We start from the raw sequence: 144,179 nt of genomic DNA on the forward strand, positions 1-144,179 counted from the left end.
CTCTGCCCCCCCATCTACCTCCTCGCCCCTCACCCTCTGCCCCCCATCTACCTCCTCGCCCCTCACCCTCTGCCCCCCCATCTACCTCCTCGCCCCTCACCCTCTGCCCCCCCATCTACCTCCTCGCCCCTCACCCTCTGCCCCCCCATCTACCTCCTCGCCCCTCACCCTCTGCCCCCCCATCTACCTCCTCGCCCCACACTCTCTGCCCCACATCTACCTCCTCGCCCCTCACTCTCTGCCCCCCATCTACCTCCTCGCCCCTCACCCTCTGCCCCCCCATCTACCTCCTCGCCCCTCACCCTCTGCCCCCCCATCTACCTCCTCGCCCCTCACCCTCTGCCCCCCATCTACCTCCTTACCGTTCACCATCTGGCCCTCATCTGCCTCCTCGCCCCTCACCCTCTGCTCCCTATCTACCTCCTCGCCCCTCACCCTCTGTCCCCATCTACCTCCTCGCCCCTCACCCTCTGCCCCCCCATCTACCTCCTCACCCTCTGCCCCCCATCCACCTCCTCACCGTTCACCATCTGCCCCTCATCTGCCTCCTCACCCCTCACCCTCTGCTCCCCATCTACCTCCTCGCCCCTCACCCTCTGCCCCCCATCTACCTCCTCGCCCCTCACTCTCTGCCCCCCATCTACCTCCTCACCCTCTGCCCCCCATCCACCTCCTCACCGTTCACCATCTGCCCCTCATCTGCCTCCTCGCCCCTCACCCTCTGCTCCCCATCTACCTTCTCGCCTCTCTGCTCTTCATCTACCTCCTCGCCCCTCACCCTCTGCCCCCCCATCTACCTCCTCGCCCCTCACCCTCTGCCCCCCCATCTACCTCCTCGCCCCTCACCCTCTGCCCCACATCTACCTCCTCGCCCTCTGCCCATCTACCTCCTCACCGTTCACCATCTGCCCCTCATCTGCCTCCTCGCCCCTCACCCTCTGCTCCCCATCTACCTCCTCGCCCCTCACCCTCTGCTCCCCATCTACCTCCTCGCCCCTCACCCTCTTCCCCCATCTACCTCCTCGCCCCTCACCCTCTGCCCCCCATCTACCTCCTCACCGTTCACCATCTGCCTCCTCGCCCCCTGCTCCCCATCTACCTTCTCGCCCCTCTGCTCTTCATCTACCTCCTCGCCCGTCACCCTCTGCCCCCCCATCTGCCTCCTCGCCCCTCACTCTCTGCCCCCCATCTACCTCCTCGCCCCTCACCCTCTGCCCCCCATCTACCTCCTCGCCCCTCACCCTCTGCCCCCCATCTACCTCCTCGCCCCTCACCCTCTGCCCCCCATCTACCTCCTCGCCCCTCACCCTCTGCCCCCCCATCCACCTCCTCACCGTTCACCATCTGCCCCTCATCTGCCTCCTCGCCCCTCACCCTCTGCTCCCCATCTACCTCCTCTCCCCTCACCCTCTGCCCCTCACCCTCTGCCCCTCATCTACCTCCTCACCCTCTACCATCTGCCCCTCATCTGCCTCCTCGCCCCTCACCCTCTGCTCCCCATCTACCTTCTCGCCCCTCTGCTCTTCATCTACCTCCTCGCCCCTCACCCTCTGCCCCCCATCTACCTCCTCACCGTTCACCATCTGCCTCCTCGCCCCCTGCTCCCCATCTACCTTCTCGCCCCTCTGCTCTTCATCTACCTCCTCGCCCGTCACCCTCTGCCCCCCCATCTGCCTCCTCGCCCCTCACTCTCTGCCCCCCATCTACCTCCTCGCCCCTCACCCTCTGCCCCCCATCTACCTCCTCGCCCCTCACCCTCTGCCCCCCATCTACCTCCTCGCCCCTCACCCTCTGCCCCCCCATCCACCTCCTCACCGTTCACCATCTGCCCCTCATCTGCCTCCTCGCCCCTCACCCTCTGCTCCCCATCTACCTCCTCGCCCCTCACCCTCTGCTCCCCATCTACCTCCTCTCCCCTCACCCTCTGCCCCTCATCTACCTCCTCACCCTCTACCATCTGCCCCTCATCTGCCTCCTCGCCCCTCACCCTCTGCTCCCCATCTACCTTCTCGCCCCTCTGCTCTTCATCTACCTCCTCGCCCCTCACCCTATGCCCCCCATCCGCCTCCTCGCCCCGCACTCTCTGCTCCCCAAGTGAATGACTTTCTTACAAGCCAGCCTCTGCTTCCGAGTCACGTGACTCCGGAGTGTCATGTGACCTCTGACGTCAGCAGGTCCTCACCGAGCGCTGCAGTTGGCTGGATGATCCCGGTCCCCTGTAGCTGGCCCTGCGTCCATGTTCCCGGCTTTTGGTAGTGATGGCGGCCTCCCTGGCTGCGACGGCTCCCGGGGTCCCGGCCGAGGATTCATCAGATAGCGAGCCGGAGCCTGAGCCACAGAAGCTGCGCAGGAAAGTGTCTACATCAGGCCAGATCAGGAGGAAGGTAAGAGGCGGCGGTGATGGGAGAAGAGACAGACGGCGGACACTGGCTGGAGGCGAGACTGGGGACACACAGGAGAGAGGCCGCACAGGCAGGGGGAGAAGTGCCCATAGGAACTCCAGGGGACAAGGGCAGAGAGCAGGAGACAGCCGGGGGGTGACCGAGACAGCCATATGTCACATACAGAGACCACACGGAGGTCTGTGGGGGGCGCTGCACTATGCTCTGCTACCTGCGGCTGCCAGCTGTTGTCAAACTACAACTCCCAGCATGCCCTGACAGGCACATGGTATCTTGGTATGCTGGGAGTTGTAGTCTTCCAGGTTACACTGTAATAACATGGTATGTTGTGCCCTGCTACATGTATGTAATGTCAGGGAGAGATCTGAGCCCGCTGTACAGGTGCCCACCATGCTGCGGCTCCTCTGACACATGATGAATGGTGCACATTCGTTGCGCCTAAAGTTAACCCTTTTTACAGTGGATCCTCCTACACAGTCATTATCATCATTGTATATTTTATAGCGCCATCACCTTCCGTGGCGTTGTACACTGCAGTCTGACTGTACCAAGTAAATGATCCAATGCTCTGATTGAATTGTGTGGTTAATATTAGTGAGATTTCATTCTTAGCACAGCATTGCTACTGATCATGATCAGGTTTTATTCTAAGAACCCTTGTCATTCATTTATTCCATGTTCTCGCAACCGTTCTTCAGTGTGACTGTGGGTAGTAGTACTGTTCATCCTGATCCTCCTTGTTCATGACTAGATAGAGCATTACTTAGGGGCCAGATGTAGATACTGCATAGCTATTCAGGCTTATATGCCATTACTAGGTCACTATTCATTTATTGTGTGGTTTCTGTCCACCCCCATTCATTTAATTGAAGTGTCACTCAGGACTGAGACCCCCTCCCCACTCATACTCTTGTGACATATCCGCATGCCATAAAAGGTTATGTTCACATGTGCCGCTTTTGCTATTGCTTTTTTTGTTTGCCATTTTTTCGAATGGAAAACTTGACTATTGTTTAAGCTGAAGGTGGGGAGGACAACAGTGTGTGACATGTCAGAAGATCTATTGTGTCTGGATATGTCAGAATATATTAAAGGGGTTGTACCATCTGGAACAGTGGCGACTACGTATGACCTTTACATTCAGGTGGCTGCACTTGTCTCCTGCAGCGTCACCTAGAGAGGAAATGAGGTATTGCAGTCTGCACACGACCGTGTACATTGTCAGTGGGCTAGCTGTGGCTTACATAGCTTACTGACTCATTCATTTCTATGGCCTCATACACGTGCTGGTATTTTCGTGGTCCTTTGTATGGGGGCAAATCAAAGGGTACAGGTCCTATTACTGTCCGTTTTGCAGCCCGTGGTCATTGTCATCATCCATGTGTGGGTTAATCATGGCCTGGCTACATACACACGGATGTCTACACACTGCTTGTCAGAGTCTCCTCTACATTCAGTTTTAAAATGACGGACACCCGGTCGATCCCATTATAGTCAATGTAACTGTATAACCGTTGTTGTAGCAGTCTGACTCTCCGGCGATCAGTGTGAACCTAGCATTAGGCCTGGTTTACATCTGCGTTCAGGGATTCACTTGGGGACCCCTCAAATGGAAACCTATCAGCACCCTAGGAAACTGGGGGACCCCATAGACTATAATGGGTCCGTGTGGTTTCTGCGCAAAAAATGCAAAGAGAAAAGTGCTGCTTGCGGGACTTTTCTCTCCGCATATTTCATGTGGAGAGGGGAACGGAATGGCCTTAGCTGCACAAAATTTCCAGCTGCCAAACCAGTGCGATCTATGGTAGCAGCAGTGTGGATGACATTGCACAGATCTTATCTGCATGCTGTGACTAAAACCTTCAGCGTGTCTGCTATAGCTTTGGGTTTCTGCAAAGGCTGAAAGTTGCCGACCTACAACAATGCCTGTAGGTCAGTGGCAGAAAAACTGTGGGTTGAAGGTCCGGTTGTGCTGTAGTTTTTTTTTTTTTTTTCACAGCACGAGGATAAGATTTGTGCATAAGGGCTTATTCACACTGCCATGTTCCTGTCCATTTGCCATTCGGGAGCTCATTGTATAACTCACTGATATATGCTGGGTTCTGTTCACACAGTTGTGTTCAGTGTGGGAAACGTGGCCCACACATGGTCATGTGAATAAGCCCTAAATCTCATCCACTATGTTGCTATTGTAGATCACTGGCATGTACTTGGTAGACAACCAGCTGAGAGAACACCCAGTGTGACCCCCGTCTTTATGGTGCCTTATAACCTGAGTATACTGCTGTATGTATTGTCAGTAATTGTGTTATAGGTTTCTGATGGGTGATAACGAAACGATAACGTATATGGAGCACTCAGGATGGATTCACACCAGCGCTTGTTCTACGTTTGGTGATCCGTTCCCCTCTCTGCATGAAAAATGCAGAGAGAAAAGCGTCTTTTCAGGTGGAAACCATGTGGACCCCTTGTCTATGGGGTCTGTGGGTTTCTTAAGGTAACTGTTTTTTTTTTTTTTTAAGCAGATTAGGTTTCCGTTTGGGGGATCCCCAAGCAGACCCCCTCCCAATGGAAACCTAAATGCAGGTGTGAACCTAGCGTCAGGCTGTTAGCAGCAAATGTGCATTTGAGAATTACATGTCATGTATTTATCAGGCCAGATAACCTGATCTATACTATTATACATTGTTACAATTTGTTAGACAACATTATTATGAGATGGCAACAAATAATTTACAATTCTATACTGTACAGTGCCTAAATGCTGATATATGGCCCTGATGTTTGCTGTCACATATTGTGGCTACTATACTGTTAAAGAGCTGGCATAGATGTTAGAGTAAAACATTGTGTATTCCCTTCTGGAGCAGCTTTCCTTATAACTCTGCATTGTGCGTTTCTTCGATTATTCCTCCTATAATGGATGAATAAATTGACTACTGGATGTTACCGGTAGGTGTTGTGTCCTGCGCCATGACAAAAATGGAAATCCTGTATAATTTACACCAGGTACGTCATGTCCCTCTTTCCTGATCCGCCCACTTTTGGTAAAGTAGCACAGAAGTTGTAGAATGGGGGATGTGATGTATCTTTGGCTACAATTACACCCATATATAGAAAACTAAATTCCCCCCAGTGTACAGTTCTAAAATAAAAAAATAAATTGCTTTAGAACTTTATATGTTATGGGCAGTGCAAGTATGTCTCAAGAAATGACAGCTCACGTCTAAGTAATGTTGTACGTTGTGTCTTTGTATGTGACACATGTCATTATTCACATTAGATCTATGGGACAGGATTAATGCGCAGCACAGATGGACAACCTGTGGCTCAGGCTCGCCTGTCTGGATTCTGTTCTATTCTTAGAATATGGAATAGAACTTATATAATGAGTTCAGATATATGACATCTCATGCCCCTACTATAAATTGTAGGGACATTGCAAGTCACTAAGGGGTTACATGACCATATTGAGGCAGAAAGACACTGGCGGAGGTGTCGTCTAATATCCTTTATAATTTACATCAGGACGTTACTATATTGCTAATTATATACATTGCTAAAGAATCTCTTTATGACAAGTAAGGGCAGATTGACTGGTATTGAAGGAATACGAAGCATCTGAGGTGCATGTTTTGTTTTCAGCCACGGGACCAAAGACCAATATAATCCGCATTACAGCTGCTTAAGAACCTCTTATCAAGGGCGTGACTACATGTCATTCAATAGATAACAAGGAGACAACTTTGGCAAAGTGATGTTCAACACACTGTGCAGGAGGAGATGAGGAGTGTTATAGAAACTACTCATTTCTGTACATCTTTGGCACCCATAAGCTAGCCATACACGTCCAACATTTGTTGGCTGGCGTCAATGTCTAACAGTTAAAAACTGACCCATTGGGGAGGCAAATTTTTACAAATGTCTACCAATTTTATACAAGCTTATGCAAACCCCCATAGGTTAACATTAGTTTTATTGACCCTATAAATATAGTGTATATGATGAAAACACGATCATGTGAAAAGGGCCTAAGCCATAGAGCCCTAGTATTACACTCTGCCCTGTATGCCGCTTGTCTTAATATTCTCTGAATATAAAAACAACAGATTGGGAAAAGTTTCTTGTTTTATCAGCTTGAGATAAAAGAACAGATTTTTGCAGCAAATGGTTCACACTTCTGACTTGAGTAGAAGGTAGGTGGGTGACGCTCATCTGGAGTCATTCCCTTACTGTAAGTCTGCAATCTAAAATAAAATCCGGAGAGACAGATAACTTTATGTATACTTCAATTCTGTCTGTCTGTCCATTCATCCTGATGAAGCCTCTGACACAGATACGAACAAAGCGGAAATTATCTGGCGGAAAATTGTTGTTGCGGTCAGACCATAAATATTGTACTATGCATGACGTGATTATTTTAACGTTACAATGTGAACATCCAATAAGAGGGTGTTCACACTTGCGCCCGTGTCCGCCCTGTGCCAGTCAGTTTTCCGTCCTCACCCCCGGTGAAACTGGACATGGGACGGCTTCCCGGTGGTCAGCTTTAAAACCCATTTCTTTGAATGGGTTTTTAAAGGTAACCGCTGTTGTTCGCCTGCGGTCTCTCCATGGGGAAACCGTTTTGTTTGGCCGGACACAGAGTTCTGCATGTCCAGCCGAAAAAAATGGTTTCCCTGCGGAGAGGCTGTGGGTGGACACCGGCGGTTACCTTTAAAAACCCATTCAAATGAATGGTTTTAAAGCTGATTGCTGGGAAGCCATCCCATGTCCAGTTTCTCAAGGCTGAGAATAGAAACACGGCGGAATGACACAGAGCGGACACGGGCCCCCCTTAGTATGTTTTCTAATAGACAGAGACTCTTCTGTAATACCCCGCAACTGTCCTTTCCCAGGTTCCCTGCTGCTCGCTACTTCTTAGGCTGGGTTCACACCAGCATTGGCTCCCCGTACGGGAATTTTATTCCCCTCTCCGCTTGAAAAATGCAGAGACAAAAGCGCCGCTAGCGCAGGAAATGGCCACTCATTGGCCGCAACGTTGACCTGCGTTACAAGGGTGAATCAGAAAATGGAGACCAGCGGAGAACCTGGGATATGTGGAAATGACAGCAGTAATAGAATGAGCAATGGTTATTTTATTTTTTTAACCCATTCTGTTGAAATTCTTAAAATCACTTTTTGCTATACAGCCCCTTTAATGTGCTCAGATTTGCCCTTTATTCAGAAATACTAGTACAAGGGATACATCACGGTGTATATAGGCGGCTTTAGAAAAGATGAAAGATTGTGACTGATGCATTTTTTGTTGTTTTTTTTTTTACTATTTTTCTGGAATTTTTTTTTAATTTTTTTTTTTTTTTAAGCTGATGTGCTTTGTGGTTTTGTTGTTATGAAGTATAGGGAAAAAATAATAATTTGAAAACCCAGATGCATTTTGGCCATTGTGTGCCATATGTAGGTGACTGAACGTGTAATACCGAGTACAGCAGTCTCGTGTGTGAACTCACAGCACTTATCTAAATAGAGGAAGGAACATACGAGGAGCTCAGAGACCGTCGTCAATGTCATTTGTTTACTTCATTAGCTTAAAATATGTCCTGGGAAATGTACCGCGGGATGTGCATTACTTCAAGAATGGTAAGTGTCATGTGAAGATGGAATACAGAGGCGTGCGGAGGCCGGGAGGACACGACAGGGACAAGTCACCGGGAGACACTTGTGAGACGCGCAAGAACAGCGAGAGACTTGAGATAGATCTGTGACAGAAGCTGATCACATAAGCCAGGTGGATGGGGATGTGGAGCGTTGCGAGGGGTTGGCAGCAGCAGGCAGTGAGTGGGTGTTGTCAGGAACAGACAGTGAATGAATTCTGACAGAAAAAGCTAAGGAGAAAGTGTTGTCAGGAACAGGCAGTGAGTGGGTGTTGTCAGGCAGAGGATGTTTGTTGTTAGGGCATTTAGGACGGGATTGTTTGCTGTCATAGTCGTCCTGAGGACCATGTTTGTTGTTGCCGCCGGACAGACTGTTGGGGACATACGAGAAAAGCTGTTGTCTTGGACAGCCAAGTGAGGAGTCTAGTACTGAGCGGCACATGGCGGATATGGCGGGGACGGGCAGCGGATGACATATAAAATAAGTCTGTTTCTCTATCTCTACAGCACGACTTGCAGAATAACGTGCCACGAAATCTCTCCATGAGAAGACCACCCCCTTATCCAGACCAGCTTTCTGGTTTTACCATATATTATGCCTGCTAGCCAATCCCCCCCCCTCTACTTAGCAATACAATTTTTTGTCAGGTTACAATGAACTTTCCCTGAAAAACTCACTAAATGTCTTATTAGTTTTTCACATAATGAATGGCACATCCAGTTTTTACTATTCATGGCTTATTTTTAGGATAGGTCATCGATAGGGTTTGACAGCTGACAGACAACCGTAGGATAATCTGATCTAAGTTCTCAAATATTCAAGGGGTCATCCATAGAGATGAGCGAGTAGTATTCGATCGAGTAGGTATTCGATCGAATACTACGGTATTTGAAATACTCGTACTCGATCGAGTACCACTCGCTGTTCGAATGGAAAAGTTTGATGCAGAACCAGCATTGATTGGCCGAATGCTATACAGTTGGCAAATCAATGCTGGTTCTTCTCCTACCTTTAGAAGTCTTCTCCGTACAGCTTCCCTGCGGTGTCTTCCGGCTCTGAATTCACTCTGCCAGGCATCGGGCCTGGGCAGAGCCGACTGCGCATGCCCGCTGCGATGCCTGGCAGAGTGAATTCAGAGCTGGAAGATGCCGCGGGGACGCTGCACGGAGAAGACTTCTTGGAGGATCCAGCCCGACCCTCACTCGTGGACTTAGTAAGTATAATTTAATCGAATGTTGCCTACCCCTGAAATGAGCATTTTCCCCCCATATAATAGGGTTCGATATTCGATTCGAGTAGTCGAATATTGAGGGGCTACTCGAAACGAATATCGAATCTTGAACATTTTACTGTTTGCTTATCTCTAATGTTTACCACTTCCCCCTTTTTTCATAATCTACTCTCTCCTACCAACCCCCCCAACCCCAATGGAGGTATTGCTGCTTTTAAATTATTAAAAATAAGTTGCATGTAGCTGACTACATTTCACATTATAAAGCATGTACTGGTATGCCGATGCTTTCTGGCCAGATGCATGCCTTAAAGACACTCTTCTGGCTTATGTCCAACCAATTGTAGGCTGAATGTACTTGCTATATGCACTAGGAACATTTCTGCCATATATGCTGAGCAAGCACAATGAATATAGTGTGAACCAAGACTTGAAAGATTTTTGTTGGGGTTACAGTACAGTCACTGCTGGCACTGTGCCAGTTTACAGTAAAAAAGTAGTTGCCATAATCTACAGAACTGCCTGCAGCTGGGTTGATCTTTTGCCGACTTGTAGAGTGATCCAAGTAATAGATGTATATTAGGTAACTGCTGATGATGCACGTCTCAAGGTGGTGTCTCAAAGGTGGAGCTACATTTTAAATTAAAGGTGTATATCCAGCTAGACTTTTCTGGCATATCTGCGGGTGGTTGTATTAAAGTAAAGACCAAGTCATAAACTTCTGAGATGGGCAAGAAACCTTTAAAGGGAGTCTTTCAGATCCTAAATGCTTCCCATGCCAAAAATGCCATGTAGAGGTCTTTAATAAGAGCAGAAACATACCTGCATGTACAGGGGTGGGCCTGATTTGCTTCAGACATCTGCAAGTACTCCTGCCCTTCTCCGAATTGTTGTCCTGTGCCTCCCCTTTAGACATTATTGACATTTTTATCTTCTGTCTGCGTCATCTGTCAGCCCCTGCAGCACTTGCAGGGTGATTTGTATATACTGTAAAACCTCTGAGCGACCATACAAATTTGCACAGAAAATAGTCTAGCATATCACATACAACAAGGTATCACATCAGTATATTACACAGAACCGTGTATCACATCAGTATATTACACAGAACCAGGTATCACATCAGTATATTACACAGAACCAGGGACCACATCAGAATATTACACAGAACCGTGTATCACATCAGTATATTACACAGAACCAGGTATCACATCAGTATGTTACACAGAACCAGGTATCACATCAGTATATTACACAGAACCAGGTATCACATCAGTATATTACACAGAACCAGGTATTACATCAGTATATTACACAGGACCAGGGACCACATCAGTATATTACACAGAACCAGGTATCACATCAGTATATTACACAGAACCAGGTATCACATCAGTATATTACACAGAACCAGGGACCACATCAGTATATTACACAGAACCAGGTATCACATCAGTATATTACACAGAACCAGGGATCACATCAGTATATTACACAGAACCAGGTATCACATCAGTATATTACACAGAACCAAGTAACACATCAGTATATTACACAAAACCAGGTCTAGACCCAGACCCAGGAAACATATAAAATCCTTGTAGATGTTGTCCTTGGCAGGATTCGAACCCAGGACTCCAGCACTGCAAGGCTGCAGTGCTAAACACTGAGCCACCGTGTTGCCCCGCTAATATCAGATTCTATAGGGGCGAGTCGAAAATACAGTGAATGTTGAGTTCTTACCATGTCTCCTTGACTTTTATAGGCTATTGTGAAAGAAGGTCACCTACAAAAGCAAACAAGTTCATTTCAGCGATGGAGAAGACGCTACTTCAAACTGCGGGGTCGAACTCTCTACTATGCCAAGACTGCAAAGGTACTATATGATAGGCGGTGAAACCTGACCGAAAGTTATCTTTTTAGGGCTCATTCACATCTGCGCCTGGTCTCCGTTCCGCAGGTTTCCGTTTCCTGCACAAAACAGAGGCAGGAGACGGAAACCTGCAGGACTCATTCATACCCATTAATTTGAATGGGTTTGAAAGCTGTCCGGCCGTGAGCGGCGGTGAGCGTTTTATGCTCTCCGCCGCAAAACCGTTTTTTTTTAATCCGGACACGGAGTCGGACATGCAGTACTCTGTGTCCGGTTTAAAAAAAAAACGGTTTTGCGGCGGAGAGCATAAATCGCTCACCGCCGCTCACGGTCGGACCCAGTCTGTGGTTTCCGTCTTCTTGCATGCAGAAGATGGAAACCACAGAACGGAGACCCAAATGCAGGTGTGAACTTAGCATAAGTCTTTTCAGTCTGTACATAAATTTTATATATTGAAAAATACTTCACTTTCACTCATCCAGAGGAATAAGTGACTGATAGGTGGGGGTCTGTAGATAATGAGTGAGTGGGACGGTAATTGGTGGGACGGATGTTGCTGAAACAACACTTTGTCAGTTACATAGAGGTAAATGGAGTGGTCACAGAGAATGCCAACCACTCTTATCACATAGAGAATTTAGGGACGCCCTGTTACAAAACCCTTACAATCAGACATTTATCTGTGTTAGTGAAAGTCTTGTTTATGAAAAGTTCCTTTAAATCATACATCACTTCCTGAGAACCCATGTGGCTGCCATTGTGGTTTCTGAAGCTCCTGAATAGCAAATCGTTCTGATACTATAATGTACAAGGGCAGAGTATCTATCACAGTATATCTATGCAGACATGCCAGTTGGTATAGGAAAGATGAAAACTCCTATAAGGCTAGGTTCACATCCGCATTGGAGTCGCCTTAGGAGACTCCACTACAGATTCTACCTAAAATTGGCAATGAGAAGTCCTACAAGGAGAGTAATCCATAGGGTCCGCAGGTAACTGATTTGTAAGCGGAGAGGCTCTCTGTCTTTCGGTTCCCCATGCAGACTAGAGCCACAGAGCGCCAAACATTAGTGTGAACTTAGCGTAAACTGTAACGTCACAAACTTTTCTGTAAAGCAGAGTAATCTACAGGTGCCTGTACACTGTAAGTGTACGTCCGCAAAACTAACCAACTATCTAATGTGTATAGGGCTCTCCTAACTTGCCCCCTGAAAGAGAGATCAGACATGTTGTATACCAGTATCATATGTGCAGAGAAGATTAGCAGGTCTATTCATGGCACAGCATTCTGTCATCTTCTTTATGCTTAAAGGTGGCAATTCACATTATGGTATTTTCACACATAATTTGGAGTTGATTTTGACGCTTCACATTCTGACCACATTCTGCCTCCCATTGTTTTCAGTGGAAGATATTGCTGATTGCTTCTTTTTTAGAACTGAATAAAGAAGCATCCCGCTCAATCTTGCCACAGATTCTGCAGCTGATTCGGCCATTGAAGTTGCGGTGCTGATAGTCCTGTTCTTCTGAGGCTTATCACCTAGTAAAAACCATGGCAGAAGACTGCTTGTCTTGTCCAAGTGTGCAAGTTTTCTGAATAGGGATAGGGGAATAAGCTGCTGCCAGACATCCTATTAATATTAAAAATGTGAAAGTTTGTGAGTTTGGATGTTTGTGGGTTTGTGTGTTTGGATGTTTGTTCCTCAGTCACGCAAAACCCGCTCCACCGATTTGGCTGAAATTTTCCACAAACATAGTTACTACACAGGATTGCGCTTTAGGCTACTTTTCGTCACAATAGCGCACATACGTTTTTCCCAGGACCCCCACAAAACCCAAACTCACATCACCATCTCTGCAACCTCACACACTTTGGACCATAGCAAGCCACAAAATTCCTATTACCCTCTACAGCCTAGCCCCTAACCCCACACAATCACATTTACATATACTTTACCACTTTCACCCTCACCTTAACGATACTCCAGGAGGCTACCTCTTTAACCCTATTGAGCAGCCATGTTTGCTGACCCCCACCGCTCTGACGATCTGCGACACCGCCCACCCAGCCACTCCACTGTGTTGCCAGGAGCATTTGCATCTTAGCCACCTACAGAACGTGTTTCCAGCGTGTTTCCATTTTGCGCCTCCACCGTAGGCCACAGCACCCGAACTACTCTCGCCAGCCTGCCACACTCCCCGACGGCACCCTCACCTCACTGCTGTTTCGTCTTCACGATCCATCCACCTTCCCTAGGTCTCCACACCAACGACACTGGTAAGTTCCGATAGCATGTTTGCATTGGGACTACTTCTGGCCTGTATACTCCGATGTACCCTTTCAAGACACAACTGACACGTAACGGTTGATAATAATGTCACCAATCTGCCTTACTGCCCACCTTAGAATTACCCGGTGTCCCTTCACATAAACTAGAACTCAAGATTGGCGTCCCTGTTCTACTCATGCGTGATCTTGATGCACCCCGATTGTGTAATGGCACGAGGCTACGTGTCACACTACTACCCTGTTTCCCCGAAATTAAGACAGTGTCTTATATTAATTTTAGCTCCCAAAGATGTGCCATGTCTTATTTTCAGGGGGTGTCTTATTTTTTTCAAAGAAGAATTCACATATATTGCTAAATATAAAAATTAACATTTATTAAATACTGTACAGTATAAAAATATTTTTATAGATTTGTAGAGCAGGCGATTTTGGACACAGGGATACCTAACATGTACGGTATGTGTTTCACAGTATTTACATACTTTTATATGTGTTCTAGGGAAATGGGTTGATTTGAATTTTTAATACTTTTATTGATAATACTTTTATTGATATATATATATATATATATATATATATATATATATATATATATATATATATATATATATATATGTTTTTTGCATTTATTAACCCCCTGTAATACATTACAGACAGGCAACCTGCCTTCAAAAGAAATGACGATTTTTTGCAATGCAATTGCAAAGGTCTGATCACTAATGCAATGCAATGCATTAGTGATCAGACCTTTGCAACTGCATTGCATTGCAAAAAAATCGTCATTTCTTTTGCAGGCTGCATAGAGCAGATAAAGTTAATGCCCACGGTCGGATGCCGGGTGTTTAACTATGCCGGCCACCCGGGAGTCGGGCGGCCGCCATAGCCGCCTGGTATATCCAGCGCTAATGCCTCCAGTCGGTGCCCACACACGCTCCCATAGAAATGAATGGAAGCGCCCGGCAGGCCGATTAACCCCCCGCTTGCCGGCTACTTCCCTTCATTTCTATTCACTACGTCTTACTTTCGGGGGAGCGCCTTATATTAGGCAAGGCAGCAAAATATCTGCCATGCCTTACTTTCGGGGTACGTCCTATTTTCGGGGAAACACTGTAGGAACAAATATCATTGAAGCCACTATTCTTACAGGAGCAGCTAAAGGTGACAGTGTGTTAAAGGGGTATTCCCACGTCGCATACTTACCCGTCTTCGTTCCTCTAAAATCTTCTGTCTTCCGGCTTTGTCTCGTCATTGGTGGGCGGGACCGACACCCTGCGGGTCTGTATTAGCATTGTGAAGGCTAGACTGGTGTATGAGCGCGCACGCAGGGCCGGCGGCATCTCGCCGCTTGGCTTTGCATATGTGACCCTGGAGCGGAATAACAGCATTGCTTCTGCCGCTGCTGTCTTCATGCAGGGCAGAAGCATAGCGATGTGCCTGTGCCGTCGTCTAACAGTCCCCAGCATCCGCCTATTACAGCGGATGCCGGGGAGTTAGATACCGGCACAGGTGAAGCAGCAACATTGCTATGCTTCTGCCCTGCATGAAGCAAGCAGCGGCAGAAGCGATGCTGTTATTCCGCTCCTCCGTCCCCTGCCCCGGAATAGCAGCATCGCTTCTGCCGCTGCTTGCTTCATGCAGGGCAGAAGCATAGCAATGTTGCTGGCTTCACCTGTCCCCCAAAGGGTAAACTCCCCTGACTCATGAGCAACTAGGTCAGGGCTGTGGCCACAAAAAAATGAATAAAGTAAGATAGTGGCCAAACAAAGCAGTTTTGCTGAGGCATTGTATTTAGGAAAAGTCTTACATTCACATTTACAAGCATTATAGATAGGATCCTTGTGACGGGACAACCCCTTTAATCCCACGCATTCCAATTATACCAAATAATTTCCCATTTCAATTCACACGACTACAATTTCCCCTTAAATTGGCTTTTACAATGACCATTAATAAATCCCAAGGACAAACGCTGAAAGTAGCAGGAATACATTTGGCCACACCAGGCTTCTCACATGGACAACTGTATGTTGCTTGCTCAAGAGTATCCTGTGCCCAAAACTTACATGTACTGGTGGAAAATAACAAATCATACAATGTCGTATATCCAAGTATATTAACTTGAAATACCTCTGTCCCAAAGACACTATGTACAGTTTCTCACAACACCGTATAGCAGCTGAAATACTAATAAACTTCAACACAAAAGTCTCATGTGTTCTCTGGATTACAGCAAAAACAAGATACACAGTTACATTTCATATCCCATACCTTATACACAGTACGAAAACCTTACCCGCGCCTGTATTTACCCACTTCTACAATCACCGCAGACAAAGTCGCAGGTACCAGATAGTAAGCCTATATTTCAGGGATGTGGAATCAGAATGTGGCCAAGTTTGAGTAGAGTCAGACAAAAGTTACTGATTTTCTTCTTCAAAGTAAAAATAAATGATTACTTATTATAGAATTTTATTGTATAATTAATTAGATGTATAGTTTGTTACATATTTACTTTCATAGGAAGTCAATCACTAGCCTTTTATTGAATTAGAGGCTCTTTACTTCTTCTGCCTGACATCATGGCCGTCAGCCATTTATGAAGGAGTCTCTTCCCCCCTTCCCCTCCTGCATGTCCAACTTTGTGTCTGGCTAAAAAAAAAGCGGTTTCCCCACAGACAGGCCGCAGGCGGACACGGGCAGTCACCTTTACAAACCCATTCAAGTGAATGTGTTTTAAAACTGACTGCTGGGTTTCTGTCCCTTGTTCAGTTTTGCTGGGGCTGAAGACAGAAACCTGACTGAATGCAGAAACCGGACACCGGACGCAAGTGTGAACCGCCCTTAATGTAGCAGTATATGTTCTCGACATTATATGGGTGATGGCAGTAACAAAAAAGTGCAAACACGCAGCAAATGTGACATAAATCACACATTAAACCCATCAAAGGGGCCGTGTGATCAGAGTTATAAAAAGCAAAAAAAATAAGAAGAATGACATAGTAAGAACAAATAAAATATTCTATCTAATAAGGAGGGATCACTGTGTTGCAGATGGTATTAAAAACACAAAAATTGCTATTGTAGCGTTTGGAGCCAGTTTGTGTACCTGCTGGGCGACTGCGTTTTACATTGGTGTGTGTGGGTGGTGTAAATTGTAAAGCTCCAGTTTCTTTGCTGTGGGTGATGGATGGAGGCGGTCTATGTGCTTAATGCTCTAGATTTTTCTCTGGAAATCCTGCATATTCCTACCAAAGAAATAGCACTACTTCTTGTTTCTGGCACTAGCTAAATGCATGGGCAACCTTTGCACCAAGGTTATGTGGAACTGTAGGGACTTTAAGGTCAAGAGCTAGTTTATTTCCATGTAAGAGTAAGACTAGATCAAAGGGAAGGATGTAGCTTGAAGGTTTATCAAACAAAAAAGATAAAATAATAATAAAAAAAAATTACACAACTAAACCGTATATATAGTAACATTATGTACATAAAATAATAAATATGGAGTCATCTCCTGGTTATTGTGTGATGATTTATTAGGTACCAACAGAGTGCTACCAGCTACTTGAGCTACCTGTAAAGCTGTTTTCACATCTGTGCTGTACTCTCTGTTGGAGACTCCGTTACCTAGTCCACCTATAATCCGCGAAGGTTAAAGGCGTTTTCCTCTGGCGGTTTTTGTTTAAAGCGATCTTATCATTAAAATGCAATTTTTTGTGACGAACACGTAGGAATAGCCTTAAGGCCGGGGCCCCACGGGACGTAAACGCCGCGATTTGCCCGCAGTGGAGACGCTGCGGGAAAAATTGATGCTTTGTACGGTGCAGGCAAAGTGGATGGGATTCATATGAATCCCATGCTCACTTTGCGGAAAAGATCGCAGCATGTCAATTATATCTACTTAAACGCCGGTGGCTTTCCTGTAGATATAATGTTAAGAGAAAGTCCGCAGAGGAAAACTCTTTGTACTTTCTGCGTTCACGCCGCAGTTCTTTCTGCAGCGCTTTTGCGCTGCGATTACGGCCCATGGGGCCTTAGCCTTAGAAAGGCTATTCTTCTCCTAACTTTCGTCGGTATGCAAATGAGTTCTCTCGCAGCACTGGAGACGGGCCCCAGCGCTCAAAAATCACTGGGGGCGTCCCCAATGCTGCGAGAGAACACTCCAGCGCCGCCTACATCTTCTTCAGGAACGGCCTCTTCACGTGACTTCTTCCGGCACTGGGGGTCAAACTTCTAGGCCTCGGGGAGAGCCAACTGCACATGTCTGCGCGAAACAAGTAAAATGGCCGCTTACACAGTTTGCATTTGCATACCGACGAAAACCGGGATTTCTACCAAACGGTGGCGCTAGAAGACATCTAAAGGTAGGAGAAGAATAGCCTTTCTTAACGCTATTCCTACATGTTCGTCACAAAAAATTGCGTTTTAATGATGGGATCCCTTTAAGAACAAAGGATACCCAACAGACCCCAGTGTAGTCAATGGGGTCCGCAGAGCTTCGTGTGTAACCACTGTTATAGCGGTCCACCTCTCCATTGTTCAGGTCCGTTGGGTGGAGGCAGCGTTAGTATGAACCTAGAGTAAGTAATCCAGGTGAAGAATCTTGTAGTTAGTTACTTCTCAGTTACTTAGATGGTTGATATCGGGGATCAATAAATTTTGGGTATGTTAATAAATTTGGAATACTTTTGCATTACCTAGCAGTTATGTGGTCACTTATAGTACTATACCATCCCTGATATGTACTATGTACATTCCTGATATGTGCTATATAGTACTATACCATTCCTGATATGTACTATATAGTACTATACCATTCCTGATATTGGAGATAGGTTGCTCTGAACTACACAGCAAAAACAATTTTTACATTTCCGATTATTGATAATTTTATTAAAAACCTTTTGCATAATGAAATTCCAGGATAATGCCGTGGTGCACATATGCTTAACCTTACTTGTCTGAACATTAGCGTTGATTCCTCTGCTCCTTGTGCCTATGACTCTATTGTAACATAAGTGAGAAGTTATCATATGGATGCATTGTCATTAGGACACATTAATGTATGTCCTATAAACAGCCCCTGTTCATATGCCCTATTAGACCACGTAGATGTCATAGATGTGAGCCCCCTGGTCTAGGCCACCCTCACTTAACCGGGTTTTTTTTTTCTTTTCTTGTGTGTTTGTGCCATTTGTGTATTACCAGGACATTATTTTTGTGAATGACCACAATGTATTTCACCGACGGCTACTGTCTGGCCTCATCTTCTCCATGTAACATCAGCTGTATTGCTGGGGGTCCCAGGGGCTGGATCTATACCATGATATACAGGGCTGTGAAGTCAGTAGGACAAAACATCAACTCTGACTCTTCAATATGTTGACAACCAGAGTAAATATTTAACAGCTATGCATCTAATTATACAACAATAGTAATTGTACGCTATAATTATAAATAATTATTGTACTTTGAGCTGAAGTCGGTAACTTCTTACTGTCTCTGACTCCACCCAGACCTGACCTGAACTCCACTACTAATTCCACAGCCTTGCTGATAGGTATACGAGCTGGTTTTGGTGACACACTCCTGGCATGTCTGTCTAAGTAAATGGGAGTCTCCATGTAACAATACTTTTGGGGCACCTTTTCTTATAACCATCTTGTTTCTGGCTATTTGTGTAGGGGCATACCCCCAACTAATTGTCAGACATTTCTAGGAGGAACAAGAGTTGTAACAAGCTGCTCCAGCTTCTCCTTATACTATACGGGAAGCCAAGTATTTGCTAAAACAGACATGTCGGGAGAGTTGACAGGTCCTCTTTAAGCAGCTGCAAGCAAAATGCTTGTTGGACATGTCAGCAGTCAGTTTCTATCATACTCATCCATGTCAGTGGATTAGGACCTCACACATGGAACCAATTTCCCCCATTCTCTGGATCCACATTGGACAGTCTTCCGTCTTCATCATATTATTGACATGACATACATTATAAAAGCAGTGAGCCGTTGGTGTAGTTTGAGCCTGCTTGCTTAGGTTTCCTGTATTATCTGTATAACGTGAGAGTAGGTAACGCTCCTATTGTATACATGTTTTATAGAGGACTAAGTAGTAACATCAGCTTTTTCTGCTCTTTTACAGTCCATCATATTTGAGGAGATTGACATAACAGATGCCAGTGTTGCAGAGTCAAGCACCAAAAACCTCAACAACAGTTTCACAGTAAGTGTCCCAGTCTGCACAACTTGGCACGACTACATGCATCTTCTGTCTTGTGTTTTAGGGATATAAATCACTTGAATGCATGTATCAAGGTAAATAAAATAGCTGATCATGTGTGAAGGGGAGGGGGTCTGATCACTGAGAGCCCACAGATCCTGAAAACGAAGGGTGTTTTACCCCCATTGGGAATACAACATAACTGCATAACATGCTCAAACTGGACGTGACACATCCCCGCTCGGATTTATTCCAGTGGGAACGCCTGTGATAGCCTAGTGAATCCCGTCTAGCAAAGGGCACAGATACATTGTCAGTGACTAGTCAGGCTGAATTCTCAGAGAAGGGGCAATCGGTGATCAGACCCCCGCTGATCGTACATTTATTCTCTATCCTATGGAAAAAGGATGAATATTCTTTGTGGCATAACCCCTATAAAAGTGGTTTGTAGCACTATCATTGTGACCTGTCTTTTTATACCCCTGACAAAGCTGCGTGTAGAGGCAGCGGTACTTTTGGGGTGATGCCTCCCTTTTTGAGGTTGGTCACCACCTGTTCACATTATTTTGGGGCTTCTCATAGATACTGTATCATTTCTTTATTGGATCTGTATATTACTGATTGATGTATGTCTGACACTTTGTTCCATCTTGATGAATATTTGTTTATATATTTTTTTTTTTATTTCTGAGCATGGGACATATGTCTGTGAGTATTGGTGTGTATATATCTCTCGCCATATATAAAAAAAAATAAAAAATTATATATATATATATATATATATATATATATATATATATATATATATATATATATACCATTATTGTATTGTACTATTATTGTATACTAGACCTTTGTGGTCTTTTTGTTTTTAATGGTTTTTAATCTTTAGCTGTCTCTCTTGTAATTTTCAATAAACTTTATTATAATTTTGGTCTTGGTGTGCGTCGTACTATACATTCTTTTGTTTTTTGCTTCTATGTGATAGGGTTTACATGATGCACCCAGTCCATAACACTTGGTTATTCTATTATAGTGGTGCCCCGTTTTTTCTTTTCAGTGAACTATTCTTAGGGTAGATCACTGCTATCGGTCCAGTGCCCGGTACCTCCGCCGATCAGCTGTTTGACATGACTATAGCATTTCAACAAGTACAACGACCTCTTCAGTTCGGTGAGCACAGTGCTGTGCTTAGTATGGCAGTTCAGTCTGATTCATTTGAATGGGACTGAGCTGCAAACAAAGCCATGTGACTCATTTATTATTTATTATGCTTACTTATATAGTGCCATCATATTCTGCAGCGCTTTACAGACATTGACAGTCACTGTCCCATATAGGGCTCACAATCTAAATTCCCTATCAGTATGTCTTTGATGTGTGGGAGGAAACCAGAGTACCCGGAGGAAACCCACGCAAACACGGGGAGAACATACAAACTCCTTGCAGATGTTGTCCTGGGCGGGATTTGAACCCAGGACTCCAGCGCTGCAAGGCTGCAGAGCTAATCACTGAGCCTTGTCAATGATTAGCACTGTCACGAACATAACAGGCCTGATAAATGCGGCCTCAAGGTGTCAGACCACCACCAATCTGAAATTGATGATCTTTCCTAAGGATTTTGTAGTCCTGGACACCCCCTTTAAAGAAACACCCAAAAGATTATTTGCCTCTTCATTTGCAGTGGCATTGTAATAACTATTATGTACTTAGATAACTTGCTGGGTGCTTTATTTGCTTTATTCATCTAATTTTAGCCTTCGTTCAGGTCCAGCATTGGCAAATGTCAAAGTGGACTTCTGGTCCCGTCTAAATTGGGATTATGTTTTATAACTCCGCACCCAAACTGAGGCTGAAATGAATATGGCATCCAGTAGGATTGATAAGCACACTATAGTCAATTAAATCACAATTATAAGTAAAATAGGCATTAAGAAATGTTTTCTGAGAGTGGCATCAGTACCCTACACAGTTGGTGGCCAGGAGTGCTGCTGTGCACATGTGAAGGAAGTATTCTGGTGCGATGTGGCCCCTTCAGCTTGTTGTTGGGGGTGTAGCGCACCCAACCCTTATTGATATATTGATGACTTCTCCTTATGAAGCTGTCTGTAGTAGCCCAGGCCACCTGATGAAATATGGCACTGGAACCGAGCATGATGAGTAACAGCCATAGACATTACTTGATGTAGTTGGCAGACCCTCCAGCTATCGGATGTATATATGCTCTGGTCAGGTCACATTTCCTTTGGCGTCGGCAGCACCAGGGTGACTATAAACTTCTCAACCCTCCTAAATAGAGGCAACGTGGTCGTACGGCCATTAAAGATTACAAAAAAAATAAAGCCAAACACACAACTTCTGAGAATTCTTTCACAATTCTGCATCACGAATGGTTAAAGATAAGGGAGCGGCTTCATTGCTATTTTTAACACTTGTCAGTACACACCTTTTGTACATCAGTCGGCATGTGGTTAGCAGAGCAATGCTCTAGAGGGCAGGATGTGGGTTAATAGCGGAGTTGTAACAGGACTATGTAACAGGGCATTCTTTGCAGTCTTTGTGACTATAAATATTATAATAATTGCAGATCTTTTTACAAGCTGTTAAAGTGCAACTTGAGTCATTATATATATATATATATATATATATATATATATATATATATATATATACAGTGTATGTATATGCTGATGTAAGCAGATGTCAAGGAAAAGGAGCATCAGGCTTATTAGATCTCAACATAGCTAATGCTTTTGATTTTTTTGGGCAGAGTTGGAAAAAAGTTGCTTACTCCAGTTTTAAAATAAATTGATATTTTTAATTAGACAGTTATTAATATTGTATAATTAAATGCATAGTTCAAGTTCCTATGAAAGTAAATATGTAACAGGCTGGAATTAGAGGAGCTGTACTGCTTCTGTCTGAGCATGACTGCCATTGATGAAGGGGTCAGAATCAGAGAAGGAACGGACTCTGGGAGAAGAGGAGTCTGAGTCACTTGTTAAACCTTCCAACTCTATAGCCCTGGTTTTAAGAGCATAGACTGTGTATGGGAAAATCAGAAGAGATAGCTATTGGCGTAACACTGAACCAGGGCTTATTTTGAAGCCAATTTATTAATATTGTGTAAAAAAAAAATATATATATATATATATATATATATATATATATATATATATATAGTTTGTTATATATTTCCTTTTATAGGACTCCTAACAAAAACAAAACATGCAGGAGATACTCAAAATATCCACACAATAATTAGAAAAATATAAAAAAAAGTTTTTAAGTTCAAGAGTTTTTTTTAGTATAATACAAACAAGACAATATAATATAATATAAAAAGGCAACGGTGCTAGGCAGATAACCATCATCAAAGGTCCTTTAACCGGCTTGCAATTCAGCATCTATCTAGGACCTATGGGAGCCGGTCATATACAGTTAGAGGGCCAGATTTAGCCTGCGGGCCGTACAATGCCCAGGTCTGCCATATGGTATACTGTTCACAATAGTATTAGGTAAATGCTATGCACATGAGTGAAACAGTGTACACACAAACTGTCAAAATATAATGTTCATGTGAACAGGTGTGTTATGCATGCATAACCACATCAGGTGTATAACCCATCCGTATATGGTGTATACTGCAGGATGCAGCAAGGGTTCATAGCATGTAGCAGTGTTCCAATCAATAACCAAGTAACAAGTAATTACATATATAAACGCTATGCTTTTATCCCCACAACACTAGGCTACATGTATATGCCCAGTGAAGAAATAAACCTGACCATCACAAGCTTAGTAATTAAAAACATAGTGAAAAATAGCCACAATGTACATACTCATGTAAGTTGTAGAGCCCTAATGCATCGCCCCAATGTATGTTTCAAAAAACCACTTCTTCTTCTACTTTTATAGGAGTCATTAACTAGCTTTATAATGAATTAGAGGTTATTTATAGCTTTTGTCTGACCATGGTTGTCAGCCATTTTATGAAGGAGTCAGAGTGGGAGAAGAAATTGAATTCGGGCTGCAAAGAAATTGAAAATTAAAGAAAAAAAAAAGTTGCTTACCAACTCTACAACCCTGCACTCAACATGTACCCTAGGCGTATGGTGGACCTTAGCATTACACTAACCCATGGCAGAGAACTTCAGGCATGCAGAGGAAGGCTACGTTCACACGGAGGGTGGTGGGGCGGATTTTGGCACTGAGAGTCACGTGGGGAGCCATGTCACTCTCGGGTCAAAACCTGCCTGCCACGACTGTCGCGGTTGCGGCTTCCCCCTCCGGAATCGGCTCAAATGAATGGGCCGACACCAGAGGTTGGTGCCGCCAGGCGGACGCCGTGGCTCAACGAGCCGCGGAATCCGCCTGAAGAAAGGGCAGGCCGCTTCTTTTTTTTTTTTTTTTCTGAGCCTGGCAGTCTCCATAGACCACCATTGTGAGGGGAGCGGATTATGACGTGGATAACGTGCCATAATCCACCCCCTCTGCGTCCTTGTGAACGGGCCTGAATACACTTAGCAAATAAAGTGCTGTAATGTCTGGTGACCAATTCAGCAGCAAGTACTAACAAGTGGAGCAGTTGTTTATACAGTGGTACATTCATTATACCTGGTGTATGAACAGTACTATGATCAGGGTTAGGCCCATTAATGATGGAGTACACGTGCAGTCCTTGGTTAGAGCTGTGTGTAGATACATGGTAACCATATACCTTCAGGTAGTATCTCTCTAGCTTGCCTTATGGTGATCCATCACATCCTAACCTCTTTGTTTTCCCACAAGGTAGTAAAGTAACAGCTGCTTAGATGACTTTTAAATAGGAAAATATACTATTTATTTAGCTTGCTTGTATAGCGCCTTCATATTCCACAGCGGTTTACAAACACTGTTAGCCATTTGTCCCATATAGGGCTCACAATATACATTTTCCTATCAATATGTCTTTGAAGTGTGGGAGGAAATCCATGCAAACACAGGGAGAACATACAAACTCCTTGCACATGTTATCCTTGGTTGGATTCGAACCCAGGACTCCAGCACTGTAATACAATGTTGCTGACTGCTGAGCCACCGTGGTATACATTGATAATTGAGAACAGCTCCCCATGATGTATTCTGCTTCTACTAATGTATGGTACATAAGAAACAAAGTTATGCAGTTGGATAAATTGTCACAGCGTATTATCTTATCACAGAACACAAGAGAAGTAACTAAAAAGAAAAAAGCAAAACTATTTACAATGACTTCATTGTTTTTCCTTGTCTTCTGTGATGAGATATCACGCTGTAGCAATTCGTCAGGTTAGCTCTGCTGCACCGCTTTGTCTCAATTGGCATAATCTTCAATCTTTTGTCGGTAACACCTTTCTAAAATTCACTTCCTTTCTTCAGACCATAGAAATACACATTGAAAACCAGACTTGTAGAAGTATCTTACCGCATGTGCTTCACAGTTTATAGGTCACAGACCAAACATTCTTAATTCTGGTAAAGCACAGTTTAATAAGAAACTTCCAGTTATGGGTGTAATAAAATCCCTTATATAGTGTTTCCTCCTAAATAATTTTTTCTCGTTCTCAGGGACGCCCATCCTGACAGTAGAGTCCATGGTGCTGTACTGTCAGAGGGGGCATTCCTTACCGCCCAGCCATGATGCTGAGTGGCGAGGAACGACCCCCCCGTACTAGTCTACAAGAGTGCTGTAGGGTGGAAGGGGGCGTTCCTCACCGTCATGGCTGGGCGATAAAGAACGCCTTCCTCTGACAGAATAGTGCTATGGACTCTACAGTCAGGAGGGAGCGTTCCTTACAGACTGTAAGGAACGTCCGTCTGGCACTGAAGAGCTATTGGTAACAGATATCTCCAGCCTCGGGGCACATATTGTGAAAGCCGACAGCACTCTGAATTCAGTGCACTTCTAGCTTTCTAGCTATATACAGTATAATACCGTATATGCTCAAGGACATGAAAAGTTCTCTTTCAGTTGTGATTGTTGGAAAATCTCTTTATCCCCTATCCACAAGATATGTGATCATGAGAATGTGGGTTGTGTGCCCCCTGTTTGAATGGAGTGATACACGTATGCTGTTGCTCCACTCACTCTCTGTGGACTGATGGAGACAGTGGAGTATTTTTGTCAGTCCCATACACTTTAAATAAGGTGACAACACACATGCACATCCATCACTCCAAGTTATAGGAGAGCATCTGCCAATGTTCTCATAATAGGGGTCCCAGATGATAAAACTGTTATCACTTATTATGTGGAGTTGTGATTTTGGTTCAGCTACTTTAAGGGTATGTTCACATGGAGTTTTTCGCAGGCTAATTTTGAGTCAGAATTTGTTTCAAAAAATGCCTCCCATTGATTTCAATAGGAGTCAGTAGAAGTTTTTTTTTTGTTTTCTTTTTTCCTCTAGCTGATTTTTTTTTTCTTCAGCTAGACATGGAAAAACGAAACATGACCTATCTTTAGGCGGATTCCACCTTGAAAAAACCTATTGTAATCAATGGGAGGAGGAAAAACCAAGACACGTTTTTTTGTCTAAGTTTTTGATGCATTTTTTTAAAGGGAAGTTTCCATGTCCATACAGTGTGCTGGAGCAGAAAAGTGACAAAAAACACAGGTACTATTCCGTTATCGGGCCAGCAGCAGCGCATTTCAGCACCAGCTTTCGGGACAGCAGTTCAGTTCAGCAGCGGGAATTACAATGACATCCGAGGACTGCTGGCCCGATGCTTGTGCCCAGTAGCCAGTACATCAATGACCCCCCCTCCATCTCCTCCTCCTTCCAGTGCTGCCCCCCAGCTCTCCTTACATCTACCCCGTACCCTCTCCCCGCCACATGACTAAGCCGATGCTGGCCCGATGATAGAGGCCGTGCTTGTGTGTAGTAGGCAGTACATCGATCGATGCCCTCATCCTCCTCTTCCTTCCAGTGCTGCCCCCCAGCTCTTCTTACATCTGCCCCGTACCCTCTCCCTGTAATAGGCCTCACCGTAAATCTTGAGCAATGAATGCTACTAGATAGCCGCCGGACGCTGCAGAAAGTTTGTCCCTCCGGCTCGCTGTAGCTCACCGTTCCTATAGTCGGCGTGTTTCTTGTCAGGGCCTGGATTGAGCCCCGGTGTCTTTCCTTTCGGTCTCGGTACTAGCGCTGAGGTGAGGCCTAGTCGTGTGGCGGGGAGAGGGTACGGGGAAGATGTAAGGAGAGCTGGGGGGCAGCACTGGCAGGAGGAGAAGGATGGGGGAGGGGGGTCATCGATGTACTGGTTACTGGGCACAAGCATCGGGCCAGCAGTCCTCGGATGTCATTGTAATTCCCGCTGCTGAACTGCTGTCCCGAAAGCTGCTGCTGAACTGCGCTGCTGCTGGCCCGATAACGGAATAGTACCAAAACACATTATGGAAAAAAAAAAATCTTAATTCCTGAAGCAGATTTTTTTTCAGCCTGCAAAAAATCTGTGTAAACATTCCCTAAAGGGATTATCCACTTTCAGACCAATATTGAGAGACAAATGTTATTGTTTGTATAATAAAAAGTTATACAATTGTCATATATATGTTATGTATCAATTCCTCAAAGTCTAGATCTCTGCTTGCTGTTATTCAATGTTAACTTGATTACAGTAGATATCAATCAGTCCTTGGTCATGGGATATACAGTCCGTGGTCATGTGATATACAGTCCATGGTCATGTGATATACAGTCCCTGGTCATGTGATATACAGTCCCTGGTCATGTGATGTACACACAGGTGCACAGCTCGTTATAGTCACAGCACAGTAATCAGACATCTGCCTGGTAACGAGCTGTGCACCTGTGTGTCCATCACATAATCACGGACTTTAAATCACATGATCACGGACTGTATATCACATGACCACGGACTGTATATCACATGGCCAAGGGCTGATTTTTATCCCCTAGAAGTAAGCAGAATGAATGACCGCATGCAGAGTTCTTTAGAGATTTCCCTCTTTTTACAGTCAGAGGTGACATATCCCCGGCACATAATAATACATTTTGTTTATATAGCACCAACGTATTCCGCAGCACTTTCCAATTTGTATAGCTGTACATCATCACAAGACTGCCTCCTCTGTTTTATATGTGATCTGTATGATCTCCTTCAGGATCAGCTCTGTTCACACTACACACAAAGCTGCCTTTATATTATTGAACGTGACAATTGCTGGGAAAGGTTCCCACTGGGCATAGTGTATGCTTTGTGTAATAGTACATAAGTAAATACTTCTTGTAAGCCCTGCGTGTTCTCTGCTATATTTAGACATTAGGGAAGTGAGAATGTCATTGTTTTAACTAAAAGAATCTCAGTATTGTTAGGGTTAAACTCGTTTTCTCCCCTTCCCTTATTTGCATGAATCCTTTTTCAGTACACAAAAATCCGTTTAAAGGAAATGTCTTGTTACAATACTTCTCGTATGATAGCATCTACTCTCTAGAAACCCTATCATGTCTTGTGCCCATGCAAAGGTGCTGTATTTTTATGATTTCCCCCCTATGTTCTTGCTTCAAGGAGTCAAGGCAGACTCTCTTACTATTCTCTTGCTCTCAGACTTGAGCTGCCCATGCCCTGTCCCATATAGATGACCTTTCCTCTGAATTGTCAGTCGGCTGCATCTTCCACTGGTATAATTTGCCAACGCTCTTTTGAAAGGGGTTGTCTAAACTAAGAGAGCCCCTTTAGGCTTAGACCCCACGTAGCGTGCTGCGGGAAAAAAAGCAGCGGAAACGCATTATGATTTTTCCCGCTTTTTAATAAAGTCTGCAGAGGTTTCCTCTGTGGACTTTCTGCTTCCATTGTACCTATACGGAAACCGCCAGCATTTCTGTAGGTATAATTGTTATGGCGCGACTTCCAATACCGCACCGGTTTTGGAGATCACAGATGTCCGCTGTGCATATTTTCCTTCAGTGTGTGGAAGGGATGGCTTTAGCCATCTTTAATGTATATGGCCTCCTTGTGAAGCATTTTAGAACTTGACCAAAGAAGACCAAACTAGCTTTCCACAATGACGTGTTTCAGAATGAATGAGCCCTGCAAATACAGGCTTGCCTTGGTGACTGATCTCTCATTTATCTCCTACATACCCAAAAGGACTTTGCTGGGGGTTTTCTGTCACAGAGATGATTCATCCTGTGACCTACATGGTGAACAGCCACATGTCCTCTAAATAGGCCGGACTCAGGAGCTCGTGTGAATAGAGAAGAACTGAAGCATATTTGTTCCTTTATATCGCCCCGCGCAGGGTTCCAGGTCTATATTTAGAGATAAAAGGAGAGGTGAGCTCTCTGAAGATACTCCCTTTATCTATACATGTGACGGCTGTGCGATCGTGTCATCCTGCAGGCAGAAATATTAGTTATGTACAGGAAATAATGGCTATAACATCTAAGGAAAGTGTTTATATGTGATATGCCACATGGGCAGAAGTATTGGGATATTTATCGTAAAGGAGTTTTTTGGGGGGAACAATGTTACTTCCCACCTGCCGGGGTTCTTTATTTGTTTAATGCTGGACTACTGGGCTGGTTTCGTCACTAGATTACATGATCAGAACTGGCACCCTCCGTCTGCTCCCTCCTTTTCATGTTCAATGGTACGAAAGTGTTTATTGGGCTGGTGAATATTCCACCATGAACTGAGAGTCATTTGATTGAAAAGTGGAAGAGTTTTGGAAATGCAGAAACTGAGCCATTGAGTGCAGGTAGACCACATAAAGTTACAGAGCAGGGTCTGCCGCATAGCGTAGTTCATAGAAGTTACTAACGCTGGGGCAAAATGGTGGCTCAGTGGTTAGCACTGCAGCCTTGCAGCGCTGGAGTCCTGGGTTCAAATCCTGTCAAGGACAATAACTGCAAGTATTTTTTCTGCTGGTATTAACATCAGCACACAAACTCTGCCAGGAGTTTCATAAAATAGGTTTCCATGGCCGAGCAGCTACATGCAAGCCTTACATCACCAGTCACAATCATAGAAGTGGATGGAGTGATATGAAGCACAGGCCTGTTGCTGGAGTCTGGAGCAAAGGAAACTGGTTCTGTGGATTGAGGAGTTGCACTTCTCTGCTTGGCAGTCTGAAAGACGAGTCTGGATTTGGTGAATGCCAGGAGAACATTACCTGGCCAACTGCACTGTGTCAATGATAAATATAATGGTGGAGGGATAATGCTATGGAGTTATGGAGAACTGTGGGAACAGTTTAGGGAGACTTTTCTGTTCCAGCATGACTGTGCTCCAGTGCATAAAGGAAGGTCCATAAAGGCCATAGTTGGGGGACTTTGGTGTGGAAAATCTTAAACAGAGCCATGATCTTAACCCCATTGAACACAATTGGGATGAACTAGAATGGGGATTGTAACCCAGACACTCTCATGTAACATCCACCCCAAAACCAGCAGAAGATTCTGCATGCCTTTATTTTCAATGAGAAACAGATATTGCCCCTGGATGCTGAAAAATAAGCATGAGATGCCCCTCTGGTTAGGCCCATTAATCTGGGCATAATCGACGTCGGAAAGGCTCAACAGAATGCAAATGCTCTGCGTCAGCTTTCTTCTGGGGAGGGAAGGCAGTGGAAAACGAAGAGGAATCTGAGGAGTCTCCGTAATAGCTGAGCCGATGGAAGAGGTGCCTCATAAGTGAGACTCTCTCTACACCAGGCTCTGCCCCTGCATGGAAAATCTACGCCAGCTCATGTTCTTGCTTGGATGATAATAAATTTGGTGGTCCTGCCACCTGCACAACCTTTTTGGAAAGAGTTTATTAAATCTGCCCTATTGTGTTCATATTGGTGTTTGTCCCATTCAAGACAACACATTTTCCTTGATGTCTTTGAGGAACTCTAGTGGAAAGGTGGTGGTGGGGGGTAGTTTGTTAGATCTTACGACTATGTATCTGTAATGTGCATACAACTATTACGGGTGTATTCAGACAGATGCAGTTAGGAACAGTTAAACTGCAAAAAAATATATCCATAAAGAATGCGCATTTCTATGTGCTTTGTGCACTTGTGTTTATTACAGGTGTAACGCATTTCAATGTTTCATCTGTGTTTTCTAAACCAGCTTGAGCCCCTGTTCACATTGTGCATGGGTTACCGTTTGGGGAGTCCGCTTGGGGACCCCCCAAACGGAAACCTAATCTGCATAAAAAGCAGTTACCGTAGGAAATCCGTGGACCCCATAGACTATAATGGGGTTTGTGTGGTTTCCGCTCAGTTTCCACATGAGTCTGTTAGCCTATTAAACTTTTCCACCTGTCCTAACAGTACACAGGGGCAGGAATACCCCATCTTGTGCTGCTGTTGGGCGTAGGGGGAATGATCCTTAACTAGTCATCAGGTTTTTTTTTTAGCTTTTTTATGGTATGCTAAGATCACATGTGCGTTGGGGTTTCCGTCCAAGCGGACCTGACGAAGAAATAGACTGCCATGAGGTCTGCCGAGTTTCTGCCAGTAATATGTGGAGAGAAAAGTCCTGCTTCCACTTCAAGTGGAATCGGGGATGGAATCCCTGAACGGTCATTGATCGCAGGTGTGAACTGAGCCTGAACATGTAAAAGCCTTTCATGTTAGAAACCTTCATATTCTACTAGTATTACATGTCAACAAAAATCTTTCTAGAGAGAGCTGTATTTTGTTGATACATGTAAGTACTGTATAGGCATATGGTAGCATCTGTTTCCCATAGGCTTCCATGTTTTTGAGTTTTTTTTTTTTTTTTTTTACTGCCTGTCTCTGTAGATGAGAGCAGAGCAGACATTACTGTTCCATACAGCAAGAAAAACATGTATGCTCAGCCCAGGCACAGTATGAAAACTTCCTTACTATTTTACATGGTTGTCAGTTTTCATGTGCCACAGCAGCTGCGCACAGATTGAATACAGGACACAGCAGGTGCTATTGTAGCCGCCATATGTTGGATCAGGCCATAGCAGAAGATAAATGCACATATCCATACATACAGTTAGGTCCACACATAGATATACACATAGATTGTGCATCTAAAGTTTATAGACAAGCCTTTGTTTGCATTTCCAGCAGCGCCACTGTGCACATTGGGCTTCCATGCCTTTAGCAAACAGCTGCTTCAAATGAAATCTTTTTCCCTCACCTCCTCCCTCACTTTGCATTTAGTTGACTTCAGTCTTTACCTATTGCACTTCATTTTTCTTTTCTTTTTTTAGGTATTCACTCCCTTTCGCAAACTGATACTGAGTGCAGACAACAGAAAAGACATGGAGGAATGGATGGCGGCACTGAAGTCTGTGCAAAACCGCGAACTCTTTGAGGTACTGTCATGTTAGCAGCTTTGTAAGGCAGGATATATTCCTTATATTAGTGTCAGCAGAACCTGGCTGACCGTCTGTATCCGCACCTTCCACCTCTCAGAATGCCCGATCCTTTTTTTCTCAGGGGAGATAAATCCATTGGCATAGATGTCTGGCAGCAGCCTGCTCTCTTATCCCATGAAAACACATGTATCCATGAATGTACTCTCAGATGAGGCTTCATGTGTATATTGCTGTCAGAACAAGTGTATGGTTGTCAGCCTTTAGAAGGGTATGGCTACCTTATAAGGTCTGCACTAGCATTGCAGTAACATTTCAGGTAAGGCTGATTCTTTTAACTTGCAGGGACAAGAGTACATTGTATTCACTATTGTATGCCAGGAATGGCCGAAACCTTGATTGTAGACAGATAAAATGCAAATTGCAGGAAACCCTCCAAATCTTTTTAATATATAACACTATTGCTTGTACCTTGAGTTGTTCTCTTCTGTGAAGGTGATAAAAGGTCCACTTACACTTGTTTCACACTATTGTTTGGGTTTCTGTCCTTTGGGTCTGCACGTAAACCTGCAGACCCCATAGACTACAATGGAGTCCGTCACGTTTCTGTCTAGTTTGTGTGAACCTAGCGTTAGCTGTTTTTAGTGGTTAAGTACACAATCACATCATGCTTTACTGTTTAGCACAACAAATGCAAAAACTGATGCAGACACATAGCCATCCATTAACACACAGCGATCCGTTTTTAATTTTTTTTTACATTGTGTCTATATATATATTTATAACTACCCATTTGCATCCGTTTTTTGCATCTGTTAAATGGTCCTTTTAAAATGGGTGTTAAAAAAAAAAAAAAAAAGTTTATACATTTCTTCTTTTAGACAGGTTTAGGGTCCATTCACACAGAGTAAACACGCTCTAATTTTCGCAAAATACACGTGTAAAAAATGTCATTGAAGTCAATGGGAGTCTTATTTTTACACGTGTATTCTTTACACATGTATTTTGCCAAAATGAGTGCATGTTTACTCCGTGTGAATGGACCCTTAGGTTTAAGTCACATCTTTGCCAAAGTCTCCATTGGAGACTCCACCACAGAAATCGTCAGAGAGAAAAGTCCTGTACAGATGCCTCTGGATGGGAGGGGGCTGTAACGCTAGATGGATATCAGACAAGTTAGACTGGCAACCCATATATTGTGTATTGGGGTCTCCCTTGACGGCAGATGTTGGGGAAATAATACTCAGTCTGTTGGATTGCAGCATTCCTAATCCTTTTGTCCTTGGTAAGATAAGTTGTTGCCAGAGGTGTCCATCACCATCTTACTTTTCTATTCAGAACACATGCACACTTTGCTCTGCTAGGCATGCATGTGTATGAAAGTGTTGGGAGAGATAGCTAAGGGGGTTTTCTATATTGCAGATGTTGATGATGTATCCATAGGGTAGGTCATCAGTATCGGATCAATGTGGATCGACACCTGGCACCCCCACCGATCAGCTGTTCCCACTCACAGAAACTGAGCCATTAATATTTGTAACATGGAAACCTCTAGGTTATGTGTATGGCCAGCCTCAGTTCTCATTCAGGAACAGACGAAATGTAACAGAAGGGAACATCTCAAGGTTGTTATTTTACTTCAGATTTTTTTTTGTTTTGGGGTAAATAAAAACAAACCATATGTCAGAACGATGCATACAAGTCTCTTGTGTCTGTCTTGCTACATTTTTATTGTGCAAAAAGCAGGAAATGTCTTTCCTACTAGGTAGTCTTACCTGACTTGCAATTTGCATAACAATCCCGATAGGCAGGACTGCCCTGAGCAGAGATCTGACCTGGTGTGCTTGCGTGTACACACTGCCTGCAGGATCCACAGCTCTTTGTGTTTCATGCTTCCAGTCTGCCCAGTACAGTATGGACCATTTCTCCGGAATGCACAACTGGTACGCGTGTTCCCATGCCCGACCCACATACTGCAACGTGTGTCGTGAAGCCCTCTCCGGGGTCACTTCCCATGGACTTTCCTGTGAAGGTATGTTAGTAAATCCTACCTGTAATGTTGCTAGCTAAGAGCTTTCTTAGATCTTCCGTGTTGGCCGGGAGGTGCCTGAACGTAGCTGCCTTATAGAATGGATCTCTTAGTCATTTTGGAAGGAGATTATGCAGATGTAAATAAATTCTACCCTATGTATTTAGCATTGTTTAGTCAGCCGGGATTACTATGTTTAGGACCGGTGTATAGTCACTGTAATAACTTGCATTGCCACCGGCTAGGGATGAGATTACACATGCAATATCACTGTCACAGTACAGAGGCTGCCGAAATAAGTGCTGCAACAATGTGTTAAATATAGGTTGGCAACGTGTTCTGGAGATGCACTATAATGTACTGTCATCGCAGCGAAAATAGTAACCCTGAAGTTGGCAGTAGCTGTCAGGCGAGTCTTCATTAAAGGGGTTTTCAGTGGGAATTGTTTTTGTAGAATTTGCTCAGAATGTGTTAAAAAAAAGAATATATATAAAAATAAAAGAAACAATATTCTCACCGATCCCCTGCCACTTATAATAATAATACATTTTATTTATATAGCGCCAACATATTCTGCAGCACTGTACAATTTGTAGGGTTCAGGTACAGACCAAAAGATACACTACAAAGAAATAGTCACTTCACACAGAGGGACTGAGGGCCCTGCTCACAAGAGCTTACAATCTATGAGTTATATTACTTCCGTTATTGTGGTCCGGGACCCCTGCAGATCTCTAATTTCTGCTCCTTTTCTGTGTGGTGAGAGGGAAAGGGAAGTAGAGACCAGTGGGTGACCTGGGCAGCAATGGAATCAGAGCTATATTATACCCAATTCTGAGCCACATCTAAAAAGAATTACCTTCAGGAAACCCATATTGGCACATTGGCATACTGAACGTGCTTGTTATTTCAGTAGGCGTAAGGGAGATAAATGGCTGTCAGGCACCTGGCGCCTCTTATCTCTAAGGAGAACAAGGAATCGGACAAGTTTAAATCCATCATGGCGGTTCCTTGTTACCCCCGATGGTTTACTTTGAGGAACTGTTGGCCTGGACCCAACAGTAGATTGTCAGAGGGATCTATCAAAATTAACAGGATCAGAAATTTCATGTCATGGCTTTATATTTCCTTCCTTCAGTTCCTAATCTTATCAGGGCCATATCCTAAAAGTGCTGATCTGGCTGTGTACAGTAGTGTATGCACAGAACTATTATATTAGTATTATCTACATGACTTGCTGTAAGACGTCTGATAGAGAAGGGAATTGATTTTGCAGGTTTGTGTTGGCAGCAGCATTTGTAGAGCACAGGCTGCTATAAAAGTTGGCCTTTATTCTGCTCATAATCGTGCAGGGCAATGGCGTCGTCTATTATATCCCTACGGATTTACTACTGTACTTCTGTTATCAGATTTTTCCTCATTTTCATAAGATGTTTTATTACAGTTTAAAGGGACATACCCATCTGGGACATTTCTGGCATATCTGCAAGTTATGTCAATGTCCAATACTGGTGGGTTACACCTCTGTAAACCACATCTATCTTGGAAATGGGCGTCCCTAACTCCAGTGTCACAGCACTTTCTGTTCTTTTCTATGGCTGTGGCTTTTCCTTTTTGGGTATAATGGTATATAGATGTGTTGAAATTCAAGATACCAAATAGTTTTTTCAAATGAATTTCGGGTGAACATTTCATTCAAAGTACATAGCTAGCTGGTCCCACTAAAAATCTAATGTATATGGCATCTTTAAGGGGTCATCCCACTCCTAGCGCTAATCTCTAATACACAGGATAGAGGATTACTGATCACGGGGCTGTCACTGCTGGGATTTTCAGCATTCAGGAGAATGGAGGCCTGCAAGTGATTAAAGCAGTGGTGCTAATATATGGGCCCCGCTCCATTCACTGTGTGGGATTTCCAGGGTGATGGTCTCTAGTACACCCTTAAAGAGGACTTTTTACCACCTCTACTAACTCTAGTTCTTTTTATCTTATAATGTGTGATGCCAATTGGTGGTGAACAGTGTCAGAGAGTTTAAAATCACGTCCCATACCAGGCATCAAAACTAACAGCACTGATTGCTAAAGAATGGTGGGGGCTAGAGAAAAGAAGAAAAGTTCAAACTTCGGGAATCAGTGGAGCGATGCCTATTACAGGATGCAAAGAGGTGGTGAAAGGTCCTCTGATCCTTGGGTGGAGTGATGGCCATGCATACACCGGTGGAGAGTTGTATGAGATAGCTGTCAACAAAATGTGTGTTAACTTTAATGTATGTGGGCCACTTTATGTTACTGCAGTTTATATGAGACCTAAGACACACTGTGCATATAACATAGATTTACAGCGTTACAGTATATCAAATTGTCTAACTACTTGTTTCTAGTTACAATTGTATTGTGAGAAGGAAGCAAAAAAAACACACTCATTCCCCCCCTTCAAAACACACACAATACAATAGCAGGCGCCCTGATATATATCTAACGGCTGCCATGCCACTAGGTTGTTGGTTGTCTGATGTTGCTAAGATAAACTCTGATCTTCAAAGCTATTTGAGGTGTGTCTGTCATAAAGGGCTATGTACGGAAAGTCAGTGACTTTGCATGCTGTGGAATAAATTCCTGATTTGTGGATATTACCAATGACAGATTCTAGATGCCATCCATATGGGTATTAGGCCCAGGGTATCTAAGGTGTATGGACTCCTTAAGTTAAGAAGACCATAATAGAGGTGTTTAGGTTTCTATTCCAAGGGAGACATATACATAGTCAATGGAAAGTCAGCAGAAAATATCATTTTTGGCAGGGCCAGTATATTATTTTATGTGTATGGGATTCTTCAATAGATAATGGAGATGGAAAGCAGGATCTACATGTTGAACTGTAATGCTTTATTCCTTTGTTTCTGTGGGGGAGGGGGGGGGATTAGGCCGCTGTCAACAGTGTTGGGCAGCAAGTTACTCTTCTCCTCCATTGATAGCACATGCATACTCGGCTGAATGGTGCATAACTGGCAATGCGGTTTAGGTTGGCCAGGCTAGTGTACAGCTCGCATATATCGAAGGTATATTTATGGGCGTCTTTAGTTTTCCTAAAATTTCAGACGGATAGTCCTAGACATCCTCAATTGAAGGGAAAATGAATCGGCCATATTTTTACAACCTTTTGATAATCCACATCGGCCAAATATAGCATGAGTGTAATGTTCCATACATTTGTGTAAGTACTGTTGTTTCACTGCTAATCTATTATGTATTTTCTTTGTTGGTTCATGTATACAGTCTGCAAGTTTAAGTCTCACCGGCGCTGTGCTGTGAGGGCCACAAATAATTGCAAATGGACCACATTGGCTTCAATCGGAAAGGACATAATCGAGGATGAGGATGGGGTTAGTATGCTTGGAGATATTACAGATAATGATCCTTATATGATAGCACAGTTTAGGTAATAAATAGGTCTAAGTAGGTATTAACTAGGCCTCAATGAACCTTGTACAAATGAATAGTACAGGCAAATGTAAGAAACCTTGTACTACATCTTATCAGAGAGAAATACCTCTTTCGGCTCCTATCAGACTGTTTCCCTACTCTTCCTGCCACTGTGAAAATCACTGCTCTATCCATCTCGAGACAGACTGCAGTTCAAGCGACTTATGTCTATAGATGTCTATGGAGAAGGAGGAGTGAACAGGAAGTGCAATAGATAAATAGGAAAAAAGGCAAGCTTAGGCCGGGGTCCACTGGGCGTAAACGCCACGATTTGCCCGCAGTAGAGACAGTGCAGGAAAATTTGTGGCATTGTACAGTGCAGGCAAAGTGGATGGGATTCATGCGAATCCCATCCTCACTTTGCGGAAAAGATCGCAGCGCGGGCACGCTGCAATTTGCAAAGCCGTTGCGGCTTTGAAAATCGCAGCATGTCAATTATATCTACGAAAACGCCAGCGGTTTTCCCATAGATATAATGTTAAGAGAAAGTCCGCAGAGGAAAACTCTGTGAACTTTCTCTTAAAAGCGCTGTGGAAAGAACCGTAATGCGTTCACACAGCGCTTCTTTCCGCAGCGCTTTAGTGCTGCGGATACGGCCCGTGGGGCCTTAGCCTTAGGCTCTATTCAGGTCACTTATTATACATCCGTTTGTCAGATTCAAAAAATGTGTACAAACAGATTGCCATCCATTTACCTAGACATCAATGGTAAACAAAAAAACAACAATATTTTTTTTGGACAGAGACAAAAGTATAGGATACTAAATTTTTGTATCCTACAAAAAAAAAGGGACACACATTGTTCCTTTTTTTTTTCTTTTTCAACATTGATGTCTATATAAACGGATCGCCATGAACTTACATCCGTTTTTTGCATCCATTAAATGGATGTAAAATACCTGGTCTTAGATGGATGATAAAGGTAAATTACAGCACAACTTACAGCACTTTCCTCAAATCAGTACTCGTCAGTATTTCTCTGTATATGTCCTGCATAGTTCTGGGGCTGTTTCTTACTCTGTGCAGGGTATAACAGCTAGTGGAAAACTGCAGATACAGCCTACAGCTAAATAATGCAAAATATAAGTCGTGTTATGACCACACATGGTGCTACTCCTCATGGAGACCTATGGCAGCTTATTCTGAAAGATTCTGAAAGTGCCTATATGCAACGCAAAAGTGCATTATAATAGATGTATTTTTTAAAAAATACATTCCATGATTTTTAAACATTAAAAAAAAAAATCTTGCCATGCCCTTTAAAATTGACAGACTTTAGGAGGGGGTCATAAGATCAGAGAATAGGGAAAGACTAGTAATTTTAATAAGAGGTCATCAGCTGGAGCTGGTACAGTATTTGGGACTGATTTTAGTGCTGTCTTTTCTATAGGTTTCTATGCCGCACCAGTGGCTGGAGGGCAATTTACCTGTTAGTGCAAAGTGTACTGTATGTGAGAAGACGTGTGGCAGCGTGCTCCGTCTGCAGGACTGGCAGTGCCTGTGGTGCAAGGCAACGGTAAGTTTTATTTTTCTTGGTGCATGGTGCTAGGAGTATGGGGGAAATAGATAATGTCTGAACAAGTATTTGTGTTTTTGACCTACATGGACTCCAAAATCGTTACTAGAGTGGTGGGGGTAGACAAAAATAATGGCTTCATATGTGTACTAATGTGATTTCACTGGCAATGTTGTGGCCAGTGAGTGGGCTATAACACATTGTTGTGTTGGAGGGAAGGGCAACATTTTTCGGGTGGAAACCCGGTGTACCCCATCATACGCTATCGGGTGGGTAACCACTTTTTAAGCGGATTAGGTTTCCGTTTTTCACGGAATAACGGAAACCCAAGTGCAAGTTTGAACCTAGTGTTACTCTCCACTTCTTCCTCTGACCATGCCAAATGCGCAGCACAAATGATCTCCGCCAGTCCATATTCCTGGTGCTTCAGCCTTTAATTGTCTGCACACTTTCTCCATTTGGGGCATCAGGTTTATTTCTGCCGAAGAGCCCATGTTCAGGGTAAAACGCGTTGAGATGAGATACTGATGAGGCATCTACATTGTTACTGATTGTGGATAGCTGTATGTTTAGAGCTCAGTGCTATAGAAGTTATTATATCTTTCATCCAGTGCATCTAACGGATGGATAGTGTATACTAAGGGCCTATCTGTTTCTCAGCGCTATCCATTTTTTCAGGTCATCATTCAGGTTAACAACATCTGATGTGAATAGGAGTGGTGGTAATGACTCGTAGAGATGAGCGAGTACTATTAGAAACTCCTGTTTCGAATAGCACGCACCCATAGGAATGAATGGACGCAGGGGGTTAAGCGGCTGGCCGCTGGCAAAGTCTAAGCGCCGGGCCGCTTCCGTTCATTCTTATGGGTGCGTGCTATTCGAAACGGCCGTTTCGAATAGTACTCGCTCATCTCTAGAATGATCAATACACTGGGTTCTAGCATAATCGCATGGCTGAACTCTTTACCTGTTATGGTGAATAGTTTCACTCCACATATCTGAGACTTTATCTCTTCCCTTATCTTTTACTTGTAGAGATTACAGTCTAATGAACATTTATATGGTGGTTTATTATGACACCCATATGTGTTTAAATATAGACCTATTTTTAATGTTATACATATAGGCCTATATGGTCTCCTATTAGGATCTTGCAGTGCAGTTATATCTTTGCAAGTCTTCCTTTTAGTGAAAGGCAGCGCATGTCTTGCATTAATAGTACATTGAATTAATTCAGTCTTAAGGGGGCATTCACACGGAGTAAAGTGGCGCTGATTCTGGCACAATAACTCGCGTAAGAATCAGCACTGAAAAACAGACTCCCATTGACTTCAATGGGCTCCGTTTTCCACGCGGAACACATTCAAATCAGTGGTTTAAAAAGCCTCCCATTGATTTCAATGTGTTCCGCGCGGAAAACGTTTTTTTTTTTTTTTCTCCCTATAATAAAATCTATAGGAAAACACCTGAGAAAATGCCATGAGGAGACCTTGAACTCTCAGGGTTTTGGAAAAAAAATAAATGCCAGGAACTATTAAAAAAGCAATTAAAAATCGCAATTAAAAATTTCTTATTGAACAACTTGTAACAAGTGATGTTTTTACCAAGAAAAACAAACAAGCATGAAAAACACAGTGAAAAATTACTAAAGTGTGAAACCATAAAAGTTGAGTAATAAAGATAAGACATTTTATTGCAAGTCCATGGCTGTGACCCTTGCCATTAAGTAACTTGGCTTCAGTCCTGGTCTGTACATCATTTACCGGTATTGCAGAATTGAGTAGTTTGGGCATTCCTGCTATTGTAGTTATCATGTCATGTGTGATTATAGGTATAGTAACATACCTTGTGTATATGTATATGAGCGAACATACCAAAAAGAGAACTCATTATTGTCTGCAGATTAAACATCTCGAATGTCTATGGTAGTCAGCCAACATAAGACAAAGGACACGAGAGAAAAAGCGACTCAATCAAGACAATTAGAGTATAATGGCCGCCTATATTGCTACTTTGCTTTGTTTGTTTGTCTATTTGTTGCCAGCTAACCAAATCTGATTCAGCATACTTAAAAGCAGATTTGTGAGTCTAATAGTCCTGTTACAAAGCCTGAAGTTTGGGCAGGGCGAACATTGGTTGGCTATCCATTACACTGACTATTGCATGACAATGCTTGTTCCAGATAACTGACCCAATAAACAGGACATGCAGAAGCGGGGAGCAAAGTCTTATTGTGGCGTAACACTACCCATGGGGTCACATCTGTGGCGGAGTCTCCATTGGAAATTCTGTCACAGGGAAGACCAAATATCGGCAGAGAAAAAAGTTCTAATAGGGAAGGTGCCCATTTATATGAAATGTGAATGATATGTCTATCTATTTACATACATGAAGTGTTATGGCATTGTAGAATAAAAATCCATGCTTGGTCTGTCCAGCAGAAGTCAATGGCCACTATTAGAAAGACTGAACAGTGTTCACATACTGTAGATCATAGGTCCATGTGAAAGCCACAGGCAATGTAAAGGTCCATTTAAACTCTTTTATTAGTGCTATGTTTCAAAATAGCAGGATACCACTGGACAGAATAAGGCAATAAATCAACTAACAGCCTCCCCCTCCCCTCTCCATAGACTTCTGCGTGTCAGCTGGGTACAGATAGGATTCTATGTAAACAGTCTGATAAAGGGGAGGAGAATATATTAATAAATGAAGGAAATAACTCTCCTTAATAAGAGATATTAGAAAGTTACTCTTCATTTATATAATTGTGTTATATTTGGGGGTACGCTTTACGTTCAGTATCAAGGAGGGAGGGTTGTATTACTATTATTCATTTGGTTTTTATTTACTGTGCTGCCTGTACCTTTATATGCATGTGGCTTTGTGATGTTTTAGTTGTAAAGCTTCAAAATATTTAATTAAAAAAAAAAAGAAGGAAATAATTAATAAAGAATGTACAAGTAGAAAGACGGGAACAGGAAACTTCAGTGTGTAAAACAACAAATGGCAGCGATACCGCGCTTGTGCAAAGTTTAGTGCGGGCTGTGGTGACAATTGCATGTAATATGATCTTGACCCAGGAGCAAAGTAACCTTGTGTACTTGGCTACGCCTCGACATGGCCAGCACATACACTGGGATAGATCTCACTTTGTACTTCTATCTATCTGAGCATAATATGGTCATGTAACAAGACCACGTGGACATCACCTTTAGTGGTAGACAATGGAGTAAACTCCCATATATAATATGTGTAAAGTGACTCTTTAGTTTTTCTTTATACCGTGCAGGATTCTGAACCTTCCTCTCTACTACTGTAAGCACAGGATCATTGTTTTGGCAGTCAGAAATGGTACGCACGTTTCCTTCTCATGGTTGCAGGGTTGTGTAATACAGATTGAGTGTCCTTTCAAGACGCACGCTCCTTGTTTAGTGTGTATAGAGTATGGTGGTGCTTGAACTTCCTCATGACAGTAGATTATTCCTTATTGTGGATTTTCAGATGGTCTTCAGAAAAAAATAGTATGTTTGCAGCGATTGGTTGCTCATGCAGGTTGCATAGTACAGATATGTCTAAACTCGGGCTGTATCTCCACCATCTCAGGCTACCTTTACTCTTTTGAAGACTCCGTCACAATGTCTTCCTGAAAATCAGAGGAAAAATTGCCAGTTTCAGTTTTACAATGATGGACACCTGATAGACTTCATTATAGTCAGTGGGGTCTGTCAGACTCCATGCGTTACCGTTATTTTAACAGTCCGCCTGTCCGTTGTTCTGGTCCTCAGAGAGGCAATGCTAGTATGAATCTAGTAATACTTGTTATTGAGTCCCACATAATGGTTGGCCACTCCATAGCTTGGTGATCTGTTTTTAACCATAACTTTTGCTGTTATTTTCATGTAAGTAAGCATCTATGTTTGCCTATTTTAGGTACACGCCTCTTGTAAAGAACTTCTGCCAAAAAAGTGTCCACTTGGACAGTGCAAAGTATCAGTAATTCCACCAACGGCCCTTAACAGCATTGACTCTGATGGTATGTGCGTGTTACTCCTTATAGATTGGATTGGTATTATTCTCTGACATATCACTGTAAATCAAACCTCTTCCTTCTTGTCTTCCCCAGGGTTTTGGAAAGCCACTTGCCCGCCCTCCTGCACCAGCCCCCTTCTTGTTTTTGTAAATTCAAAAAGTGGGGATAACCAAGGAGTGAAATTCCTGAGACGTTTCAAGCAGCTGCTGAACCCAGCTCAAGTGTTTGACCTCATGAACGGAGGGCCCCATCTGGGGTGAGAACAAGTGCCTTGTCTACACTTTCCATACTTTTGGTCATGTGATACTTTTATAATGTGTTTGTCTTTTTATGTAAAATTTTAATGAATGCAATGATTTTTTTTTCTTTCTCTAGTTTACGGTTGTTTCAAAAGTTTGACACCTTTAGAATATTGGTGTGTGGAGGCGATGGTAGCGTGGGCTGGGTGCTTTCTGAAATAGATACCCTTAATCTACACAAACAGGTATACACAGATTGTAGGGGTTAATTTAAGGTGGCCAAAGAGCATTCAGCTGATAGCTATTCCTCTAAACCCCCCCTTACACTTGCATGCTCAGGTTGGTGGAGCTTTTGTGTTCTTGGGGGAAAGGTGAATAAGCAATTGCCAGAAATTTGGTAGTGGTTTATCTCACTGTAGAGGAAAGGATCAGCCATGATGAAACTGAACACTCCTAAAAATTCTAGGCTGGTCACTTTGGCTGTCCTTAGTCTAATATGTATCACCACCTTTATGTAACCTCTGGCTACACAGCTGCTAACATTTGCATTACTCTCCTTTTTATAGTGCCAGTTAGGAGTCTTGCCCTTGGGCACTGGAAACGACCTGGCCCGTGTCCTTGGCTGGGGCTCTGCATATGATGATGACACACAACTCCCCCAGATTCTGGAAAAACTTGAGAGAGCTGGCACTAAAATGCTGGATAGGTGAGCTTGAAGAATTAAGTATTGTAAGATGTTTTTGTTTCTCACTTTAAGCAGCTGCGAAAGTGACAAGGAATTTGAGGCAGTCTTCCGCCTCATATGCCTATCCAAATTCTGACCCTGTGCATCCCAAGGTGGAAAGTCAAAGAAGAGTTTCAACTTTCCACCATGGGTTTAATTATGGATTACGCGAGGTTCACACTAGCATTTGGCTTTCTGTTCTTCGAGTCTGCTTGGGGACCCGAAAAATGGAAACCTAATCCTCTTACAAAGTGGTTGCCCACAGATCCCATGGATTATAATGGGGTCTCCTTGGTTTCTGCCCGGTTTCCACCTGAAAAATGTGGAAAGAAAAGTCCCGGAGTCAGAAACCCTGAATGGAGTGCGAACCCTGGTGTTAAGTCTGGGAAACAATGGAGCTAGTCTGCAGTGCTGCTAGTTTTGGAATCCATGGCAGGATCGAGAGAGACGCTTCTTTTTTCCAAATTTCTTCATGTGAACATACCCTAACATGTATTGGTTATTTTTTTAGGTGGAGCATCATGGTATATGAGACAAAACTTCCAGCTCGGGCCCCAGATCCTAGTACATCCACAGAGCCAAATGAGGACTGCGAGGTAAGTGTTCTCTGTTTTCCACTCTTAATTCTTCCTTCCATCCAGTCTGGATTACTAAGTCTTTCTGTCATTTACATTATCCAGGTGCAGCAAATCCTGGGCTATGAAGACTCTGTAGCTGCTCATTTATCGCAGATTCTCAGCTCAGACCAGCACTCGGTGGTTATTTCCTCAGCCAAGTAAGCAGCAAACTAAGCAACTGCAGCACTGCATTGTGTCTTTTCTAAGGGTACATTCACATGTAGAGGTTAAGATATGGTAAATATAGCATTGTGACTGCACTGGACAAAAAAAAAAAAAAAAATCAATCGTTATACAACCTCATTGAAAACCTTGGCCACACTACAAACTTTTTATTACCACAACTCATTTGCTACATATAAATATATATATTAAAATATATATATATATATATATATATATATATATATATATATATATATATACACACACACACATATATGTATGTATATACAGGTATATATAAATTTGGCCTTTGCCACACACTGTCTGATGTGAAGTCCCAATAAACCGGGTGCCTATGAGTGTACATTGATAGAATGCCGTAGCTCCTTGGTTTGAAGTATGACCTCACAAATTCATTCATCTGCAATGGGGAGGAAATTCTTAAAAGAATGTCATTTTACAGGAACCAGTCTTTTTATAATGACAGGCCCTGATAAGGGCTCAGCTGAACTTGAGTACACATTCCAAGTTTAACCGAACCCTTCTCAAGTGTGTCACACTTCAGTGCTGTCCCAGCCACTTTCCTCTATGTATTTCATTGTGAATGTGTGTGTGTATATATATATATATATATATATATATATATATATATATATATATATATATATGTATGAGAGACTGGTGACTGGAACATATGCATTACCATTTCTCCACCAGTGACTGTGTATGTGGAAATATGAGGTCAGCAGCAGCTGGGACTGGACTAAAGTACAGCACTTGCGTTTGTATATATTTATATACAGTTCTGTACAAAAGTTTCAGGAAAGCGTGAAAAATAGTGCAAAGTAAGAATTCTTAAAAAAAAAAAAAAAAAAAAAAAAAATAGACGTGTTAACGGTTTATTTTTGTCAGTTAACAAAATGTAATGTGAATGAACAAAAGAGAGATATAAATCATCAATATTTGGAAAACAAACCTAAGCTAGGTTCATATCTGCTTTGGAATCTTCTGCAGATTCCGTGTAAAATCGATGGAGAGAACAGTCCTGCACGGAGCGCTTTTCTCTCCACCGGTTTCCGTATAAAAACTGTGAGAACCCAGCGGACCCCATTAAAGTCTTTTGTTAGCAGACGGGCTCTGACTTTTGAATCTTCGAATGTCGGAGAGATGAGTACTAGTGTGAACCTAATTTGCATCGCTTAAACACACACACTCAAGGGTGTGTTCACACTGAGAAATTTGCTGTATTTTTGGGATTCCCATTCATCAGGCCTAATCAGGAGCAGGATGCCACCATGGAATACTGATGCATTGCGTTGGCATTCTGTTGCGGCTAGACCGCAGCAAAAAAGCCGGTGGCGGAATATGAAAAATGAACTTTTAAAACACAGACTATAGTAAGAACTGCGAGTATATGTATGTCTCACTCTATTCTGCTGTAGATTGGTTAAATATTGTCTAGTTTCTTGGCTTTAAAACAAGACCAAAATCCTAGCTCTAGGCACAATCTAGGCTGAACTAAAGTCTTAGTAGTAAGGATTTATCACATATTGTATATCACTGATTTTTTTTCTCTATACAAGAACATAAAAGATAAGCCCCTGGCAGAAAAAGCGTTACTGGTTCATGAATATCTTTTTTTTCGTGTACAGAGTTTACTGAAAAGCTATAGCTGTAATGGCCGTGGTACATAATACGATAGTTCTTAGTGGAAGTAGAAAGGGTTGCATTATTATTTACTGACTGTTTCCCTGCTGATCTATTGATCTTTTTTCCATAGAGTCCTGTGTGAAACAGTAAAAGATTTTGTGGCTCGTGTTGGGAAAGCTTATGAGAGAATGACTGAGAATTGTGAAGAATCTGAAACAATGGCAGGAAAGGTATGGTTTTATTCCACTATATTATCTAGCCATCCTATAATGTCAAATGTATTTGTCACTGATGAGTTTAGATTGGTAAAGGATTGGGTACATTTGGTAAAGAGGACACATTCTGATCTTCAAGCCTTCGCACTCCTACCACTCCAGTGTCTGGATTTCCCAAACTACTTGCTGTTAAGTTGTCTATCATTTTTATGCTCATGGGCTTGTCTGGCATTGCTGCAACTAGTTATATCTCATGATTGTGTGTATTCGATGTCCGCTGCTGAGCAATAGTTGTGGTAAAGGAGTTGTCCCGGATTAGACAAACATGGTGACTTTATCCCAGAAACAGGGCTATACATGTCCACAAGTTGTGGATGGTACTGAAGCTCAGGCTGGGTTCACATCTCCATTGGAGACTCTGTCCTAGGAACTGGATGGAGGACTTTTTCTCTACCACTTTCAGATTTAAAACGTCAGACACCTGACAAACCACATTATAGTCAATGGGGTCCGCTAGGGTCTGTGTGTAACCAATGTTCTAGCAGTCTGCCAGGGGACCTCAATGACGGAGACCATGGCGCCAGTGTGAACCTAGCGGCAGTTATAGTCATTTCATTGGAGCTGAACTGCAAACCAGACTACGTTTAACTATGGACAGACATGGCGATTTTGGAAAAAAGTAGATATGTGTCTTATCCTGTATAACTCCTAGTATTGATAAAGAATAGACAGACATGGGTAATGAATAGAGATGAGCGAACACTGTTCGGATCAGCCGATCCGAACAGCACGCTCCCACAGAAATGAATGGAAGCACCTGTGACGCCGGCCGGTCACCGGCAAAGTCAGTGTCACAGGTGCTTCCATTCATTTCTGTGGGAGCGTGCTGTTCGGATCGGCTGATCCGAACAGTGTTCGCTCATCTCTAGTAATGAAGTATGTGATTCCATAGGTAAAGACTCCTGTTGCAAAGTGATTTCTTTATTTCTGCAGTGTAATCTTCTGCGGGAGAAGCTTGACTCTCTGTTGAACACCTTAAATGAAGAGTCTCAGGCTACATCGGTTCTTCCTCAGCCCCCACCTACAATTAATGAAGAAGGAGAGGAGTCCTCCGAAACGACAGCATGTCTGGCAGCAATCACTCCTTCTCCAGGGCGGCAACAGAGTTTTCGGCCAAGGGAGCAGCTTATGCTAAGGGCCAACAGCCTCAAGAAAGCCATCAGACAGATAATAGAGCAAGCAGAGAAAGGTAAGGCAAAAATATCTTAAAGTAGAAAGGATTGAGCTCTGATCACATTGTTCCATACAGAGAGAAAGTATGAGAAAACCTGGTGCTCTAGATATTGTTCCATCTAGCCTGGATGTGATAAGAATAAAATCTTGCTTCCTGGTGAAAGTTCAGATATTGTGAGTTCAGCTATTAGACCAGGGACACACAGGCAGAACTGGCAGCAAGCTTGCCGGCTGCTGACCCAAGCAACATAGCTGCATATACTGTAATAATATGTGCAGTGCAAAGTGACCAACACAGCGGCTTAGTATGTCAATTATCTCTGCAGCTTTCAACTATTTTCATGCAAAGGTTACAAAACTGTGGGAAACACATTCCTGCAGGTGTCTGCCACAAAAATCACATCATCAGTTTTTTTTTGTGTGTGTTGGTTGCATTATAAGAATGTTACAAAAGGAAGTGTCCCCTGGTCTGGACTAGGGTTGAGCAATCGGGATCGGAAAAGATCGGATTTCGATCGGCGACCGAGAAAATTTCGCGATCGGAATTTCGACCCGATCTTTTCCAGCGGGATCAAGATCGGAGGTGATCTGAAGATCGGCTCAACCGTAAAAGTGACTTTTCCCATAGAGAAGCATTGACTAGGGTTGAGGATCGGGTTCGGAAAGGATCGGATTCCGATCAGCGATCGAGCAAATTTCATGATCGCGATCAGGATCGAGATCGGCTGGAAAATGATTGGAAATCGGATTTTAAAATCGATCTTGAAATCTCAAGATCGGCTCAACCCTAGTCTGGACCCTTCTACTATGAGCCAGAGCAACTAAAGGTCCCTTTATATAGACTGTTGAGCGGGAGAATGAACACTTGTATGAACAATGCTCAAGTGTAGGCTGATCATGTCATTTATGGGGGCGTAAAAATGCTCATTGTTTGACATGACAGGTTCCCATGTCACTAAGGGATGTGTTGCTGACAACAATGTACATTTCTCAGCGGAGGGACTGGATGAGTGATCATTTATTTGTGCACTTAAAAGTAAAAACAAGTGTCAATTTACGTTTTTATAACATCAATCGATGCTTGCTAATACCAGAAACCTGCCCATGTAAAGTGAGGCATAAAGACAGTCTCTGGTGGGCTTGAGGCCCTTTCCTATAATACTAGATTACAGAAGACTAACATTTTCTCTTGACAAAATCAGTTTTATAATAGAGGATTTGAGAAGTCTAAGAATGCAGCTGCAGATCCCATGTCAAAAGAGGTTGTCTTTATGGGGGATCCCCTGTTTGTTTTTTTGTGCCAAAGCCAGGAGTGAATTTAGCAGAATGGAGAAGTAGAAGAGCTTCCTTAATATTTCCCATTGGCTTTGGCTCTAAAAAAGTAGAAAAATCGACAACAATGTAATACAGCTTTTCCACAACTGGTGGTCTCAGCCTTATAGAGGACCTTTCACCACTTCACCTTCCCCAGTGCTTAGCATTTCTTAATAGGCACCACTCCAGTGATTTCAGTACAGCTGATTTTTTTTCTCTAGCCCCCACCCTGCCTGAGCAATCAATGGTGTTAGTTTTGATGCCTGATATTCTAGTTAGTCTCTATACTGTCCATTTATAAATTAGTTGTTTGATGCACCTGCTGGAACACCCATTGTCGCTTATCTACCCCCAGCGTAAAGATTTGCAGGTCCTGATGTGAGGCAACTACTGGGTGCCCTGAATGATACAGGTATAGTCCAGGTGGAGTAAACAATTTATTTGCATATGTATTTAAATTGGATTTCTTCACCTAAAATGACAATTTAACACAAGAAAGGTGTGTCCACTGTGTCACTATCTGGCCCTACAACAGTATAAGTGACTTCAAAGAGATTTTGGTGGTGGTAGACTCCCTTGAAACACAGCTCTGTGTCTTAGTTCACCTGTTTCTAGTTGTTATTGCATATTTGGATCCATTGTGCTGTGGAGTTTGTCACGTTTATGGTGTTGGATTCTTTATTTCTAGCTGTTGATGAACAGAATGCTCAGACTCCAAGCAGTGAAGATTTTCTCTTGCCCTTTGCTACTGAAGATGGCAAGGAACACAGCATTACAAGTACTGGAAATTTACATAGTGGGAATGCATTGCCAAGGATAAGAGGATCAAGTAGAGGTACATTTCCTTACTGTAAAGTTCTTACTGGTGTTTTTATGGGAACTACTTCTGATTTCTTTTTGGAAGAAAACAGATCACCTATAGATGTTAAGTATTGTTTAGGATTTCTATAGGCATTTCATCTTGCTATATGAGCAACTATTTTAATGTCAACCCTAACATAATGATTAAAATTCTGCACATAATTTATGGCGTGCACTTACAGTAGACTGGTAGAAGCCACATTATACAAGAATTCAAAGTCAAGCAATTATGCATATTATGGGATTTCTTCACAAACATATGGCCTGAATGATAGGTGTCATGTCAGAGGAGAATAATACGAGTCCATCGGGCCAAATCTTGGGGGTACGTTTATTGTGATGGGTGAACACGTTTATGCTCTTGAATCCCATCTCCCTAGAAAAAAAAAATCAGACTGCCATACAGAGTTGATATTGCCCCTCTACCTTGCCTTAGCTTAAGAAAGGGATAAAAGGGAATAAGGGACATCTCTGAAGTAGGGTCACACTTTTGCAGTTGTCTGCATGTAGGGTAGAGAACTACCCTAATTCCCAATCCCAGTAAAATCCTACCTGAGACGGATGCTGTTGCTTCATGTCTGTACAAATGGGATCACAATGTATATTGAAGAAGTTTTCTGTATTGACAAATTTACAGTTTAATTTTCAGGACTTTAGCTAGAAGGCAACTTGAGGTTAGTTGGGTTGAGCTATCTTCTCAAATCTTAAGATAACACTTGACACTGACTCCCTTGTACATATGCATGCTTGGATTAAAGAGAATCACTGCCTTACCAAATGGACTTGATGCTTTTCCTCCCCTTTCCCATTCCTCTCCTAATTTATTCTTCCTTTTCTACCACAACCACCTATCTGGCACTTTGCTTTGAATACTGTATAAATTAAAATATTGAAAAAGCATACATGCAGTTTTATAGGACTACTTCTACATGCAGTTCAGTACCAGTATGCATGAAGGATAGGAGAAGTGAGGGCGCAAGTGTCTATTGTGTCTGTACTGCTTTCCCCAGATTGCCACGTGCTGTAGAAAATTTGATGCTGTGTAAATAAAGGACACCACTATTGTAGTTTCTGGCTCTTTGTTACATGTTGTTTCTATACTTTGGCTGTAATTGCAGGTTTCAAGGGAGAAAAAAATTCCAGCAAAGTCAGCCTGTCTGCAGGAGCCACAGCATCACTTCCAAATGCCAACTCCCAAGGGGACCACGTGTACCCAAGTAAGATGTTCCTAGAAAGTTCATATGAATCTGATAAGGCCAAAAGCTAGCTGGACACCTCAGATAATTCTTGGTCACACAAACCACTATCTCGCCCAATTCCTCTCTACATGTGTGGCCAGACAAAGATATGTTCTGAGTATCGGGAAAGGAGAAAGATTATGTCACACTCCATGAGAACAAAAGAATCCTTACCTCCTGCTGACATCTATAATCTAACGAACGTTAGGGGATGTCATACACCAGGGTCGCAATCTATGACACTCCAGCTGATTGAAAACTACAACTCCCAGCATGCTGCATTCACATCTGTGGGCGTTCCAAGAACAGATGAACGAGTACACATGCTGAGTTGTGTGTGGGCTGGTAAGGAGTATAGCAGTTGTAACACAGCTTCTTTTCTTGTTTGCAGGCATGAGAGCTGGAATGACGTCATCTTTACCAGTAAACTCTCTCATGAACCGGCTCCTTATTAACGCTGATTCCTTCAGTACTGAACCTGATAACTTGTAAGTGATAAAAATGTCATAAGTTTGATAACTGAGTGAAGTAGAAGTTACTCACCTGATGAGTCTAGGGGCTGACTCCTACAAGCTCTTGCCATAGGATCAGTCTTTAGTGAAGTAATAAGGCTTAGTAGATTAGATACATTATCAGACTGTACTGCCGTTACCAGATAAATATATTGAGCAGGAGATAAGTCCTTGTTTCCTTTCCCTCTTTATCTATTATTATCTTTCATTTTTGATAACTACTGTACTTTATAATGGTAACTAGTGCCACATGACCCTAGACCGTAGTAATTATTGTTGGTGAATTGATGGGAAAGTATCCATAGGTCCACTTTTTAGTCTTTTTTTCCTCTCTTATATCAGTCTACGCCTGGTATCCTTTTTTTTTTTTTTTTTTTTTTTTATCTTTTTCTTTAAACATAGTCAGCTGTATTATATTATTCAAAAGCATCCAGTTTAACCACTTTCAGACTTCCCATAGAGTATATATGTCCGGAAGTGGTTGTGTTGTTCTGCAAGGACGTACGTCATTGTAGTTTTAAGCAGATGCACAAAATCATGCAGCCGCAGAAACGGGGAGTGGGCTGTTACTACAGCAGGAGCTCCCCTAGAGAAGGCAGGGAAGGTTTATTACCATCCCTGCCATCCCGATCGCTGTGTACACAGCTATAGGAGCCACCATGATGCGTCTCCCCTCTGACGCAGTAGTCACATGATCTGCCGGGAACAAAGGTTGTAAGAGCTGCTCGACTTACAGGACCCAGATCAGCTCTATAGTTATGGTCAGGAGGATGTATTCCTGCTAAATGTACCAGCCCCAGTTACAGAAGAAATCAACCTCTACCACAAAAAAAAGTGCACAGATGTCCCCAAAGGTCTATTATAATCTTATGGGGACACAATATAAATTAAATAAATAAAATAAATAAGTTCTTAGGCCCTTCTGGCACGGTGTGTTCGCCCTGTATGCTAAGGTGTGTGGCCGTACCACCAACTCCCCAACTGGCCCTTCTTTCAGTCATCCCTGGCAGGATTTCTGTGGTAAAGAAGGATCTCCTGCAACACTTTCTCATGGCTCCCAGGACTGTCATTCCCAGGCACTGGCAGAGCACTACTGCTCCTCCATGGTTGAATTTTTACAGGAGCTTTTTCTAATAAGGAGAATGGAGGCCCTGGAAGTGCATGATCCCTCCAATCACCCCAAATTCAATACGCTCTGATACAGCCCTCAAAACTGCACATACAAAAAACACAAAAATGTGTCTGGTCCTGAACCAGAAATTGACCCGGTACTGAAGTGGTTAATCCCCCCCCCCCTTCCCCAAGAAAAACACACACACACAACTTGTGGCATACGTTAGAGGCATCCATTGAGTTATTTTTTCTGTCAGATATTACCAGTTTTATTTTTTCTCATAATTTTCTATTTTTCCATATAAACAAATACAAGACAAATACAGTATTAATTCATGTTTCACTTAGCGTATGTTCACATGGAGTTTTTTGCCAGGTGGATTTTGATGCGGAATCCGCCTTAAAAACCTTCTGAAAAAACATCTCCCATTGATTTGAATGGGAGTAACTTTGCTTCTATTGTTCTCTCTCTCTCAGGCTGTGGGTGGGTATAAGGATAAGTTCACACGGTGGAAACCTTTTCTGCCATGTGACTTTTCCACGCAGATAGCTGCAACAAGATGCTGATGCAGTGCATTGGCATCTTGTCGCGGCATCCTGCTCTTGATTAGGCCTGGATGAATGGGCTTAATTGGGAGTGAGTCTCGAGCCGCGGAATCCGCATGAAGATAGGGCATGTTGCTTCTTTTTCCCGCTAGCGATTTTTTTTTTTCAGCCTGAGAGAGAGAATAATAGAAGCAAAGAGGAAGAATCCAACTAGTATGATCTGCTATTAGCTATAAAAAAATTAAAACAAGAAGAAAAGCATTTCTTTTCAGCCCTGAAGACCAAGTTCCCCATTTCCATTATACTGTGCTGATTGCTGAAGTTCCCATTTCTCTAATGCCTGGCAGTCAGCTGTTATTGCTAGAGAAACCCATATTCTGGCCTGCATTTCCCCTACAGTGATAGAAGTACATGTCAGTCATTGAGGTCATCAGTGTCAATGTAATGCACAGGGTCCCATCTTAAAGGGCTATCCAGGAATTATTCATTTATAACTTATTGTAAGGATAGGGTCATTAGTTAAAGATCGGAAAGGGTCCGACTCTCAAGCATCCTGTCCGACCACCTGTTTAAAGAGGCCTCAGTATTTGCATGAGCACTGCAACCCCTTCAGTACTGACTAACGTTGCCGTACATTTTTGTGCAGTGGCTGGTTTGGTGTCACAGCTCAAGCCATTTCTTGAATGGGACTGAGCTGTGATCAAGCTATGTGAGTGATGTCACATGGCCTGTAACGTGCCAGGCTAGTGGTGCTCAGGAAATCCTGCTGCTGCCTCAAGAAGGTAATCCTCGAGAGTCCATGGTGTCAGATCTAAGGATTGGTCATAAGTTTAAAAAGTCCTGGAAAACCCCTTTAAGAGGTTGCTTTGTTGTTGGCAGATAGACATAACTTCTATTTAATATATGATGGGTCATGGGCCGTGTTTCATATTTGGTGCTTTTCTGTTCCTCAGAGACTGTTACACAGAAAAGTGTGTAATGAATAATTACTTTGGGATTGGGCTGGATGCAAAAATCTCCTTGGATTTTAACAATAAAAGGGATGAGCACCCGAGGAAGTGTAGGTAAGAAATGGCTATAACATAAAACCAACTTCCAACATACTCCTGAAATGGGTCCTACGTTCTATTCATTTTACGTGTTTCTTCAATAACAGAAGTCGCACAAAGAATCGGATGTGGTACGGCGTGCTGGGGACCAAAGAACTTCTGCAGAGGACGTACAAGAACCTGGAGCAGAGGGTTCTTCTAGAGGTTCGTATGTGCTAACACTTCCTAACCTGTCTCCTCCTGTGTCTGTCCCTATTGTCTTTCTAATTCTTTGATCTTTGCAGCTAGGGTTGCTTGTGCTTGACATGACCAAAACAAACACGTCATCTAGTCTATACGTTACACAGTGTATACCGTTTCTGATCCTAGGTCAGCTTTGCTTTCTCAAACCCAATTTTAAGTACACAGTACTAATGCTGTATCATTCCAAATACTTGTATTCCCCATGGGGAAAGTCATTTATGATCCGCTATTTGTGGCCATCTGTATGTTTATTAGGACAAGGGGTGTTTGAGATAAAGATGTGATTTATAGAGGTGGAATGGGTGGTAAAGATGGCCGTGTAATAGAGGGACCTCTCCACCAAACACATATTTTTATTAAATATTCATGGCAGAAAGCAGAGCTGACTGGACAGGTTTACCCTTCTACATGTCTTGTGTATACACTGCATGTCTGTGTTTGCTCCTTGGTTTATGTTGTTTGGCTCCCTTTCTTAGCAGTGTTTATCTTCATCTTGCATGTCTCTGTGTCTGTCCCTAACACTGGTTGTGTCTGTCTCTCTTCTTTTAGATGTCTGTCTCTTTCTTTCTCAGTGGATGTGCGTGTCTACCTCCACTTACCCCAATGTCCCCCGCAGTGTGATGGGGTGCCTATTCCCCTGCCCAGCTTGCAAGGAATTGCAGTCCTGAACATTCCCAGTTACGCCGGAGGAACCAACTTCTGGGGAGGCAACAAGGAAGATGATGTAAGTTTCATGTGCGAGTTCAGACCCAGGGTCAGGATCGTGGGCTGTAATTCCAGTCTTCATGAGATTTTCTTCTGGTTTTAGACATTTGCTGCTCCTTCTTTTGATGACAAGATCCTGGAGGTTGTTGCTGTGTTTGGGAGTATGCAGATGGCGGTGTCCAGGGTTATCAAATTGCAGCATCATCGGATTGCACAAGTAAGACATTATGGAATAAAGAAACAAACGCATTAAAGGGTTTTTCAGGAGTTACATACTGATGGCTTGTCCTTAAAGAGGACCTTTAACCGATTTGGGCACAGGCAGTTCAGCGCACTGTCGGCTTTCCCAATCTGTGCCCCGGGTAAAGCGCTTATTGGTTCCAGTACCGTAGTTCTTTACAGTCAGAAGGTTGTTTCTGACACCCTGTCAGGTATGTCCTTCTCCACAGCAGCGCCTATCGCGCTGTACTGTGTGAGCGGGGAGGAACGCCCCCTCCCTCTGCTCACAGTGCTCGTCCATAGACGAGTATTATCAGGAGGGGAGGGGGCGTTCCTCCCCGCTCACACTGTACAGTGCAATAGGCACTGCTGTGAAGAAGGACGTTCCTGACTGACTGTCAGAAACGCCCTTCTGACTGTAAAGCGCTACGGTATCGGCATCAATAGCTCTTTACCTGGGGCACAGATTGGGAAAGCCGACAGTGCGCTGAATTCAGCGTACTGTCGGCTTTCCAGCAATATATAGAACTGCCTGTGCCCAAATCGGTGAAAGGTCCTCTTTAAGATACATCATCAGTATGTGATCGGTGTGGGACCCCTGCAGGTCAGCTGTCTTTAGAGACTGCAATGTATGGGTGAACGCTGCGGCCTCTTCACTCTATACCAGAAACTATGCATACTTTATGTACAGCTTGTGCTTGGCATTGCATCTCAGCCCCAATATCTTAAATAGAACTTAGCTGTAAATAGGCCACGTGACGTATAAAGTGACTCTGTTCTGTGAATTGGAAGCCAGTAGACTCCCAGGTGCTTCTGACAGTTCGAGCAGCAGATCTGTCAGGGCCTGGGTATGGGATCCCCCCAATCAGATATTGACGTCACTCTTGGAAATCTCCAGAAAAGCTGTGGTTTTTATTGCAGATTTAGCAGTGTTTATTTTTTGAACTGAAGCCATGGAGTGGATTCAGCAGAACGGAGAAGTATAAGTGCTTGCTTTATATCACCTATTCCATTTGATGCCATCGTTGGCTTCGGCATAAAAAATAAAAAAATCAGCTTTTCTGCAATGTGTGGCCTCAACCTAAATGTATTCTGACAAAGTATATTCTATATTTGATTCCTAATGAAACCTAGCATGAGCATCACTTCAGTGGACTGACCTCTCATCATTGTAGGAAATGCAGTAGGGGTTCTGTGCGAGACTTTTTTTCTGACATGCCTTTATTATTTAAGGTGGTTGTCCCAACATAACAAAAATCCCTTATCCATATCTGATCTCTGTGAGTCCCATCAGTCTTGAGAATTGGGGTCCCATGTCCCTCGTCTGTATGGGACGACAGTTGTACATGCCGCTCCTCCCTCCTTCAAATTCTACGAGACTGAGGAAAATAGGGAGCTATTCCTATCAGTCCTGTATAGAGATGAAGTGAGGTAGTAGCATACATGTTCAGCCTCTGACTCATTCTGATGGTTGGTGACCATGCAATATCTTCTGTTTTCATCACTTAACCTCTTGTCTGTGTTTTTTTTTTTTTACATGATCAATAATAAAAAACTATCATTTACATCATTGCCCTGTGGACTTATCTTGTAATGTTGTCCTCTAGTGTCGGACAGTAAAGATCACTGTGATCGGAGATGAAGGCATCCCTGTGCAAGTAGATGGAGAGGCTTGGATACAGCCACCTGGTTATATTCGTATAGTGCATAAGAACAGAACACAGACACTCACCAGAGACAGGGTAAAATGTCCAGGAACATGTATAATGATGTGATTATTTCATTAACATATTGTGCATACAATTTTTGTCTTTTTTATTTTTATTAATATTTTTTATTTATTTATTTATAATGAATACTGGTTCATCCAGGTCTCTCACATCTTTTTCCTATCAGGCCTTTGAAAGTACATTAAAATCTTGGGAAGATAAGCAGAAATGTGAACTTTCCCGCCAGACTTCCACTGCCTTGTCTCCAATCTCTTTATGCCCTGAAGCTCTATCTGAAGATGAGGCAGTCCAGGTCTCACGATTTGGCCAGGCTGCCGGTGCCCTAATTCACAGGTAAAGGTCCCCAGTACCCAAATACTTAATGGTACAGAATTTTAAATGTGCTGTACATGCAAACATACCGTTTTTGAGAGTGAGGAGATTCTTAGAGTGTCAATGTCTCCCCTTTCAAAATATCTATACACCTGTTCTAATGCTCAGTCTTCTGTTCTGGGACATCAGACCATGTTTCTGGCTGTGTTAACTTGGACAGGGCCGAGTTATGAGGATGTCCAGGAATGTTAGCGTATGTGACTGGAGTTTAACTTTAAGGGTGTTCAGGGACTTTTATAGTAATGACCTTTTCTTTAGAATAGATTTCCAGTATCATATCGGTAGGGGCTGGCTTCTAGCACCTTCATCAATTATTTTGATTCGCTATAAATGGAAAGACGTGCAGAACCATTATGGCCTATTTTGAGCACTGCCATACCTTGTTTCGGGAGCATACTGAAGCTGGCCCCCCACCAATCAGATATACTGTCCCAGCCTAAGGATAGGTCACCCATATTAAAGGCATGGAGAGCCCCTTTAACTGGACAATAAACCATTGTAAAATTAGAAAAGTTTACATCGGATCAGAATCTTTACATGTGATTTATCAGGCGCTTTACCACGATGTGCCAATATTTGTCTCTTGTTTGCAGCATTAAAGAAATAGCGGTTTCTCATGAAAGTATGGAGCAGGAGCTGGCCCATGCTGTAAATGCAAGCTCCAAGTCCATGGAAAAAGTCTACAGCAAGAACTCTGAGGTAAACGTTTCTTCATTTACCAGTCACTGTTTCAAGAATCATAAGGCATTTCTGCAAGGTAGCCAAGGTAGCTGGGTCTATGTTTATTGGCCTAAATTCACTTCTTCACATACAATGCAATCTTCTGATCAGTCATGTCAAAGAGCTCCTGTTATTGTCCTGATACTCATGTTTGTATAACATTTAGATATGGAAGATTATATCTATTAGAACAGGATGTATCCTGTCATGCTTGTAATGAAGGAAATAGTCCAGAAGATATCTATCTCTTTCTGCCAGGTTACCTCAGGTTAATAGCAGGTTAAGAACCAGTTTTAGGAGATACAGTGCCTTGCGAAAGTATTCGGCCCCCTTAAACTATTCAACCTTTTGCTACATTTTAGGCTTCAAACATAAAGATATAAAATTTTAATTTTTTGGTGAAGAATCAACAACAAGTGCGACACAATTGTGAAGTGGAACAAAATTTATTGGATATTTTAAACATATTTTAGAAATAAAAACTGAAAAGTGGGGCGAGCAAAATTATTCGTCCCCTTTAATTTCAGTGCAGCAAACTCCCTCCGTTCAGTTTAGTGAGGATCTCTGAATGATCCAATGTTGTCCTAAATGACTGATAATGATAAATAGAATCCACCTGTGTGTAACCAAGTCTCCGTATAAATGCACCTGCTCTGTGATAATCTCAGCGCAAAGAGAATCATGAAGACCAAGGAACACACCAGGCAGGTCCGAGATACTGTTGTGGGGAAGTTTAAAGCTGGATTTGGATACAAAAAGATTTCCCAAGCTTTAAACATCCCAAGGAGCACTGTGCAAGCAATCATATTGAAATGGAAGGAGTATCAGACCACTGCAAGTCTACCAAGACCCGGCCGTCCCTCATCTCAAACAAGGAGAAGACTGATCAGAGATGCAGCCAAGAGGCCTATGATCACTCTGGATGAACTGCAGAGATCTACAGCTGAGGTGGGAGAGTCTGTCCATAGACCAACAATCAGTCGTACACTGCACAAATCTGGTCTTTATGGAAGAGTGGGAAGAAGAAAGCCATTTCTCAAAGATATCCATAAAAAGTCTTGTGTAAAGTTTGCCACAAGCCACCTGGGAGACACCAAACATGTGGAAGAAGGTGCTCTGGTCAGATGAAACCAAAATCAAACTTTTTGGCGTAACAGCAACACAGCTCATCACCCTGAACACACCATCCCCACTGTCAAACACGGTGGTGGCAGCATCATGGTTTGGGCCTGCTTTTCTTCAGCAGGGACAGGGAAGATGGTTAAAATTGATGGGAAGATGGATGGAGCCAAATACAGGACCATTCTGGAAGAAAACCTGTTGGAGTCTGCAAAAGACCTGAGACTGGGACGCAGATTTATCTTCCAACAAGACAATGATCCAAAACATAAAGCAAAATCTACAATGGAATGGTACACAAATAAACGTATCCAGGGGTTAGAATGGCCAAGTCAAAGTCCAGACCTGAATCCAATCGAGAATCTGTGGAAAGAGCTGAAAACTGCTGTTCACAAACGTCTCCATCCAACCTCACTGAGCTCCAGCTGTTTTGCACGGAAGAATGGGCAAGAATTTCAGTCTCTTAATGTGCAAAACTGGTACAGACAAACCCCAAGCGACTTGTAGCTGTAATCGCAGCAAAAGGTGGCGCTACAAAGTAATAACGCAAGGGGGATGAATATTTTTGCACACCCCACTTTTCAGTTTTTTATTTGTTAAAGTTTAAAATATCCATAAAATTTTGTTCCACTTCACAATTGTCCCACTTGTTCTTGATTCTTTCCTAAAAAAAAAATAAATTTGATATCTTTATGTTTGGAAGCCTGAAATGTGGCAAAAGGTTGAAAAGTTCAAGGGGGCCGAATACTTTCACAAGGCACTGTAGTAGTAATAATAATAACTTTATACAGTGCCTACATATTCTGTAACACTTTACATATCAAAGGGTAAATGAACAGACCTTACAATGTGACAAAAAATTAACATAAACAATAGGAGTGAGGGCCCTGCTCGCAAGAGCTTACAATCTATAAGGAAACATGGAGACACAATAGGTAAGAGTGCTTCTTTGGTACAATGGTCCAGCCATATTTTAATAAAAATGGTTATGTAACTGAATTTGTATGAACCTGTCACCAGCCGCTGCCCGTGAATGTACAGATAATAAGTGCAAGGTAACGTGTAGATGTAGGCATCAGGTTCTGAGGAATTGAGTAGAAAGAATAGCTTAGTATAAGAATTATTGTAGTGTGCAGAGGTGTAGGACAATGTGACCATGTCGTGTGATAAGCCTGCCTAAACAGATGTGATTTTAGGGCATGTTTGAATCTGCTGTAGTTGGAGATTAATGTGACAAAACTTAAGGCTCCAATTTGTATAATTTACGATATATTCACTCTAGCATTGTTTCCATCCTTCGGGTCTGCTTGGGGACCCGAAAAATGGAAATCCTTTCCGCTTAAAAGTGGTTACCCATAGACACCATAGGCTGTAATGGGGCCCACCAGGTTCCTTCCCAAAATCAGCGGAGAGAAAAGTTCTGCACATTGCCCCACCTCCACTTTTCACCTTTATAAAAGAACTGCCCCTTGATCGGGCAGTTTGGTTGTTAATGTTGGGAATATTCATATATGTATACCCAGCTTTAGATTGCTGTCTATTGAACATGACTCACAATACACTTGCATGCTCAGCTCGTACAAGGACCAGACATGTTCCATTTAACATATCTGATCCCTCTTTCCCCCAATATGTCATCTGGGGAGATTTTTACCCCTGCATATAAATAAGATGATCAGCCAGCCCTGCTGTAATTGATGGATTCATCTGACATTCATCTAATGTGTATGGTGTATGACCCTTTTAAGCCACACAACTCCATGTTAAAATGAATGGCTGTCAGTCTTGTAAGATGTCATACAGTTCAGCTTCCGCTCATCTTTTTTCACCTGATCGGGTCTTTATTTCCCACAGATCTAGAGTTGTTTTAACTTTCCTCCTCTCATATGTAACCTTTAGTACCAATTTGATGGCAAAAGTAGTCAGAAACGCTACTGAACAAAAGTAAGGTCCAATATCCCCTTTATTAGCTTGCCTTAGGACTTCCTATTAAGCACAGGGGACTATCCTTTTTGGTTATGCCCTATACTGCAGGGTCAGTGCTGCCACCTTGTGGTACAATTTCGGGCCGTAGTCTAACATTTCTCCTGGATTGATGGCTTCGTACACATATTTTGTATACCCTGGCCTTTATCTAGGCTTCTACATGGGTGGGCTATATAATATTCTCTGTATATAGCTTTGTCTTAAAAAAAAAAAAAAAAAAAAAAAAAAAAAAAAAGAGGTCATATCATTCTGAGCAGCTGTCTCATTGTGTTCCTTTATTTTGTATTGATCTACTGACTATTTGGGTAGCGGGAACACTTCTTTGCCAAGTGCCCTGCTTTTTAGAAATGCAACTTAACCTTACATGAACTTCAGGAAAGGGATTTATCAGTAGGAGCAAAATCCTGTTACTGGCTTAAGGTTGAGTTTTTTCTTACCCAGTCACTTTTGTGTATTGGCATTTTAGGGTGTCTGAAAAGGACTATGAATGAATATTAGAAAGGTCTGCATGTGGGGTACAGTCACTCATTCATCCTTGAACTATATACCGTAACTGGTTGGTTCCTATGTCATCCCCATTGATAATCTCCATAGCTTAGGACTGACTTGTTCGGCTAGTATTTGTTATCTAATGGGGGTAGAACATTTGCAGAATCACAAATGACTTATAATAGTGAAGTGCAATTGTCAAATACCCAAGGCAACCTGGCAGAGAAGTGCTATAGGGGCTCATTCACATTACATTTTTACATCCCTTTAATAGATGCACAAAACGTCTTCAAGCTATTGGCCAAGGAGATCAATGTATCAATGCATTTTATGTCCTTAAATAAATGGATGCAAATGGATCAGTTTTTTATTTTTGTTTTATATTAATCGCTATCTAAACTGATCTGGATGTAATAACATGATGTGAATGGAGCCTAAATTTCACAGTAACAAGAAGCCTTATTTCCTCCTATTAAAAAGAGCAATAATCTGCAGACAAATAATAATATATACTATTGCTCTGTTCCCTAATGGTTACCAGTATTATTTTATTTCAGGGTCTAAGTTGCAATCATGTTATGGAAATGGTAACCAATGTTCGGGCTTTACTGAATGAGACAGATCTCCTTCTTACTGGAAAGATGGCTTTGGTAAGTAGGGGGCTAAAATGTCCAGATATTGCTTCTTTTGGGTCTGGTTGATGTGACATTGTCATCTATGTCTCATTTACTTAGCAGATTTCAGTGTACCCAATGCAGTATATTGTTAGTTGTTTCAGTAGTTAAAGCTAGAAAGATGAGACCCTGTCACCCAGGAGTAGATAACAGAGAAGGTAACAATATTCCCTGCTCCATTGTCTCCCGAAGCAGTTAGATCCTCCTCAGAAAGAACAGCTGATGACGTCCCTCAGTAATACCGAGCAGGAGCTGCGGAAACTTGCTGATATCCCATGGCTATGCCAGAACACCGAGCCTGGAGAAGATGAAGTGAGTATTGTCATTTTGCACTGAATTTGTATTTTAAGGATTTGTCCCACAGTGGATATTTGTGACATGTCCATAGAATAGGTGGTAAATACTAGAGCAGGGCTCCAAGTTTCCTGATCATTCTCATTACATGAGAGTAGGGGGAAATTTATCATCCCTGCTAAACACATCTCACTGCAGCACAGAGGAAATCTTGACTGGTGTATGACATGGTAGTGTTGATACACTTCTCCCAATATCTATGAGGGCTATAGAAGCAGCAGAATCCCATCATAATAAATACAATAGGTAATCTATAAAAAAATATTAATAACTAGAGATGAGCGTATAGTATTTTATTGAATACCTCGCTCCCATAGGAATGTGTGTTTGGCCGCTTACACGCATTCCTATGGGAGCGAGGTATTCGATCGAATACTACTCGCTCTTCTCTATTGGTAACCAAACCATAGGGTAGGTCATCAGTATCAGATTGTTGAGGCTCCAATTCCTGGCACCTCCATCAATCAGCTATTCTTAGCAGCTGATACACAGAGAATGGAGCAGGAAGCAGATAGCGCTGTTCTCTGTGTAGTGGCTGCACTGAGTCACTGCAGCTTAGTTACCGTTTAGGCGAATAGAAGCGGCGACCTGGTTTGACCACTGCACAGAGAATGGAGCTGTCTGTTTCCTGCTCCATTCTACACATATCAGCTGCTAAGAGCGGCTGACTGAGATACTGAAGAACAATCCATAGTATAGGTCATCAATATTTGTAGCCTAATATATATGTACTGTTTAGTGTGTAACTTAGTGTATTACTCTTATTATTCTCTACTTCCTTGTAAACATTTGTGATATACAGATAATTATGTCCTTTAAAGCATGTTTTACTTGCATTTGATGGTTGTGATCTCTCTTCAGGGTTCTCTAGATTACTCCAAATTAAGACGTAGTAGTCGGTTCAGGTTGGTGAACAAGTTCAAGAAGGAGAAAAACACAAAGAACAAGGAGACCCGGAGCAGCGCAGGACCACCTGGTAAATGTGTAGTTCAGTGCTAGCTGCAAGGACAGCAGATTGCATTCACAGTAACAGTACGTCCACATTGGACAAAAATTGTAGCAGAAAAAGTCACTTGTGGATTCACTGCAGACTTTGTGGTGAAATAATCCAAGTTTTACTGAAGATTTTGTTTGCATTGCAAAGGGGGAAATCTGCTGTAAAAATGTACAACATAACTTGCGGCATGCTGTGGATTTAAAGTCTACACCATGGCGCAATTGCTGCATGGATTTTCTACCTGCAAAATCTAGACAGAAAATCAACAGTGTGTCTTGCCTCATGTGAACATGCCCCTAAGGGTGTCACACTGAGATAATATGAGATGGGTTATCTTGTTTTGTAAACTCATTGTAAAAAATATATATATATATATTCCTTCTGCGTGAGACTATAAGAAGATAATAAGAATGAATTGCATTATTTAGCACAGTGCCGTATGGTGGCCTCATCTACAGGCTGGAATTGCATTGGACAGTAGAAATACTGGAAACTGTGCAGTTACGTAGGAGACGGCTGTGTGATGTGTCTTTCCATGATCATTGTATCTTGCAATCGGATTCTTCTGCTCTGAATTGTGGGTAATCTGTATCTTGGGAAGTGGTTTTTCTATGCTTTGGGATGTGGTGTCTTACTAAGGGACTCTTTCTGACAGCTCATCTTTGGGGGACGGAGGAGGTGTCTCTTTGGTTGGAGCGTCTCAGTCTGTCTGAGTACAAGGAGGTCTTTACTCGCCACGACATCCGAGGCTGTGAGCTCCTACATCTGGAGCGCCGAGACCTCAAGGTATCTCTCACAGATGTCAGACCCAAAGTGGAGTCCGGACCTCTTCTGCTGTGTGTCCTATGTCTATTGTGTTCCCTAGCACCAGAGACTGCATGTTCTGCTTCATTGCTGCACTTTCTGCCATTTCATCAATCACAACCTGCTTCATCTTTTGATACAATTTAATATCTAGTAACAATACGCTAATGTAATTTCTCCATTTCTGCCAGCACTGCTATATAATCCTTGTACTATTCACACCATTCGAGTACAGCTATGTAATACCAGTCCTTCACTACTGCAAAATATAGTGTGACATGTAACCAGCACTTTCCAAAGGACCATGGTCTACTGTATAATACCATGCCCCCTGATATGATAGACTGTCCAAAACTAGCAACATATCCCTTGTAGCCGTTGTTTTGCTGCTCTATAGTACCCTCACTACATTGATCCCATGACTTGCATGTCCGTGCATACTCATACTGTGCTGCAACAATGCCACCTATGTGACCTTTGTCCATTTTGTCTTTGTGTTAACACCAGTGAGCTCTGTGATCTTCTAACTAACCTTGTAGTATATATATTATGTCTATGAGATTGAACTCAATTTGCTGCAAAAGCTTTACATTTTTTAGCAGTAAAACAATTTTTTTTTAAATTACTGTGAAGCAATATGAAGATAAAGATAATAAAACAGAACTTTTATTTGTACAATATTAGAATAGTCACAATAGCCCCTATGCAACACACCAAATAACTAATCACTATTGATAAAAGAGAGAGGGTGCTTGTAGGTAATTGGAAACCAGGTGAGCAGAAGTGAACCAAATAAACTCTACCCTGTCCTGCATATAATATAATCCTCAGATGTCATAGGATACATAGCTATATAGGTAATTCATCAGGCTGACCCTCTCAATGGAACGTAGACTGTCTAAGAGGAGAAGTGAATATAACACCTAAATGATATCCTCCTACACCCAGACCCTACACTTGTAGAAGAATTATTATACATAATGTTACAGAGACAAAAGCCTCGCTGACAATATGTCTAAATCTCCGCAGGTCACTTATATTAAATCAAATGGTAGCCCTTGTATAACCCCTGTATAACAGACTCTCTAAGGAGATTTGCTTAAGTATTACAGCGATCTCCTGATATCAGGACTAGATGCCCAATATGTCATTGTCTTTTATATCATTGCCTCAACACTTTCGTCCCTGCAAAATTTGCTAGAACTAGATATATATTGGGTGTGCATATAAGCAGCACGTGCTTAAATGATCAGCAGGAGCTCGGCTATGTATATCAGGTGTGGGGATACATGGCACAACTGAAATAATATTCAGGAGCTCAAACGTACTGCTCAAAGAGAGACTAGTTATTAGAAAACCCCCTAAGAGACCAGGTATTGCAGTGCTGACAACCACTGTGAAAACTGCACTTCCCAGGTCTCGATGGTGGACACTGGTGCTCGTGTTAAGACATAAAAACCTGATGAATCAAGAGCCAACACTTGGCCCCCAGACCAATAGGCTTTATGGAGCAGATTTGGTTGCCTGACCTGTAATACGGGGCCCAGAAGCAGGATAGGCCATAAAAAAAATAAGCTCAGACAACCCCTTTAATATTTTGGCAAAGATACACAAATTCGCCACCTGCATCAAGAACCCTCATTGTGCTGTAGGTTACCACACTAGACTCAAAAGCAAATCACTAATACAGGGATCAAATTTACTTCATATCATTAAAGGGATCCTCTGTCTCTGATATAAGCCCCAGATTCCTTGTAGTCATCTATTATCTGGAGCAGAGGGCCGTTGTCCAAATAAGTGTGTAGCCAAAAGCTTTCCAAATTCTATGTCCTATCCTAGGTCCTGGCGTTAGTTGTAAATACAGTGCTAGAAGGGAATAAACTTGTGAAAAAAATTTAGTCCAGTGACATGGACAGAATTCGTATATTCATGACATATTTATCATTAATCTGACATACCCTAAAATGCTAAAAAATGGTTACAATGCTTTGCAGCTGATTGAAGGTGTGTCCCTGCTTATGTTCTTATCGATCTTCTGCTTGGAGACAACTCCTAATATTTAAAGGGATTTTCCCACAGACGGCCAGATTTAAATTTGAAGACAAAAGTTTAATATTTTTGCAAATATAAATAATTAAAAAAATTTGGTGCATTTTTAAAGGTTTTCTCTAACCATCTTAGTGGAGACAGACTTTTGTCTATTGGATAAGACCATGAATGCAGGAACTTTCTATGGTCTGGCACTTGTTAGAACCTCAGCCATGATTTCCTTATTGTGGACAGGTTATCAGGTAGGGGGACACTACATGTATGAGAAGATAACTCGGACACAATAAGGAAATCATGGCTGGGTTTCTGACAAGTCTCAGACCATAGAAAGTTCCTACATTCATGGTCGTATCCATTGACATTGACAACCAATCAAGAAAACAGACGGTCACCACTAAGATGTTTAGAAAAAACCTTGAAAACTCTGTAAAATGTTTAATAACATAGGCTCAGTTCACACCGCTGCAGATTCTGCCTAAAATCAGCGTAGAAACAGTAGAAACCCGACTGACACCAGACAGACCACATTATAGTTTATGGGGTGCGTGGGTAACTGCGTTTTTAGCGGCCATGCTCTCCGTTCCATCTTTCAGGTCCCTGTGCAGACCTGAGCAACAGAAAGCCAAACCCTAGTGTGAACTCAGCGTTATATTTGCAAAAATGTTTAACACCTAATTGTCTGCACATTTAAATCTATTTTGTGTTCATGGGAAAGTCCTTCGACTGCGGTATTGAGATAATAAACGGTTTTGTTTTTTCCTGCAGGAGTTGGGAGTGACAAAAGTGGGCCACATGAAGAGAATCCTCCATGCCATCCGAGAGCTGAACCCCCCTCCTGTCAGTGTGGACTAGGATCTGTCTTCACTGCTTGTGTGGCCCAGTCTGGGTGACTCGCTCACCAGTTACTCCAGTAACCCACAGGCCAGCTCTAGTGTTACTATAGCACATTGCATTGTAGCAACAGCAAATCTCTGAAGTTTTCTGAGCTTCACGTGACCACCTATTATCCACGGCCAATGTTTTCCCTACCGCCAGTCAAGTATCACACCAGCCCTGGGAATCACTGCTGCCTGTCATACACCAGATATATCCATGTCTTGGATCAGCCAAGGGCTTTACTTTTTTTTTTTTTTTTGCTGGATACTTTTGAAGCCAGATGTTTTTCTAGGTGCTGCAAGAGCCAGTTGTGACTGTAGTCGTCCTTCTCATTGATGTGCTACCTCGTGTGGATTGGGACAGGCATTATACGGCTACCAGACAGTGAGCACAGTAAATACCGTCTATAGGGCTCACCCTCTGTCCTTTGCCTAAAGACTTTGAGATCTTGGTAACTGTTCCTCACACATGTCAGATGACTGTGGAGTTTTGTACTTTGTGTATTATGGATGCTCTTTTCTCAGGCTCAGTGTGTACAGTTTTAGTTGTGTATAAAGTATTCTTGATATAGTGTATATCTATTGTAATCGGTGGTTTTATTGGACTCTATATAAAATCCAGCTGTGAGATGAGACCATGGCAACTTCCTACTGTGGTCTAGGATCAAACAAGTGTTTACATTTCTATAGGTACATTTATAAAGCAGGACGCAGCCTCTGCCCTGTGATACAAGAAGCCACTCTGTCTGTGCCAGATACATTGAAGTACTGTTTGCTGACCATGTGTTTGGGCTGTGATTTCAGTTGTCCTCATCCATTCCTCCATCCCTTACATTTCATACTCCTGGGCAGGTCCCCTGTGTCTTGCTCCATATTATCTATAAGGGACAGATGAAGCCTGGCTGCCCCACCCCAATGCGTATTTATTGTCCCGTGCCTTATTGCAGTCCCAGCTTCTTTTCCAAAGTGATGTTAATGCCTGTAAATAGCGATATTGTAAAATTTGCTTGGTTCTAACAGTAAAAGATCTCTTAATGATATCGCTTTGGTCATTGTCGTTTTTTTAACTGGTGCAATTTAAAATGTAAATCTGAATCTATACGAAAAACTAAGGCTTTGTACACATCTGAGTCAGAGGCAGTTTTTGTCATATTTAGTGATTGCTAATGGCTTTGGCTTACTGTTTCCATTACCTCCTATAGGTGGCACTAGAGAGAAAGTTTTGGAGAAGAGCGGTTTGCCTACTTTTTCCCAAAAAGCATTACATATAAGGCCCCATGCACACATTTGAGTAGGCCCATCAGATGCTTTTCCAGTGGAGGAGCGTCCTATGGTCCGTTTGGTTCTGATGGTTATAGTGCAGGTCCTATCTTGTTCTATGTCATTGAAAGCATCAGAGGTAAGTACATCATGGAATGCACTCAGATGTCACTCCGAATGTCACCCGAGTGCATTTTGCTGCAAGCTCAGTCCACGTCAGACAGGACACTTGGTTGTGTGTATAGGGCCATAGACTCCATACACCAGCTGGATCCCTGAAAGCAGCACCAGCACCCTTGAGCGTATATAACACAGTATACTAATGCATATAAAAATGTATATACAGGTCAATAAAATATAGACAAACCTGACCCACCACAATATGAGGCAGAGTAACAAAAGACAAATGTAGAAGAGGCAAAACCTATCATCCTGCTATGTCATCCATGACAACAGGCAGCTGTGACTGGTAAGAGCAGGTTCACACCTGCGCCTGGTCTCTGCTTTGCTGCTTTCTGTTTTCCTGTATGTCCGACTTTGTGTCCGGAAAAAAAAAACGGCTTTGCCGCAGAGAGGCAGAAGACGCTCATGGGTGGACACTTTGCAAACCCACTCAAGGTTTCCGTTTCCTGTCCGTCCATTTTCTCAGGCAGAAGACGGATTCCCGCAAAGCGGAGACCGGGCACAGGTGTGAACCCGCCCTAAGCAGTATAGAGGATGTAGTGCTCATCTGAAAACTGTGCTCTCTTAAAACAGCTGGTTAGTTGGAGTACTGGGAGCTGCACCCCCACCGACCTGATATTGGTAACTCCCTAGCCATAAATATGCACCATAACATACATATTGCTAGATTTTCTAGTATAACATACTGCTGTCTGAAAATTCCCCAATAAAATAATTTTTATGAGCTTTTGGCCTCCATTAAAAATTTTCCATCAATATTAATGTTTATTTGCAATGAACACTCAGCTATATTCTTGTTCTGATCTTCTCTAGGTTCATCAATGCCAACTAAATTTATCTTAAAGGGGTTGGCACAATGTTATTGTTTTCTCCTATCCATAGTAAAGAAGATAGCATGCTGATCAGTGGGGGTGCAACAGCTAGGACCCACTCTGATCATGAGATGAGGTTCCTTAATTCTCATCAGAATAAGGGGCAGTTCACAAGGAGTAACGTGCTGCCCATTCCACGTATACACTTTCCCCTTTGCGGAAATGGAGCTTTTTTTTTTTTTTTTAGTCATAGTCAAGACTTACGACCAAATATTGCTGTGTTAACCTGCAATTTTTTCACTAATGTTAATGAAAGGAATCACGTTATGACCCTGAGGGTGCAAAAACATTAGACAGTGTTGGTATACAGGGGGGTGCAATGTGACTACATGTGCTAACATTAGTGGAGTGGCAGAGCCAAAATCGCTGTGTAGCCCCAGTCTGTGAAAATACTGCAAAAAAATGTTGTTTTTTTATTTTTATTAAACCCTTCCCATGTATATCTACGGGGAAAACTGACATACTTCATTGTTTCACACAATGTGTGGATGAAATGACACAAATTCTCATTCATTTTGCTGGTATTGTATAATGCAGCGTTTCTTTTCTGCTACGTGTCACCTGTGACTCCCTCACTATTGTAAGTGAGTGAAGTTGCATTATGACCCTGAGGGTGCTGCAAATTTTAGTCCCAAAAAGATTGCTCATGTTTTTAGGCGATTTTCAGAGCTGGGATTTGGCTATAAAAATCACGTGATTTCTATTAAAATCTATGGACAAAAGGTTGGATGTGAATTAAATTCACCAGATTTTTCTCTGACTGTTTCAATGTTTGCGTAACTTTTTGTCACATGACACATGTGGCCATGTAGCACTAGTTTTAGACAACTAAAAGTCACAGTCTTGACACCCAGTGGTGTAACAATTGTGATCGCAGGGAGTGCGACTGCCACTGGGCCTGGAGGGGTGTGGTGCCCGCGGCCAACTGGAAATGGCTGGGACCCCGGACCACTGTGGTTGGGGTAAGCCTTGTGAATGGAAAGGGGCCTGACTGGGCCCCTTCCCATTAAATGCCAGCCCAGGGGAAGTGTATAATTGTAAAAAAAAAAAATACTTATACTCACCTGTTCTGGGCTGAGCATCCACTCTGGGGCTCTTCCTACAGTAGATGCTAAATCCCAGTGGGTTAAAGGACCATTGATGACATCATGATATCACCGATCAGACTCTTGTGTGGGTGGAGCTATTCCGGATTGTACAGGACAGATTGTAAGCTACTGGGAACGACTGATGGAAGGTAAGAAGGAGAAGAGAACATGTCTCAGCAATGTCCCCCTACATTGGGGTACAGGCTGTGTGTGAGCAAGAGGGGGGAAGGGGGATGCAGGCTGTGTGTGTGTGAGCAAGAGGGGGGATGGGGGGTTCAGGCTCTGGTGGGGGGTGGGCACTGTTAGAACATAATACTGTGTCGGGGCCACTGTGAGCATATAAAACTGTGTGGGGGCCACTGTGAGCACATAATTTTGTGTGGGGGCCACTGTGGAGCATAAAATACTGTGTGGGGCTACTGGTGAACACAATACTGTGTGGGGTGCACTATGAAGCACATAATACTGTATGGGGTGCACTATGGAGCACATAATACTGTGTGAGGTGCACTATGGAGCACATAATACTGTGTGGGGTGCACTATGAAGCACAATACTGTATGGGGTGCACTATGGAGCACATAATACTGTGTGGGGTGCACTATGAAGCACATAATACTGTATGGGGTGCACTATGGAGCACATAATACTGTGTGGGGTGCACTATGGAGCACATAATACTGTGTGGGGTACACTATGGAGCACATAATACTGTGTGGGGTGCACTATGGAGCACATAATACTGTGTGGGGTGCACTATGGAGCACATAATACTGTGTGGGGTGCACTATGGAGCACATAATACTGTGTGGGGTGCACTATGGAGCACATAATACTGTGTGGGGTGCACTATGGAGCATGTAATCTGTCCCAGTATTGTTTACATGCCGGGTGCTGCACTGCTCTCTCACCGTATTCTTGATCCTTTTGAGTTGTGAAGGGGAAACTTTGGAAGTTGCAATCAAAGTCACAGCAAGTCTTATCATCTGGTGGATTACAGCTCTGTATGTTTGGAGCATAAGTAGGGCACAGACTGCATCATACATAAGAGCCAGTTCAGACATAGCTTTCTGCACCACTGTGGAAAATTATGGTGCAGGTTTTAGAGCGTGCAGTAGATATAAAAATCCACTACGTTCCCATTTCATTACAGATGCAGGCGGATACCACAAGGAAGGGCTACATCAGCATCTCTCATTTAATGTAAGTTGCTCTCATCCTGTGATGGATAACTGTAACGGACATTAAATACAATAATCGTAGTGTGACCCTCCCTTGTAAACAGACATTTGAAAAGAAGTATTGGATAGATAGATAGAAGAGAGAAGACTACACAGGGTTTGCAGTCTGTTACCATGGAGACACTTAGGCTTACAGAATAGCTATAGACACACTAATGTTGCTTCATAGGGATGAGCGAATACCATTTGATCGAGTAGGTATTCGATCGAATACTAAGGTATTTGATATATTCCAATCGAATACCACGTGGTAAACGCAGTAAAAATTCGTATGCCCTCCCACCTTACCTGGCACTTTTTTTGCACCAATAACTGTGCAGGGGAGGTGGCACAGGAAGCAGGAAAACGTAGGCATCGAAAAAAAATAGGAAAAAGTCATTGGCTGGTTAAATCAGGTGACCTCGGATTTATAAGAATAGTGGCAGCCATAGTCGTGTCAGATGCGGTTTGGTGAGACAGGGAGAGACATACTACTGATGGTCAGATAGTGATTAGCTTCTGCTAGGCAGGAAAAATTAAAATCGACAGCTCTTTTCAGAGCTACACTGCTTGATGAGTGTATATACACCTCTAGTATATACACTCATCCTGCAGAAATTTCATAAAAGCCCTTTTTAGGGCTCAAATTCCCTACCACTGGTATACAGTATATACCTGTCCCATTGGGTGAGAAGCAAGCTCTATACCTTCATCCAGTATATACAGTGGTAGATAAACGCTCAATATATCTACCCTCCGTGTATACTTTAAACAAAAACACTTGTATACATCTCAAAATGCGTAACGCTACCGCAAAGGGACGAGGACAGGAGCAAGGAAATGCAGCTGGTGAGCAAGGTTACGGTCAAGCTACAGCGCATCCAATGCCTACTAGTGAGGGGCAGCCAGCATTGCGCTTCTCCACAATCCCTGTCTTGATGGCTACATTAAGCAGGGTGCAGAGTACAATACTGACCAGACCCGAGCACCAGGAACAGGTGTTACAATGGCTATCGGATAATGCTTCCAGCAGCTTTTCCCCCAGCCAGTCAGCCACTACCTCCAGTTGTCTTCCTAGCCAAGAGTCTGGCCCTCCCAACATGCCCAATTTTCCCAGCAGAGTCATTCCACCTTTGCCCCCTCCCAGGAGCTATTTTCGGGTCCTTTTACTGTCTCTCCCTCTGTTCAACCACTTCCCGAATCCCAGGAGCTACCAGACGACCTTTTGTGTACTGATTCCCAAACACTGGAGCATCCGCCATCTCCTGGCGATTTTGTGGTTGTGGACCCACAGCCAGCATTTCCCGTCCTCAGTGATGATGACGATACACAGTTGCCATCAGTGCAGGTTGTTGTCATGTGCGATGTGCAGGAGGAGCAGATTGAGGAATTGGAAGAGGAGGTGATGGACGACGAGGACACTGACACAACCTGGACAGGGGTGATGTCTAGCGGGGAAAGCAGTGTAGATCTGGAGGCAAGCGCAGCACCAAAAAAGGTGGCTACAGGCAGAGGCATGTCCAGAGGCAGAAGACAGCTGCTTCTCAGAAGACAGGCCAGACCCACCAAGGCCCAAGATGTTCCCTGTCCTAGCGACTCGAGAAAAACTCCCCCATGGAGGCCACATTCCTCGATTGTGTGGAGATTTTTCAATGTATGTGTGGAGGACAAATGTAGTGCGGTTTGCATACTTTGTAACTCTAAACTGAGTAGGGGCTCTGAAAAGAGCAACCTTTCCACCTCAGGCATACACCATCATTTGGAAGGCAAGCACTGGGCTCAGTGGGAGAGAGCAAACACAGGACAATCGTCGTCCGGCGTTGCCGCCACTGCCTCTACCACTGTGTCCAGTGCTGTCGCTGCAGTCCAGACCACCAGCCAGGACACCTCCACATCTGCCTCTGTCACTTTGGGGACTTCACCCTCATCCTCCAAATGTTGTGCAGGGTGTGTGAGCAGCAGAGACCCTTGATGGAATACCATCTCCAAAACCCAAGGGTTCCTCGAAGTCCGCTCCCACAGTTTCTGCTCCATGAGTGGCCATGCATGGCAGACTTATGCGAGATACTACAAGCCTTTGAGGAGTCCACCAAGAGGGTCAGCTGTGACGACGCACTAGTTAGTGTAACCATCCCGCTCCTCTGTGTGATGCGAGAATCCCTCATCGTCATCAGGGATAACACATTGCACGCTGAGGAGTCGGGGATAGGAGCAGACCCATCCCAGCAGGATAGTCAGTGCACATCTCTGTCAGCTTCTCAGCGTGTAATGACGGAGGAGGAGGAGGATGAAGTGGCCGATGATATCATTGTCACACACGAGGCTAGCAGGGAAGTTCAGTGCGTCCCATTGTTTCAGCACGGATGAGGCGAAGGGGGGAGGAAGAGGAGAAAATGGAGAATGACCCTTCCGGTGGGGGCAGCGAAGTCATGCCAAGTAACACTCTGGCACACATGGCTGACTTCATGTTGGGCTGCTTTTCCAGTGACAAACGCATTGTTAAAATCATGGAGAGCAACCGGCATGAGACTAAATGGACACTAGCGTTGGACAAGGGAGCAATGGGGAAAGGTGAATGCGCATTTTATTTATTTATTTTTCATTTTACACCTCCCGCCAGGCACATGGGTTGCTGTAATTCCTGGGCAAATCTTTAAAGGATTTATCCATCTTTTTAATATTGATGGTCTGTCCTTAGCATAGGCCATCAATAGTACATCTGTGATGATACAACAGCTAGGACCTCTGCAGATCAGCTCTTCCAGGACAGCGTGGCTACAGATAATGGTAACAATTCTAGGAGCCGTGCTGTTCACTTTCCATACCGAGTGTAGCAGTAGGTTTCAGTAGTGCGTTGTTGCACATCGTATGGCGGATGAGCAGCATGGTTCCCTTTAGCCACCCTGTCTCGGTATCGCTGGTCTGCAGGGGTCCTGATGGTGGGCCGCTAGAAACAATTCCACTAGTGGGCCCTAGACACCCCAGTCCGACACTGATGGTTGGTATATGCACAGGATAAGGGCTCCCTGGACCTGCTGCTACACGTGAGGAGCTTCTGCTGTCTGCAGCCCTGAGGAGGAGAGGAAGCTCGGGAGCAAAGTGAAAGCAAACACAACACCAGGTACGTGTGTGTTACTAACTATTCTTATTACTGTCAGGCATTTGGGGTTATTAATTTAGTTTTAGTAACTCTATGTGCCTCACATTAATAGCAGTTAACCCCATCATGTTCCTCACATTAACCCCTGTGTGGCTCACATAAGGGTTACTGATGTGTGAGACATATGGGGGTACTAATGAAGGACCTATATAATGAAGATGTTCACTTATTACCTCCATATGTCTCACATATCAGTGCCCCTTATGTAAAGCACACAGGGGGTTAATGTGAGGGACATGATGGGGTTAACTGCTATTAATATGAGGCACATTGAGTTGCTAACCTGCAATGCACATGACCAGACTCTTTATCTACAACTGTGGATAAAGTACAGACCTATATATTTCAATTGACCCATATATACAGCCATTCTTTTTGTGGCTGTGTATCTGGGCCAAATTGAAGAGCTGAAAATTATAGAGCAGGTCCTATACGTGTCCTATACGTCCCCTATATCTGTCCTATACATACCCTATATCTATCCTATACATCCCCTATATCTGTCTGCATTTGCAGCCCTGTCAATTTATTTTTAACATATAGGTCAGTGAAAACCACATGCGTGCCACTTGTATGCAGGAGGTGTAAGGCTGAGGCCCCACATTGCAGAAACGCAGCGTTTTTGTTGCAGATTTTCATGCGGTTTATTTCAACCAAAGCTAAAAATGGCTACAGAAGGAATGGGAAATATATAGGGAGCTTCTTATACGTCTCCCTTCTGCTCAATCCACTCCTGGCTTAGGCTCAGAAAAACACAGCAAAATATGTAACAAAAAAAGCTGTGTTTTTTTTTAGCCGAAGCCAGGAGTAGATTGAGCAGGAGGGAGACATATAAGAAGATTCCTATATATTTCCCATTCGTTTTCTAGCCATTCTTGGCTTTGACGGAAAAAAAAACGCAGCTAAATCTGCAATAAAAAAAGCTGCATTTATGTAATGTGGGGCCTCAGCCTTAGTGTGATTCTATTGGGTGGTGACACTGTAACTAGGTGCAATTATAGCCAAATCCAGTTCCTGAGCACCAGTGCGGCCACTTTGTTGAAAGTGTGACACTGATTAATTCCTGGCTGGGGTTTTGCTGTTACTGCACCGCCAGGAACTAAGGGTGCATTCACACTGAGTAAACGCTAGCTTATTTTGTAGAGTAAAATTACACTTGTAAATTTTGCTATCCCATTGACTTCAATGACATTTTACAGGCGTATTTTTACAGGCGTATTTTTTACAGGCGTATTTTTTACAGGCGTATTTTTACACTTGTAAAAAAATATCATTGAAGGCAATGGGATAGCAAAATTTACAAGTGTAATTTTACTCTACAAAATAAGCTAGCGTTTACTCAGTGTGAATGCACCCTAAAAGTGACAAATTAATCTGCGTTTCACTTAGGGAGCGTTCACACTATCGTCTGTGTCCAACAGCTAGTTTCCGCTGCTAATGTCTGTTCAAAATCTTGTGCGGACATTAGCAGCGGACACTAGCTGTCGGACACCGATGGTAGTGTGAACGCTCCCTTACAAAATACTGAAGTTACTAACAGCCGAGGACTGGATGGAGCATACGGGTACATTGTGTGTCAGCTCTTTACAGGTATGACCTCACTCTGCTCCCAGTCATATACATTACCACTAATTGTGGGTTACGCATGTACTTACATTGCTTCTAATGGAAAAAAACGTGTATGGAGGCAAATAGTGGTAAGCGCATGTGGCTTGGATCACAGTATGACAGCACCCCTGTGCTATATGACTTTAGTGTAGGTGTCGTCGGCTTTACAATTATTGCCCGGCACTCCGAGGACCTCATCTTTGATTTTTTTATTTAAATCGGCACGCTGAACAAAAAAGGTTGCCTACCCCTGGTATAGGGTTTAGTGTTAGCTTTGTACAGATGGCAGTCTTCTGTTATGATGTCACCCCTAAATGATATAAGAGAAGATGAACAAAGAAATCTGGTAGACTGTACCTGATAAAATACCGAACCTTCTTTCTAAGTCAGTGACTATAGCAATCTGATCAATGTTGTGAATGAGTTGTATGTTATTAGAAGGAAGCTGAGACTCGAGACAACTAACCAGAATCCCGCTATCATTCTTCTAGCACTGGTCAGAAAACAAGGGATCTGTTTGTTACTATAATGACCAGGTTCCCTTTGACAATGATGAATTACCAGAGAACAAAGGTGAACCTACCCCTTTCGCTGCCCGAGGCGGACGACAGAAAGCCGCCCCCCCACCCCGGGAGGAGGGGGCGGAGCAGAGGGGGGTGTGGCGGGGCGAAGCGGAGGGGCGGGGCTTAGCGGCGTTCGCAGGCAGGGAGAGGACCTGCTCTCTGCCTGAGCGTGAAGGGAGGCCGCTGGAGCAGCGCTGCTCCAGCGGCCTCCCCAATCTACCGCTCGGTGCTAAGCTAGTCCAGGACAGCTTGTCCTGGACTGGCTTAGGTAAGCAAAAATGCCGCCCTCCCTGGGGCCCTGGCATAGCGCCGCCTGAAGCGGTCGCCTCATGGGAGGTGCGGTGCTGGTGCTACATATTTCAGCATTACTTAACACTCACAGCTGCCTGGACTACCTGCCCCTTCCTTGTTTCAGCGCTCAGAGAATGGCGCGGGGAGTATAATAATGATAAGTAATGAGCAAATCTGAACCCCTGATAAGGCTCTGTTCACATCCTCTTTGAAGGTTCAGTTAAAAGCCTGTGTTGCAAACCTGATCAAAAATGCCTGACAAAATATCACAGCCCCCTGCAGTGCTTTGCCTGATAAAATGCCCAGACAGAAACCCATCAGATCCCTTTATAGTCAGTGGGCTCAGTCAGGCTCTATTGGTGTGTATGATGTACCAAATTCAATATTTTCAACTTTTTTGGTTTTCAATAATGATTAAAGGGGTTGTCCCATCACAAGGATCCTATCTATACTGCTTGTTAATGTGGATGGAAGACTTTTCCTAAATACACTGCTTCAGCAAAACTGCTTTGTTTGTCCACTATCTTGCTTTATTCAATTTTTTGTGGCCACAGCCCTGACCTTGCTGCTCCTGAGTCAAATGATGTATCTACTGCTCTCAGGGGGGGAAGGGGGGGGGAGGGGCTAAGTGCAGGGGAGCGAGCCTGTGTATCTAGCTAATCCTGTGTCTACACCATGTGACCTAGGTCCTGCACTCAGATAGAGGAGAGGAGCTGCTTTCATTTCTTCTGTTCTCCCTGTTACCAGGCTAGCTAATTCAATTGTGTTCATTATGGCAGAGACAGGCAGTCTCTGTATGTAACACAGAATGGAGTTGCTGCTGCCTGTACTTCATAGTCCAATGTGGGTGGGCGGAGCTACACGCGAATTTGGGGGCGGAGCTAAACAGCAGGTTACCCGTGAAACCACGCCCACCAAATGATGCAAGAAACCAGGAAGAAAGAAGATTTTACAAGAGTGAAGACTGCTGAGTATGTGAGGTGGGAATACCCCTTTAAAAAGTAGATAATTTTATACAAGGAGGGAACTACAACTCCCAGCATGTCTAGGCTTTTATTATGTGATATAAGAGCACTACAGTATAAGAGTAGAACATTACATCTCCTGGTATGTCCAGCTTGTAATTATAGAAGCTCGGATTTTACAGGAACATTGGATAAGAGGAAAGAATACATATTCATCCTGACTAGCTATTCACTCAGAGGAAAATGGTGAGGAATTTGGTGTGGAATTTTCCACGCTGAAAAAAACTCTGCCTTTGATTTCAATGGGTTCTGCTATTTTTTTTTCCACTAGCGGAATATTCCACTGGTACTTAAAGGGATCCTATCATTAAAACTCAATTTTTTTTTCTCACTAACACGTAGGAATAGCCTTAAGAAAGGTATTCTTCTCCTACCTCTAGATGTTTTCTCTGCGCCGCATTCAGCAGAAATCCCGGTTTTCGTCGGTATGTAAATGAGTTCTCTCACAGTACTGCGTGCGGGCCCCAGTGCTCAAACAGCACTGGGGGCATCCCAAATGCTGTGAGAGAACTTTCCAGCGCCACCTCCATCTTCTTCAGGAACGTCCTCTTCACGCATCTTCCTCCAGCGTTGGCTTCAAACTTCTAGGCCTCGGGCCTAGGCCAAAGCCGACTGTGCATGCCCGCCGGCCACAAGAAAATGGCTGCTTGCACAGTATTGCCCCCAGTACTGCGAGATAACTTATTTGCATACCGACGAAAACCAGGATTTATATCGAACAGCAGCGCAGAGAAGAGATCTAAAGGTAGGAAAAGAATAGCCTTTCTTAAGGCTATTCCTACGAGTTAGTGAGAAAAAATTGAGTTTTAATGATAGGATCCCTTTAAGACTCACACTGTAAATTACACCTGTCCTGGCACTAGTCATCAGGTTGGGGAAAAACATAATGCAATGCTGCTACTAATGGTTGTGCCAAAGTGCAATAAATGTGGGACACTAACATATACTGAGATCAGAAGTCTCCGCCATGTTCATGGCTCTCTCCTTTCACTTCTGTGGGTATTACAATACTGAGAAGGTCTATAGTAGCTGGCGGGTACTTCATCAGGTAGAATGGAGGATGCAAGACCCTTGTTCTTGGCAGAGGTGTCCTAGAGAAGTCCCAAAGGTAGGACCCATGCCCATCTTGTAGATACCATAAGATAGGAATTCCCAGTAACGGTACAAATATCAAAAAGGACACTTCTATTCAGGTAACAATGATAATTTTTATTTTTATAGTGAACAGAATATTCTGCAGCACATTATATATCAGGGGTACAGACAATATGAGACATTACAGAGTAATACATTAATCATCACCAATTCAGTAGGAGTGAGGGCCCTGCTCACAAGAGCTTACAATCTATGAGGATGAAGGGGAGACACAAGAAGTGAAAGCTCTTAGGTAGCTGAGTGAAGGTACAGGGAGAACAACCTGGGAAGTGGACTGCGGTGAAGGAAGTAAGCCTTCTCCACTCAGGTCTAAGAGTATGAGAGACGTGTAGCCCACTATAAGACAGTGTGTCAAGAGAAATGGCATCAGATTATTGGATCCAGCCAATAAGCCAGAGTGAAAAGTAGTCCTTCCTCTGTTGAGCCTCGTCCTAATTTGCTTGCTGTAAATTAAAGGGATTATCTGGTTTCTAGTATTCTAGATCTGCGGGAGCCCGATACCTGGAACCCCTGCAGATCACATGTACAGAGATAGCACAGCTCTTGGTAATGTTTACATTTCTATAGGACAGTGCTGCGTTAGCTACGCTTGCTGGTACAGTTTGTACGGTGAGTGAGCAGCGCATTTTGCTGTAGGTAAATATTGCTGAGAGTAGCGCTGTCTCGGGGTACAGGTGAGATGAGCTGCGTGTGTTTTCAGACTTTTGCAGATCTAATATTGATGGCTTGTGTTAAGTATAGAGCAACAATACTAGAAACCTGATAATCCCTTTAAATAACAGCAAAAACCATACATATATTGTGTCTCCATAAAGGCAATTTGTGAACCATGCGAAATGTTTTCATAACTTTATGAATTTTCCACTATTGTTCTATACAGGACCTATGGAGTGATCCTCATAATGTCACATCCATGGCTTATACTGCATCCCTCTCCTCTGTTCTATCTGGTAGTCCCTATAACAGAACTCTTTGAGAAGATTTATATCACCTAAGAGTTGGTTCACATCTGCGTTGGTATCCCGTTCGGAGGAGTCCGCATGGGGACTCCCCCACCCAAAGGAATATTAAACACAATTGCAAGCGCTGTGCAGTAAAAGACCACGGATCCCCATAGACTATAATGGGGTCCATGTACTTGCCACCAGATCTCCGCACAGAATATAGGGACCGGACATGAAAGTAGTTCACAATCTAATTTCCTGTCTGCATGATTCATGCGGGCAGCGCGCGGCAAACACACGAACCCCATTATAGCCTATGGGGTCTGTGTGCTTTCATTGCACAGCACTTGTAAATGCATTTGGTATTCCGTTCAGGGGTTCCCCATGCGGACTCTCCGAACGGATTACCAAACGCAGATGTGAACGAAGGGTCACCTCTGTTCACATTTCAGCACTACATTTATTATACATATGCAAACAGGCAAACAGGCTAGCCTTACATGTTATATGTATAGAGAATAGAGCACCTGTTCATGGGAGCTCCTTCCCCTTGTCTATTGTAGTAAAAATTGTGCTAATTTTATGTATTTTATCTTGAAATATTTATCCCCATTAGGTTAAATACTGGATCAGTAGGGGTCTGAACACTGAGACCCCCACATGTTCTGAAAATACTTTTTTTTTCTCCCACGCTGTATATTGGTGCTCCCATTCACTTCAGTGAGAGCGTCGGTGGCAGTTGAAGTACAGCACCCTGCTATCTCTGGCACTACCACTGAAATAAAGAAGGATGCCATCCACCAACACCAACCCTCACCAACCAGGTATTTATCCTATAGATACAGGATAAATACATTTTATGGTATAACCCCTGTAATCCAAAAGTTCTTATAAAAGGCAATCAGTCCCAGTAGCCACAAGGGAGACCCCATATCTTCCCCATTAGTGACATTAAACTCCACCAGCTTTATCAGTAGTCACGGCAGTCCACTTGCTGTCCTAGTAGTCAAGTAGACTGGCTAACCTTCCTTGTAAGCATAGAAGTCCAGAAAACATTGGTAAATAAATCTCATACAGCGACACCCTGCTGCCAGTGAGAGGCAGGGAATGGCAGAGAGGAAGGACTTTCCATGGGATTGGAATTACTTAATTATTTTTGTTCTATAATGGTTATAGTGGGGCACATAAGGGGGCATTTTTAAAGCCTTGGGTTACCTAAGGGGGCATTACCAAACTAAGGAGGCACATTAGACAGCATTAAAGACTGGAACTTCATGAGTGAGCATTATTAGAGAATGAAAGAGCATAAGTGGAAATTTTTAATGATTATAAGCACATGTAATATTGATATTATTTGTACATAAAGGCACATGAGAGGGCACTATTGGTGAGTGTTGGCACAAGAATAGGCATTATTACTGAGCAGGTTTGTAATTGGGGCATTATTACCTAATGGGATGAGCATTATTAGTTAACATGGTGCATCAGAGCATTACTACTGAATGGGGAAAAAATTGAAGCAATGTTACTGAGGGGGGGGGGGGATGCAGTGGAAAATTATTACTAAGTTGGGCACAAACTAGATATCCCCAATGATTTCCCCAATGTGGGACTATTAAAGGATTATCTTATCATATCTTATCTTATTACTGAGTCCAGATGGAATTGGGGCAATGTGGAGACATTGATAGGATACATAAAATGCGGCATTATTACTGAGTACTGAAATAGATGTAGACATTACTGGGACTTTAAAAACACATTAGTACAGTATTAACAAGAGCTAAGGAGTTCTATTATTGTATGGAGGGAACTAAAAATAGCACTTATTGTGTTGTATCTGTAGAAAACATTATACTGTTTGGGACAGCTAGAAGTTTTAGAAGTGACATGTAATGCACAGGATTTATAAGAGTCACTAAAACTAGGGTACTGTTACTGTATGTTGTTCCAAAGATGGCATTATTACCTTTTGGGGCACTATAGATGGGAGGTTTGTGTAAGAAGTACAATCTATCGTCCTCCCTACCTCACAAAATGTATTATTTCCGTTATGCCTAATACAGCACCATAGCTGGAGCTGTGATAAGCTCGAGAAAATACAATTACCAGTAGGTATAAAAAAGTTTTGAATATAAAGAAACACAGATACTTTGGTGTTTCTAATTATTGACAGTGCATGAATGGATCTGCTGCCTTTTCCATTCCTGCAGTGCTTGCTAAAAAAAAAAAAAAATCCGACCTCCACCTTACCCCTTAATAGTCGGCCATCACACACCTTTTTCCCCATACCTATGACAGTACTGTCATGAGTGTGAGGAAATTCAGCTACTGGTAATGGTAAAATGGGCATAGGCATGTGCTAAGATGTTAGTTAAAAAAAAAAAAATCCGGCCTCCTCCTTACCCCTTAATAGCCGGCCATCACACACCTTGTTATTTCCTCTTTGCCCAAGACAGCACCATGAGCTGGAGCTGTCATGAGCTTGAGGAAATCCTATTACCAGTAGGCATGAAAAAATTGGCACATGCCTATGACTATAGTAAGCGCAGATGTATTTACGCTGATACTTACCGCCAGCACAGGATTTTATCTGCTGGCTTCTCCAGCTTTGGTGTTCTTCTTTGCGGATCCCACGGAGTCTCCATGGTCTTCATTCTTCCAGTACTTCCTGGGTATTGATTGAAGAGATGTCCAATCTTCTGTTCTTCAAGGTGGTCTTCCAGAGGCTCAGAAGTTCGGCTTACTCAGATGACTGTAGAGCTGGTGTTCTGTCAAGGGATTCCATGTTGATAAAAGAAAATCCCTTGAACACGGCCTGGTCCTTTGATGATAAAGGTGTTCTTCTGGCCTGTCCTTCTTCCAGTTTCATCAGATTCTTCGGTCTTGGATGATGCTGAAGTTTCGGTGGCTGTAAAAGAGAAAGAAATATAACAGGAATATTAGTATTACAACATTTTATAACAGTCCCCATTTAAAACTCATTGTTCTAGATGAATACTACTAAAATAATAGATGGAAACTTGATAATATTAAAAATTACTGAAATAATGTTTTCTTCTAAGAATGCCATATAATAATAACAGCAGTCCTTTTTTAGATATATACTTACTACAGGAACATATGGTGGAGTCAGTTTCAGGGTTTCCACGGCAATCCAGTCGATATGCTGAAAAAATCGATGATCTCTGATGTTTCCGGTGACGCCCAATCTCTTGGCTGGATCTCTCTGAAGAAGCTAAAATGATAAAGCAAAACCCATAAATATAGTCTATAGAGACGATTAAACACTTATCACTATTTTATTGAAAAGTCCGTCAATCCGCTGTCATAGAGTTCACTATTATACCATTGTACAATACATAGTACTTATACCTTGTAACTACTGACCTGTCTTATGATATCATCAAAGCCCGAATATAAATCCTCGAGTGTCGAATCTTCTGGTTGTTCACTGATGTCCATATCTTCTAGGATGGCACCAAAGGAGTACCAGTCCACTGCGGCAGTGTATTCCTCTTCAGCTAAAATCTATCATGGAGAAGAGAATTCATATTAAGTTCCTAAAATTGTTGCACAACGTTCCTATCACCATAATATTCAGGGTTTCTTAAAGAGGTTGTCCCATCACAAGGATCCTATCTATACTGCTTGTTAATGTGAATGTAAGACTTTTCCTAAATACATTGCTTCAGCAAAACTGCTTTGTTTGTCCACTATATTACTTTGTTCATTTTTTTTTACACATCCCTTGACTTATCTGGTCATAAGTCAAGTGATGTATCTGCTGCTCTGAGGAGGGAGGAGGGGCTAAGTGCACGGGAGCGAGCCTGGAGGGGGGGGGGTAGTTTACCCTTTGGGGGGAAGTGGCCGCCAATACAGACCCGGCATCCGCTGTAATAGAGAGGCGGATGCCGGGGAGTGTTAGACGCCGGCACAGATGCCTGCAACATCGCTATGCTCCTGCCCTGCATGAAGCCAGCAGCGGCAAGAGCAATGCTGCTATTTCAGGGGGGGAGGGGGGGTGGAGGAGCGGAATAATAGCATCGCTTCTGCCGCTGCTGGCTTCATGCAGGGCAGGAGCATAGCGATGTTGCAGGCATCTGTGCCGGCGTCTAACACTCCGCCTCTCTATTACAGCGGATGCTGGGTCTGTATTCACATATGCAAAGCCAGCTGCGAGATGCCGCTGGCCCTGCATGCACGCTCATAGATGGTGAGACCAGTCTAGACTTCACAATGCGAATACAGAGCCGGCATCCGCTGTAATAGAGATGCGGATGCCGGGTCTGTATTCGCATTGTGAAGGCTAGACTGGTCTATGAGCGTGCACGCAGGGCCAGCGGCATCTCGCCACTGGCTTTGCATATGTAACCCCGCCCACCAATGACGCAACAAAGCAGGAAGACAGAAGATTTTACAGCAACAAAGATTGGTGAGCATGCGACGTGAGAATACCCCTTTAATTTTAAGAGAATGTCGACATTTACACACCCTTTTGACATGTAATGGGTGAGGGTCTCTACCTTGAGACCTGCACAGAAAGGGTCCATAGTGCTCTTATGGGCACTGTGCTGTGTTTTGTGTGTCTTGCGCTTTGGAATGGAATGATTTTTAGAAGGTCCCATTCACTGTAGATGAACTCTAAGGTGCATATGTAGGATTGTGTGTATAGTCCAAGATAACTAATGAGGTTACTACGAGTAAAACCTAGGAAAAATCCATTCTTCTCACCTCCGGAGCCATGTAACCTGGTGTTCCAGCATATCCAGTGGCTGTTCGGTCTTCAAGCTGGTTGTCGATTGAGAGGCCGAAGTCGGTGATCTTGAGGTGCCCGGATGCAGTCATCAAGATGTTCTCGGGCTTGAGGTCCCTGGTAAATAGAGAAAGAAATGATTATTGTTTGGAAAGATAATGTTACCATTAGTTATTACTAATACATGGCTGATTGTAAGGTGAGCACTCCTAAATGTAGTTACCGGTGGATGACGCCCTTTGAGTGGATGAATTGAAGTCCACAGACGAGTTCAGCCGCGTAGAATCTGGCAAAAAAACAATGAATGTGTGTTATATCTTGAGGAGAGCACAACAAATCCTCACCAGAACCCCTAAGACACATAAACCTTCAAGGAGGTGACAATATCTTATATCTTACCTTTATAGCTATGATCAGATATGGAAATGACATAAAACTTTACCTTGCACTGTAAATATCAACCTGCCCTATCATCAATAGGAAGGTGTTGAAGTCGCCGCCGCTCACGTACTCCATCCCGAGGAACAGTTGACGCTGTTACACAGAACGTATAGATATATTTATTTACATGGCCATTATTATTATTATATCTATACATTTACTACAGAATAGCTCAGTATAGCTATAGGATAAATGATATATGCCGTATTCTGTGGTAATCTCATAGTATGTATTATACAGTACTGGGCCCTATTAGCTATAGAATATCATTATTCACCCCTCAGATGCCCAAGACCTTCTTTTTAAAAAGAATCTGTGTTTTCTATTAATCAACTAAAACGATGTTCTGCAGCAGCTGGGGTTTAAAAGTCCATATAATAATAATGTAAAATAAAAAGCCTAACTGTCAGTTCTATTACTAGACAGTTTTGATAATTGAGGCCCCTACTATCATTTATTAAATATCATGGTTCTTTAGGTCTTGCAACTCTTAGGCTCGGTTCACATCTGCGTTCGTGGATTCAGTTTCTCTCTCCGCATGAAAAATGATGAAATGTTAGAGATGTTAGAGGATAAAACCCATGGACAGTGGGGTCTATATGGCGGGGTAATACGTGCTGCTATACATATAGGATATTTTATAATTAAGAAGTCAATCTTATACCTTGGTCTGGAACGCAAAAGTGCCATGTACAAGGAAAGGGCTCCCGGACGCTGTCTGTAGAATTCGTCGCTCCACCGTCGGATCTTCTTCATTGTCAGCAAGGAGGGCTCTTTTCTCGATGATCTTCACAGCAAAATGTTTGCGGGTAGATGGATCTTCCGCCAGCAGGACCCTTCCAAAACTTCCCCGGCCGAGCTCATGATGGAATAATAGTCGTCTTTTGATGTCATAGACGGTGCTACTGGCAGCGGGTGGCCTGACATTGCTGTTTCCTAGGAGGGGAGTAAAAATTACAATATATTCAACTTTACTGGGCATTGTTCACACTGACACTGGTTGTTTTCTTTAAGTGAAACTCTGGTGTGGGATGTCAGCAATTCTATAACATTAGTATTATATTCAAGTACAAAGTGAGTTACAACTTCATCTGAAATGTATCAAATTGCTTATCATTTGCATGTAACACCATTAATCTCTATAGTGTTTGCATTCACTTTACCAGCAAAGACTATGAAGTGCAACAACACAACCATGACAGTTCCTAAAAGCAACCGCAAGATAGTAAACTTACAGTAGTGTAGGAAATCCTACAAGGAATCCTACTGTTTTCTAACATAGATCCACAGCAGTTTCCTGCAGCCATCACTAGGGGGAGCTCAATGTAAAGATGTTTTTACAGCTTCTGTTGAGTTTAGTGGAAGCTGCATTACTTCCTATGTACTGAGCTCCCCCTAGTGGTGGCTGCAGGAAGACATTTTTATCATGCACTGTTGAAAAGCAAATTACAGATTTAGAGTTGTATGGTGGAAATCTATCAGTGTATTGATGCCAGGATTTTTTGAAAAAATTAGCCCTAAAAATGAGTTTTTGAGACGTTTTTTTAACTAGTTAGCTGTGTTTGACCAACTGGGGGGAGGGAGATGGGCTAAGTGCACAAGAGCGAGCCTGTGTCTGTAGCTGTTCCTGTGTCTGCATTACACATGTTACCTAGCTTCCTGCTCTCAGATAGAGTAGGGGGAAATGAGTGAGGTATGGTGAAGGCTGGGGGACTGGTCTCACCATCTATTTATAGAGATGTATGTCCGATGCCTACCTTCAACCATAATTATCCTGCACACCCCCTTTAATGTTCCCCAGGCTATGGACTTCCATCACTGCACTCCCACTGCACAATTGTTAGATTCCATGCTGTATAGTGAATAGGATTGCTTTTAAAATCAGATCTCCGATTAATAAAAAAATCCCATTGACTTGCATTGGGATCGGAATTGGGATCGAGATCGGGTTCGAATGAAATCGTATTTTAAAATCGATCCTGAAAAGAACAGTGCTGGACTGTCCGCCAAATCTATTAGTATTGGTGTTCTGAATAAACTGGTTTTTTTGTGCTGTGCACCTCATATAATCATGTGACTGGCGCCTTCTACAAGCTCTGTCTATGTACATTAGAAATACTAGCATCCATCCCCTGAGCTGTATTACATGGGCCTGCTTTCAATCTGTATGATGATCATGGTCTCATTGGGCATCAAATAAATGTGGCCTTTTAAAATTGAGCTATATATGATACATATATTCTCTGGATATATCATAACTATGAAAGCTCAATATGGGGCCAGGAAACCAAGTAATGAAGAAAATAACTATATATATTAATGAGGAAGGGGCTCTATTAATATTCACTGCTTTAGGTGACTATTGAATCGGAGTAGGTTGGAGGGGGTCATCTTATTTCAGATTATATCAATGATGATAGGTGACACCTTAGTAGTATTGGAAAACTTGATATGACACTTACAAAATCTTTAAAACTTCCAAATCTGTGACTGATGCCTTCAACAGGTATCAGAATAAGGAGTAGACCTGGTTTATACATTTTATAATTTGATAAACTTTAAAGAGGTTTTCCAGTTTCTAATACTATGGCCTATCCTTAGGAGAGGTCATCAATATTAGATCTGCGGAGGTCTGACACCTGGGACCCCAGCAGATCAGCTGTACCAGCGCGTTTCACTGTAGTTTTTACAGGTCAGGAGCCATGCTGCCTAACATGCTTTACAGAGTATACTGCATTGCTGTACCATAGACTTCAATGGGGTCAGGGTCGGACTGGTCCGCCGGAGCACAGGGGAATCCCCCGGTGGGCCCCGGGCCCTGACTATGCTGCTGCTCATTTTAGCATAGGCAGGGGCCCGATCATCAATGGGCTGGATCGGGATGGTTAGAGGCCCGATCGGGGCCCTGACATTCCAATCGGGCCCCTGCCCAGGTCAGAGCAGGATTAGGGGAGGTGCTTAGGGCTACCGCTCTCCTTGCGCTTGTTCAGCCATCTACGTATCAGCGTAGGCGGCGTCATCACGCCGCCTACGCTGATACACAGACGTCCTGTGAAAGAAGAGGAAGCAGCAGCAGCAGCGCATGGTCGGTCGGTAAGTATAATAACTTTTTTTGGTTTATAATAGGCCGCTGCCTGCTGCAGTATCTACCAGCAGGCAGCGGCCTATTTACCAACCCGGACCTGCTCACTGCCGCCCCCGCTTCCCCTTGTACTTTAGGCCGCGGCGGACAGTAGTGATTAGGCCCGGGCCAGGTCGTGATCCCACTGCCGCTGATATTATACTCAGGGGTCTTTTCAGACCCCCGAGTATAATAATCGGAGCCCCAGGGGAGGTGAGAGAACATAATAAACAATGTTACTTACCTCTCCGGGATCCGGTGTTAATCCAAGCAGGCTTCGGGGCTATATGGTAATGCCCAGATGTCACATGGTCTGGAATATTACCATATAGGCCCGAAGCCTGTTCTAGCAGTACCATATAGGCCCGAAGCCTGTGGTAGTAGTAATAACGTGTTACTGCTAGCACAGGCTTTGGGCCTGTATGGTAACAGGTTGTTACTGCTACCACAGGCTTTGGGCCTATATGTTACTGCTAGCACAGGCTTTGGGCCTATATGTTACTGCTAGCACAGGCTTTGGGCCTATATGGTAATATCCCAGACCACGTGACGTCTGACACATTACCATATAGGCCTGAAGCCTGCTAGGAGTAAGATCAGATCCCGGAGAGGTGTGTAACACTGTTTATTATGTTCCCTCACCTCCCCTGGGGCTCCGATTATTATACTCGGGGGTCTAAAAAGACCCCCGGGTATAATAATAGTTCATGGATGTGCAACTGTGGGGCATAATAGAGCTTGAAGGGTCCACTGTGGCCCCTGTAACCTATATTATGCCCCACAGCGGCCTCCCTGCAATCTATATTATGCCCCATAGTCTATTGTGCCACTGTGGGGCATAATATAGGCTGCAGGGGCTGCTGTGAGATATATATATATATATATATATATATATATATATATATATATATATATATATATATATATATATATATACATATATACACACTCACCGGCCACTTTATTAGGTACACCTGTCCAACTGCTCGTTAACACTTAATTTCTAATCAGCCAATCACATGGCGGCAACTCAGTGCATTTAGGCATGTAGACATGGTCAAGACAATCTCCTGCAGTTCAAACCGAGCATCAGTATGGGGAAGAAAGGTGATTTGAGTGCCTTTGAACGTGGCATGGTTGTTGGTGCCAGAAGGGCTGGTCTGAGTATTTCAGAAACTGCTGATCTACTGGGATTTTCACGCACAACCATCTCTAGGGTTTACAGAGAATGGTCCGAAAAAGAAAAAACATCCAGTGAGCGGCAGTTCTGTGGGCGGAAATGCGTTGTTGATGCCAGAGGTCAGAGGAGAATGGCCAGACTGGTTCGAGCTGATAGAAAGGCAACAGTGACTCAAATAGCCACCCGTTACAACCAAGGTAGCCAGAAGAGCATCTCTGAACGCACAGTACGTCCAACTTTGAGGCAGATGGGCTACAGCAGCAGAAGACCACACCGGGTGCCACTCCTTTCAGCTAAGAACAGGAAACTGAGGCTACAATTTGCACAAGCACATCGAAATTGGACAATTGAAGATTGGAAAAACGTTGCCTGGTCTGATGAGTCTCGATTTCTGCTGCGACATTCGGATGGTAGGGTCAGAATTTGGCGTCAGCAACATGAAAGCATGGATCCATCCTGCCTTGTATCAACGGTTCAGGCTGGTGGTGGTGGTGTCATGGTGTGGGGAATATTTTCTTGGCACTCTTTGGGCCCCTTGGTACCAATTGAGCATCGTTGCAACGCCAAAGCCTACCCGAGTATTGTTGCTGACCATGTCCATCCCTTTATGACCACAATGTATCCAACATCTGATGGCTACTTTCAGCAGGATAATGCGCCATGTCATAAAGCTGGAATCATCTCAGACTGGTTTCTTGAACATGACAATGAGTTCACTGCACTCCAATGGCCTCCACAGTCACCAGATCTCAATCCAATAGAGCATCTTTGGGATGTGGTGGAACGGGAGATTCGCATCATGGATGTGCAGCCGACAAATCTGCGGCAACTGTGTGATGCCATCATGTCAATATGGACCAAAATCTCTGAGGAATGCTTCCAGCACCTTGTTGAATCTATGCCACGAAGAATTGAGGCAGTTCTGAAGGCAAAAGGGGGTCCAAGCCGTTACTAGCATGGTGTACCTAATAAAGTGGCCGGTGAGTGTATATATATTATACTGTGTATATATCTATAGGGGTTGGATGTGTGGAGAAGTGAAGAGTCAAAGATGTCTGTGTTTTAAACTTTACAGAGTCAAGTCACAGCTGGAAGAAGTGGTCATGGCGGTCCAAAGGGAAGAGATGGGAAATGTGGGAAGACGTCTCCTGTGAGTATTACTGCACAAAATATCACATTGCATTGTATTTATTGTAATGTTGTAATTCATTGTAATGGTACTGCTAGCACCCCCAATTCCCCCACTGTCTGAGGCAAACGATCAAAAGATGAACGACTTCTCCCCCCCTTCCCCCCGGATTCAATACGGGGGGGGGGGAGCGTCTTTTGATCGTCCGCCTCAGGCAGCAGAGAGGCTAGGTTCACCACTGGGTGAGGGTACATGAAAATGGCCGGCTGGAGAATGTCCCTAGCTATTTGGGCACGCCCCCTGTTGTGAACCTAGCATAAGGCTATGGCTACACTATAACTTCTGTCATACAACCAAAGATGTGTCGCCCTGTGATTCTTTCACTCATGTTAGTGAATGGAGTCACATTGCAACCTGAGGGACCCAATGCGACTCCATTCACTAATGTGAAAGAGTCCCAAAGGGACACCGCGATCTTTGGATGCATGAAGGAAGTAGTAGTGTAGCCATAGCTGTTTTGCACACTGTATTGTGCGTGAAAGTGCACTTTAAACGTGCATAATGGCAAAAACTGGATGGGCGATATTACATATGGCAGTAGGGTGGGCCCCTGAAAATAATCCCACTGGTGGGCCCTAGGCACCCCAGTCCGACCCTGAATAGGGTTATACTTTGTATGGTGAGTGAGCAGCACAGCTTGTGGCATGTGAATATTACTGGGACCCGCACTGCCTTGGTACGGTGATAGTGATAGGGATCTGTGGGGGTCATCTATATTAGACACTGGATAACTCCTTTATTCCTGAGTGAGTACCGTATATACTCGAGTTAAACCGACCCGAATATAAGTCTAGGCTCCTAATTTTACCGCAAAAACTGGGAAAACTTATTGACACGAGTATAAGCCGAGGGGGGAAAATGGGGGTGATATGAATTTTTAATATATATTTTTTTTCATTTATTTATTTATTTTTATATTTATTAGATCCCCTAGGGATCTTAAAACCTAGGGGGTCTGATCATGGGCACTGATGGGATGGGTAGGGTGGCAGGAGTTTTTGGGTGCAGGAGATGCTGGGTGCTGGGGAAGGGGAGGGGGTGTTTTGGTTGTTTGTCTGCCCCTTCCCTGAGCTTGAGGACTGGCTTTTTTCCCCCCACTTGGAATTCAGTCTGGCTGAATATAGCGTATCTGTAGTGCTCCTATTAACCCCTCCCTGATGTAATAGGAGCACTGCAGATACCCTATATTCAGCCTGGCTGTGGTCAGGCTGAATTCCAAGTGGGAGGGAAAAAAACCCAGTCTCAGGGAAGGGGCAGTTAGACAACCAAAACGCCACCTCTCCCCCCTTCCCAGCACCTACTGCACCCCAAACCCCCATCAACATCAATCTAGTACACTATTATTTACAAACTGCAGACTTACCGGTACTTCTGCTATCCAGCCAATATAGGTATCCCAAGCAACCACAAGCTACTCCCACTGTTGGATGGGATCCTATCAGCATGCAAGGAGCGTGGTTCACTATGGGTTCTAGTGTACTAGGTTGCGCCATGTCCGCCATGTTCATTGTGGAGATGGCGGTGAATGGAGGAGGAGCCGTGCTGCGCAAGCTGAAGGTGAGTGTCGGGACAAAGCCTTGCATCAGGTCTGTGATCAGTCTTACCCCTGGTTCACATTACCTTATGTATTCTGTCCGGGGGAGTCCACATGAGGACCCCCCCAGATGGAATACAATCACAACTGCAAGCGCTGTTCAGTTAAAGCACACAGACCCCATAGACTATAATGGGGTCCGTGTGCTTGCCGCGCACGGCCCACACGATTATAGTCTATGGGGTCCGTGTGCTTTAACTGGACAGTGCTTGCAGTTGCGATTGTATTCGTCTGGGGAGGGGGGGTCCTCATGTGGACTTCCCTGGATGGAATACATAAGCTAATGTGAACCAGGGGTCAGATGAGTGGGATGGATCAGTGTGTGATGGAGGCGGCCACTGGAGTCAGGGAGCCAGGGAGAGATGATTTGGGGCGGCCCTGGAGGCAGCGCTGCTTCACCACTCACCAATCGGCAGCAGCGCTGTCTCCAGGGCCGCCCCAAGTCATCTCTCCCTGAATCGAGTATAAGCCGAGGGGGACTTTTTCGGCACAAAAACTGTGCTGAAAAACTCAGCTTATACTTGAGTATATACGGTAATTAGTTAAGACTCCCCAACTTCCAAGGTGACATTTCCTATACTATAGCCAGGTTATCCAGTACACACAATCATTAAACCAGAGGTACGCAGAATGAAAACACATGCTTAGAAAAAAATGATAAACTTTATTAATACTTCTAAGATACCACAAGACAAGATAATACAGTAAAAAAGCTAAAGTGCCGGACAGGTGGAATCCACCAAAAGTGGCCTGATAATAATAGTATATCTACAATGGTGTATAATAGTAATGCTATGGGATGCGCATAGACAAGCATTAAGGATATAATCTACATCATAATAATACAATAAATATATTCAGGATACATAGTGTTATTATGTAATGAGAATACAAATCACCTATCACAGGAAAGAGTAGATAGAAATATCCCAAAGGAGCTCAGTTATATGTTATAGGATTAAGTAATGCCCCAACAACATTCACTAAAGTGCTGCTCCTAGTAGCATAGGGACAGAGATCAGCGTATCATGGACAGGCTTCTAGCTAACAGCTTAGTATAAGTATGTATACCCATGTTAGAGAGGTGAGACACAGGCCCAGGTGCACACCCCAACGCACGTTTCGGGAAACATCTTTTTTTGTGTTTTGTATACCCAGGTTATGAGTTATTAAAGATATAAGATAAGATAAGATAATCCTTTAATAGTCCCACCATAGCTCTATTAGCAGCTAAAAAACATTACTTGGCTCAATGTGAACCCTCTCTTGAAAAATAGGCAAAGGGCACCCTGGAAAACTTGGCAAAAATGAAACCTTTTAAAGATGCAGCAAACTATCCAGGCATATAGATTATGGGATTGCAGGGTTACATGGTTACTAGAGTTGTTTTTTTTTTCTTTTTTGCATTTTGCACAATATGTATAATATAAGAAAACTAGAAGAAAAGACAGTGAGTCTACAGTGTGTGCTGGACATTTACTTTATCCATGATCCTAACATAGGACAACAGCAGACAAGCACGTGCCATTACATCATTGGTTTGCCCATTGCATATGATACAGTATAAATGTTGTGGGTAACAGAGAAGCAATAGACATGAAATATTAGGACATTATGTGTAAAGTTTGTAGTGCCAGTCACATATATGTTATCTACCTGAGCCTTGCGGGTCCTCAGGCCGGTCTTCTTTCTTCTGGACCTCTTCTTTCTTCAGATCCATGGCTTTTGGTCCTGATGTCATCCTTCGCCTTTTCTTCTCCAGGCTTGTTGATGCATCTTGGTCCGCAGATGATAAGAAGATGGCTCCTCTCTTCTTTGGACTCTTCCTCTCTTCCACTTCTTCCTTCTCTCCGACCGATGGCTTGGTCCTCTTGACGCAAGGTTCCCGCTCATCATCGTCCGATGAGTCAATGCAGGATCTTCGTCTCTTCACTCTCTCACTCTTCACTATGGCCTCCTCTTCGTTTGGATCCATAGTATCGCAGATCAGTAGAAATCTCCAACGTCGCTCGTCTCTTCTAACTTCGCTTCTGTCTCTTCCAACTGTCACTTCTGTCACTCACCTGGCCGCACGGCATATGGCCATGTGACCAGCAGCTGACCATTCATATTGTAAAGAGAAATATTCTATAGCTGAGATTTACTGCTCAGGTAACTAAACTCCTGCGCAATGTTACAAGGGGGCACTTTTACTAATGGCGGTAGAACTGTGCAAAGTGGCCGTCTCTGTCTGTTACTGCAGAACATCTTATGGGCGTAATTCAACAAGATAAAAGATTTCCATCTACTCTATCACTATTTGTATATCTATTAAACTTGGATGATCTGCTAGGACCCCTCACTCTTATTTACTTCTTAATAATTGGGTTTAATCTCACTTATCACTTTCAATAATACAACGTATTGAAATATGATTATGTCAACCAGAGCTTGGCAATGACAAATTGGGAAATTTATTACCTACTGATATAAGCAGCCAGTCATATATAAACTAATGCAATCCCAAAATACTATAAGGTCCTCCTGCACGCCACCCTCCCATTTTATAAACCCCTAAATCATCCTAAATACACTGAGTTATGCCCTAAACAATTGTTCACATTTGTCAATCTCACATAGACAGTCTTATAGCTTATGCAGGCCAACTCTCTCCTTAAACATTTTATGAAATTCGGTGTCTTTGTACCTTTAATTAAAGACTAGAAATGAATTAATGCCGTTCAATCAAATACAGTCCTATGAAAAAGTTTGGGCACCCCTATTAATCTTAATCATTTTTAGTTCTAAATATTTTGATGTTTGCAACAGCCATTTCAGTTTGATATATCTAATAACTGATGGACACAGTAATATTTCAGGATTGAAATGAGGTTTATTGTACTAACAGAAAATGTGCAATATGCAATAAACCAAAATTTGACCAGTGCAAAAGTATGGGCACCTCAACAGAAAAGTGACATTAATATTTAGTAGATCCTGCTTTTGCAAAGATAACAGCCTCTAGTCGCTTCCTGTAGCTTTTAATCAGTTCCTGGATCCTGGATGAAGGGATTTTGGACCATTCCTCTTTACAAAACAATTCAAGTTCAGTTAAGTTTGATGGTGGCCGAGCATGGACAGCCCGCTTCAAATCATCCCACAGATGTTCAATGATATTCAGGTCTGGGGACTGGGATGGCCATTCCAGAACATTGTAATTGTTCCTCTGCATGAATGCCTGAGTCGATTTGGAGCGTTGTTTTGGATTATTGTCTTGCTGACATATCCATCTCCGGCGTAACTTCAACTTCGTCACTGATTCTTGAACATTATTCTCAAGAATCTGCTGATACTGAGTGGAATCCATGCGACCCTCAACTTTAACAAGATTCCCGGTGCCGGCATTGGCCACACAGCCCCAAAGCATGATGGAACCTCCACCAAATATTACAGTGGGTAGCAAGTGTTTTTCTTGGAATACTGTTTTTTTTGGACTCCATGCATAACGCCTTTTCGTATGACCAAACAACTCAATCTTTCATCAGTCCACAGGACCTTCTTCCAAAATGAAGCTGGCTTATCCAAATGTGCTTTTGCTTACCTCAGGCGACTCTGTTTGTGGCATGCTTGCAGAAACGGCTTCTTTCTCATCACTCAACCATACAGCTTCTCCTTATGCAAAGTGCGCTGTATTGTTGACCGATGCACAGTGACACCATCTGCAGCAAGATGATGCTGCAGCTCTTTGGAGGTGGTCTGTGGATTGTCCTTGACTCTTCTCACCATTCTTCTTCTCTGCCTTTCTGATATTTTTCTTGGCCTGCCACTTCTGGGCTTAACAAGAACTGTCCCTGTGGTCTTCCATTTCCTTACTATGTTCCTCACAGTGGAAACTGACAGGTTAAATCTCTGAGACAACTTTTTGTATCCTTCCCCTGAACAACTATGTTGAACAATCTTTGTTTTCAGATCATTTGAGAGTTGTTTTAAGTAGCCCATGATGCCACTCTTCAGAGGAGATTCAAATAGGAGAACAACTTGCAATTGGCCACCTTAAATACCTTTTCTCATGATTGGATAGATCTGGCTATGAAGTTCAAAGCTCAGTGAGGTTACAAAAACAATTTTGTGCTTCAATAAGTCAGTAAAAAGTAGTTAGGAGTATTCAAATCAATAAAATGATAAGGGTGCCCATACTTTTGCACCGGTCAAATTTTGGTTTAATGCATGTTGCACATTTTCTGTTAGTACAATAAACCTCATTTCACTCCTGAAATATTACTGTGTCCATCAGTTATTAGATATATCAAACTGAAATGGCTGCTGCAAACACCAAAATATTTAGAACTAAAAATGATTAAGATTAATAGGGGTGCCCAAACTTTTTCATAGGACTGTAGGTATTCAATCGAATATAATGGCGTTCGATGTATTCGTTCACAATCGAATACAAGGCCGCATACGCAGTAAAAATTCGTATCCCCTCCCACCTTCCCTGGCGCGTTTTTTGCACCAATAACTGTGCAGGGCAGGTGGGACAGGAACTACGACAACGGAGGCAGTGAAAAAAATTGAAAAAACCCATTGGCTGCCGAAAACATGTGACCTCCCATTCATAAGAATAGTGTCGGCCATCTTCGTCTCATTCTCGTTTTGGAGTGATAGAGAGAGTGTGGTGTCAGACTGTCAGTGCGATACAGTGCTTTGGTTAGGCAGGAATTGGAAATAATAACAGCTCTTTTCAGAGGTCAATAGCCAATACAATCTGCAAATCATGCAGCAGGGTACGTGGGCGAGGACGTGGATACCCAGCTGGGTATTCACTCCAGAGTCCATGTTCTGGAGACGGGCTGCCAGCAGTGCCCCTCGCCGGTAGCAGCAGGGGACGTGGGAGAAGACGTGGAAGTGAATACCCAGCTGGGTATCAGCTCCAGAGTCCATGTACTGGAGAGAGGCTGCCAGCAGCGCCCCTTGCCAGTAACAGCAGGGTACGAGGACATGGACGTGGATATCAAGCTGGGTATCCACTCCAGAGTCCATGTACTGGAGAGAGGCTGTCAGCAATGTCCCTCGCCAGCACCAGGGTATGTGGGCGAGGACGTGCAAGTGGATGCCCAGCTGTATATCCACTCCAGAGTCCAGGTACTGGAGAGAGACTGCCAGCAGTGCCTCTTGCCAGTAGCAGCAGGGTACGTGGGCGAGGATGTGGACGTGGATATTAAGCTGGGTATCCACTCCAGAGTCCAGGTACTGGAGATAGGTTGCCAGCAGCAGCAGGGGACATGGGCGAGGACGTGGATATCCAGCTGGGTATCCACTCCAGAGCCAAGTTACTGGAGCGATTCTGCCAGCAACCAATTTACTCTTCCTCATCCTTCTCATCCTCCTCCTCCTCCTCCTCCTACAACCCCAGCCCCTACTACTGAATGTAGCAAAAACATTTTTTCATGCATACACCCCATACAGGGGCGTGCAAAACAATTTTTTAGGGCTCTAGCCCAAGGGCCTGCAAATTAATGTTTTGGGGCTCACCCCCAAGGGCCTGAAATCAAATTTTTTAGGGCTCCCCTCAAGGGCCTGAAAATTAATGTTTTAGGGCTCACCCCCAAGGCCCTGAAATCTAATTTCTTAGGGATCACCCCAAAGGGCCTGAAATCTAATATTTTAGAGGTCACCCCAAGGGCCAAAAAATAAAACACTGCTGTTACAAGGCTCTAGTCACCCCAAGGGCCAGAAAATAATACACTGCTGCTGCATGGCTCTAGTCACCCCAAGGGCCAAAAAATAACACACTGATGCTGCATGGCTCTAGTCACCCCAAGGGCCAAAAAATGTAAAACTGCTGCTGCATGGCTCTAGTCACCCCAAGGGCCAAAAAATAATACACTGCTGCTGCATGGCTCTAGTCACCCCAAGGGCCAAAAAATAATACACTGCTGCTGCATGGCTCTAGTCACCCCAAGGGCCAAAAAATAATACACTGCTGCTGCATGGCTCTAGTCACCCCAAGGGCCAAAAAATGTAAAACTGCTGCTGCATGGCTCTAGTCACCCCAAGGGCCAAAAAATAAAACACTGCTGCTGCATGTCTCTATTCACCCCAAGGGCCAAAAAATAATACACTGCTGCTGCATGGCTCTAGACACCCAAAGGGTCCAAAAATAATACACTGCTGCTGCATGGCTCTAGTCACCCCAAGGGCCAAAAAATAACACACTGATGCTGCATGGCTCTAGTCACCCCAAGGGCCAAAAAATAAAACACTGCGGCTGCATGGCTCTATTCACCCCAAGGGCCAAAAAAAGAAAAACTGCTGCTGCATAGCTCTAGTCACCCCAAGGGCCCAAAAATAATACACTGCTGCTGAATGGCTCTAGTCACCCCAAGGCCCCAAAATAATACACTGCTGCTGCATGGCTCTAGTCACCTCAAGGGCCAAAAAATTAAAAACTGCTGCTGCATGGCTCTAGTCACCCCAAGGGCCAAAAAAATAATTCACTGCTGCTGCATGACTCTAGTCACCCCAAGGGCCAAAAAATAAAACATTGCTGCTGCATGGCTCTAGACACCCAAAGGGCCAAAAAAATAATACACTGCTGCTGCATGGCTCTAGTCACCCCAAGGGCCAAAAAATGAAAAACTGCTGCTGCATGGCTCTAGTCACCCCAAGGGCCAAAAAAATGAAAAACTGCTGCTGCATGGCTCTAGTCACCCCAAGGGCCAAAATCACTGTATTTTAAAGGCTCTACTCACGCCAAGGGCCAAAAGCACTGTATTTTAAAGGCTCTACTCACTCCAAGGGCCAAAAACACTGCTGGTGCAAGGCTCTAGTCACCCCAAGGGCCAAAAAATAAAACAATGCTGCTGCATGGCTCTAGACACCCAAAGGGCCAAAAAAATGATACACTGCTGCTGCATGGCTCTAGTCACCCCAAGGGCCAAAAAATGAAAAACTGCTGCTGCATGGCTCTAGTCACCCCAAGGGCCAAAAAAATGAAAAACTGCTGCTGCATGGCTCTAGTCACCCCAAGGGCCAAAAAATAATACACTGCTGCTGCATGGCTCTAGTCACCCATAGGGCCAAAAAATAGTACACTGCTGCTGCATGGCTCTAGTCACCCCAAGGGCCAAAAAATAATACACTGCTGCTGCATGGCTCTAGTCACCCCAAGGGCCAAAAAAATGAAAAACTGCTGCTGCATGGCTCTAGTCACCCCAAGGGCCAAAATCACTGTATTTTAAAGGCTCTACTCACGCCAAGGGCCAAAAGCACTGTATTTTAAAGGCTCTTCTCACGCCAAGGGCCAAAAGCATTGTATTTTAAAGGCTCTACTCACTCCAAGGGCCAAAAGCACTGTATTTTAAAGGCTCTACTCACGCCAAGGGCTAAAAGCACTGTATTTTAAAGGCTCTACTCACTCCAAGGGCCAAAAGCACTGTATTTTAAAGGCTCTACTCACACCAAGGTCCAAAAGCACTGTATTTTAAAGGCTTTACTCACTCCAAGGGCCAAAAGCACTGTATTTTAAAGGCTCTACTCACTCCAAGGGCCAAAAGCACTGTATTTTAAAGGCTCTGCTCACGCCAAGGGCCAAAAGCACTGTATTTTAAAGGCTTTACTCACTCTAAGGGCCAAAAGCACTGTATTTTAAAGGCTCTACTCACTCCAAGGGCCAAAAGCACAGTAGTTTAAAGGCTCTACTCACTCCAAGGGCCAAAAGCACTGCTGGTGCAAGGCTCTATTTATGCCAAGGGCCAAATACTCGGCATTTTAAAGACTCTACTCACTCCAAGGGCCAAAACATTGTTTTTTAAAGGCTCTACTCACGCCAAGGGCCAAAAGCACTGTATTTTAAAGACTCTACTCACTCCAAGGGCCGAAAGCACTGTATTTTAAAGGCTCTACTCACTCGAAGGGCCAAAAACTAAATCTCTGCTGTTTAAAGGCTCAAAGAACCAACAAATCTCTGCTGGTGCAAGACTGAACTAAGTTAAAGGGCCTAAAACTCTGCAGGTAAAAGGCTGAAGTCACCTAAAGAGCCTCAATCTCTGCTGGTAGCTCAGCTTAAGGGCCTGTAACTTGTTTGGAAGGGCTCATGTTAAGGGCTAGAAAAGTGAATTTTGGAAGGTCTTACCACCACACACACACACACACACACACACACACACACACACACACACACACACACACACACACACACACACACACTGACAGTTCAGGGTGGGTACTGATGGATTTCCCATTGCCTATTCCATCTGTGGTTGTCATGTGGAACGTGATTTAAAGGGGTGCTTGTTAATGTTTGTTGAGCTTAAATTTGGGTTTGTGTCCATCCATTTGGGGAGTAAAGAAGGTTTCCAGGGATTTTTCCCACTTTGATAGAGGTTTTTTTGAGTGTGGAAAGTGTGTAGTTGTTAGGCTGTGATAGTGGGGAAATAAAGGGACTTTGGCGCGTTAGATGCCCCCAGACATGCTTCCCCTGCTGTCCCAGTTGCATTCCAGGGTGTTGGCATCATTTGCTGAGGTGTGATAGTGGACTTGGTGACCCTCCTGAGTCGGATGGTGGGATCCCCTGAAACAAAGCATTTTCTCCCATAGACTATAATGGGGTTCGATATTCGTTCGAATAGTCGAATATTGAGAGGCTATTCGAAACGAATAACGAACATCGAATATTTTACTGTTTGCTCATCTCTATTAAAGACAGTTTTTTTTTTAATCTATAGCATTGACTGATGTTACAGGAGACAAATATGTTTGTAGTCTATCATGTTCTTCCTGGCTTCTAGTAGCTCCATCTGCTAACTGGATGGTTTCCTTGAGCATCCTCCATAGGTCCTGGATTCTCTATCCTCACCAGCCACATACCACCTCAGGAGGCTACATCGTGCCCTGCTTGGAGTTATTTTTGTGGTCTATGTCAATTTGAAGAAAAATGGTTTTATTGCTTTTCTGTCTTGTTGGTCCATGAGGCCTTAGATTGTATCTGCCTCCAGTTTCAGCCCATTACACATCTGTATTGTCCTCTGCTCTACATGTCAAACCATCCATCAGCATCTATGATTACTTGGGGTGTTGAAGTTGGACTTGTGGCTGGATATAGTGGCTGTTATGGGGTCCATGACATTAGGTGGCCTCTGATTTTTTTTAATTTTTTTTTAAGGCCATCACCTACTAGATTACTATAGCAGGTTAACAGCGTATATTCACTTACTCACCCCTGCTCCTGCTAACAGCTGCCTCCGCTTTGGCTTCCAGGGGGCGCTGCACTTTACATCCCAACTTTGAACAACATACAGATGTCACATCCTGAGGTTGTTCAGCAGCGGGATGTAATATGTAGCAACAGGCTGGAGATGAAGTGGTGACAGCCGTGGTCAGGAATGAGGACAGGTAAGTGCATATGTGACTCTGTGGGGGCCCTGTCCTCTCCGATCCCTCTGCGCCCTTCACTTATTGGGTGTCGAAGTTGGACTTGTGGCTGGAACTTACGCTTTACGCCTTGGAGGTGCTGTCCTGCCCCCAGCGTTCTATCGTAAAGGGTCTTCAGCGCAGCCGGTGGCATCATCACTAGAGATGAGCGAACACTAAAATGTTCGAGGTTCGAAATTCGATTCGAACAGCCGCTCAATGTTCGTGTGTTCGAACGGGTTTCGAACCCCATTATAGTCTATGGGGAACAGATACTCGTTAAGGGGGAAACCCAAATCCGTGTCTGGAGGGTCACCAAGTCCACTATGACACCCCAGGAAATGATGCCAACACCTCTGGAATGACACTGGGACAGCAGGGGAAGCATGTCTGGGGGCATCTAACACACCAAAGACCCTCTATTACCCCAACATCACTGCCTAACAACTACACACTTTCCACATTCAAAAAAACCTCTATCAAAGTGGGAAAATACCTGGAAACCTTCTTTACTCCCCAAATGGATGGACACAAACCCCAATTTAAGCTCAACAAACAGTAACAACCACCCCTTTAAATCACGTTCCCCATGACAACCACAAATGGAATAGGCAATGGGAATTCCAAAAGCCCTCACCCTTAACTGTCATTTTGAGTGTGTGTGTGTGTGTGTGTGTGTGTGTGTGTGATGTGGTAAAACCTTCCAAAATTCACTTTTCTAGCCCTTAACATGAGCCCTTCCAAACAAAGTTACAGGACCTTAAGCTGAGCTACCAGCAGAGATTGAGGCCCTTGGCATGAGTAGAGCCTTGCACCAGCAGTGTTTTTGGCACTTAGGGTGAGTTGAGCCTTGTACCAGCGTGTGTCCCTTAACATCAGGCGGGCCCTAAGTTCTGCGCTTTGCACAAAAGTTCCACATTAACTAGGCTGAATGGTACAAAGATTAGTAGGCCCGAGAACCAGGAACAGGTCTTGCAATGGCTGTCGGATAACACTTAAAGCACATTGTCCACCAGCCAGGCAGCCTCTACCTCCTCTTACCCAACAGTCTTGTCCTCCTTCCACCCAAAATTCCCAATCTTCCCAGAACAATAACCCCAACTGTCCCTGCTCCCCAGAGCTGTTCTCCCTTCCTTTGACTGTACCGCAACCTGCCCCTCCATTTCGCGATTCCACGGACCTAACAGACGAATATCTGTGTCCAGATGCTCAAACAGTAGAGTCTCCTCCATTCCATCTCCGGTCGATTTGGTGACGGATGACCAGCAACCCACCCTCATCGACGACGATGAGACACAGTTGCTGTCAGGGCAGCCAGTTGACATGCGCATTGTGCAGGAGGAGGAGGCGAGACAGGAGTTGGAAGAGGAGGTGGTGGACGACGAGGACACCGACCCAACCTGGACAAGGCGGATGTCAAGCTGGGAAAGTAGTGTGGATGTTGAGGCAGGTGCAGCACCAAAAAGGGTAGCTAGAGGCAGAGACATGTCCAGAGGCAGAGGTCAGCTGCTTTGCCGAAGCCAGGCCAGACCCGGAATGTCCGAAGATGTTCCCTTTTGTACCCAGCCCAGAAAAACTCCCCCATCGAGGGCACGTTTCTTGAAGGTGTTGAGTTTTTTCAAGGAATGCGCTGAGGACAGATATAGTGTCGTCTACACAATTTGCCTCTCAAAATCGAGTAGGGGCCCTGAGAAGAGCAACCTGTCCACCACTTCAATGCACCGTCATTTGGAATCCAAGCAATGGAATCAGTGGCAGGCAGCAACGGCAGGACAAACGTCGCTCGCCGTTCATGCCACTGCCTCTGCTCACAGTGCTGGCGATGCACTCCAGAGGACGAGCCAGGACATCACTTCATCTGCCTCCGCCACTTTGTTGACTTCTTCCTCATCCTCCCCTGTTTCTGTCTTATCTCCTTCTCCTGCACCATCAAAGGCACCATCAGGCGCTTCTTTACAACAACCCACCATCTCTCAGACATTGGAGCGCCGGCAGAAATACACCGCTAACCACCCACCCACGCAAGCCTAGAACGCCAACATCGCTAAACTGCTGGCCCAGGAGAGGTTGGCGTTCCGGCTTGTTGAAACTCCCGCCTTCCCGGACCTGATGGCAACTGTGGCACCTCACTATGCCGTCCCTAGCCGTCTCAACTTCTCCCGGTGTGGCGTCCCCGCCTTGCACCAGCATGTGTCCCATAACATCAGTCGGGCCCAGAGCTCTGCACTTTGCTGCAAGGTCCACTTGACCACCAACACTTGGACAAGCGCCTGTGGTCAGGGATGCTGCAGTGCTTATCTCTAATGACAGGCAGGGTGAATGTGGTGGAGTCTGTTCCCCGGGTGCAAACTGGGGTGGCCTATCTCCTCTCCCAGGCCAAAATTCATGGCAGGAGTAGACTGAAACCCTACGAAGCTGCAACCTCCACCCCAGCTACTAGCGGAAAACACTGTAACACTGGCATGGGGAGATGTCAGCAGGCCGTGCTGAAACTGATCAGCTTGGGGGACAGACAGCACAGTGCCTCCGAGGTCAGGGATGCCATCCTGGCTGAGATGGCATTTTTTTTTCCCTGCTACACTTGGGGCCTGGCATTTTTGCGCCTGTGATAATGGCTGGAACCTGGTAGCAGATCTGGAGCTTGCCAGACTCAAACACGGTCCACGCATGGCCCACGTTTTCCAACTTGTTGTTGCCATGTTTCTTTGAAACCTACACCATTGTGCCTGATATACAGGTCAAAGTGGGGCCATTTTCATAAGTGAGAACTAGCCTCTGCTAGGCAGAAAACATTCAGAGCACACTCCTCTCATCTTCGCACCGTTGGCTGGCGGAGGAAGACGAGGGGGTTGGAGTGGCATCTGATGTCCCTGTCCCACACGAGGCTAGAGGGTGCACTTCAGTGCATCTCATTGCTTCACCACAAATGGTGTGAAGGGGAGTGGAAAATGGAGGAAATGGAGAGTGACCCTTACAGTTGGGGCCAGCAAAGGCATACCAAGTAACACACTGGCACACATGGCTGACTTCATCTTGGGTTGCTTTTCAACACATATTTCACATCATGAAGAACAAATAATACTGGATTTTTACAAGCCTCGATCCCCGGTCTAGGTCTAATGTCTGTTCCTTTCTTATATTAGGGGAGAGGGAAAAAAAATTACTTCAGTGATACGTTTAGCGTACATAGACTGACTATTAATGTGTATCCCACTTAGTGTTGTTAGGGTTACACACCGTCACAACCTGGCTAAAGCTTCTATAGCTGTTAATAAAGTCAACATAACTTTACGGTATCCAAAAAGACAGCTGGTACCGACAGAGAGCAAGACAAATGTCAACCAAAGCTGTGAGCTCTGAACACCCACAGTGACTTTGGCGTCATCATCATTATAAGGGAGCGGGTGGTAATAAATAACTTGGCAGTGCCTAAAACCCAAAAAGCTTATACAACTATATTTACATTAAGATACACAAATGACACTTTTCAGTAGCATGTCATGAGACAAGCTGATAAGCTCTTCCTTTGTGCAGTGCTATTTGAAAGTTAAACGCTGCCTTTATTTTAATTCTGGAGAAGGTGCAGACATTAGATTTAGAACATGTTGTCTTCATTGTCCAAATCCTCTATATAGGTAACGTGTTTTTCGGGCCGAGCTGTCTGGGAACGAGCTGGTGCAGCACTGACAACCTGGGTGAATATGGCAAGAGCCTGAGATGTAGGGTGAATGAATCCCCAAATTATTTGTGGAATTCCCAGTGAGACAATGGCACTGTATAGCAGTAGCAAAAATTGTGGGTGCACGTAACCCCCATATATTCTTTGAATTCCCAGTCAGACAATGGCACTATATACCAGTAGTAAAAATTGTGGGTGCACATAACCCCAATATATTCTTTGAATTCCCAGTGAGACAATGGCACTGTATAGCAGTAGCAAAAATTGTGGGTGCACGTAACCCCCATATATTCTTTGAATTCCCAGTCAGACAATGGCACTATATAGCAGTAGCAAAAATTGTGGGTGCACGTAACCCCCATATATTCTTTGAATTCCCAGTCAGACAATGGCACTATATACCAGTAGCAAAAATTGTGGGTGTATATAGCCCCAATTCTATTGCTAGGGGACTTGCAGGGTATTTCTGAGGTGAAGGTGGGGGGGCACACCGTTGGAACGGGGATTTGGGGTGTATATATGGGGTATACGGGAATACACTGTCAGTGTGTTCCATTCAGGATCCTGGGAAAGCTGGGTTGCGGCGATTGAGCCCGTCAGTGCCACGTTACACTGACAAGCTTCTCCCTGGAATTGAAGTTATATGTAACCCCCATATATTCTTTGAATTCCCAGTGAGACAATGGCACTATATAGCAGTAGCAAAAATTGTGGGTGCACGTAACCCCCATATATTCTTTGAATTCCCAGTCAGAAACTGGCACTATATACCAGTAACAAAAATTGTGGGTGCACGTAACCCCCATATATTCTTTGAATTCCCAGTCAGAAACTGGCACTATATACCAGTAGCAAAAATTGTGGGTGCACATAACCCCAATATATTCTTTGAATTCCCAGTGAGACAATGGCACTGTATAGCAGTAGCAAAAATTGTGGGTGCACGTAACCCCAATATATTCTTTGAATACCCAGTCAGACAATGGCACTATATACCAGTAGCAAAAATTGTGGGTGCACATAACCCCCATATATTCTTTGAATTCCCAGTGAGACAATGGCACTGTATAGCAGTAGCAAAAATTGTGGGTGCACGTAACCCCAATATATTCTTTGAATTCCCAGTGAGACAATGGCACTGTATAGCAGTAGCAAAAATTGTGGGTGCACGTAACCCCCATATATTCTTTGAATTCCCAGTGAGTCAATGGCACTATATACCAGTAGCAAAAATTGTGGGTGCACGTAACCCCAATATATTCTTTGAATTCCCAGTCAGACAATGGCACTATATACCAGTAGCAAAAATTGTGGGTGCACATAACCCCCATATATTCTTTGAATTCCCAGTGAGACAATGGCACTATCTACCAGTAGCAAAAATTGTGGGTGTATATAGCCCCAATTCTATTGCTAGGGGACTTGCAGGGTATTTCTGAGGTGAAGGTGGGGGGGGGGCACACCGTTGGAACGGGGATTTGGGGTGTATATATGGGGTATACGGGAATACACTGTCAGTGTGTTCCATTCAGGATCCTGGGAAAGCTGGGTTGCGGCGATTGAGCCCGTCAGTGCCACGTTACACTGACAAGCTTCTCCCTGGAATTGAAGTTATATGTAAGCCCAATATATTCTTTGAATTCCCAGTGAGACAATGGCACTATATGGCAGTAGCAAGAAATGAGGGTATTTGTAACCCCAATATATTCTTTGAATTCCCAGTCAGACAATGGCACTATATACCAGTAGCAAAAGTAGTGGGTGTATATAGCCCCAATTCTATTGCTAGGGGACTTGCAGGGTATTTCTGGGGTGAAGGTGGGGGGGCACACCGTTGGAACGGGTATCGGGGGTATATATCGGGTATACGGGAATACACTGTCAGTGTATTCCATTCAGGATCCTGGGAAAGCTGGGTTGCGGCGATTGAGCCCGTCAGTGCCACGTTACACTGACAAGCTTCTCCCTGGAATTTAGCTCTTACAAGAGCTGTTGGTTGTCTTCTCCTTCCTATCCTAGCCTGTCCCTGCCTACCCAGAATCTAACCCCTAGCTAACTGGACGGAAACCTCCGTCCCCGGTGAATTGCAAGCTCAGAATGACGCGAACCTGGGCGGCGCTGTTCTTTTAAATTAGAGGTCACATGTTTTCAGCAGCCAATGGGTTTTGCCTACTTTTTTCAACGTCACCGGTGTCGTAGTTCCTGTCCCACCTACCCTGCGCTGTTATTGGAGCAAAAAAGGCGCCAGGGAAGGTGGGAGGGGAATCGAGTAATGGCGCACTTTACCACGCGGTGTTCGATTCGATTCGAACATGCCGAACAGCCTAATATCCGATCGAACATGAGTTCGATAGAACACTGTTCGCTCATCTCTAATCATCACTGATAAGCGCAGCTGTCTGTCAACTGACAGTGCTGACCGGCTGACTCTGAACAAAATGAACAGCCACTGGATTGACCCATCATTTGCATGTCCGCCAGTGTCAAGCACCCCAACATGAAGTTCCATGTGTGTGCTCCAGCTCTCCAGTTCTTCCTCATCATCATCCTCCTCCACCATCAGCATTTAAAAATACTGCTCCTACTAGGCTCATTTTACCCAAAGGGCCTAATACTCTGCTGGTGCAAGGCTCAACTCACCCCAAGGGCCAAAAACTAAAACTCTGCTGGTTAAAGGCTCAACTCACCCCAAGGGCCTTAAACTCTGCCGGTCCAGGGCTCAACTCACCCCAAGGGCCTAAAAACTCTGCCGGTACAATGCTCAACTCACTTTAAGGGCCTAATACTCAGCTGGTACAAGGCTCAACTGACTTTAAGGGCCTAATACTCTGCTGGTACAAGGCTCAACTCACCCCAAGGGCCTGAAAAGTATTTTTTTGTGCGGCTCAGCTGAAGGGCCTCTAACTTAATTTGGAAGGGCTCACCTCAAGGGCCAGAAAAGTAATTTTTGGAGGTCTCACCACATCACACACACATAAACAATGATGGTTAAGGGTGGGGGCTGTTGAATTTCCCATTGCCTATGCCATCTGTGGTTGTCATGGGCAACGTGATTAAAGGGGTGCATGCTAATGTTTCTTTAGCTTAAAATTTGGTCTTCTGTCCATACTAATGTAGAGGAAAGAAGGTTTCCAGGTATTTTTCTACTTTCATAGAGGTTCTATTGAGTTTTCAGTGTGTCTAGTTGATAGGCTGTGATAGTGGGGTAATACTGGGACTTGGGCGTGTTAGATGCCCCCAGGTATGTTTCCTCTGCTGTCCTATTTGCATTACAGAGGTGTTGGCATCGTTTGCTGAGGTGTCATTGTGGACTTGGTGACTCTCCTTAGTCGAATTGTGGTTTCCCCTGAAACGAGCATTTTTTCCCCATAGACTATAATGGGATTCGATATTCGGTCAAATAGTCCGATATTGAGGGTCTACTCGAAACGAATATCGACTATTTGACTACTCGCTCATCTCTATTGCTTCATTGATTATTTTAATGTACTGAAACAAAAAAAGTTATTAATAATGCTGTATTTAGCCTTTAATCCCAATAAATTCTCCTCCTTTTGTACAACCAAAGGCACAACACTTAATATGATGGGAAAACAATCACTTTATTATTAATTATAACTCTATTATTTATTATTAGGTTTTTAGAGCATGTGGTGGAGATTTTAGGTTTGTTGTTCTCCAATCTTTTCTGACTGTCGGTCGTACTGTAGGTCCAACCATATACATTTGGAGGTTTCTGGGGTGCATGGCTCAGATGTCACTGGTGGCCTCTACAGTCAGTGGTATTAGAGAGGATTTTTATCAACTTCTCTCCTTAATGATCTTCCCACCCGGAATTAAACTGAGGAGTGTTTGGGGGTGGACATAGGATGGTGTATTGTCCATCTAGTTTCTATTTCCTCTGGCTTTCCATGTTCTTCAGACAAAGGAATTGTTTTGGCACATGGGACACTCAGGGCAAATCAGCCCTTAATATGTTGCCGTAGTCCTAATTAATCAATATATGAGTATTAGTGACGTCACAGCAATTGCTCGGAGAACACAGTCAGACACACGAGTATCGTGATCAGGATGTTCCAAAGTTTATTACATATTACTTAGCTTTTATAGAGAAATAATCGTTGTATGCTAATTTAGGCATAACAAACTACATCATATAGAAATATGAATTATCATTGGTCAAAGTACAAAAATGGGCGTTTACAGACTATGAATACGTATATAAATAATACATGGGTTAACACATGGTTGTCCGTGTCATCCATTTTAGTGTGTAGCACAGTCTGATGAAATGGATGCCATGACCTTCCAGGTTTCATGCTAATGGATGACAGACAAAACAAGAGATTAGAACTGACTTCATAGCTTGTGAACTTTATGCATCTTGTTATGGCCATCACGTATTGCGATGTACAAATATGGTAACTTACATCTGCCAGCATGTAGTACGGAGGGGCAACGAAGAACTGGTTTTAACTCGATATATTCTAATACGCACATTGACACAAAGATCAGCACATTTAGTCAAAATATAAGCCTCAGGGTTACTGGGGAAGCATCTTATCTGTTACTCCTCGCTATACGCTCAGGGTTAGTGGTCAGCTTATTTTTCTCTATTTTTCAAGTTACAGTTTTAGGAACTGGAATTAACCCCTCACACACGTGTCAGAGCGCGGCGCTTCTAAACTGATCCCATTCATTTCAATGTGTGCCGGAATACGTGCGGTACACATTGAAATCAATGGGAGGCGCGTTACTCCGTGTGAACTGCCCCTAAAGCGGCAGACCAAGTATACGCGCTTCTGCTGCATTCATTGTCTATGGGCTGTCAGAGATAGCTTGTCGCACCAAGACACCGTATCTAATGATGTAATCGGATTGCATCCCGTTATCTTCCGTGTAAACAAAGAAATTCTATACTGTTGATTTTTTTTTTCTTGTTGCAAGCACCTGAGGCTTTTTTGCAACCTGATTGTAATTTGGCTGTTTTAGTACAAACTAGCTGCAGATCTTCAACATGTCAAAAAAATGCTTTTGGTCACATGACACGTCACCATGTAGCAATAACCTATGGCTAAGATTCCCCTTTGCGGAAATGCAGCTTTTTTTTTTTTTTTTTTTTAGTCATAGTCAAGACTTACGACCAAAGATTGACATGTTAACCTGCAATTTTTTGCTGCACTGTTCTCTCACCGTATTCTTGATCCTTTTGAGTTGTGAAGGGGAAACTTTGGAAGTTGCAACCAAAGTCACAGCTACGCCCAAGTCATATCATCTGGTGGTTTACAGCTCTGTATGTTTGGAGCATAAGTAGGGCACAGACTGCATCATACATAAGAGCCAGTTCAGACATAGCTTTCTGCACCACTGTGGAAAATTATGGTGCAGGTTTTAGAGCGTGCAGTAGATATAAAAATCCACTACATTCCCATTTCATTACAAATTTTCACAGCAGATTTCACCATTTCAATGTTAAGTGCAGTTTCCCAGGGTCCCATTGTCTAGGAACCTCCAAGAGCAGGACTTTTCCTTCCATCAGAAAAGTAAAAAAAAAAAAAAAAAAGACAGAAGAAAGCTTACATCATGTTTTTTACATTAATGCAGGCGGATACCAAAAGGAGGGGCTACATCAGCATCTCTCATGTAACGTAAGTTGCTCTCATCCTGTGATGGATAACTATAACGGACATTAAATTTCACAAAAGCCCTTTTTAGGGCTCAAATTCCCTACCACTGGTATACAGTATATAACTGTTCCATTGGTTGAGAAGCAAGCTGTATACTTTCATCCAGTATATACGATAGTAGATAAACACTCAATATATCTACCCTCCATGTATACTTTAAACAAAAACACTTGTATAGTTTGTATACATCAGTTCCCTGTCATCCTACAGCGGCACAATATGGGGTATTTCTGCCCCTGTGTGCTGGTAGGACAGGCGGATTTTTAATTAGCCAATTAATTAATCATGGCTTACCCTATAAGAGGGCCCATCACCTCCCCCCTGCGTGTTTTTTTCTGTCCTGTGTGACCGGACAGGTGGTGAGGAGGCCTGTGGCCTCCTGTAGGGGTAGGAAAAAGGTGTCTGTTAACCCCTTCTTCTTCCCCTTCTTTTCTCTTTCCCTTTTCTTTCCTCCTGAGAGAAAGATTTAGGTTTTGTCTTACCTGCTCTGCAGGGTGTTCTGATGGCTCAGCTGTGCACAGCTCATGGTGTAATAGGCCCAATTATCCTAACAAACCTAACTAACTCTAAACCCTTAATGCATAAAAATAAATACTCCACAACGACTTTATGTGGCTAAAAATAGGCCGCGATGTTTATTTGTTAAGGGTTACATCAGAATTAGTTAGAATGTAATACCAAAAACCATCAATTCATGAACCAATAAATAAATATATAAATAATTAAATTAAATAAATAACCAATAAAACCAACTCAATCAATCAAATATATATAACCAATAAGCATAAAAAGCAAAGAATCTAGTCCACCCAGCATTAGCTGGGTGACCATTTCCCAAAAGCCATGTCTATTAAGACATGGCCCCACCAACCAAACATCGCAGCCATTTTTCAATTAAATTCTCAAGACCCAGATTGAATATGTCAATTCCAATGTCCGATAAATGTACCATATCATCCCTATAAAGTCCTTCACAGAAACCCTCCAAATCTAAGTGCCTATAACTTAGGCCACCTAGGACCGGCAGGAATTTCTCCATATTTTTGTTGATACGTTTTCTAATCTGGTCTTTAAATTTCAAGTCCTTCAGGGACCAAAGGAGTCTCGGAACAATTTCTGAGAAAGCTATGGTACAATCTGGAAACAAACTTTTTAATACTGACATATCCCTTCTGAGCTCAAATATTAGTTGGAAAGTTTTATAATTACCAATATCGTTACCTCCTGCATGTAAAATGATTAGATTCGGTTCAGGCCATAAGAGAGAAACTTTTTTAACTTCACTAATCAACGAGTTCCATTGTAAACCCCTTACCCTGTGCCAAAATACAGAAAACTTATTATTGTCCAGAGCCAGATTTTCAGAGTATGGCCTTCTAGCAGCTCTCTTCTTAGCCCAATAAATGAAGGAGTGACCTATAATCCATATGATCACTTTCCCTATAAGATAAAATGTTAAGCTAAAACTAAATCAGGCCTAATGTAAATTTTAACCCCTTCCCGCCAATGGCATTTTTTGATTTTCGTTTTTCGTTTTTGACTCCCCTCCTTCTAAACCCCATAACTTTTTTATTTCTCCGCTCCCAGAGCCATATGAGGTCTTAATTTTTGCGGGATAAATTTTTCTTCATGATGCTACCATTAATTATTCTATATCATGTACTGGGAAGCAGGAAAAAAATTCAGAATGGGGTGGATTTGAAGAAAAAATGCATTTCTGCGACTTTCTTACGGGCTTTGGTTTTACGGCGTTCACTGTGCAGCCACAATGACATATCCTCTATTTTCTGTGTTTCGGTACGGTTCCAGGGATACCAAATTTATATGGTTTTATTTACATTTTGACCCCTAAAAAAAATTCCAAAACTGTGTTAAAAATTTTTTTTCTAAAAGTCGCCATATTCCGACGGCCGTAACTTTTTTATACGTAAGTGTACGGGGATGCATAGGGCGTCTTTTTTTGCGGGGCCGGGTGTACTTTTTAGTTCTACCATTTTCGGGAAATGTTATTGCTTTGATCACTTTTTATTCAAATTTTTATCAGAATCAAAACAGTGAAAAAACGGCGGTTTTGCACTTTCGACTATTTTTCCCGCTACGGCGTTTACCGAACAGGAAAAATCTTTTTATAGATTTGTAGAGCGGGCGATTTCGGACGCGGGGATACCTAACATGTATATGTTTTACAGTTTTTAACTACTTTTATATGTGTTCTAGGGAAAGGGGGGTGATTTGAACTTTTAATTCTTTTTATATTTTTTTATATTTTTTTTTAACTTTTTTTTTTATTTTTTTTTTGCATTTATTAGACCCCCTAGGGGTGTTGAACCCCAGGGGGTCTGATCACTAATGCATTGCAATGCATTGCAAAAAAGCATCCTTTCTTTTGCAGGCTGCATAGACCAGCCTGCAAAAGAGAGGATTTGCAGACAAGCCTGGGAGCCTGTAAAAGGCTCCCGGCTGTCATGGCAACGGGACGTCAGCCCTGGAGCATGCTCCAGGAGCCGGCGATCCCGGCCAAAATGGCGGCGCCCATGCGCCGCCGGGAAAATGGCGCCTCCGGCGCCTTTGACCGCGGAGCCGGAGGGGTTAATGCCTCCGATCGGTCCGGGGACCGATCGGAGGCATTAGAGCCGGTTGTATACTGCTTAAAGCAGTAGACACCCGGCGGCTATGGCGGCCGCCCAGCTCCCGGGCGGTCGCCATAGTTACAGACCCGACATGCGCCGTACTATTACGGCGCATGTCGGTAAGGGGTTAAACCTATCCGATCCCCAACGACCCATACGCTTAATAACACTCTCATCAAGACCTAAATTTGCCGCTTCCGTAGCGGCACCAATACGGAATGAATGTGAAGAAAATTGCAAATTGTCTAATTTCAATTTCTTTAAACAGCCCTTCAAGACAAAATTAAATTGAAACTTTGTTAATGGAGAATAATCCTGATGAATCAAAAATACATCCTTTCCATCAGGTCTCAATCTAAGATACCTCTGGACGGTCTGCACTGGACACAGATGTGAACCTGGAAAACCATTCAACCTAATTAACCTACCTCTACCTAATTGGTCTGTCTTAGACCGAGAAATACGAAGAATCATGTGATCAACTCCCAATTGCACATCCTGCCAAAATAAACCCGACAATTTAGTTTTACTATCCGCAACTAATTCCCCTATTCTCAACGCTGCAAAAAACGCTAAAACAAAAGCCGAACTAAACAGACAAACTTCAAAACTATTTTTACAAACTTCCTGCAAGCTGTCACAAATTCTTATCAACAAATTAAATGAAACAGGTCTTCTGCTAGGTAATTTAAAACTTTGTCTCCTAAAACCTTTTAGCGCCTGTTTTACAATGAAATGAGATGTGATAGGTAACAAACCTGCTAATCTAAAAAAGAAGGAAACACCAGCCAAACATTTCATAACTGAAGAATACGATAGATCCCTAGACATCAACAAATTAACAAATCTTACCGCAAGCCCTACCTCTTGATTCCAACATCCCGATTGATTCTGAGCACAAAAAACCGTCCATTCCCTCCATGCGGCTGAATAATCAGCCCATGTTCTGGGAGCAATGGACTTCTTTAAATTAACTATAACTAGTCCCAAATCAACGTCCATAAATGGGGTGGGCACGGAATTCCCTGCGCTTCGGCCTCTGGTGACAACTCCTTGAATTTCTGAAAATTACGTCGAGATAAAGCATCTGCTATCACGTTTTTCTCACCTTCCAAATAACTTGCTTTAATCCAAATATTAAACTTTAAGCAGCATAAAGTCAGATGCCTCAATAATTTCACTACCAGATCACATTTGGAAGAAAGAGTATTAATCGCGAATACCACTCGTCCGTTCCCTTATTTATGTTCAAATTTCCCGCTCTTTTTACAGCCTTGACCAATCAACAGCTGCCCTGAAGAATCTGCCCAGTGATGAAGAAGCTTGCCCAGTGATGAAGAAACATCTGCCCGGAGATAGAAGCTTCTGGATCTTTCGGTGACAACCACTGCGACCAACTTCAGAGAGGGACCCTCTTGGTAAGTACCACTTTAATTCTGAGGAGAAAAGAGGGGGAGAAAAGGGGGAAGAAAACACAACAAAAAACACACACAACACCTCAACATTCTAGATTAAAATTTATCTAACTCACTAAAATTTAATGGGCCATTACATCATGTGTCCCCCAGGCGAAATTCCTGGGGGGCCCCTTTTCATTCTGCAACCAACGCTATATTTAGGATGAGGGTGCAGTGGAAGAGGCGCTGGCTTTTGATTTTCTAATCAACAAACGTTCCTCCTGAGCAGTTGTCTTGTGGGGTCTGCCGGGGGGAGAGATGTGGGGTGCACAATGTACTGTGTTGGGGAGAGATGTAGATCTAATAAAGGTTACGTTTATTGGCACAACCTCATATCTCATAGTACCCATCTTTCCTTTCCCATAGTCTACAGTCCATACATAACCAGCTTTATTTTGACCTTGTTCACATATCTGTGTCGTCTTCAAAATGTGGGGTGCAGGATGTACTGTGTGTGGGGGAGAGATGTGGGGTGGAGGGTGTACTGTGTAGAGGAGAGAGCTGTAGGGTGCAGGGTGTACTATGTGTGGGGGAGAGATGTAGGGTGCACAGTGTACTGTGTGGGAGAGATGTGGGGTGCAGGGTGTACTGTGTGGGAGGGAGATGTGGAGTGCAGAGTGTACTGTGTGGGAAGGAGAGATGTGGGATGCAGGGTGTACTGTGTGGGAGGGAGCTGTGGGGTGCAGGAAGGGGTTAAAATATGAAATGCAGCAGTGCTGTTTAGTGGCGGGGGCTGCAGTCAATGTACACACTTATTTTGGCTTATGATTAGACCTATTGTTATCCCTCTATTCAGCTTCCTCTATTATCCTGACTTAGAAACATTTCTTACATTTCACCAGGTCTAGTCTGGTTCCTTCTAGAGGTGGGACCACTGCTTATTGGCTGCCCTATATAGGCTGAGATTGACAGACATTGATCTACAGAGATCCTACAATGTAATAGTATACAGGTAGAGACCTGGCAGGTCTATATATTTGACAACTGTAGACTCGCATCACGATATAACATTCATAGAAATGGCCAAATCTTGAATTTTCTCTCCACAAGAATAATTTCTAATCCACCTCTCAGGGCTAGTCCACATCTCACATCTCACGTTCTGTGAAGACATTACTGCAGCTCAGCTCATACAATGTCCACAGAACTGCAGAAATTTCTTCACATTAAACATTTTACAAATTGAAACACAGAAACATATTTTTAACAACTTTTATTTAAAATCAGTTGGATAATGAGGTATTGGTTATAGTTTTGCCAAAATGTAAAAAAGTTCTATTAAATTGTTCTTTAAAAAAAAAATAAATAAAAAATAAGGTGCGAAAAAATATTTTGGCAAAAATATGTAAGCTCGCAACCCACGTCAAGGGTCCTCATTTTCTTGCGAGTCCCTACTCTAACTAAGGGTAAGTTCACATGACAATTTTTGGTCCGGAACCTGAGGCGGAGGCCGCCTCAGGTTCCGGACCAAAAGCCAGTTGGCCGCGACTGAAAGCCGGTGCACTGCACCATCATCCAGCCGCGCACTCCACTCCGGATTAGGCCTAATGAATGGGCCTAGTCCGGAGGAGGGAGTGTCTTCAGGCCGAATTGTAAGGTGACTCGGCCTGAAGAATGAGCACCTCGCTTCTTTTTTCCGTGAGTCGGAAGAAACGGCTCCCGAAAAAAACTCCTGAGTGGCTCCCATTGATTTCAATGGGAGACATCTTTTTGGTCAGGATTTTGAGCCGGATACGGCCTCAAAATCCTGACCAAAAAACTCCATGTGAACTTACCATAACAAAGCAAACCTGTCTAACTAAATGGCAGTAAGGGGGCATTCACACAGACTTTTGTGGTGCTGTTTTGGCAACAAAACTCGTGTGAAGAATCAGCGCTGTAAAAACAGAATCCCATTGAGTTCAATGGGTTCCGTCTTACGCGTGTTAGACATTGAACTGAATGGGATTCTGTTTTTACAGCGCTGATTCTTCACACTAGTTTTGTGGCAAAATCAGCGCCACAAAACTCCGTATGAATGTAACCTAAAGGTAAACTTCTGACGTCTTCTATTTTTTCAGTGAATGATTGAGGAGACGCGGAGGACATGGGAAAAACTAATTTTATACCTTTCATTAGCAATAAGAAGAGGAGCCATTATTAATAATAAGGGCTTGTATTATATCCTACTAAATGATGGGGGTTGTGGTTCTTATCTCAGGTCCATGGAGTCTGAGCTCCTGTGATAGTCCATCTGACCATCCATAAATAAGGTCCTGAGATAAGAACCACAACCCTATGATCCAGAAGAAGGCAAAGAAAAACCCCGGAGATCTACGTCTCAGGGGAAAAAATAATTCCTTCCTGACCCCAAATATGGCGATCGGTGATATAACCCTGGATCATGTCTATCCATCTGCCTACTGCTGACCAGAAACCTGACGCCCGCTCGGAAGAGCTTACAGTCTAGAAATACTGCCCGAAGGCTCACAATGTATACATATATATATATATATATATATATATATGGTAACATACTGTATATATCAGGGGTAGGTATGACGCTGAGTGGTGAGGAACGCCCCAGTACTAGTCTATGGACGGGTACTGTAAGGAGGGGGGGGGCGTTCCTCACAGCTCAGTGTCATGGTTGGGCGGTAATGAATGACTCCTCACAGTACAGTGCTACGGACAGACTATCAGGAGGGGCGTTCCCGGCTAGTCTGTCAGGTACACCCTTCTGACAGTGGAGAGCTCCCGGTAAATGCACCTATAGCTCTTCACCGGGGGCACATAAAGGGAAAACAGACAGTGCGCTGAATGCAGTTAACCCCATCATGGCCCTCACATTAACTTCTGTGTGCTTTACATAAAGGTTACTGATATATGAGACATATGGAGTTAATAATTAAGTATCTTCATCATTAAGGTCCTTTATTATTATCTCCAACCCTTACATGAGGAACATGATGGGGTTAATTGCTATTAACGTGAGGCACATGGACTTACTACAACTATATTAATAACCAAATGCCTGACATTGCCCACTCCCATACCCACCAGTACCCTACCCCCAACCCCGCGTGAGGCACATGGACTTACTACAACTATATTAATAACCAAATGCCTGACATTGCCCACCCCCATACCCACCAGTCCCCTCACCCCAACCCCGCGTGAGGCACATGGACTTACTACAACTATATTAATAACCAAATGCCTGACATTGCCCACTCCCATATCCACCAGTCCCCTACCCCCAACCCCGCGTGAGGCACATGGACTTACTACAACTATATTAATAACCAAATGCCTGACATTGCCCACCCCCATACCCACCACTCCACCCCACACCCCGCATGAGACAGATGGAGTTCTTCTCCTCTCCTCTTCTTCTTTTCAAGAGTCCGAAGTCTCACAATGTATATAGATATATATGTAGTAATATGTATATAATATAAAACAATCCCTTCTAATGATGGTAGTTATCCTGCTCCGGAGAGCTTACAGACTAGTAAGAAATCCTCTCTATGATGATACATAATAAATAATGACCATGATGGCTGCTTATCTGCGGGGCAGGGGCGGCTACACGGCAACGTCAGCCACAACACACATTACACAGTCAAAGACTACTGTGTAGTGGTCAAATTCCGGCATCACCGCCAGTAACGTGAATGTGGTTCTGTCTCGATGACTCACAAGGGCTCAATGATGGTCTGACCACCAGTTGAAGCCGTTGCCAGAATATAGCAGATTACGTGCTTGTCATAACGCAACCACATTCACTTCCATTAAATGGAAAAGCCCTAACACTGTAATCTCCAACCACATGACATATGCTGCAGCCAAAGCTGCCATGTAGCCCCAACCTCAGAGATAGGAGCCATCCTGGTCATCATTAGCCCTAGACTAAAAGAGAGGATTCCTGCCAATAAAGTCAGTTTTAAAGAGGACCTTTCATGGGTTTAAGCACAGGAAGAATTATATACTGCTGGAAATTTGACAGTGCTCTGAATTCAGCACACTGTTGACTTTCCCAATCTGTGCCCCAGGTGAAGAGCTATCGGTCCCGGTACCGTAGCTCTTTACTGTCAAAAGGGCATCCCTGACTGTCAGTCAAGAACATCCTTCTCCGCAGCAGCGCCTATCGCGCTGTACAGTGTGAGCGGGGAGGAACGCCCCCTCCCTCTTCCCACAGTGCTCGTCCACAGACGAGTATTATCAGGAGGGGAGGGGGCGTTCCTCCCCGCTCACACTGTACAGCACGATAGGCGCTGCTGTGGAGAAGGACGTCGTTCCTGACAGACTGTCAGGAACGCCCTTCTGACGGTGAAGAGCTACGGTACCGGCACCGATAGCTTTTCACCTGGGGCACAGATGGGGGAAGCCGACAGTGCGCTGAATTCAGAGCCCTGTTGGCTTTCCTGCGGTATATAATACTGCCTGTGCCTAAACCCATGAAAGGTCCTCTTTAAGTTGCCTATTTACTTTAATCTATTCCTAAACTTAATCTATTCCGGAGAGTTCCTTCCAACCTTCCATGATAAGACCAGCCCTGCTCTTCTGAGCTTACAAACTAAAGGAAACCATCATTAATGTCTGCCCTGCTCCAAGGAGCTTACAAGCTAAAGGAAGGAACCCTCCATTCCCTTGTCCAATACCTGTATTCAGTGGCGTAACTACCGTGGTAGCAGCAGTAGCAGCTGCCACAGGGCCCGGGCCATTAGGGGGCCCGGTGACAGCCGCTACCGCTGCGGTTTTTTTTCAATAGGCAGTTACGGGCCCTATTCACTTGCCGATCCTGGCTGGGCCGGGATCGGCAAGTGACACCGCGGGCCCCACAAGGGCTATCATTATACTCGGGGGTCTTTGCAGACCCCCGAGTATAATGATCGGCGGACCGGAGAGGTAAGGGAACATAACAAACTGTTACTTACCTCTCCGCGATCCTGCCAGGCCTCCGTCCTACTGCTGTCTGACGTCTCTGACGTCACATGAACCCGGCATGCTTCCCGGGTCATGTGACGTCCGACGTCATTAACGAAGGACGCGAGAGGAGGACAGCACAGCACAGCACAGGAGCCGGGGAACAGGTAAGAAGCAACAGTGTTTTTTTTTTTTTTTATGTTTTTATTTCCCGGGTCTCCGATTATTATACTCTGGGGTCTGAAAAGACCCCAGAGTATAATAATTGTTTATGGGTGTCCACAGAGGAACATAATACTGTGTGCAGGGGACACTATTGGGGTTAATACTGTGTGTGCAGGGGACACTATTGGGGTTAATACTGTGTGTGCAGGGGACACTATTGGGGTTAATACTGTGTGTGCAGGGGACACTATTGGGGTTAATACTGTGTGTGCAGGGGACACTATTGGGGTTAATACTGTGTGTGCAGGGGACACTATTGGGGTTAATACTGTGTGCAGGGGACACTATTGGGGTTAATACTGTGTGTGCAGGGGACACTATTGGGGTTAATACTATGTGCAGGGGCAAGTAAGGGACATAATAGAGTGCGGAGGAGGGGGTCTTCGGGGGTCGAGGTCTTCGGCGTCAGTTGGGATGGGGGGGGGCCCATGTCAAAAGTTCGCCACGGGGCCCCGCCATTCCTAGTTACGCCACTGCCTGTATTGTTGATGTGTTGAGAAGATCTTGCGTAAAGAACTTCTGCAAATAAAAAACAAAAACAAAGGGAAAATCAAAATGATTTCTCTCCACTGCATCCTGATTGTGATGTCACATGGCCTTGTGATGTCATACGAGCTAGTGATGTTCCATGGGAGAATTAATCTAAGGTTGTTTGGAGTTACTAAAATGGAAAATTTTGGCTCTGCCGACATTTGCACAAACATCAATTTCTAGTGAGTGTGGCTTATCAGATTGGGTGGAGCCTCCAAGATTCTGACATATCCACTGGGGCCTCCCCGATCCTGACATATCCACTGGGGCCTCCCCGATCCTGACATATCCACTGGGGCCTCCTTGATCCTGAAATATCCACTTGGGTCTCCCCGATCCTGACATATCCACTGGGGCCTCCCCGATCCTGACATATCCACTGGGGCCTCCCTGATTCTGACATATCCACTGGGGCCTCCCTGATTCTGACATATCCACTGGGGTTTCCCGGATCCGGACATATCCACTGGGGTCTCCCCAATCCTGCTACTGTACTGTACTGGGCTACTGTACATACCTGCTGTAGTCCTCCCCCCCCATCATGCATGCCCCCTATAGTACTGGGCTAAATCTTCCCTATAGTATTTACCTGTTGTAGTCCTCGCCTCAGCATGGACCATCTTCATCTGTCAGCATCCTCTGAGCAGCTCCGGAAGTGTCAGGTCAATTTATACCTTTGCCATCATTGTGATGTCATCATGTTCTAGTGATGTCATAATGGTCTTGAATTCCAATGCAAAAGGTCAACCTCTTTAAAATACGCAGTAAAGGTCAACCTCATTTGCATATGACATCATTGTGATGTCATCATGTTCTAGTGATGTCATAATGGTCTTGGAATTCCAATGCAAAAGGTCAACCTCATTTAAATACGCAGAAAATGTCAACCTCATTTGCATATGACATCATTGTGATGTCATCATGTTCTAGTGATATCATAATGGTCTTGGAATTCCAATGCAAAAGGTCAACCTCATTTAACCACATGAGGACCGCCGTACGTAAATTCACGGCCTCATGTGCTGGTACCTAAAGACCGGACTATTGCCGAAATATGTCCGGCCTTTAGGTACCTTGCTGGCGGGGGGAGGGGTGCGGGGGGGGACAGGGGTTAGGTTTTACTAACTGAGTCCGACTGGACGTGTTAACCCTTTTGATCGCGCCGTGAAACATCACGGCGCGATCGAAAGGGATCCGCTGGCAATTGAAGCTGATCGGCACCCCCCGTGGCGAGATCGGGGGGTGCCGATGTCAGTAAAAGGTAGTCTGGGGTCTGGCCAGTGACCCCAGACTACCGGAGCCCCCACTTACCTGGTTGATCCTGCCGACCGATGGAGGAAGTGAGCGATGCAGCTCACTTCCTCTGTAACTTGCAGGACACGAGCAGGCTCATGTCCTGCTCGTGTCCTGTCTGCTACTGTGCTGAATCAGTTGGTGCTTTCATCAAAGCATCAACTGATTCAAGTGTCCTAAAGGGACACATGAAAAAGTTAAAAAAAAAGTAAAAAAAAAAAAAAAATAAAGAGTATGAAAAAAGTAATACAGTTCTAATGTCCAAAAATCCCTTTTTTTCTATACAAAATGAATTATATAAAAAAAAGCACTAAAAATTAAAAAAAAGCAATGCATATTTGGTATCGCCGCGTCCGTAACAACCTGTGCAATAAAACTGAAATAATATTTAATGTACACAATGAACGTCGGAAAAAAAAATGGAAAAAACTCGCCCGAAGTAATGATTTTTTGCCATCTCATCCTACAAAATATGCTATAAAAAGTGATCAAAAAGTCATATGCACCCCACAACAGTGCCAATAAAAAGCGCTCATTGTCCCGGAAAAAATAAGCCCTCAACCAACACTGTCAACCGAAAAATAAAAATGTTACGCCTCTCAGAAGATGGCGATGCAAAAAACATTGATTTATGTCCCCAAATGTGTTTTTGTTTTGCAGAATTAGTATCGCATAAAAAAATACTATAAATGAGGTATCGCTGTAACCGTACCGACCCGCAAAATAAAGGACACATGTTACTTATACTTTACGCTGCATGGCGCAAAATTTAAAATGTAAAACTCAATGCCAGGATTGATTTTTTTTTTTTTTAATCCATCAAGAAAGAGTTAATAAAATGTATTCAGTAAGTTGTAGGCACCCAAAAATGGTGTCATTACAAAATACATCACATCCCACTAACAACAAGCCCTCATATGGCCCCGTCACCAGAAAAATAAAGAAAATATAGTATCTAGCAATGTGAAGACAAAATCCCGCAAAATCGCCAAATTATTAGAACACAACTGGCAGCGGCAGGAAGGGAATATATAAGCTGTGCGAGCGAATATCAGGGGACACCCCAGATTTACAGCTTATGAGGGAAAAGACACCAGAAGTGACCCCCAAAGTGACCCCCAGAGTGACTCCCCCAATCATAGGAGCTACTGGAACATAGTAGGGAATTTGGTGTTTGCAATGTTCTCCGCACAGCTTACATATTCCCTCTTCGCCATCCGCTGTGCAGTCACGTCTGGGATACTAATACTCACTAAACCCCCTGATAAATTCTTTGAGGGGTGCAGTTTTCAAAATTAGGTCACTCCTTTGGGGAATCCACTTTTCTGGTACCTTTACAGGCTCTATAAACATGACATGGCGTTCAGATACCAAACATCCAAATCTGTGCTCCAAAAGCCGCATTGCGCTCCTTCCCTTCTGCGCCCTGCTGTGTGCCCAAACTGCAGTTTATGCCACATGTATGACACATGTATGACACTGGTGTACCCAGGATAACGGACGTAATGTCATAAGTGAGTATAAACTGATATTAGGGCACAGCCGGACACAGAAGGGAAGAAGAGTTATTGGGTTTTTGGAGCACAGACGGTTTGGTTTTTGGATGCCATGACACTTTTGCAGAGCTGAAACGCCAGTAAAGTGGAATCCCCTGATATGTGACCTTATTTTGGAAACTACACCCCTGAAGGATTTATCCAGGGGTACAGAGAGCATTTTTAACCCCCAAGTGTTGCTATAACTTATTATCCATAAATGAATACGAAGCTGATTGTGAGAGGTAAAAATGACCATTTTTCCAGGAACCCGTCATTTCAGTGCGTAATATGTTGTGCCTGCCTTGTATCAGAGATGAACGCTCTAAAAGCTGTTGTGCCCGGGATACCCGCTTACCAGTTTTTGGAGTGTGTATCTCTGCTGACATAAGTTGGGCACAACATATCGGGCACTAAAATGGCGAATCTCTGGAAAATTTTCATTTTTAACTTCTCTATCAGTTGCGATTTCATTTCTGGAAACTAAATAAATGCAACACTCAAGGGTTAAAAATTCTCGCTACACCACTTGATAAATCCCATCAGTGGGGTAGTGTCCAAAATAGGGTGACATGTCTGCGGATTCCACTTTATTGGCAATTCAGGGGCTTTGCAAAAGTGGCATGACATCCAAAAACCAAACTGTGCTCCAAAAACCAAAATAGCGCTCCTTCCCTTCTGTGCGCGGCTGTGCCCAAACAGCCATTTCTACCCACATATGGCATTAAGTCCGTTATCCGGGGTACACCAGTGTCATACATGTGGGCATACACTGCTATTTGGGTACCCAGCAGGGCGCAGATGTGAAGGAGCAATATGTGCTTTTGGAGTGCAGATTTAGATTCTTCGTTTTTGGACACCATGTCACATTTGCAGAGACCCTAAAATGCCCCTACAAAATAGGGTCACTTCTTGGTGAATTCCAGTTTACTGGCACCTCCAGGGCTCTGCAAAAACAACATGGTGCCCAGACGGTCCCTCTAAATCTGTACCCCAAAAGCTAAAACGCACAGTGGTCTTTCCCTTCTGAGCCCTGCTGTGTGCCCAAGCAGCAGTTTACACCCACATATATAATTTTTTGACCCACTTAATAGTTTTAGGAGTGCAGGTCTCTGACAACACAAAGTGGGTGCAACGTATTGGGCACCGAAATGGCATATTTTAAAAAATTTCAATTTTCATTTTGTACATTAATTTTTGGGAAGCATTTTAGATTCAAAATGATAATACCCCTTGATACATTCCTTGACAGGTGTAATTTCTAAAATGGGGTCACTTTTGAGGGGTTTCCATTGTATTGGTACTTTAGGGGCTCAGCAAATGCGACATGGCACCTGAAAACTATTCCAGCAACATCTGCTTTCCAAAATCCAAACAGCCCTCTTTCCATTCTGAGCCCCACCATGTCCCCATACAGCAGATTTTGGCCACATATGGGGTATTGCCGTGTTCAGAAGAAATTGTGTAACAAAATGTGGGGGGCTTTTAATTCTTAAACTATTTGCAAAATTAAAACTATGGCGCTAAATGGACGATTTATTGGGAAAAAAAGTAATTTTTCATTTTCATGTCCCAATGTTAATAAAATCCGTGAAACACCTGTGAGGCCAAAATACTCACTCTACCCCTAGATAAATTCTATGAGGGGTGTAGTTTCCAAAATGGGGTCACTTTTAGGGGGTTTCCACTGTATTGGTACTTTAGGGGCTCTGCAAATGCGACATGGGACCTGAAAAATATTCCAGCAAAATCTGCCCTTCAAAAGCCAAATAGCCTTCTTTCCATTCTGAGCCCCGCCATGTTCCCATACAGCAGATTATGACCACATATGGGGCATTTCTGTGTTCAGAAGAAATTGTGTAACGAACTTTTTCTCCTTTATCCTCTTGTGAAAATTAAAAATTTGGGGCTAAATTGACAGTTTATTGGAAAAAAAAGTAATTTTTAATTTTCATGGCCCAATGTTAATAAAATCTGTGAAACAGCTGTAGGGTCAAAATGCTCACTCTACCCTTTGATATGTTCTGTGGGGGGTGTAGTTTCCCAAATAGGGTCACTTTTAGGGGGTTTCCACTGTATTGGTACTCTAGGGGCTCTGCTAATGCGACATGGCACCTAAAAATTATTCCAGCAAAATCTGCCATCCAAAAGCAAAATAGCGCTCCTTCCTTTCTGAGCCCCGCCATGTACCCATACAGCAGAATATGGTCACACATGGGGTATTGCCGTGTTCAGGAGAAATTGTTTAACAAACTTTGGGGGGCTTTTACTCCTTTAACCCCTTGTGAAAATGAAAACTTTGGAGATAAAGTGACATTTTAGTAATTTTTTATTTACACATCCCAATGTTAGTAAAATCTGTGAAACAACTGTAGGGTCAAAATGCTGACTATACCCCTTGATGAATTCTGTGAGGGGTGTAGATTCTAAAATGGGGTCACTTTTGGGGGGTTTCCATTGTTTTGGTACTCTAGGGTCTCTGCAAATGAGGCATGGTGCCTGAAAATTATTCCAGCAAAATCTGCTGTTCAAACACCCAGTGTCGCTCCTTCCCTTCCATGCACTGCCGTGTGCCCAAAAATCAGTTTACACCCACATGTGGGGTATTTCTGTGCACGGGAGAAATTGCACAATAAACTGTCAGATGCATTTTCTCCTTTAACCCTTTTTGAATGTGTTAATTTTAGGTCTAAATGAATGTATTAGTGAAAAAAAAATGAAATGTCTAAATTTCACTGCCATATTATTTTTATTCTTATGAAATGCTTAAAGGGTTAACAAACATCCCAAATGCTGTTTTGAATAATTTGAGGGGTGCAGTTTTGAAAATGGGGTGATTTATGGGGGTTTCTATTATATAGGCCTTTATAATTTCAGAATTGAAGTGGTCCCTAAAAAATTGGTTTGGGGAATTTTCTTGTAAATCTGGAAAATCGCTGTTACACTTGTAAGCCTTGTAACATCCAAAATAAATTAAAAGACAATCAAAAGATGATGCCAATATAAAGCAGAGATATGGGAGATAATATTTATTTATGTATTTGGATGGTATAACTATCTGCCTGAAAAGTAGAGAATTTCACATTTTGAAAATTACAATTTTTTTCAAATTTCCATCAAATTTCCTAGTTTTTTTTATAAATAAATACAAAAATATTGATTAGTGTTTACCACTAACATGAAGTATAATGTGTTACGAAAAAAACAATCTCAAAATCACTTGTGTGAGTTAAAGCGTCTCAAAGTTATTGCCATTTAAAGTGACACATGTCAGTTTTTTAAAAAAATGCCTGGTCTTTAACATACTTTTGGGCCCGGTCCTTAACCGGTTAAATACGCAAAAAATGTCGACCTCATTTGCATATGACATCATTGTGATGCCATCATGTTCTAGTGATGTCATAATGGTCTTGGAATTCCAATGCAAAAGGTCAACCTCATTTAAATACGCAGTAAAGGTCAACCTCATTTGCATATGACATCATTGTGATCTCATCATGTTCTAGTGATGTCATAATGGTCTTGGAATTCCAATGCAAAAGGTCAACCTCATTTAAATACGTTTAATACTTGGATGTGGTCTCGTGTATCTTATGACATTCTAGTAGAATACCCGGCGGCTTCGCTCGCGCAAAATATGTTTAATTATTGATTATGTTATAGTAAAATTTTCCATGTCACACTACAGTAAATCTATTTTTCTACTTTAATTTTTTTATTATTTTGACATTTTATTAATTTGTCATAACATTGATGTGAACAACTTTTTTTTATTTCAACATTTTTATTGTTTTTACATATTCAATACATATTATGTAGTAGAAACTATTACAACTATTTTTTGAACTATTTTTACTCAAAGATTAAAATTTCTGCCCCTTACACAAACATATAAAACAATTACACCCAATTAACAACATAGTGCAGCCCTTCCCCCCTCCCTCCAGTGTAATTTATAAGTAGTTCACAGACAAAAGAGTAAAATTGGTTTCCAGTTACACAACTATCTATTGTTGGGCTTCAGTGATGAAAGCTCCCTGTATAGTAAGAAATAATGACAATCTTACTATCAGGCTGTTTTCACCTGACCAATATTGCTGCTCAGTAAGGCTGCTTGCACACTACAGTAACATTACAGTCTCCGGGCCGTAGATTCTACATCTCCATAGACTTCTATGGAGCCTGCAAAATTCACAGCTTTGTACACAAAGAAGTCTATGGAACAGCCAAATCCATGGCCTGGAGGCCCGTGAAAAATACTGCAGTGTGAAAACAGCCACTAAGGATACCAGACTTGTTATGCCAGTGCATGCGTGCATGCACGTGTGTGGTCTGTGTATATGTATGCGTGTATGTGCGCATATGATCCATGTGTTTGTGCGTGCGCAGTGCAAGTGTCCATGTGTGTGGTAGTTGTGTGTGAGTACGCATGTGCTCTGTTCGTCCGTGTGTGTAGTGTGCATCCATCTGAGTGTGTTTGTGTGCGTGTGTGGTACTTGCGTGCATACACGTGTGTGTGGTATTTATTGGGTGGTGTTGGTGTTGTGTGTGTCTAGAGTGGTCTAGTGTTTGTGTGATGTTGTGCTTGTGGGTTGGTGTATGTGTGCTGTCTGTGTGATGTTGATATGGTGTCTGAGCTATTTGTGTGTTGTGTGTGGTGGTGCGGCCCCTTTAGCAGCGACTCTTTGGCGCTGTTGTTATAATCCGTCCCTGTGCTAGCAAGATTTAGCTTGCACAGTATTCTGCTACTGTGGGTGGAGAGGGGGCATTCAAAATTTCACCCAAATTGGGCGAGAATTGTGGATTTGTATAGAGCAGACTACTACAGATTTTAAGATATATATATATATATATATATATATATATCTCCAATAAAGGTTACGTTTATTGGCACAACCTTATATCTCACAGTACCCATCTTTCCTTTCCCATACATAACCAGCTCTATTTTGACCTTGTTCACATATCTGTGTCGTCTTCAAAATGTGTCCATGTGTTCCTTGGTCTGGGCCTATGATATTGTAGCCCTTTGTAATGGCCTAACCCTCCAGAATATGGATGTTGGATTTCATTGTAGCTTTATAATTCGGTACCATAGATGTCTTTATGGCCTACACAGAAGACTGAACATTACTCTATAGGAATATACAGCGTATAGAGGTTTATTATATGGTCATATCCAGGTCTATGGGCATTTGTTTTCACTATAAAGCTCAGTCAGGAATCTGAAACCTGCCGAAACATGACAGATGCCCCAATCTAGAAAAGGATGGGTGGACGCAGAACACCCTCACTAGTTTTATGTCAGTGAAGTCTTAATGAAGTGAACTGACCACATTCTGCAACCAACGCTATATTTAGGATGAGGGTGCAGTGGAAGAGGCGCTGGCTTTTGATTTTCTAATCAACAAACGTTCCTCCTGAGCAGTTGTGTTGTGGGGTCTGCCGGGGGGACAGATGTGGGGTGCACGATGTACTGTGTTGGGGAGAGATGTAGATCTCATAAAGGTTACGTTTATTGGCACAACCTCATATCTCACAGTACCCATCTTTCCTTTCCCATAGTCTACAGTCCATACATAACCAGCTTTATTTTGACCTTGTTTACATATCTGTGTCGTCTTCCAAATGTGGGGTGCAGGGTGTACTGTGTGTGGGGGAGAGATGTGGGGTGGAGGGTGTACTGTGTAGAGGAGAGAGATGTGGGGTGCAGGGTGTACTGTGTGGGGGAGAGATGTGGGGTGCAGGGTGTACTGTGTGGGAGGGAGTTGTGGAGTGCAGAGTGTATTGTGTGGGAGAGATGTGGGGTGCAGGGTGTACTGTGTGGGAGGGAATTGTGGAGTGCAGAGTGTATTGTGTGGGAGGGAGAGATGTGGGGTGCAGGGTGTACTGTGTGGGAGGGAGTTGTGGGGTGCAGGAAGGGGTTAAAATATGAAATGCAGCAGTGCTGTTTAGTGGCGGGGGCTGCAGTCAATGTACACACTTATTTTGGCTTATGATTAGACCTATTGTTATCCCTCTATTCAGCTACCTCTATTATCCTGACTTAGAAACATTTCTTACATTTCACCAGGTCTAGTCTGGTTCCTTCTAGAGGTGGGACCACTACTTATTGGCTGCCCTATATAGGCTGAGATTGACAGACATTGATCTACAGAGATCCTACAATGTAATAGTATACAGGTAGAGACCTGGCAGGTCTATATATTTGACAATTGTAGACTCGCATCACGTTATAACATTCATAGAAATGGCCAAATCTTGGATTTTTCTCTCCACAAGAATAATTTCTAATCCACCTCTCAGGCCTGGTCCACATCTCACGTTCTGTGAAGACATTACTGCAGCTCAGCTCATACAATGTCCACAGAACTGCAGAAATTTCTTCACATTAAACATTTTACAAATTGAAACACAGAAACATATTTTTAACAACTTTTATTTAAAATCAGTTGGATAATGAGGTATTGGTTATAGTTTTGCCAAAATGTAAAAAAGTTCTATTAAATTGTTCTTTAAAAAAAAAAAAAAAATGTGCGAAAAAATATTTTGGCAAAAATATGTAAGCTCGCAACCCACGTCAAGGGTCCTCATTTTCTTGCGAGTCCCTACTCTAACTAAGGGTAAGTTCACATGACAATTTTTGGTCCGGAACCTGAGGCAGAGGCCGCCTCAGGTTCCGGACCAAAAGCCAGGTGGCCGCGACTGAAAGCCGGTGCACTGCACCATCATCCAGCCGCGCACTCCACTCCGGATTAGGCCTAATGAATGGGCCTAGTCCGGAGGAGGGAGTGTCTTCAGGCTGAATTGTAAGGCGACTCGGCCTGAAAAATGAGCACCTCGCTTCTTTTTTCCGTGAGTCGGAAGAAACGGCTCCCGAAAAAAACTCCTGAGTGACTCCCATTGATTTCAATGGGAGACATCTTTTTGGTCAGGATTTTGAGCCGGATACGGCCTCAAAATCCTGACCAAAAAACTCCATGTGAACTTACCATAACAAAGCAAACCTGTCTAACTAAATGGCAGTAAGGGGGCATTCACACAGACTTTTGTGGTGCTGTTTTGGCAACAAAACTCGTGTGAAGAATGAGCGCTGTAAAAACAGAATCCCATTGAGTTCAATGGGTTCCGTCTTACGCGTGTTAGACATTGAACTGAATGGGATTCTGTTTTTACAGCGCTGATTCTTCACACTAGTTTTGTGGCAAAATCAGCGCCACAAAACTTTGTATGAATGTAACCTAAAGGTAAACTTCTGACGTCTTCTATTTTTTCAGTGAATGATTGAGGAGACGCGGAGGACATGGGAAAAACTAATTTTATACCTTTCATTAGCAATAAGAAGAGGAGCCATTATTAATAATAAGGGCTTGTATTATATCCTACTAAATGATGGGGGTTGTGGTTCTTATCTCAGGTCCATGGAGTCTGAGCTCCTGTGATAGTCCATCTGACCATCCATAAATAAGGTCCTGAGATAAGAACCACAACCCTATGATCCAGAAGAAGGCAAAGAAAAACCCCGGAGATCTACGTCTCAGGGGAAAAAATAATTCCTTCCTGACCCCAAATATGGCGATCGGTGATATAACCCTGGATCATGTCTATCCATCTGCCTACTGCTGACCAGAAACCTGACGCCCGCTCCGAAGAGCTTACAGTCTAGAAATACTGCCCGAAGGCTCACAATGTATATATATATATATATATATATATATATATATATATATATAGATATATATAGATATATATATATATAGTAACATACTGTATATATCAGGGGTAGGTATGACGCTGAGTGGTGAGGAACGCCCCAGTACTAGTCTATGGACGGGTACTGTCAGGAGGGGGGGGAGGGCGTTCCTCACAGCTCAGTGTCATGGTTGGGCGGTAATGAATGACTCCTCACAGTACAGTGCTACGGACAGACTATCAGGAGGGGCGTTCCCGGCTAGTCTGTCAGGTACACCCTTCTGACAGTGAAGAGCTCTCGGTAAATGCACCAATAGCTCTTCACCGGGGGCACATAAAGGGAAAACAGACAGTGCGCTGAATGCAGTTAACCCCATCATGGCCCTCACATTAACCTCTGTGTGCTTTACATAAAGGTTACTGATATATGAGACATATGGAGTTAATAATTAAGTATCTTCATCATTAAGGTCCTTTATTATTATCTCCAACCCTTATATGAGGAACATGATGGGGTTAATTGCTATTAACGTGAGGCACATGGACTTACTACAACTATATTAATAACCAAATGCCTGACATTGCCCACCCCCGTACCCACCAGTCCCCTACACCCAACCCAGCGTGAGGCACATGGACTTACTACAACTATATTAATAACCAAATGCCTGACATTGCCCATCCCCATACTCACCAGTCCCCTTACCCCAACCCCGCGTGAGGCACATGGACTTACTACAACTATATTAATAACCAAATGCCTGACATTGCCCACCCCCATACCCACCAGTCTCCCTACCCCCAACCCAGTGTGAGGCACATGGACTTACTACAACTATATTAATAACCAAATTCCTGACAATGCCCACCCCCATACCCACCAGTCCACCCCACACCCCCCATGAGGCAGATGGAGTTCTTCTCCTCTCCTCTTCTTCTTTTCAAGAGTCCGAAGTCTCACAATGTATATAGATATATATGTAGTAATATGTATATAATATAAAACAATCCCTTCTAATGATGGTAGTTATCCTGCTCCGGAGAGCTTACAGACTAGTAAGAAATCCTCTCTATGATGATACATAATAAATGATGACCATGATGGCTTCTTATCTGCAGGGCAGGGGCGGCTACACGGCAACGTCAGCCACAACACACATTACACAGTCAAAGACTACTGTGTAGTGGTCAAATTCCGGCATCACCGCCAGTAACGTGAATGTGGTTCTGTCTCGATGACTCACAAGGGCTCAATGATGGTCTGACCACCAGTTGAAGCCGTTGCCAGAATATAGCAGATTACGTGCTTGTCATAACGCCACCACATTCACTTCCATTAAATGGAAATGCCCTAACACTGTAATCTCCAACCACATGACATATGCTGCAGCCAAAGCTGCCATGTAGCCCCAACCTCAGAGATAGGAGCCATCCTGGTCATCATTAGCCCTAGACTAAAAGAGAGGATTCCTGCCAATAAAGTCAGTTTTAAAGAGGACCTTTCATGGGTTTAAGCACAGGAAGAATTATATACTGCTGGAAATTTGACAGTGCTCTGAATTCAGCACACTGTTGACTTTCCCGATCTGTGCCCCAGGTGAAGAGCTATCGGTCCTAGTACCGTAGCTCTTTACTGTCAAAAGGGCGTTCCTGACTGTCAGTCAGGAACGTCTTTCTTCACAGCAGCGCCTATCGCGCTGTACAGTGTGAGCGGGGAGGAACGCCGCCTCCCTCTTCTCACAGCGCTCGTCCATAGACGAGTATTATCAGGAGGGGAGGGGGCGTTCCTCCCCGCTCACACTGTACAGCGCGATAGGCGCTGCTGTGGAGAAGGACGTCGTTCCTGACAGACTGTCAGGAACGCCCTTCTGACGGTGAAGAGCTACGGTACCGGCACCGATAGCTTTTCACCTGGGGCACAGATGGGGGAAGTCGACAGTGCGCTGAATTCAGAGCCCTGTTGGCTTTCCTGCGGTATATAATACTGCCTGTGCCCAAACCCATGAAAGGTCCTCTTTAAGATGCCTATTTACTTTAATCTATTCCTAAACTTAATCTATTCCGGAGAGTTCCTTCCAACCTTCCATGATAAGACCAGCCCTGCTCTTCTGAGCTTACAAACTAAAGGAAACCATCATTAATGTCTGCCCTGCTCCAAGGAGCTTACAAGCTAAAGGAAGGAACCCTCCATTCCCTTGTCTAATACCTGTATTGTTGATATGTTGAGAAGATCTTACGTAAAGAACTTCTGCAAATAAAAAACAAAAACAAAGGGAAAATCAAAATGATTTCTCTCCACTGCATCCTGACTGTGATGTCACATGGCCTTGTGATGTCATACGAGCTAGTGATGTTCCATGGGAGAATTAATCTAAGGTTGTTTGGAGTTGCTAAAATGAAAAATTTTGGCTCTGCCGACATTTGCACAAACATCAATTTCTAGTGAGTGTGGCTTATCAGATTGGGTGGAGCCTCCAAGATTCTGACATATCCACTGGGGCCTCCCCGATCCTGACATATCCACTGGGGCCTCCCCGATCCTGACAAATCCACTGGGGCCTCCTTGATCCTGAAATATCCACTTGGGTCTCCCCGATCCTGACATATCTACTGGGGCCTCTCCGATCCTGACATATCCACTGGGGCCTCCCTGATTCTGACATATCCACTGGGGTCTCCCCGATCCGGACATATCCACTGGGGTCTCCCCAATCCTGCTACTGTACTGTACTGGGCTACTGTACATACCTGCTGTAGTCCTCCCCCGCCCCAGCATGCATGCCCCCTATAGTACTGGGCTAAATCTTCCTTATAGTATTCCTTGCAGTGTGAAAACAGCCACTAAGGATACCAGACTTGTTATGCCAGTGCATGCACGTGTGTGGTCTGTGTGCGTGCCTATAAGATCAACGCGCCATTCAATTCTCAGGACATAAAAGCGCCAAAAAGAACAAGGTACCAGTAACTACGGTGTAGCTAGAAGAACAAATAAGGACAGGAACAATGGGAGGGAGGAAAAAAGAGAACCACAAGAAGAGAACAAACAAAAAGGAGAGAGAACAGGGGTAACACAATAAAAACAGAAGAAAACAAAAGAAACAAAACATGCTCAAGAACAGTATACCTGAGTATAATGCTGATTACACAAAAGAAATACAGCAGGAACGAAAATGAAGCCACCCGAAGTCAGGGAGTAAATAAGGGATCTCAACGGGGCCTACCTAAGACTGTAAGGGAGGAGGTGCATTCCTAGTGTCCATATAAGAGGACCAAAGGGACCACTTAAGACGGAAGCTAGTATATGTATGGTTTTTGTTGGCCAGCATACGCTCCATAGTAAATGCTAAGTCAACATGGTGGATTAACTCAGCTACGGTTAGGCGGAGAGCAGACTTCCACTGACGAGCGATCATAGCCCGAGCTGCCAGCACTATCTGCCCCAGTACAACCTGTGACCCCAAGGGGAAACGATCAGTGTCCAAAAAACAAAGAGCCAGACCAGGGGAGGGGTGTATAATAAGGCCAGCTACATTAGACATAAATTGAAATACTGCCGTCCAAAACGTTAGAATTGGAGGGCACTCCCACCATAAATGTATGAAGGAGCCTATGTGACCGCATCCCCACCAGCAAAGACTCGAGCAGGAGGAATCTATGTGCGCTAATTGGCTTGGAGTCCTATACCAGCGCAACACTACTTTCAGTGCCGTTTCCCAGTGGGCTGCACCCTTAGAAACACGTTTGACAAACCCATTTGCAGCATACCAATCCGACAAAGAAATGGATCTGGCAAGGTCTGATTCCCAACGAAGCAGGTGGAGAGGTTTGACCTGCTCAGCAGGGACAGAGAGGAAAGTATAAAATATGGACAACCCACCCTTAGCAGGCGAGGATCGGCTCCACATTCTCAAAGCTAGTCTGGGAAAGTTCAACCGCGAGGGGTCATGAGTGTGAAAAAAGTGACGTAATTGCAGATATTTAAAAAAGTCGGTTTTGGGAAGGTGAAACTCATCCTGTAGCATAGAAACCGATTTCAACCCCTCTTCGGAAAACAGATGAGCGATCTTATAGAGGCCTCTAGAGCTCCACCCTTGAAGTCTCAGCTGAGGAAGGAAAGCGGTCACATATAGTAAAGGCAATTTCGACAAAGGAACCAAATCTTCCCTGGAGGTGTGTGACAAGTAATAACGCCAGGCAGTCACGGATGCTCTAAGACTTAATAAAGGGGGGTGTACCTTGATGGGGGTCAGGTCCTTAGGACGCAGAATACTTATAAGTGGGGCATCTAACAGGCATTCCTCGACCTCAGCCCAACGCCACTTAGAGGTTTCGTCCCAACCAACTTTGAGTTGTTCAAGGATAGATGCCATGTAGTATTTCCTAACATCTGGGACATCCGCACCACCATGAGACCAAGGCCTAGTCATCACTTTAAATCGGACCCTGGACCTCTTACCCTCCCAAATAAATTTAGAAAGAATAGACTGTAATTTGGGAAAATACAAGTCCGGGAGGGGAATGGCAACTGTACGAAATGTATACAGAATGAGGGGTAGCGCCATCATTTTAACAATGGCTATTCTACTAGCCCAGGACAACATCGGTTGAGAAAAGGAAGAAAGGAGGGAGGAGATCTTAGCCAGAAGGGGGACATAATTGGCAGCAAACAAATCAGAGCTAGGCGCTGTTAGGGAAATGCCAAGGTACGTAGTACGGGAATCAGTCCATTGATAGGGGAATTTGACACTAAGATCGTGTTTCAATAAGGGTGGAACAACAATGGGTAAGATCTAGGACTTAGAAGAATTAACTTTGTAGTAAGAAACGCTACCAAATCTTGTAAGGGCAGCAGTAGCAGCACTCAAAGAAGAGTCGGGGGAGGTCAAGGCCAGGATAACATCATCAGCATATAGACCGATTTTGTGTTGCCGGCGGCCCACAGTAATACCCTCAATGTCCTCAGCCATCCGAATGGACTCCGCCAGGGGTTCCATTACTAGCGCAAAAATAATGGGAGATAGAGGGCAGCCCTGACGGGTTCCATTCGAGATCCGAAAAGGCTCAGACAAAAAGCCCGAAGACAGCACACGAGCCGACGGCCGGGAGTAAAGAGCCAAAATAGCAGACTTAAAGACAGGGCCCATACCAAACTTATCCAAGAGACTATCAAGGTAATTCCAGTGGACCCTACCGAAAGCCTTTTCGGCATCCAGAGCCAAAAGCAAAGAAGGTGTACCATCCTTTTCAGCTTTCTGGATGAGGTCTATGAACCTCCATGTGCCATCCGGGGCCTGCCTACCAAACACAAATCCCACCTGGTCAGGTTTAATCAGCTGGGGGAGAAGATGGAGTAATCTCTCAGCAAGAATTTTAGCATACAGTTTGACATCAATATTAAGAAGTGAAATGGGTCTAAAATTAGCCGGAACAGTGGGAGATTTGCCAGGCTTTGGGAGGGTCACAATGGTAGTGGACAACATCTCCTCTGGGAAACATTGTTCCTCCGCCGCCTTTCTAAACACTGCCAAGAGATGAGGGGATAAAATATCCACAAATTTCTTGTAATAGATCCCCGAAAAGCCGTCAGGACCAGGAGACTTTAGTGGTTTCAGCGAGGTTATAGCTTCCGTAACCTCAAGCAAGGTGATAGGAGAGGCCAGGGAGACAGATTGCTCCGGGGAAAGGCGAGGTAGGGCCACAGAGTCTAAAAACTCATCTATGTTCTCCTTGGATGGCTGGTACGTCTGGGGATCATCTCTAAGATTGTATAGAGACCTATAATACAAGCGAAACTGATCCGCAATGAGGCGGGGGTCGATAACTTTAGTACCCGAGTCATCCACAAGGTAGGCAATACGAGATTTAGGGCGTGACTGTTTGATCTTTTTGGCTAAAAAGGCACTAGCCCTACTATTATGCACGTAGGCCTGACACTGAAAACGCTTAAAAGCTAAGTCCTTGGGGCCACACGGTGGCTCAGTGGTTAGCACTGCAACCTTGCAGCGCTGGAGTTCTGGTGTTCAAATCCTGCCAGGGCAGAAAACCATCTGCAAGGAGTTTGTATGTTCTCCCCGTGTTTGCATGGATTTCCATCCCATATTCCAAAGACATACTGATAGGGAAAAATGTACATTGTGAGCTCTATGTGGGGGCTCACAATCTACATTTAAAAAAAAAAAAAAAGCTAAGTCCTGTTGGCAAGCCAGAAGGCCCTGCAATCGGAGTTGACATTGCCTAATCTCCGCAGAGACAATGGGGGTGGGATTAAGCTTATTAATTGTGGAGAGGGAGGATAGGGAGCGAAGTGTAGCATCTATGTCTTTAGATCGTTCTTTTTTTGCTCTCGCACAAGCCTGAATAAGTACCCCTCGCATATACGCCTTATGGGCATTCCAGAGCACATGAGGGTCTGACATGGAAGGGGAATTGAGAGAAAAATATTCTTTCAGGGCTTCACGGAGGTGCTCACTATAGGAGGGGTGATCTAAAATATATTCATTTAAACGCCATTGGGTAGGCAGAGCAGTGGAGAACTTCTCATATAGAGAGAGGGACACCGGAGCATGATCAGTCCAGGTGATCAACCCAATATCAGTAGATTCCGCCTGCATCAGCCCAATTTTGTCAGTAAGAAAAAAATCAATACGGGAATAGGAGGAGGATGAGGAGGAGAAATAACTATAATCTCGTTCTCCGCCATGTTGGCAACGCCAGACGTCATAAAGGCCCTGGTCAATCAAAGAGGAGGATAATATAGCGGAGCGCCTCTTAGGGTTGGAAGAGTCTAGGGAATTATCTATTAAACAATTAAAATCCCCACCAATGATTAACATACCAGTAGCAAAAGTTCGGATCTTGGAAAGCACAGACTTCCAATATTGAGCCTGGGAACGATTCGGGAGATAAACAGTAACTAAAGTATATTTAACATTATTAATAAGGCAATTAAGCCACAAAAATCGGCCTTTGGGATCAATCAGAGTGGATTCAAGGGAAAAAGCTACCGAGTCCCGCACAGCAATAAGAACACCCTTACGCTTAGCATCGCAAGAAGCCTGATATATATGAGGAAAAGAGGGATTAAAGAACTTAGGGCTCTTGCCAGCCTGAAAGTGAGTCTCCTGGAGGAAAAGCACATCGCAGCGAAGGCGACGGGCCTCCCTCCAGACAGAACTCCGTTTACAGGGGCTATTTAGACCCCTAACATTAAGTGAGGATATACGGAGTACCATAATAACAACCTAGAGAAAAATGGCAGAAGACTCAGGTGGCTATACCAAAAAAAAACAAGGGCGCGTAAAGTATACATGAACAGGTATAAAAACCAAACGACATTCCAGGTATAAAGCAAGAACAGGAAATGCAAACAAAATAACATAGTGTCAAAAAACACAGAATAACCAAAAGTAATCAGCTGGGGGGGGGGGGGGAACAGGTCAGTAACACTCAGTGAGAGTGAGTATTAGAAAGGCACACAGGTCACCTAAATCAAACATTAAAGTCAAATCAACGTTGGACAAAGTGAATCAATCCGCCTGAGCGGGCAAAGAAGTCACTTATGACCGCCCACCACAGTCCATTCCTTAGAAAGATGGGAGGGCCGCGCTGAGGATTTTGGATCAGATGAGAGAGATTCAGCAGGGGCAAGTTTCCATTTACAGAGGAGGGCCATTCCCGCCTCCACGTCAGGAACGGAATGGAAAACCCCATTGCGGGGTATCAGCAATTTGGTAGGAAAGCCCCAGCGGTACCGTATACCCCGTTCCCTGAGGATCTTGGTAATGGGAGCCAGATCACGTCTGGCCTGCATAGTGACCGCGGATAAATCAGGGAACAGAGATATTGATGCAAACGGGGCTGGTAAAGTACCACATTTTCTGGCTTCCGCAAGGATCGAGTCCTTAACCTGATAGAAATGGACCCTTGTTAAAACATCCCTTGGGACATCTACTGGAGCAGAATTCGCTTTTGGAATACGATGGGTCCGATCCAGGGTGAGCTCCAGTTCAGTAAGTTGTGGTAGAATTTTCTTAAAGAGACGCTGAACATAGGCCACTAAGTCCTCTGATGCCACATCCTCAGGGACACCACGGATCTTGATGTTATTGTGTCTAGACCGATCCTCAGCGTCAGCAGCCTTAATTTTGAGCCATCTGACCTCCGCTTCAAGGGTGTTATGAGCATCAACCAGTTCATTATGGGCAGATGAAAATTCCTCCATTTTATTTTCAAGATGGTCAGTCCGCTCTCCCAAAGCGTCGATGTCCTGTCGCAGTTTGCCCACTGCAGAGGAGACAGATTTGTTAATCCCCGCCTGTAGGAGAACGAGCATCCCTTTCAAGGTATCACACGTTACAGGGTCTGAGGAAGCTGGAAAATCAGAGATGTCCGAGTGAGCAAAATCAGAGGGAGTATCAGAGGCAGGTAGGACATCAGCGACCCGTTTACACAACGGCTCCTTACCATTTGGAGAACCCTGAGGGGACACAAAAAAACTTCTCTTACCACCATCGACCAGCAGGGGAGGACGCTCAGCTAAAAGGGAGCCTTCTTCAGTTAAAGAGCCTACCAATTCAGACCGAGGAGGCGACTTCGCTGGGGAGCGGGAACCTGACGGTGAGGAAGGCAAAGAGTGCGACATGTTGCTCGAAAAAAAGTCAGAAAGCTTCCTGGGGGTTTTGGAGGAGGATGGTTTCTTTCGAGACATAGTAGCAAAAGCAGGAAAAGTCAGGGACGCAACTTAGGATGATAGGACAGGAGAGCAGATCAATGCGACAGGTACAAAATTTGTGGAGCAGCGCGGCAGGTCAGACAGCAGCAAATTCCGGCAGGACCATGGGGGTCGTACGGCAGGAAGTCCAACAATCAGCTGAGAGCCGCCAGAGGTGACACTGTTGACGGTTTAATCAAACATGGTGTAAGAAGTGGCCTGCAGTGGAGACACACAGGCAGTTACAGTTCCATGGGAGCCCAGTGTGAGGAGCCCCCCCTGATGTTGGAGTAGGGGCTCGGCACCCACAAAGGGCTCAACCAAAAAAGGCAGGGTGCAAGCCAAGTAATATGCAAAGTCCAGCCCGGGAGAAAGGTGAGGAGCCCCCCCTGATGGTGGTGTAGGGGCTCAGCACTCACTGGAATTCCCCAATCAGTATCAATAAAGTCACTGCCAGGAAAAATTGTCAGAGGAGCAGAGGAGTATAGTAAATGGCAGCCTCCAGAGGAAGACACAGGCTCTAGGTGGGACAGATGATCACTCACTAGCAATGCAGAGATGGAAGTCAGCAGCACCAGGCAGCAGGAGAATGTGCAGCAAGCACCAGAGACCACAGAGGCACAGGCAGCAGAGCTTCTCCGGCAGGACCCTGGCAGGCAACGCAGCAGGCAGGTCGGGCAGGAGGAGAAGCAGCGTCGCGTGTCCTTTCACAAGATGGCCGCCGCCATATGTGTAGCAGCAGGCCTCAGGCCGCACTTCCACGTCCACCCGACAGGAGACCGGAGCAGCGTACCGGAGGCAGTACACGGGGATCGTGGAATCTCCACTCACCCCACCAGGGAGGAAAGCGACCGTTCCGGATACCAGCCGCAGCCGACCACAGGGAAGAGGAAGGCCCTTCAGGCAAGATGGCGGAGCTTCCCGATGTGCAGGTAGGCCTCAGATAGCGAGGGGTCCGGCCGGTCGGTAGACAATAAATATAGCACCCCAAATCAGTCCACTGAGATCTAGGGTGAAGCCCCAGGAGCTGGTGAGAGGATTCGGGCAGGAAAAACCACCGATGCCGAGGAGATTAAACGTGAGAAGCCAGGAGCTCTGGCAGACACGTCTCCTCTTCTTGCCGGCTAGCCACGCCCCCCTGTGTGTGGTATTTATTGGGTGGTGTTGGTGTTGTGTGTGTCTAGAGTGGTCTAGTGTTTGTGTGGTGTTGTGCTTGTGGGTTGGTGTATGTGTGCTGTCTGTGTGATGTTGATATGGTGTCTGAGCTATTTGTGTGTTGTGTGTGGTGGTGCGGCCCCTTTAGCAGCGACTCTTTGGTGCTGTTGTTATAATCCGTCCCTGTGCTAGCAAGATTTAGCTTGCACAGTATTCTGCTACTGTGGGTGGAGAGGGGGCGTTCAAAATTTCACCCAAATTGGGCGAGAATTGTGGATTTGTATAGAGCAGACTACTACAGATTTTAAGTTATATATATACAATAAAGGTTACGTTTATTGGCACAACCTTATATCTCACAGTACCCATCTTTCCTTTCCCATAGTCTACAGTCCATACATAACCAGCTCTATTTTGACCTTGTTCACATATCTGTGTCGTCTTCAAAATGTGTCCATGTGTTCCCTGGTCTGGGCCTATGATATTGTAGCCCTTTGTAATGGCCTAAGCCTCTAGAATATGGATGTTGGATTTCATTGTAGCTTTATAATTCGGTACCATAGATGTCTTTATGGCCTACACAGAAGACTGAACATTACTCTATAGGAATATACAGCGTATAGGAAAGGCCCTAGGCCCTTGGGACTGGGGACGGCATGACAGGGGGGAGGATTAGGAAACGGAAGGGTTAATTTAATGGTAAAGAGCGGGAAAATAGTGGGTGGGGTCGGAGGTTACTTAAGTTAGGGGTATGGCCTGTGGGTCTCAGTCGGGAGTCATCACAGCGCGAAGTGGACCTACCTTAGTGGATCTACCTGTTCACAATGGCGGACTTAGCTTCCCTGAGGGCCTTGCTGCAGGCGGCAGCGGCAGTTCATGGCGACCGGGTCCTCGATCAGCTGGTGGCGGAGGTTCGGCTGCCCCCTGGCCGGGACTCGTCTCCCCCGGCCACGTTGCGTTCTCGGCGGTCACGGCCGCCGGAGCGCTACTCTCCGGATAGGGGGCGGGCGGCGCGGCGGCCATCTCGGAGCCCCAGGAGGGACCCTCCGGCTTCGGGTGCCCGGGCCAGCTCTCCTGTGGTTCACCCGGAGCGCGGGAGGAATCCGTGCGCGGGCCGCAGTCGCCCGGAGGGGGAATCTGAGGCCGCATCCCCCTCCTCCTCTTCAGTGTCCCGGACCTGGACGGCCGCCTCCCGTGTGGCGGGGGGGCGGGCCCGGCGCGTGGGTGCTGCGGGCGGGGTCAGCTCTCCTGGGCGCCACCCCGGTTCTTCCCTGCTGACGGCATCTGATAGTGCTGGTCCTGCTGCGGCCTACGAGGTGGGTGAGGCTGGGCCTTCGTCTCGTGGGAGCTCGGACCTGGGCCGGAAGAGGCCGGCCGAAGTAGGGGCTGGCTTGTCTCCGGCGGGGCGGCGCCAGTGCGGCGTGCCGGCCACGCCCCTTCCTTCTGGTGCGGATGATGGGGAATCCAGCGGCGAAGAGGGACAGTGCTCTCCTGCTCCTGAGGATGCTGGACCTGTGGCGGCTGATCCGGGACAGACCATGGTGCAGCCTGGTGAGACATTGGGGTTTCCTTCTTCTGTCTTGGGGGGCTCTGTTGGGCTGGGTGTGGGTCCTGTGTCTGCGAGTAGTGGGGTGGGGGGTGCTGTGTCGGGGTCTTCCGATGGGGCTGCTTCTGCTGGGGAGGATTTACGTCAGGTGGTGTCCTTGTTGCGTCAGTTGGTGGGTGCGTCTTCTGGGGGCGTTGGGCCGGCTGCAGCTTGGGTGGGTCA

At 44.0% G+C, this 144,179-nt stretch overlaps 1 protein-coding gene across 2 annotated transcripts; it reads left to right on the top strand.

Moving 5' to 3' along the window:
- The first annotated feature begins 2,184 nt into the window (after positions 1-2,184).
- DGKD (diacylglycerol kinase delta) lies at positions 2,185-68,909 on the top strand. Of its 2 annotated transcripts, XM_075268949.1 has the most exons (30): positions 2,185-2,384; positions 11,054-11,164; positions 19,590-19,670; positions 31,890-31,994; positions 33,894-34,026; positions 37,303-37,409; positions 38,899-39,024; positions 42,958-43,060; positions 43,151-43,313; positions 43,433-43,541; positions 43,863-44,002; positions 44,532-44,616; positions 44,701-44,795; positions 46,583-46,682; positions 47,661-47,916; positions 49,903-50,049; positions 51,194-51,292; positions 51,705-51,801; positions 54,438-54,548; positions 54,641-54,737; positions 55,393-55,500; positions 55,585-55,698; positions 57,308-57,442; positions 57,597-57,763; positions 58,396-58,501; positions 62,674-62,766; positions 62,983-63,102; positions 64,006-64,120; positions 64,797-64,927; positions 67,760-68,909. In XM_075268949.1, the coding sequence occupies exons 1-30, from the start codon at positions 2,259-2,261 to the stop codon at positions 67,844-67,846; spliced, it is 3,567 nt and encodes a 1,188-aa protein (XP_075125050.1). In that variant the 5' UTR covers positions 2,185-2,258; the 3' UTR covers positions 67,847-68,909. The 2 variants fall into 2 exon arrangements, with proteins under 2 accessions (XP_075125050.1, XP_075125051.1); XM_075268950.1 differs by lacking the exon at positions 64,797-64,927.
- Positions 68,910-144,179: the final 75,270 nt, after the last annotated feature.

This window comes from Leptodactylus fuscus, chromosome 3 (assembly GCF_031893055.1).
Source record: "Leptodactylus fuscus isolate aLepFus1 chromosome 3, aLepFus1.hap2, whole genome shotgun sequence".
NCBI classification, from domain to species: Eukaryota; Metazoa; Chordata; class Amphibia; order Anura; family Leptodactylidae; genus Leptodactylus; species Leptodactylus fuscus.

Excerpts from the sequence above, each read along its gene's own strand:
- DGKD (XM_075268949.1), top strand. The coding sequence starts at position 2,259 with ATGGCGGCCTCCCTGGCTGCGACGGCTCCCGGGGTCCCGGCCGAGGAT. Across the intron at positions 43,542-43,862 it reads CCCTTAATCTACACAAACAG|TGCCAGTTAGGAGTCTTGCC; the intron begins GTATACACAGAT and ends TCCTTTTTATAG. Across the intron at positions 50,050-51,193 it reads GATAAGAGGATCAAGTAGAG|GTTTCAAGGGAGAAAAAAAT; the intron begins GTACATTTCCTT and ends CTGTAATTGCAG.